At 43.4% G+C, this 107,270-nt stretch overlaps 4 protein-coding genes across 11 annotated transcripts; all 4 read right to left on the bottom strand.

The window, feature by feature from the left end:
- Positions 1-12,161: 12,161 nt before the first annotated feature.
- Positions 12,162-20,915, bottom strand: LOC105417042 (uncharacterized). Of its 2 annotated transcripts, none has more exons than XM_029844353.1 (8): positions 20,878-20,915; positions 20,204-20,232; positions 19,490-19,557; positions 18,616-18,915; positions 17,516-17,788; positions 15,121-15,249; positions 15,008-15,047; positions 12,162-14,846 (listed from the first exon to the last, which is right to left on the bottom strand). In XM_029844353.1, the coding sequence occupies exons 1-8, from the start codon at positions 20,884-20,886 to the stop codon at positions 14,804-14,806; spliced, it is 891 nt and encodes a 296-aa protein (XP_029700213.1). In that variant the 5' UTR covers positions 20,887-20,915; the 3' UTR covers positions 12,162-14,803. The 2 variants fall into 2 exon arrangements, with proteins under 2 accessions (XP_029700213.1, XP_011606585.1); XM_011608283.2 differs by having other exon boundaries at positions 12,163-14,843.
- Positions 20,916-28,089: 7,174 nt separating this feature from the next.
- rab38a (RAB38a, member RAS oncogene family) lies at positions 28,090-31,230 on the bottom strand. Its single transcript, XM_029844385.1, has 3 exons — positions 30,630-31,230; positions 28,906-29,186; positions 28,090-28,614 (listed from the first exon to the last, which is right to left on the bottom strand). The coding sequence occupies exons 1-3, from the start codon at positions 30,829-30,831 to the stop codon at positions 28,459-28,461; spliced, it is 639 nt and encodes a 212-aa protein (XP_029700245.1). The 5' UTR covers positions 30,832-31,230; the 3' UTR covers positions 28,090-28,458.
- Positions 31,231-35,931: 4,701 nt separating this feature from the next.
- On the bottom strand, positions 35,932-41,606 carry ctsc (cathepsin C). Of its 2 annotated transcripts, XM_011608286.2 has the most exons (9): positions 41,534-41,606; positions 41,266-41,445; positions 40,742-40,887; positions 40,240-40,394; positions 39,792-39,947; positions 38,182-38,300; positions 37,311-37,442; positions 36,829-37,061; positions 36,202-36,468 (listed from the first exon to the last, which is right to left on the bottom strand). In XM_011608286.2, the coding sequence occupies exons 2-9, from the start codon at positions 41,423-41,425 to the stop codon at positions 36,202-36,204; spliced, it is 1,368 nt and encodes a 455-aa protein (XP_011606588.1). In that variant the 5' UTR covers positions 41,426-41,445; positions 41,534-41,606. The 2 variants fall into 2 exon arrangements, with proteins under 2 accessions (XP_003968362.1, XP_011606588.1); XM_003968313.3 differs by lacking the exon at positions 41,534-41,606 and having other exon boundaries at positions 35,932-36,468; positions 41,266-41,425.
- Positions 41,607-50,807: 9,201 nt separating this feature from the next.
- grm5b (glutamate receptor, metabotropic 5b) lies at positions 50,808-100,492 on the bottom strand. Of its 6 annotated transcripts, none has more exons than XM_029844006.1 (19): positions 100,340-100,492; positions 97,906-98,264; positions 96,746-97,183; positions 96,543-96,657; positions 93,878-93,952; positions 93,530-93,704; positions 67,530-67,765; positions 66,166-66,287; positions 65,906-66,030; positions 65,641-65,809; positions 65,416-65,542; positions 64,319-64,436; positions 64,026-64,212; positions 63,541-63,699; positions 62,968-63,093; positions 62,653-62,835; positions 62,084-62,250; positions 54,340-54,475; positions 50,808-52,483 (listed from the first exon to the last, which is right to left on the bottom strand). In XM_029844006.1, exons 2-19 carry the CDS (start codon positions 98,059-98,061, stop codon positions 52,451-52,453), a joined length of 2,847 nt encoding a protein of 948 aa, XP_029699866.1. In that variant the 5' UTR covers positions 98,062-98,264; positions 100,340-100,492; the 3' UTR covers positions 50,808-52,450. The 6 variants fall into 6 exon arrangements, with proteins under 6 accessions (XP_029699866.1, XP_029699867.1, XP_029699862.1 ...); XM_029844007.1 differs by having other exon boundaries at positions 54,340-54,444; XM_029844002.1 differs by having other exon boundaries at positions 50,808-54,475.
- Positions 100,493-107,270: the final 6,778 nt, after the last annotated feature.

Here is a 107,270-nt window from a genome sequence, read left to right as displayed (position 1 = left end):
ACAATGGAACTAATTTGATCTCCACTGAAAAGGAGCTACGGGAGGCGCTGAAACGTTGGAACATGGACTAAATTGAGAGCAGTCTTGATCAGAAAGGTGTGAAGTGGACGTTCAATCCTCCAGCTGGTGCCCACCATGGAGGCATCTGGGAGCGCATAATAAGAATGGTGAAAAGGGTCTTGTCCTCAATCACAAACCAGCAGTCTTTGGATGATGAAGGTTTAGTCACAGTGATGTGTGAGGTTGAATCCATCCTAAACAGCCGTCCCTTGACAACCGTTTCTAGTGACCCCAATGACTTGGAACCACTGACACCTAATCACCTACTGCAGCTTAAGGTCCAGCCCTTGCTTCCACCAGGAATATTCAAACAGGAAGATGTGTACGCCAGAAGGCGATGGCGACAAATACAGTATATCGCAAATCTTTTCTGGACACGATGGATACTGGAATATGTTCCACTCATGCAAGAACGATCCAAATGGTCCCGCATCCGGCCGAACTTCTCTTTGGGAGACGTAGTAGTGATCGCTGATGCTGCAGCACCACGAGGCTCATGGGTGCTTGGGAGAGTCATCGAAGCCATAGCAAATTCTAAGGGCCTTGTTCGCTCTGAGATTGCAAACTAGAACCAACCAGCTCCTAAGGCCAATCAGCAAGATCTACTTGTTGGTAAAAGCCAACAGTGAATGCTGAACAAAGACTCGTGACATGCGCAAGTGCTTCCATTTGTACTACATCCATACACTGACACTTGCACACATTTATAGTAAAACTGGAATTTAACTTAGAATTTAGAGATTGAACATTTATTGTTTTTTAGTTTTTGAAAATTGGCCCCATTGTAAATGTGTTTTGTTATAGCCACACGTGGTAGCTATAAGGGGCCGGATATGTTAGAGCCAATTTAGTTTCTTAGTTTAGATGTTTACTTGGGATAAGATTTGTTGGCCTCAGGCCACATGCTTTTATTTTGACACAGGCTTTGGTCACATGACCAATTAAAGATGGCTGCCCCTCCCTTGGCAGTCAGTTCTCAGTTTAACAAAGGAATGGTTAGTGGTGATATAGTTTTTTACCGCTTAGAGTTGGTATCTTTGGAAAGTAAAGGCTTTGAACTTAGAAAACGAACACTTTAGTTTACTTATTCAAACCTTTTATGTTGAGCCATTTTATTTGGGTTATTTAGCATTAATTTGGAATACAAACATTTGGATTTATGCCACTGTGTGCCACCTGCTTGCCTGCCTGCCATTTTCCCCCTCTGCTTGCTTGCCTGCCTGCCTGCCCTTGCCACTCTCCCTCTGCCCACCTGCTACTTACCTGCTTGCGGTCTACTCACCACCTCCTTCCATGTTGAACACCTTCAACCATCAAAACCAAGGTATGAACAACAGCTGTGCACAGTGTTTAAGATAGGCGCGTAACAATAACTATACAGCATATTTCCTTTGAAGTTGAACAGAATTGAAACTGACACTCACAATAGTAATTAAGCCTCCCTTAGAAAAAGAAAACATAAATGCCATACATGTCTGAAGGCAGGGTGAGTTTTCATAGAATATGTGAGGTTGCATTAAAACAAGTACAGGTAATATTTGGAGGTACATATTTGGGGACATCAACACATATTCTCACAAGGCCAAACCATTGTGCTGTTCTTTTACTGCAGCACAGGAAATAAAGTGAAATCTTTGTGGCACTGCTACAAATGGCTAGAATAATATTAGTAGAGGTGACAATATAGCAGAAAAGAAGGGGTGGACATGAGCAGTGAGAAATAGGCTGGTAGTACTGGATTAAAGATGTTATTATGTAACTGCAGCTGTGAGAGGAAAAGAAAAAAATGGACCTCAGAGAACTTCAGCTGACTGTAGAACCTCCTCAGGATGACAAAATGACAAATTAGGCAAAGGATATATTTAGACAGCCTAGACTTCCTGTGATTTTAACATATTTGTTGCCTTTTTTGGTAGCTGCATTGCTGTTATAGTCTCTGAGATAATAGAGGTCGCAAGGCCAACTTGTGTAAATAAGTTATTTGATGCATTTGCCAAACCCTAAATAAATGCTTAGCACTTACCAGTACTGGTGATAATAGCCTAAACTGTAAAATATAGGGTTGATGGAAAAGAACAGCATCTGCAGAAACTATTTGAATGAAATATATTAATACAATCTATTCTCATTTGTTCCCAGACTGGAACCAGTCTACATTTCCTTCGTCCTCTGGATTTCTTTCTGCTTGTTTTTCTCAAGGTGGATGACCTTTGATCCCAAAGATGTCACTGGTGACAAATCAGCATTTTGTTTTCCTGCTGTCAACAGCCCCCATCAATTTATAGTTTTCCACATTCAGCCATTTCCTGAAAAGGTCTGTGCTATGTGCATGTCAGGATGTAGAGGTTTTACCTTTAAAAATCCTCAGATGTGTTTGTGTGTGTGTGCGCGTGTACAAATATATATATATATATATATATATATATATATATATATATATATATATATATATATATATATATATATATATATATATATATATATATATATATATATATACACACACACACACACACACACACTGTTCATCATTATCGACCCAAAATCTGGGGAATGTTTCTCTGCATGATGCAGCATCACTAGGCTGGACCATTGTAATTCATTATTTTCAGGATGTACAAAGAATTGTCTGAGGACTTCCAGCTGATCCAAACTTCTTCAGCTAGAGTTCTGACAGGTTCTAACCAGAGAGGTCACATGACAGCTAGAGTTCTTACAGGTTCCAACCAGAGAGGGTACACGACTTCTGTGCTGGCTCCTCTTCATTGGTTGGTTGCACTCTTGTTGGTTTAGGCCCAAAATGGTTTTGCAGTTAATTAACACGACATTAGGTTTGAGTTATATGATGTTGGTGAGGTGAAAGTGAAGTTAGTTAATGAATCAGATGAGTTGGGACATGACAGTAACACAACCTGTTTACATGTGTGCACATCTAGCCCCATTGGAAACGTGTTGCTAAATGTAGCTTTAGCTTTTTCGAGGTGTCTCCTATAAATGCTCTGAGCTTTCTGAATTTCCACAGCTTCTGTGATGAAATCCTGTCCAAAAACCCATCTGCAGTTTGTTAACATTACGTTTAGGAAATGTGCCAATACTCCAGCTCTGATGAAATTGGCCAGTGTACTGGACTGGACTGTTTAATATTGGCAATAATGACATGAAGCAGGATGTGAACAATCCAAAGACGCCCATGGGAACGTGATGACACACAAGCCAATTTCATTGTGAAACCATCAAAAATACCTACAAGAGTTTGCTTAAGAGCTATAGTAGAAATGAAATATTTACTGTTTATGAACACTCAAGACAGCATCCACCCTTTTATTTATACAACTGTTATGATACAAGTCAAGTCTAGTTTATTATCTTTTATTTATTATCTTTCTACTGTGGTTTTGCTTGAGGAAACTAACCACTAAGTCAGTCTTCATATCAATACAATTAGGAGAAGACTCAGTCACAGCTCTCAAATTGTTGAAGTAAAACTATGTATGTCAAAGCTCAAATAGAATGTGAACTGTCATCATATTTGGAGGTAAAACCAGCCAGTCCAAATCTTTTTTTTCTTTTACTTTTCCCAACTCTGGGGTTACTTCTGAATTCCCGCTCTGTCTCATCTTTGTAGTTCATTTTGCCTTTCTTAATTTCTGCCGGAACCATTTTTCATAATTCTTTAACTGTAATCATTATATTTTAAGCAACATTCCTTCATAATTTTGGGTTTTCTGGTTCAGATTTAGCCCATGGTCCTGTATGTATGTGAATTATTGGAATAACTTACTCTGCATGCACACATCCAGACACAGACGTTGCAGCCAATTTCCAATTTTTAAAATGTTGGAAATGAGAAATATGAAGATTATAATAATTCTCATTATTATTAAGAATAATGAGAATTATTGCCAACAGCCAACAAACTACTGTCTTTATTGTCCCTCTCCCTTCATATGTGCATATGTAAGGGGTATCTTGTTGAAATGACAGGAAGAAACCTTGAGCAGGACCATGCCCATATAGGGGGACCCTCCCGCTGATGGCTGGCTGGGTAAAGAGAGAGGATAAGGGGGAGGACAGGTAGAGGAGAGAATAGGTAGAACATAGAAATACATTATATTAATTAAAATAAGCTGCTGGTAGAGTCGGGTTGGGTGGGTCAGCGGGGTTGGAGTTCAGTAGGTCCGTATACAGCTTATGAAGGCGGCGATACCTGTAGATGAATATAGAAGGGGGGGGGGGGGGCAGAAAAACTACACAAGAAATAACATCACTAGTCTACTTGGTGGAGAGGCCAGGCCAGACCATGGGGTGACAGAGGCCTGTCAGGTCATCATGTTTCTGGACCAGTAGTTTCCTGATCCTTGCAATGTTTCTCAGTTGAAAAAAGGCACTTCTAGAGACTATTTTAATGTGTGAGTTGAAGAACAGATTTTGATTAAAAGTTACTCCAAGATTCCTCACAGAGAGACTAGATGCTAGGGAGATACCATCTAGAGCGATCATGTGATCTAATCTATCCCTGAGAGGTTCAGGACCAAACACCATGACCTCAGTTTTTCCTGAGTTAAGGAGGAGGAAATTTGAAGACATCCAAGACTTTATGTCTTTAAGACAGGTCTGAAGCTTCACTAACTGCTCTGTCTCCTCTGGTTTCATGGATAAATATAGCTGAGTGTCATCAGCATAACAATGAAAATGTATTCCATGCTGCCGAATAATGTTTCCTAAGGGAAGCATGTACAAGGTGAAAAGGATTGGTCCAAGTACAGAACCTTGTGGAACTCCATGGCTAACCCTACTGTATGAAGAGGGAATGCCATGGACATGAGCAAACTGGTATCTATCTGATAAATACGATCTAAACCAGTCTAGAGCTCTCCCTTTAATGCCAATCACATGTTCCTGTTTGTGTGTGTGTGTGTGTGTGTGTGTGTGTGTGTGTGCGCACGCGTGCGTGCGTGAGAGAGTGAGATACAGAGTGGGCAACTTAAACATACTTGCAGTACAAAAGAGAGCTTTTCAGCCTCTGTTCTAACTTGGGGTCAGCTTTAGAGCTCCCTGTCAATCAGCAAGAGCACTTTAACAACACCCTCCCCCCTCTCCTCCATTCTGTCCTCCTTTTCTTACCTTCTTGCCCCTTATTACTCTATACACTCCATTTTGAATGTCTCCAGCTTCTTGTCTTTACCCACTCACACATTCTCAAATATTCCTTGTTTGATTTTTCTTTTCTTATTTCTTTCTTTGTTCTGTTTTGGATAATCAACTTATCTTTATTCCACATGACTGATGCTTTCCTGTGTTCCTGCCTCTTTTCCCCTCCCCAATTTTGACCGGGAGCACTGCTCTGCAGGCATGCACTATTTCACATGTTGTATGGTTTGACTGGCTGCATTCCATTGGTGTCAAACTGCTGGAGCCTGTTTCTTTCCTGAGCTGCACCATCATCACACCCTCACAACTGCGTCTTTTGTTTGGATTACCTCAATCTATCAATTTGACTGAGTAGCTGATAAGATCCATCAATTGGTGTGAGTCATTTTTGAACTTCTTTTCAAAGACATCTCACAGCAAATTTCCCACTAACTTTTTATTTTATGTATTTGAGTGTATATATAGATATGTACGATAGGTTGGCACATGTGGTTGCGATAAGGCCCCTTTTGAGCAGCAGCTAATGCAGAGTCAGGCACAGATGAATGATTAACTACATTCTCCCTTTTGTGTGTATGTGTGTGTGTGTGTGTGTGTGGGGGGGGGGGGGGGGTCAATGACATGATTTATCCACCAATGTTGATAAAACAGACAGGACAAACGAGGTTCCCATTAACTGTAATGGACAGGACAGGGCTGGATAACTGGGTGCAAACCTCTCACTCCTCCGTCAGGTGTTAGTAATCAAACAAGGCATCGTTTAAAACCTTCTTGTTTGCTCTGACACAACACAGGCACTCACCGAAGACTAATGTTGGCTTTCTCTTTCCTCTTTTGTATTCTTTTCATCTTTTGGTAAGTCATTTGACACAATAATTAGCAGTCAAAGAGGAAACGAGTTTGAAGGCGGATTAGCTGTGTGACAGGAAGAAAGTCTCCAATCATTACCTGATGACTCCCTTGATACTCTGCACCCAGGCATTCCTGACCCCCAGACTCTCTAGTTCGACGTTGGGGTTCTCGCGGTCGAGCGAAAGGGTTGCTTCCCTGCACCTTTGGGTCGGGGAATGAGTTCTGACGGCTGTTTGTGCTTATGCACCAAACAAAAGTTCAGAGTACACTCTCTTTTTGGAGGATCTAGGACGGACGCTGGACAGTGTCCCAACTGGGGACTCCATCGTGCTGCTGGGAGACTTCAACGCTCACGTGGGCAGCGACAACGTGACATGGAAAGGCGTGATTGGGAGGAACGGTCTGCCCGATCAGAATAACTATGTTCGAACATAAGGTTGTTCATTGGTGCTCTTGGCACCATGATGGCCTGGGCCGTAGGTCAGTGATTGACTTTATAGTCATGTCAGCTGATCTGCGACCACATGTTTTGGACACTCAGGTGAAGAGAGGAGCAGAGCTGTCAACTGATCATTACCTGGTGGTGAGTTGGATCAGGTGGGGGGAAGACACCGTGTGGACCTGGCAGGCCCAAACACTTAGTGAGGGTCTGTTGGGAACACTTGGTGGAGGAACCCATCAGGCTGGTATTCAACTCCCACCTCCGACAAAGCTTTGATCGCGTTCCACGGGCGGTAGGGGACATTGAGTCTAAATGGGCCATGTTCCGCTCTGCCATTGTCGAGGCGGCTGTCGCGAGCTGTGGCTGCAAGGCTGCTGGTGCTGGTCGTAGCGGTAATCCCCGTACCCGATGGTGGACACCAGAGGTGAGGGGAGCCATCAGGCTGAAGAAAGAGGCCTACAGGTCATGGCTGGTCTGTGGATCTCCGGAAGCAGCTGACCGGTACAGGTTGGCTAAGCGGGTTGCGGCCGCGACAGTCGAAGAGGCAAAAACTCGGGCATGGAAGGAGTTCGGTGAGGCTATGGAGGAAGACTTTCGGTCCGTGGGTTTCGCCGCCTTAGGGGCGGCAGGTGGCAACTCGCCCACACCGTGTGTGGGGAGCTGCTGACGTCTCCTGGGGCAATTATCCGGCGGTGGATGGAATACTTCCAGGAGCTCCTCAATTCTACCAACACGTATTCCACAAGGAGCCAGAGCTCCGGGAGCGGATTAGATCCTCCCGGGGTATCTTAAGGCTCTGGATGTTGTAGGGCTGTCCTGGTTGACATGCCTCTGCAACATTGCGTGGACATCGGGGGCAGTGCCCTTGGACTGGCAGACCAGGGTGGTGATCCCTATTTTCAAGGGTGGGGACCAGAGGGTGTGTTCCAACTATAGGGGGATCACACTCCTCAGCCTCCCTGGGAAGGTCTATGCCAGTGTGCTGGAAAAGAGGATTAGATCAATCATCGAACCTCTGATCAAGGAGGAACAATGCGGGTTTCGCCTCGGTCGTGGAACCAAGGATCAGCCCTTTACCCTTGCTGGGGTGCTTGAGGGGAGTTGGGAGTTTACCCAACCAGTCCACATGTGCTTTGTGGACTTGGAAAAGGATTATGACCAGGTCCCTAGGAGCATCCTGTGGGGAGTGTTCCGAGGGCATGGGTTGGATGGTCCCTTGATAAGGGCCATCCAGTCCCTGTACCAAAGGAGCAGGAGCTTGGTCAGGATAGCCGGTTGTAAGTCGGACTCGTTCCCAGTGAGGGTTGGACTCCGCCAGGGCTGCCCTTTGTCACCGGTTCTGTTCATAACTTTTATGAACAGAATTTCTAGGTACAGTGGAGGGTGTCGAGTTTGGTGAGCGGAAGATCTTGTCGCTGCTTTTTGCAGATGACGTAGTTCTTCTGGCACCATCGAGCAGGGACGCGGATCAGCACCTCCAAGTCAGAGTCCATGGTCCTTGCTCGCAAAAAGGTAGAGTGCCTTCTACGGGTCGGGAAGGAGGTCCTGCCTCAGGTGGAGGTGTTTAAGTATCTCGGGATCTTGTTCACGAGTGAGGGTAGCATGGAGCGGGAGATCGACAGGCGGATCGGAGCGGCGTCAGCAGTGATGCAGGCGCTTAACTGATCTGTCATGGTGAAGAAGGAGCTTCGCCTTCTGGCTTAGCTCTCAATTTACTGGTCGATCTACGTCCCAATCCTCACCTATGGCCATCAACATTGGGTGATGACCGAAAGAGCGAGATCTCGGATGCAAGCGGCCGAAATGAGTTTCCTCTGCAGGGTGGCCGGGCTCAACCTTAGAGACAGGGTGAGAAGCTCGGACATCCGGGAGGATCTCGGAGTAGAACCACTGCTTCTCCACATCGAGAGGAGTCAGTTGGGGCGGCTCGGGCATCTGGTTAGGATGCCTTCCGGACGCCTCCCTTTAGAGGTGTTCTGGACATGTCCCGCTGGGAGGCGGCCACGTGGCCGGCCCAGGACTAGTTGGTGAGATTACATCTCTCGCCTGGTTTGGGAGCGGCTGGGGGTTCAAACGACAAACGACAAAACGAAACTAAACGATAATGTTTAAATACAAAGAAATTAATCACTTTTTTGTGCACATGGTCAAATTTGCACATTTGTTGCTCAAACTATATTTTCTTCCAATTGATTTAGGGCATATGTTCAACAAGAATAGGAGAGGGCTAATTTGCTTTACAGCCATGTGACAGCTTTACAGGATTCTAATTGGGCTAAAGTTGTTCCCCAGTCATTGGCTCATTCAGCCTGATTATATCTGATTTTTGCAGATTTAAAAAAGTGATTCCCGGTACTTCTTTTCAGAATTAGCTGGTTTTAAAACAAGATCAAGCTGCATTTAAGAATTGTGATTTTGGTAGCGCATGCTGTTTTTTAGGCATTCAGTCAGTTATCACAATGCAGCATGAAGACATGTAGAGTTGGGATACATCCCATTGCACAAAGGAATTCTCTTAAAACACTTTCTGCTGCAGATGGATTCAGGTTTAACCTGAACAACGTGCTGAAGTTTGAAGTTCATGCACCAGTGCTTCTGATAATAATTCCACAAACCGTTTCCCACTGTTGCCTCACAGAATGTCCCAAGTACAATCCCCCAGTGAGGTGCATCGGGATGCATGTGGGTAGACAAATGGTATGAAAGTGAGTGTGAGCAGTTGTTTATCCTATATGTTGGATGAGCTTGAGGGACAAAGCAGAAGATGGAGGGAAATTAATAAAAGAAAGTTGGTATTTAATCATCTCAATGTGTTACGTTCTTCGTATGATCCAGACCTTCTTGTCCATTCTTTCTCCTTCTTTCTCCTCATGTTTTTTTCTCCACTTTTGTGTTCTGCATGATACCAGTTGGCCAGACCACCTGTTGTTCTTGGTGACGGTTCACTGATGAGGAATGTGAATGGATGGCAAGGTTGTTAACCTCTGCTTACAGAAAGAGTTGAACTCTGACATGAAGAGGTTACGAAGACACATAGCACTCAAAGCAGGATTCTATTAACCCTGTAGACACACAGCCAAATAAGCATTTAAACACTTTTTTCCCCACTTGCCACATTGTTCCCCTGCTCCCCACCCTCTGAATGCACATTTAGGAAAACAGCGTTGGGCTCCATTGAGGACCACTCTTTTTTCCTCTTTTTTGTCAGCAGCTGATTGGCAATTTGTCTGGAGATGAACTCATTACCAGGTTTCCCAGAACAAACTGAATAGGTTAAAGAATTGTGAAGCTAGTCAAGAGAGACAAGGTCTAAAGATGGGAAAATAAAAATGAAGCGATCATTTGAAGTGGTGCTAGCACATGCACAGACCCATTGTTGCTAATGTAAAACAACAACTTATAAACTTATAATGTGAACCAACATAATAAAAGATCCCTGAAAATGTCTCTTCTTATAGAATCCTGGTACAGCGTCAGTCCAGTTGAGCTAGTTCCCTCTTTAATAGACCAGAGAGCACTTTAACGAAGTATGTGTGCTTTGAATGCTCATGTGAACTGGCTGCAGTAATAGTTCAAGTTGAGAGACAGACTTTTCAGGTTAATATTGTTATTGATATTAGGATTATTGTTGCTGTTATTAGCACAATTATTCTTAGTGTTATTATCAATGTTATTAGTGTCAGTGGTGCTACTATGTAATATAGTAAGTGTGTGTGTGTGTGTGTGTGTGTGTGTGTGTATGTATATATATATATATATATATATATATATATATATATATAAATATAAATATAAATAAAAAAAATCTCTTCCTCGCCCTCCTGGGCGGTGCCTCCTTCCATCAGACACGGGTCCTCTACCAGAGGCCTGGGAGTCTGAGGGTTCTGCGCAGGATTTTAGCTGTTCCTAGGACTGCGCTCTTCTGGACAGAGATCTCTGGTGTGGTTCCTGGTATCTGTTGGAGCCATCTACTCAGGTTGGGTGTTACTGCCCCTAGTGTCCCGATCACCACTGGGACCACTGTTGCCTTCATCCCCCACATTCTCTCCATCTCCTCCTTCAGCCCTTGGTATTTCTCCAGCTTCTCGTGTTCCTTCTTCCTGATGTTGCTATCATTCGGGATTGCTACATCTATCACCACCACTGTCTTCCGGTGTTTATCCACCACCACTATGTCAGGCTGGTTGGCCACCACCATCTTGTCAGTCTGGATCTGGAAGTCCCACAGGATCTTGGCCTGCTCGTTCTCCACCACTTTCGGAGGTGTCTCCCACCTGGTCCCTGGGACCTCCAGCCCATACTCAGTGCAGATGTTCCTGTATACTATGCCAGCCACCTGGTTATGCCGTTCCATGTATGCCTTGCCTGCCAGCATCTTGCACCCTGCTGTGATGTGCTGGACTGTCTCAGGGGCATCTTCACACAGTCTGCACCTGGGGTCTTGTCTGGTATGGTAGACCCTGGCCTCTATTGCTCTGGTGCTCAGGGCCTGTTCTTGTGCAGCCATGATTAGTGCCTCTGTGCTGTCTTTCAGTCCGGCCTTTGTCAGCCACTGGTATGTTTTCTCAATATCAGCCACTTCCTCAATTTGTCGGTGGTACATTCCATGCATGGGCTTGTCCTTCCATGATAGCCCCTCAGGTTCCTCCTCCTTGGTGGGCTTTTGTTGCCTGAGGCATTCACTCAGCAGTGGGTCAGTGGGGACCATCTTCTTGATGTATTCTTGGAGGCTTGTTGTTTCCTCCTGGACAGTAGTTCGGACACTTACTAGTCCTCGGCCCCCTTCCTTTCACTTTGTGTACAGCCTCAGGACACTGGACTTAGGGTGAAACCCTCCGTGCATGGTGAGGAGCTTCCTTGTCTTGATGTCAGTGTCTTGTATCTCTTCCAGTGGCCAGGGTATTATGCCAGCAGGATATCTGATTAATGGCAGGGCGTAGGTGTTTATGGCCTGGATCTTGTGCTTACCATTCAGCTGACTTTTCAGGACCTGTCTTAACCTCTGCAGGTATTTGGCTGTGGCTGACCTGCTAGCTGCCTCCTCGTGGTTACCATTTGCCTGTGGGATCCCCAGGTATTTGTAACTGTCCTGCACATCTGTGATGTTCCCTTCAGGTAGTTCAACCCCGTCAGTTGCGATCACCTTTCCCCTTCTAGATATCATCCGCCCACATTTGTCTAGCCCGAATGACATCCCGATGTCTTTGCTGTAGATCCTAGTGAGGTGAATCAGGGAGTCGATGTCACGCTCGTTCTTGGCATACAGCTTGATGTCGTCCATGTAGAGGAGGTGGCTGACGGTTGTTCCACTTCGGAACTGGTACCCATAGCCACTCTTGGTGATGATCTGGCTGAGGGGGTTTAGGCCTATGCAGAACAGCAGGGGGGACAGAGCATCTCCTTGATATATGCCACATCTGATGCTCACCTGCGCGATTGGCTTTGAGTTGGCCTCCAGAGTCGTGTTCCACAGCTTCATGGAGTTCTGGATGAACTCTCTTAGTGTCCTGTTGATGTTATACAGCTTTAGGCACTCTAGTATCCATGTGTGCGGCATTGAGTCATAGGCTTTCTTGTAATCAATCCAGGCAGTGCACAGGTTCCGCATCCTACAGTCCTGGGCGATTGCCCTGTCGACCAGTAGCTGGTGCTTGGCACCTCTGGTGTTGTTCCCTATGCCTTTCTGTGCTCTGCTCATGTATTGATCCATGTGCCTGCTGATCTTAGCCGCTATGATGCAGTAGTGTGTGCCAGGTCATATTCTTCTGTCTGTGAACGGCACCCAGACTGGATCCAGCTTCTCCAGCAGATTAAACTCTCTGCTGCTCACTGGAAACCAGAACAATGCGTGTAGATGATTGATGATGATATGTGTCCTGTCAACTGAAAGAGTAAATTCATTCAAATTCTGCACAAAGGAAAATAAACATATTGATATTATTAACTTTAACTAATTCTGTGTTGTGAATAGGAACATGTTGTCAAATGTATTCATAAAGTATGTTGTAGTATTAAATGTATTTTTTATTTATAATTAGAGTGTCTATCCTATAGAAGACGTTGCATTTTTAAAATCATACATTATCCATCGCTTAAGACTACAATAAGAATGGCTACTCTAATAAAAAGCTTTTACCAAAAAAATGAAAAGCATTCTTCCCTTCTTTTGGTTGTGATTAGTTGAATTTTTAATGTTTATGCTAAACTTTAGGGGCTTTTTTTCCTTTCCTTTTTAATTCATAAAGGTTTCCTTTTGAAATAAAGCTTGAATGTGTTGTTTTTCCACATCCATCATAGAAGACTAGATTTCTCTGCTTGGTTTGGGTAGAACAGCATAAGAAAGGGGGGAGTGATTGGGAGACGGGGGAGGTGGCAGTGACGATGTGATCAGTTCTCAATTTGAAATGGGGACTGAAATAAATCTAAGGGATGAAGGGACAAAGTAGCGCTTCACAGGACAGAGGGGTGTTAAAAGAGGCCATAGAAGGTAATGGCACACAGGGAGTCATAATTAGAACAAAGACAAGAATGGGTGTGAAAGAAGAACATGGAGGATAAAGGGAAGCAATGACGGAGTAGAATGATTGCATAAATGAATGAAGGTTGTGGGGAGGAAGAAGGAGGGCAGCGGCTTTGGGGCAACATTCCTGAAGTGCAACCGACCCAGCGCTGCTCTTCCTCCTAAAGCAAACAGAGAGCAGATAGACACCATTTGATCACAACTCATGAAAGTGATGCAAAGCAATAGGAAAAAAGCTGCAAAAGATACACACACGTCGGTACACAGATACACAAGTCCAACTAGTTTCTAATGTGAACCAGCAAAACTTGAAATTAGACTTTACAGTGTGAGGCTAACATTACACACAAACAAAGACCACAACTTCTTCAAAACCTTTATCACAAAGTATCAACAGTACATTTCCAGCCATTCCTAGAAATGTGCGTCCAATTATGACAGATGTCATAGTGGCATACAAGCAAGAGTCTAAAAGGTGTATAAAATGTAACATGTAGCATTCCAACAGTAGCAACATCAGCAAAAACACCAATAATTATAATAGTTATAGAGTAATAAATTACCTCCCTTTGTCAGTTTTCTTTTTACAGACAAGACACCGATTGTTCCTGTGCTCACATGTCTCACACACTACCTTTAAAGACTGAACCCATAAACATAGTTTTGTCATGCAGACATGTAACTCAGACATTGTACATATTTACAGGCCAGGATGTAACTACGATTATGCTTGTATCCAATAATATGGTGACGTGGACAACCCTCAGAACAGTGGCTCTCTGGTGCAGCACACCCCTCTAGAGGCAGGAAGTCTACATTACAACTGAATAAACTCATTAGTTGCAGCCAATAAATGGGCAAACTGCATTTGTGCACGTGTGTGGAATGACAAGCAAAAAAGCTACATACAGAAGGATATGTAGCAAAAGAAAATAAGAACAAGGGCCTGAATTTAAATACGGCAGTTCCCCCATTTTAGCTTAGCATGGGAAAAAACATAGAAACTGGAAAACAGACAAGAAAAAAAAATTCCATATGACAAAGAGCTCTTTTGTTGCTCTAGATGGAAAACACAACATGCATGTATACAACTGTCAACAATAAAAAAGTTATTACACTACAATGTGCAAAAAAAAATACTTCTTCGCCTCTCACAGGTTAAGGTAGTGCAAATACTTTATCAATAAGCAATGAAGTAATTTTGAATGATACTCATGTTAGCAATTCAACATTAAAGATTTATATTTTACCATTAAAAAAAAACCATCACACACACACACACACACACACACACACACACACACATACAGACACACATTATTTAATTTCCACTGTTTGGTCCCGCATTCACAGGTAAAGCCAGTAGAATGTTATACACCTGTGTTATACACTGATGTTATACATCGGTGCTATACACCCTGTTATACACCTGTGTTATCCATGCATTCATCCATCTTCCGCCGCTTATCGGGTCGCGGGGGCAGCAGCCACGGGGGCAGCAGCTTAAGCAGAGAGGCCCAGACTTCCCTCTCCCCGGCCGGTGAAATACACCTGTGTTATACTGCAATATTATAGACCGATGTTATACACCGGTGTTACGCACCCGTATTAAATAATAAAGTTTCTAAGTGTACACTTCCTCAAAACAAATGTCCAAAGCATCAGGAATTAGTGGCGACATGGTACTACTGGTTCCCCACTTGTCGGCTCATTTTGGGGCTCATTTCATCCCTATATCTTGCGCGCTGCCTCTGCACGGCTTCTCTGGGTTCTGGTACTCAGGTGTCTTCTGGTTTGACAGTGAGACAAAGGAGTTCTCTGCTTGGAAAGAAACAGAATGTGTGGACAAAGAGTTGTGACCAAATTCAGGAAACATTAACCTGATGTACATTATCATCAGCAAGGGGACAAAATGAAGAAATTAACAGATGCTGTGGTATTTGAAGTAGAATGTGGGATTGGGTTAAGGTGGTAAGTCTTACCCTGCCCACTCCTCTTTTGCTTCCTGCTTCCTTCCTTTTCCTGGAAAACATCCCAAGTTCATCCCTGATTGCCTTATTTATCCACTGAATAACTGTTTGTGACTAAGCCTTACCTTGTTCTCTGTTTATGTGCTTATAAATGCTATATATCAGCGCCGCAAAGGTGCTCAGCAACACTATGCAAGTAGCTGTTATTAGCATATTCATATAAAGCTGTTTACCAGTTTGATCCTCCGGTTTACCTGCAGAGAAGTAGAAAAGCATTATAGAGGTGAATTATTCAAAGTATGATAGATTCAAACAAAGAAAGGAAAAAGGGCTTCAGGTTTGTAAATGTATGTTTGTGATATCATCAATATAGAGATTTGTGTATTTATTAGCTGGTCAGATGGTCTGGCTCAGTCCTGGACTGCTCTCTGGACTCCATTGAGGAGGTGAGTGAGAGGAGGATGTTAGCCAAGCTGACATCAATTATGGACACCCCCTCTCACCCCCTACACGAGACTGTGGGGGCCTTAAGCAGTTCCTTCAGCAGCAGACTGTTACACCCATGGTGTAAAAGGGAGCGTTACCGCAGGTCATTCATCCCAACTGCCGTCAGATTGTTCAACATGCACAACATTTAATTGTAGCACCAATAACCCAGGGTTGGCATATTTGCACTAACTAATCATCCTACCTCTGGAATGTCTTATTTGCACATCTTATTTGCACCTTAATTTTTCTTCACACTGTCCGACACTCCTTCTGTACGTAATTTTAATTTCTGTATATACTGTACAATGTACATAGCAATGTACATAATATAAGAGTCTTTTTCTTTTTTTTCTTTTAGTACTTTTCTGTATTGTACACCACGGGCTAACGCTGTAACGTGCAATTTCCCCGATGTGGGATCAATAAAGTCTTTTATCCTATTCTTATTTCATTATGAAATCCATCGGTCCTGTCCCATGCAGACATCGAGACCTACGCTTCCTATGAACTGGAATATGTCTCCACCATGATAGACAGCACCAGCATCAATAACATCAGAACCATAACCCATCTGCTGCTGAAGGTCCACAACATCACCACAGATCAGGAAATGAACAAACCTAGAGTAGAACTAGAACCAACGTGGAACGGGCCATCAAGAAGGCCTAGTGCTACAATGGAAGTGCAACAAGAAACTCAGCCCACAAAGCAGCAACTCTCTGATTTTTTCTTGCTTAACAAGACCCATTAGTTCTATGCTGGTTTTGTGATGGAAAACCTGGAGCTGTGAGGGCCTCCCCGGAGCACAGGCCAGGTAGCTGGCACGGATCCTGACAGAACTATAATCAACATGTCTGTGACCGACGCCATCATGTCCCAAAGACACTCACTTTTCAAAAGGGTTACAGCAGCTGGTAGTGGTGCGCCTCATAGCCTGTCTTCTTCCAAAACTGCACCCCAACCAATATGCCTACTGCATGAATGTCAGCAGTAGATGCTCTCTCTGTGGCACCAGACTCTCCTCTCAGTGTCAATATTTATGCCAAAATGGAGTTAATAGATTTTAGCATAGCTTTTTATACCATCCGCCATCTAACCTAATTACCAAAGTGACAGATCTGCAACTGGTTACTGGCCTTTCTGACTAACAAGCCCCAACACATTGGGTCCGACATACAATGTTCCTCCACCCTCATCTAAACCCTGGTGGAAGTACAGAGTTGTGTGATGAGTCCGTTCCTCTACTCATGACTGCAGAGCTGAGCATTCATTCAACATTCTAACACCACCATCAACTCTGTGATTGACACCACAGTGATTCACCTCAAGAAAAAGGTGGAGCAGTTGTCCACCAACATGCTGCTGCTCATTCAAGCTGAGCTCAACCAACCTTCTGCTGCTCAACACAAATAAGACCAAATAAGTCATTATAGACTTGAAGATGCAGGCTGACACCGACTCACCCATATCAGGCTGCAGAGTGTGTGACCAGGTTAACAATGCTAACCACTGCACCACCCTAACTTAATCTAATCTAGACTCACTCACTCACTTTCTACCGCTTGTTCCTCCACTGAGGGTCGCGGGGGGACTGGAGCCTATCCCAGCACAATGGGCAGAGGCAGGGTACACCCTGGACTGGACGCCAGTCAATCGCAGGGCTAACACATATAGACAAACAACTATTCTCTCTCACACTCACACCTACGGGCAATTTAGAGTTTCCAATTAGCCTAATCCCCAATCATGCATGTCTTTGGACTGTGGGAGGAAGCCGGAGTACCCGGAGAGAACCCACGCAGGCGCAGGGAGAACATGCAAACTCCACACAGAAAGTCCCCAGCCTCAGTCCCAACCGGGGATCGAACCCGGGGCCTTCTTGCTGTGAGGCAACAGTGCTAACCACCACACCACCGTGCCACCCTCCTAATCTAGTCTATTTATTCATAACTGTGACCTCTGTGGAAAAAGTCGACTTTAGAAGATGGACCAAGACAGAAAGCAGGAAGTGTTTGTTCCTTCAGAACTTACAGACTGTAATATGGTCTGATGTGCTGTCACCCACACAGCACCGGATGGATCTCAGTTTCCCACTGGAACAGTTGAAGGAGGCACTGCTGGAGCTGTTGACCATCAGGGTGTCTGGATCCTGGACCTCACTGTTGTTCTCAAGCTTCCACGCGTGACTGTCCAGTACATCCCAGGTTATTCTGATCCTTGGATACCCTCCGTGTGACACACAGTGTACCACACAGCTCAGCCCATCATGACACTCTTGTGTGGTTTGAGGTTTGCTGTAGTTGGCTAAGACGGGGGACAAACAGACTGCTGTAATTCAGCAGTTCAAGGTTCCAAAACTAAAACCAGCAAAGTTAAAAATTGCCTTTGCAAAGTTTTCATTACTTCAATAAATGAGCACTGTTTATAGTAAGATGAGAGAAATAAGTATTAAAGTGTGTCTGGAGTTTAGACAGCTCTGAACAACTACAGATGAGGTGAAGAATATCTGATTTTATGATGACAGTAGTGCCCTAAAGGTCAGAAGGTCATGGAGAAGCCATTTAAAGACCATTAAAGAGGCAGACTCCAGGTTGGCTTGGTGTTTAAACTGGATCTACTGGGGAGGGAGACACATTTAACTTGTCAGACATTGTCGCCACAGTGCAGAGTGAGATAATGAGGCACGTTAGAAAAGAGCAGCATGACAACAACAGCCCAGAGAGGCCACAATGACACCTGAAATGCTCCACTACCTTTCCTTCAAACTTTATATTCTGATGTGGGATATTGCATCTCCACTTCATGTATGAAATAAATATAATATTACCACTCATTTTGGATTTAAATCATCTGAGTATCGATCACAACATTAGATTGAAAGAATGAAAAGGTCTCAGCGTTTCCAAGACAACTTTGATCAACTAAGTTCTTCTTACAGTAACATGAACTTTCCTGTTAACAAACCATTAATAACAAATGGTTTGATGGTACAAAGGATTTTAATTCCAATATTTTACTGTGAAAATGAAATAAATACAAACTGCAGCCCATTTCAAATTAATTTTTAGTTCCACTTAACAAGAAAACTTGACAACAACCTTCATGAATGAAATAGAGTATATAATTTTTACCTGTCACACTGAGTTTCATAACAGTCTGAACGAGGCCATCGCTGTATTTGATGTAGCACTCGTAGTCCCCTTCGTGTGAGGCCTTCAAGTTGAACATGTGCACTGTGGTCCTGTCTTTATCATCCATCCTCGTGTTGCTCCAGGCCTCATTTGGTATATCTTTTGATAAATGATAGCCATTGATAAAGCTATTATTCTTTTGAAAGTAGAAAAAGTCGATTGATTTTGATTTGACATCAGGGCAGTGAAAGGTCAGATTTCCGCCAACTTCCCCTTTAAGATGAACCTGAGCAGCAGCGTCTGGAAAAGATCAAAGTTATACGATGAGTGTGTGTCTGTGTGTGTGTGTGTGTGTAAGCATGGGCACATACGGTATGTTTGTGAGAGCCAAAGGTCTGATTTGCTTATTTGCACAGGAGCTTAAATAAGAAAGTTGACTCAATTCATCATCATGACAAATTAACGAAACATGTCTAATTTGGGTTTAATGTAGGTGGGAAAGTTCAACCCCATGACATCATAGACAAATTTCAGTTCCCTTTTTTACTCCCACAAATATTTGACTACAGCTCCTCTATGGATTTGTCAAGGTTTACAAAATTTTATGTCCTTTATTTTTTAATCAACTTGCCTGTTTTGATGCTGCACCATCTTTAACTCATTATATATTTGACAGAACTCTTATTAATGTGAAGTTTGTTTGATTATTTTTTGATTTGCATTTTAATGCTCATTGCAACTTAAAAATAAATGAATGATTGATGAACAGAGATTTGACTGGGGCTGCATTTAGTTGCTAAAAGTTGCTAAAAAGATCTTAAAAACTCTCCACAACTTGATAAATGGTGTTCTGTTGATATGAGAGAAATCTCACCTGACATAAAGAAGATGTACAATAAAGTCCAAAGCAGAAACAGCCTCCAGGAGCAAAGCTTCTGTTTGCTTAGGAGACAGAGGACAAACCCATAAGCTCACCATGATTACATCATGACCTGATAAAAGTCACACTTCTGAAGTATATGTTGGTGTCTGTACAGGAACGTTGCCAGTGAAGGTTTTACCCACAGTCAAAATGAAACACACACACATGAGAACACTGACTCACACTGAACACTGACACTTGTATTAAATCATCATATTACTGGTCCAGTCAGTCTCCTTTGTTTTTTATATTGGTGGAGTGTTGGTGGAGTGTTGGTGGGGTGACGGTGGAGTGACAGTGGAGTGTTGGTGATGTGAAGGTGGTGTGATGGTGGGGTGACAGTGGATTGACAGTGGAGTGTTGGCGGTGTGACGGTGGAGTGACAGTGGAGTGTTGGTGGGGTGACGGTGGAGTGTTGGTAGGGTGACTGGAGTGATGGTGGAGTGACAGTGGAGTGTTGATGGAGTGGCAATGGAGTGTTGGTGGAGTGGAGGTGGAATGTTGGTGGAGTGACGGTGGAGTGTTGGAGGAAGGACGGTGGAGTAGAGGGGTGGATGAGCTCAGCGTGGTGTGGAATTATGGTGATGAAATGAAATGAAAGAGTCAAGAAAGAAACTAGTGTTGAAAAATTAAAGTGGATCACTGGATCAGAGGGAATGTACTTACAGAAATCTTTGCATTTTGAAGTATGACTCCTGTTAAACAGAGGAAACATAAATAGTTCACAATTTCTGTAAATTTTGCTGGTTAAAGAAAAAGAATTACTGTCTAATCTAGCAGGGAATTCCACACTAGAGATGTGTTCCTTAGCTGCTCTGGGAATTTTCCATCAAAATTGGAAACCTTGCAAACTTTAGAAACCAAGAACAAAACAGCTTTTGGACTTTTGCATTTTTTCCATGATGATTTATAAAGTAGTTCCGGGAAATCCCTTGGTAGCAACTAGATGGACAGCAGCAGGGTGATGTAAAAGCTGAAATCACAGTTTAGAATCTCAAATCAAATTCATCAAATACTTTTAAAAAAGTATATATGAATAAAAAATAGGGAACCTCTGATACTATCACTGACTGCTTTGATCTGGCACCACATAAAAGGGGATTACCAAAAGAACTGAATGGTACACATATTCATGGCACAGATTGTAACTCCAACTTCTGATGACAGACAGGCAGGCAGGCAGGCAGGCAGGCAGTCAGACAGGCAGACAGGCAGTCAGACAGACAGACAGACAGACAGGCAGGCAGGCAGGCAGACGCTCTTTGTAGCTAAAAGGTAAATTGTTATGGTGCATTACTGACAGATATCTACTTTTCTGAAGCAGAGAGACAGAAACTTACCGTCATCATGTGGGTTTGTTGTCAGAATGAAAAACTACTTCCTCTTTGCTCATGATTAATGATGTGGAAGGAGGAGCTAAATCTTCTCCCTACCATCCTGTCCCTCTTTCTCTTTCTTTCTCGCTCTCTTTGTGTGTGTGTGTGATGCATGTGTGTGCATGGTGACGTCATAGAGCCATAACCACTTCCTGATTGACCTACCCAGTTTCATGTGACTACAGTCGTTCACCCTGACAGAAACAACCACGTTGTTCTGTTGATACTGATATGAATTAAGTGCTTAAATCAAAACTCAAGAGTCGTGATTTTTCTGTGTCGGAGTGGTTGTAACGTTTTCCTAAAATCCATAAGAATTATTTAATATTCCTAATCCTAACAAATGATTATTGTTAGTATTGTTGTTTGGATATACACTTTTGTATAGTTCATCTCTAGTCCAGATGTGTCCCTGCTTGTTAGATTTCAGATCTGAGCCCAGTGTACCAGGCCAAAAGGGCCCCTGCCAAGAATAAACCAAGGTATAGTTTTGCCAGCATATACCTGGGGGACAAATTGTCCTCAGCCAAGAGTGTAAAATAGCCTAGGCCAGATTCTGCCCCTCCAGGCCAGAATACAGCCCTCTCCTCTCCTCTCCTCTCCTCTCCTCTCCTCTCCTCTCCTCTCCTCTCCTCTGCTAAAGACCATTAAAGACCATTATTTCTTGTGTAGTTTCTCTGCCTCTCCCCCCATCTCTGTATCCACCTACAGGTATCGCCACCTTTATAGGTGGTATTCTGTAAAGCGCCTAGAAACAATTTTGATTGTAACAGACGTTAAAGATTGATTGATTGATTGATTGATTGATTGATTGATTGATTGATTGATTGATTGATTGATTGATTGATTGATTGTCTGTTTCTTCTTAGACTTAGAGGTTGAACGTTCAGGATGTTCTGACTTTGATCACACTGTCACAAGTCAAGTTCAGTAAACATCAGGTTCCAATTGTATTATGTTGTTTTGGGCCTGTGCTTTATAGTAAAATGGGCAGAATTGTGGCAGTGAGCTTTGATCAATTCGATAATGATTGTAGTTTTTCTGGTTGAAGCCAAAGATCTGACAAGTGCATGGCTTCTGTATAATAGTACTAATAGTAATAGCTGTCTGCTTGCCTGTTTTTGTTTGTTTGTTTTTCTGGGGGGGGGGGGGGGGGGGGGTCCTTCTCATAACATAAAATCAAAGTGTTCTATAAAATAAAATAGGAAGTCATCTGGGCTGGAAGTATCAGAGAAGCAGGATCTGGAGGAGCACTGGAACACTGGTTGCTGAGATCACATGTTCCCTCCTCAAAGGTCATCAATAAAAGTCTGCATGTTCAGAGTTGAGGTCCAATTACAAGATTTAAATCAGTTGTGCTTCTAAATTGTCAAAATTGTTGACGATGCTGAAACTCCAGTGAAATGTTGTATAAATCACTCAACACTGCAGGGGGTCTTATCTGGGGAGGGGGGGTAATAAGCTCTTTCCCTGCAGTAGGACCTGGCCAATATGGTGTAGCCTAGTTTGTTGCCACTCTAACCCCGGCTGTCTATTTAAGGCTGATATCAGGACACTCACATAGACATAATCATCAAGGTTCACTTTTATTTAAATAATGAAATCATTTATTCAATTATCACCAAAAGACTGACTTTGTTTTTCCCAAGATAATAAAATATCAGAGAAGAGAACAGATCATTAAAGCATGAGTGTGTGGCTTCTATAAAATAGTAACCTGGAGGATTGTTCTATGCTTGCCTAGTTTTTTTGGGGGGGTTTCCTATATAGGAAAACAGGAAGTCATCAGAATTGCCTGATGCCGAGGAAAAGGTCAAAAGATTTTTCAGTCCCTTCCCTACAAATGAAAATGAAGTTTTAATGTGGCAATTTTCCATTTTCTTTGTGATGACATTGATGTTGATGATGTGATACTCTCTGGAGTTTGAAGGCCAAATCGAGATAAATGAATTTAAATCAATACTCAGACTGAGACAGATCCCTGACATAATGATGATGATGATGATGATGATGATGATGACGATGACGATGACGATGATGATGAGATAAAACCAGTTCAACACTCATGTCAGTGATGTATCAAAACAAAACAATGACAAAACATGAGCCGCTGTGATGCATATCCCTTTGACACCAGTAGGTGTCAGGCTTTGCTTAGATTCTTGATTTTTCACAAATTATTTGAAAGAAATCCGGAAATAATTAGCCTTGCACAAATCTATACATGTAAAAAATGTACAACTTGTTTCACATCTTTTAAAATCTGCGACCTGCTGGAGGGGTACAGCCCCCATATAGCATAATGTATTTCTCAAAGCACAACCATGCTCACCTCACAACCATGTACATGCCTCACAACCATTAACACTTCACAACCGTACACGCCTCACAACAGCGCATTCCTCGTAATCGTGCACTCCTCACAGCCATACACACCTCACTACTTTACACACCTGGTCATCCACACACTTCCAAGCATTGAAGCTGGTGCATCAGGAACAGTTTGGTGATCAGATTCTACCAGGATACTGCCATCAAAACCAATATATACAAATTGTAGATTATGGGTTCCTATCAACAGAGCTGTGTGTCGTCATCCTTCCTCAACTGTCAGGTATGATAAAGACACAAAGGTCTATTCATAATCTCCATTATACAAGAGCACTTTATGAACCTACTGGAATTATCAAAGCCACTGTTGGCTGCATATTAAGGGTTTCCTCACCGCGGTCATCACCCAAGCAAACTTTCTTTTCCAAAAAGATGATCACTATACAAAGTGAGATGCTGCTGGTGTGTCTTTATGCTGTTGCAGCTGATATGACAATTCCTCGAGGGGTTTGAATGACATCTATTATTATCATTATTATTATTAGTAGTAGTAGTAGTATTGTTGTTGTTGTTGTTGTTATTATTATTACAGCATTGGATCACTTTTGTTGTCTTAAGTGATTAGAAAACTTTATTGCCCAAAGCTGTAATTACAAATGAAGACGTTGCACAACAAAGTGTGCAATATCATTTAATTTTGGAATATTTTCTCTTAATCTAAGCAGCTTTTATGACGTTGTCTGCTCCTCCTGTCAGGCACCTCAATTTTTTACATGTTTACAGCTTGAATATTTACAACAAATGTGATCATTTAGTCTGATATGTATGCTCATTGATCCATCCAGTTAAACAGAAATAAATACAGGATGTTGTGCCCAGAGACTGCCTGCATGTTCTGAGTTAATGCCAACAGTCTGAAGATGTGGTGTTGCTATTTAGCAGATCCAAAACTAACAGAATAATAGCGACTGTTCAACAGTTCACTGTTCACAGTTTTACCATTTTGATGTGAAAGTTCTTCTGTAAATATAATTCCATTGAAATCAGTTACAGAAACCTGGTTTGTTTTTAGCAACAATAGCAAAGGCTGTTGTAAAAAGTTGTTATATTTGCTGTAATTAGTCTGTAGGCTTGTGGCTGCAAATGTAGAAACGTAAACTCACTTTCCTACACAGAACTGCTGAGAATGTCCAGTGGAAAGACTCAGGATGTGGGGTTTAAACGGACTAGGACATTTCACAGTAGAAACAAACTAAAAGCAGAGTGCAGATATGGTTTATGAAGAACAGAAATAGGCAGGGAAATGTGAAAATAATCAACCAAAAAAGATGGAGCTAAAATGAACCACAGAAAAGGAGAGAAGGGTGAAGGAGCGAGGGACAGCTGAGTTAACTGTAGAATAAGAAGACACTGTTGCTATGACAACTGCCACCATGTGAGCTATCACTTGGGTGCCTGTTCCCTCACCCACACACAGAGGAAGCAAACAGACACTTATGTGTTCAGAGACACAACTCTTGAACATGTCCTGTAATCCCACACTGCCTGCCTGGCAACACACCTTCGCTAAATCCTCCTCCCCTCACTCAGCTGCCCACTCACCAACAGACAAACCTCCTGGCTTCTCACTGCTCCACCAGCTTTACATCTGGTAAAGCGGTAAAGGTAGAGCTTGTACAGAAGAGATCAAAGAAGATGGTTAGAGGATGGATGAATAAAAAGCATGAAATAGTCTATAATCTTAAAAAGAGTTGTCATTTAAAAAAGGCGTAATCTGTGTTCAGCATTTTATGGTCAAATTATAGCAGCAGCCCAAAGGCAGTTAGCATATTCTTGGCCCAAAGGTTGTGAGAGCAATGTTCTGGTCAATGTTCAATGTTTCTATGAGCTTTTAAGGACAGTAGATGACCTTCAGAGTTTTGAGTGTCCTCAGGAGACAAGCTGCTAACAGGCTCTAAGGGAAGAACACTGTAAATTAAGAATTCTATTTTTACACAGAATCACTGATACGAGCCTTAACATTAAGTTTAAGCTACAAATCCAACACAATACCAAGACATTGGTATTGGCTACATTGAGCAGATGGCAGTATTTCCTTTCACTGGAGCCTGGTTTAGGTGTCGCAGAGTCAATGTCATGTCTAAAGCAGACAACAAACTCCCGAGTTTTGGTGTTTATAGAAGTTACGTTAAGATCTGAGAAATAATCATCACACCGTTCTATGAAAGCAGATAAGGACCCATACAAGAGGCTGCAGTCTGATCATGGAGATGATGTGCTGGGATGAGGATAAGCCTGTGTCGTGAAGAGCTCCTCCTGTTTCTGCCGATGTTGTCCTTAAATCATTCCAACTCACCTCCTGGAGCTGGAATTAGACCACAATGCCAGATAACCCTAACCCTAATCACAAGTCTTGAACCTCATGAAGTCGATCACTTTTGGCCCACTCCTGCCTATAGATGCATATTCCATAAATAGGAAAAGGAGCATATTGCAAACACTTTGCTGGCAGTTAGTGGTCATAATGTAAACCACCGTCTTCACCTGTCCTTCTACACGAATAATGGGAGTTTTCTATTTCAAAACCAGCAATAGCAGCAGGAATAAATCTATTTGCATACACGATGCCATGTAGATTAGTTTATTGCTATTATACCAAATTATTTCTATCTGTTGTATGTTCTATAGTAACAGTCACCACTTCATTCAGTATGTATTTGAATGCAAATAGCCAAATCATTTATTTGTTTATATATTTGTAAATAAATGCTGGTAATATAGGGTAATACCTTTTTTCAAAAAGCTTTATGACAGTTTTAGATGTAATGGTGTAACAGGGCCTTTGTGTTATAATGCGTTATAAAGCGTTTAATCACACAAAATATGCTCTGTTGTATGCTCAGCTGTCAGAAATACAGAATTTCCGGTGTTTAGTAATGGATTTGGGAACTCTGTCCTGCATTTCTTTTTCTGTGGTGCCCCTATAAAAGTGATGGCGATCCCTCCGCCTCTTCCCTTTTGCACAATACTCTCGTGGGAGAGGGTGTCTCATTTTCCATCACGTCAGTTCAGATTGGTTACGTTTGGTATGTGTTCATCCATTTATGTATTCTAATTGATGTTTAATGTGTTTGTTTATTCATGTTAGAAATACAATAGAAGAGTCTCGCTAATGTTCGTCTTACCGCCTTGTCTGTCTTTAGGAACTCAAGCGGGCTGTTAACTGTCACTCAATGTTATTATTTGTTGCTGCCAGGTATGTGACTAGTTGTATGGCCTTTTGCACAATACTCTCCTGGGAGTATTGTGTATACTCTCATGCAGCGTCATCTGGCCCTGAAGGGGAGCCAGACAGCCTTTTAAAGAGCCTCAGGTAATTAACTGCAACTGGTTGAGCTGGTCCCACCTGTCTCTTGCCCAGGTGAGTCTAATGAGGTTGACAGGAGAGAAGAGCACAAAAATGCGGCACCAATTGCACAGGTAACCATGGCAAGACATGACAAAAGACTTGTTAGTCCTACATTATTACTTGTATAGGAAGTCAATGATATGTGGAGCCATGGACCTTTCTCTGGTGTGGATAAGACAAACTATGCCGGCATCAGGGACCAGAATGTCGCCAGTGGCTACCACGGAACTGAGAATGGAGAAAAACTGAAGGGAACAGAAAGAGATATATTAAAAAACAAAAAACAAACAAACAAAAAACCCACAGTTGCAGCTAAGGCCAAAAGCACTGGTGGGCACCATGGTAACTGACAGAGTGGGCTTAAGATTCTTCCCAAATATCTAAGGGAAGAGCCCCGGGCACGAATATACGCCACCTTATCTAGGAAGAGAAGTACAGGAAGTTTGAGTCATTACAATGTGAGGCCCAGGCAGCTAGTGGCAAGGGTAAGGTAGCACAAGGTTGCCATTTTAAATGCAAATATTTAGCTTGTTGGACATAAATTTGCTATAGTGAGCTATAGTGAGTTAAGGCCAAGAGGCAAGCCTCTGCGATGTTGTATGATGTGTGTCTATTCTGTTCGCTTCTATCTGTCCTCTCCCCTTCTCCTCCTTCTCTGCCCCGCTATCAGCAGGATCCCACATATGAGCCTGGTCTTGCTCAAGGTTTCCTTCTGTTAAAGGGAAGCTTCTTGTTGGGCATCAGACTCTTTGTTTCTATAAAGCACCTAGAAACAATTTTGATTGTAACAGATGCTGAAAAAAGATGATTTGATTTGTTGACCAGACATCTCATTCAAATGGACAAAACCCATTTTAAAGGCTTGATATTGAATTAATTTTGAAAATAATTTCAGATAGGCCACCAGATCATGTTTTAGGATGATTACATTTAGCTGTTGACACCATGTGAGTTGTGATTTTTTTTTTCTGAGTATTTCACGATTTAAAATTAAGGGATCGGAGCCAGGGCTTTCTAGAGCCCCCAGCGGATATCAGTGGTATTGTATGTAAAATCACTTCCGTGTTGGCTTCACTTTTCAGACCAGAAGATGAAATGTATTACGGTGGAATCTACCCACAATGATATGTTGCGCATGAATGGTATAACACAATATACTTTAAATAAAGCTCTCACACACATTCTAGTGCACTTTGAGTTTTTACAATGTTATGACTGTCTTTATTCAGTTTAGTAAACCTGAGTAAATCTCATATATTTCACAAAAATCTACTTTAACTGCAGACAAAGACTCTATGCTTTATTAATATTTCTATGTAGATTTTTGTGTTGATGTCTTATTCCATTATTAAAAACGCTATGAATACAATAGAATATAAAGTTAATCTAAGTGAAAGTGACACAATTTTTAAATAAGCATTTTCACTGGTTATCAGTCCAGAATGCAAAAAAAGTAAAAGAAAAAAAAATGAAAATGAAAAAGTCAAATATGTTGGAATGGAGACAAACTGAACACAGAGGAAAAACAGCAAGAAGAGCATATAAAACCAAACAGGAAGAGTGAGCATCAGCTCAGCACAAATATTCTGGAAATCTTTTTATGCATGTGTTCAGTAACTGCATCTCCATAGTAACAACAGCAGAATTCAGTCACCCACAGGGTGACTCTGTCTTTGATAAGCACATAGAATTCCATCCTCTCTCTCTCTCTCTCACACACACACACACACACACACACACACACACACACAAACACACGCACGCACTCAACTTGTTGCAGTAATACAGAGAAAGAGATCCAGCCATTACTGAGATCTGAAGCAGGAAGCGCAAGTCCCGCCTTTGTCTTTCTCTAACTGGGGCGAGATTGTGTTGGGCACTTCTGGTTGGACCATGTCTTTCTCACTGGCAATGATGTGCTTCACCAGACAATTAGCTGCTTCGTCAATGTTGATGTTTTCCTAGAAAAGGGGAAGATGCACTGAAATGATTTGGGGACTTGATCAATGCAAACACAACCCCGGTCTAGTTTGCAATCTTTCCTCTACACTATAGAGGTGATGTTGGGCATTTTCTTAGCATAGGCAGTTATTGATCGACTTTCAAGATGTACATTTGAGTCTGTGTCCAGTCACTTTCTTTAGAGGGAAAATAAATACACCCATATAGATATATGTATAAACATGTGTATGCATGTGTTGACTGTTGTTACTTCTCTGCTATTTTATGGGATTTATGTGAGTCCCTCTCACCTTAGCAGATGTCTCATACCATCCCACAAACCCATTATCTTGGCAGAACTGGTCCATCTTAATTCCATTATTGGTCAGTACGTCATTGTCCTGGTCACATTTGTTAGCCAAAAGCAGAGTGGCTATATGTTTCCCATTAGCAAGTGTCACTTTGGAATCCAAGTCTTCTTTCCATTTAGTGACAGCCTCAAATGAGGCAGGCCTCGTCACATCAAAAACAATGAAGGCGCCCATGGCCTCACGGTAGTAAACACGGGTCATGTTGCCAAACCTTTCCTGACCTGCAACACAGCCATTGACACATCCAAGAATTTTATTAGTGTGTGTACATGAGCAAAACTATTTAGTTTTATTCAAACATTAGACACTTTTTAAATACACCTTTTCACATACTTGCCATCTTTTTTCTGATCTACAGGAAATAATGCCATAGAGTCAGAGGTGAAATAGAAGGACTTTGGTCTTTGCTGTGTGAACATGCCAGATGAAAAAAGACCTAATAGCTGTTGGGATGTTACCTTTTCTATCGCTCAGCCATCAACAGCAGTCAGCTTCAGCCATCATTGCACAACTCACAGGCTCATGTGCTGTGACCACTGAAAACAGCAGGTCAAAAAGGACGATAAGGACTAAACAACTAGACAGATGGATCAAGCAGATGTCCTCGTAAGGATTTCCCTTAATTAATCAATTGACTGAACAATCAGGGGACCAATGTCAGAAGATAATTGTTTTATATTTCCATTAAGAAGTTATTCTATACAAGAATGATATTATAACAATCATAACAATATTTTACACTTTACAGTGATATCTGTGTGTAGAGGAAGTTCCAGGGAAAGATTGGGAGTAGGAAGTCTTAACTCTTCTAAATGGAACTTAACGTTTATGGTTGCTATGGTAGCAAATGTTCCTGTAAAAAGAGTCACTCATAATACAAACTATCTGTACATCAGAGCCAGGAGCTCCAATCTCACTCACATGAGTTTGAGACATATGACAGTTTACGCCTACTGGAGAGAGCTCAATGGAGGGGAGAGAGCAGCCGGTCAGGGAGTTCTTTCAAACCTCAGCCGACACTCATGTGAGATGATTCAGCTGTAGCCTTCAGCTTTGATGTCTTAGCCAACAGCAGCGCAGTAATAACCAGCCTTTATTATGTATGTATGCACACACACACACGTGTGTGTCTCTATATCCCTTGAACATTCAACTAACAGTCAGTCAGACAGGATAGTGTTCCCATTATGGGAATGATGATGTGATGAGTTTTCTCATGTGAAATTTTCACTTGACATGAAAAGTAATTTTGGCTTGTTTGCCTTTATACTAGATTAACAATTTAATATGAATAAGCCTGATAGGTCATCAGGACAACAGGAAGGCATACTGGGAGAAACTTGTGATTGCAGGGATTTGTGAGATTTGTAGCCATGTGATTTGTCAACAGAGCTGTTCCCCTGGAAAAGCTACTTTAGCTGTGAGAGAGCTTTAGAAAACACATATTTTTAAATTATACCATTTCATTCATACAGTAATTTAATGGTAAAGCATGATATTTTGCTCCAGTGAGCCACTGAGTCATGAATTCCAAACCAGCTTGTGTCCAAATTTGTAACTGTACTGAATGTATTTAGTTATTTACACAGGATGACTAAGCTACTGTCTAAGTTCTGACCTGTTCAAAGTAACTTTTTTTATTTAATGCAGAAAGGTTGAAATACCTGCGATGTCCCACAACTGAAGACGGACTGTCTCCTGGTCCCAGTTGAGAACTTTAAGTGCAAAGTCCACCCCAATGGTGGCTCTGTAGTTGGGGCTGAAGTTGTGATGCACATAGCGCTTGATGATGCTGGTCTTGCCAACGCCGAGGTCCCCGATCACAAGGATCTTATACAGATGTTCCTTTTGGTGGTTGTTGTGCATGACGACCAAGGAGTGTGAGAGCTGAGCATAAATACACCAGAACTGAGAGGATGGGTGCGCAGGGAGAGATGGAGGAGCAGTGGTGAGCAGAGTTCTGCATTGACTGAGAGAACGAATGGGAGGTCCGCCCTGGTCCCAGCAGGGGAAGGGGGGGCTAGAGTACTTTGGGCCTTGTGACTGAATTAAGGGAGTGCCTCCAGAGAGAGGAGAAACACGTCAGCTGTAAGCAAACAAGTTGTACACTTCTGAAGAAGTAAGAACAATGGATACTTTGGAGTACTTTAGTCTTTTCTTCTTTGAAAAAAATACCTTCATCTTTATCATGAGGTCAGAAGCGAAACAGTTTGTTTCCAACAACACGCACACTAAAAAAAAAGTAACTAGATATCCATCCATCCATTTTCCACTGCTTATCCGGGGTCGGGTCGCGGGGGCAGCAGCCTAAGCAGAGAGGCCCAGACTTCCCTCTCCCCAGCTACTTTTTCCAGCTCGTCCGGGGGGATCCCCAGGCGTTCCCAAACCAGTCGAGAGACATTGTCTCTCCAACGTGTCCTGGGTCTTCCCCCCGGGAAGACCCAGCTATCCGGCGGACCCTCCTCTCCAGTACCACTGAATAGACCTTACCAGGGAGGCTGAGGAGTGTGATCCCCCTATAGTTGGAACACACCCTCCGGTCCCCCTTCTTAAAAAGAGGGACTACCACCCCGGTCTGCCAATCCAGCGGAACCGCCCCTGATGTCCATGCGATGTTGCAGAGTCGTGTCAACCAGGACAGACCTACAACATCCAGAGCCTTAACGCACTCCGGGCGGATCTCATCCATCCCCGGGGCCTTGCCACCGAGGAGTTTTTTGACTACATTGGCAACTTCAGCCCCAGAGATATGAGAGCCTGTACCCAGGTCCCCGGGCCCTGCTTCTTCACTGGAAGGCGCGTTGGTGAGATTAAGGAGGTCTTTGAAGTATTCCTTCCACTGATCCACAACATCCCGAATTGAGGTCAGCAGCACACCATCGCCACTATACACAGTCTTGACAGTGCACTGCTTCCCCTTCCTCAGACGCTGGATGGTGTTTCAGAACCTTTTCTAAGCCGTCCGGAAGTCGTTCTCCAAGAACTCACCGAACTCTTCACATGCCTGTGTCTTTACCTCGGCAACCACCGTAGCTGCATTCCGCTTGGCCTGCCGGTACATATCTGCTGCCTCAGGAGTCCCACAGGCCAGTAAGGCCCGATACGACTCCTTCTTCAGCCTGACGGCATCCCTCACCGCTGGTGTCCACCAGCGGGTTCGGGCATTGCTGCTATGACAGGCACCAACCACCTTGCGGCCACAGCACTGGTCAGCTGCCTCAACAATGGAGGCACAGAACATGGTCCACTCGGACTCAATGTCCCCTGCCTCCCCCGGGACATGGTCAAAGTTCTCCTGGAGGTGTGAGTTGAAGCTCCTTCTGACAGGAGACTCTATCAGGCGTTCCCAGCAGACCCTCTCAATACGTTTGGTTCTGCCGGGTCTGTCCGGCATTCTTCCCCACCATCGCAGCCAACTCACCACCAGGTGGTGATCAGTTGACAGCTCTGCCCCTCTCTTCACCCGGGTGTCCAGAACATGCGGCCGCAAATTCGATGACACGACCACAAAGTCGATCATCGAGCTGCGGTTTTAGGCATCCTGGTGCCAAGTGCACATGTCGACGCCTTTATGCCTGAACAAGGTGTTTGTTATGGACAATCTGAGATGAGCACAGAAGTCCAACAACAGAACACCACTCGGGTTGAGATCAGGGGGGCCATTCTTCCCAATCACACCTCTCCAGGTCACACTCAGAAAAAAAGCTAACCAGGCCATCCCAACAACTGGACCATCACCAGATGTGCTGACTGTGGGAACATACAGGTTCTCCAATGAGCCCTTAAACTCCTTCAGTCCTATATATTTTTCTGAGGCATCATTGCTAATTCAGAAATCCAAGTCCACCACGTATCTTTTAGATCCCATCCCAACACACCTGTTGAAGGATGTTTTACCATTGATAGGCAGCTCTATCCTGGATCAGATCAATTGTTCTTTAGTGACAGATTATGTACCCCGGTCCTACAAGGTGGCAGTGATTAAGCCGTTGCTTAAAAAACCATCACTGGATCCTGATGTCTTAGCAAATTATAGGCCAGTAGCCAACCTTCCATTTATCTATAAATTCTTGAAAGGGTGGTGGTTACTGGAGCACCTGCAGAGAAACAGCCTGTTTGAGATGTTTCAGTCAGGCTTTAGAGCTCACCACAGGACAGAAACAGCACTTCTTAAAGTTACTAATGATTTTCTTATAGCTTCAGATCATGGACTGGTCTCTATGCTGGTTCTGCTGGACCTCAGTGCTGCTTTTGATACAGTTGATCACAGCATCCGGTTACAGAGACTGGAACATGTGACTGGGATTAAAGGGACAGCACTAGACTGGTTTAGATCATATTTATCTGATACCATTTTTCTCATGTCCATGGCGTTCCCTCTTCATACAGTAGGGTTAGCCATGGAGTTCCTCACGGTTCTGTACTTGGACCAATCCTCTTCACCTTGTACATGCTTCCCTTAGGGAACATTATTCGGCAACATGGGATAAATTTTCATTGTTATGCTGATGACACTCAGCTTTATTTATCCATAAAACCAGAGGAGACAGAGAAGTTAGTGAAGCTTCAGACCTGTCTTAAAGACATAAGGTCCTGGATGTCTTCAAATTTCCTCCTCCTTAACTCAGGAAAAACTGAGAACATGGTGTTTGGTCCCGAACCTCTCAGATAGATTAGCATCATCACATTATAACTCTAGATGGTATCTCCTTAGCATGTAGTCTCTCTGTGAGGTATCTTGGAGGTATCTAGGCGTAACTTTTGACCAAAACCTCTCCTTCAACTCACACATTAAAACTGTCTCTATAAATGCCTTTTCACTTGAGGAACATCACACTATTGTAATTCTTTATTATCAGGGTGTCCAAACAACTCTTTAAGAAGCCTCCAGTTGATCCAAAATGCTGCAGCCAGAGTTCTGACAGGTATTGACAAAAGAGATCACATAACTCCTGTACTGGCGTCGCTTCATTGGCTGCCCGTAAAATGTAGAATAATTTTTAAAAACCCTTCTTTTGACCTACAAGGTCATCAGAGGCCTAGCTCCATCCTACCTGGAGGAGCTAGTGACACCTTACCAGCCCAATAGACCTCTCCGCTCTCAGAATGCTGGTCTACATGTGGTTCCCAGAGTCTTTAGGAGTAGAATGGGGGGCCGAGCATTTAGCTACCAGGCCCCTCTGCTAAGGAACCAGCTCCCTGTCCAGGTACGGGAGGCTGACTCCATCTCTACTTTTAAGATCAGACTTAAAACCTACCTTTTTGAAAAAGCTTATTGTTACTAATTCTGTAGTTCCAGTTACTATCATAGACAGACAAATTATCATACTTAGGGGGTCCTCTAATGATTAGGTTAACATCTTAGCTATACTGTTATAGGCCAAGGCTGCCGGGGTCCAGAAACATAATCACCTGACAGGCCTCTGTCACCCCACTGGGTCATGGTTTCCTCTCTTCTCCTCTCCTCTCCTCATCAAGTAGACTAGTTATGCTGATTCTTGTGTAGTTTTTCTGCTTCTTCCCCCCCTCCCCTCTCTATTTATTTACAGGTATCACCACCTTTGGAGCTGCATGATGACCTCCGGCCCCGCTGACCCACTCGGCCGGCGGCTTGCATAAATAGTGTATTTTTGTACGTGTTTCTGTGCTCTGTGCCCATCCTCTTCTCTCCTCTCCTTTCTCCATTCCATCCTCTACCTGTCCTCCCCCCTCTCTCTCTCTCTACCCAGCCAGTCATCAGCAGGAGGGTCCCCCTACATGAGCCTGGTCATGCTCAAGGTTTCTTCCTGTTAAAGGGGACTTTTTCCTTGCCACTGTTGCTTGTCTGGGGTTAGGCCCTGGGATTCTGGAAAGCGCCTTGAAACAATTTTGATTGTTGATCTTTATTTATAAAGATTGATTTGATTTGACACTGTCGCTGCCAACGTGAGCATTGAAGTCACCCAGGAGGACGAGGGAACCCGCCGAAGGAGCACTCTCCAGCACTCTCCAGGACTCCAAAAAAGGTGGATACGCTGAACTGCTGTTTGGGCCATAGGATCCGTCCCCCCACCCAAAGGCGAAGGGAGGCTACCCTCTCGTTCACCGGGGTAAACTCCAATATACAGGCACTGAGCCGGGGAGCAACAAGGATTGCCACCCCTGCCCGTCGCCTCTCACCATTGGCAACTCCAGAATGGTAGAGAGTCCAACCCCTCTCGAGAAGACTGGTTCCAGAGCCCTTGCTATGCATCGAGGTGAAGCCGACTATATCTAGTCGGAACTGCTCAACCTTGCGCACCAGCTCAGGGTCCTTTCCCATCAGAGAGGTGACATTCCACGTCCCTAGAGCTAGTTTCTGCAGCCAGGGATCAGACCGCCAGAATGCACCCGACCCCCTTGGCCCCTCCTGCTGGTGGTGAGCCCACGCGAAGGGGGTCCAATGTTATCTCTTCGGGCTGTGCCCAGCCAGACTCCATGGGCAGAGGTCCACCAGGCGCTCGGCAACGTGCCACGCCCCAGGCCTGGCTTCAGTAGAGGGCCCCGGTGACCCGCTTCCGGGCAAGGAAAACTTGGGACCAATAATCTTTTTCATCATTGGGGGTACTGGGCTACGCTTTGTCCGATACCTCACCTAGGACCTTTTTGCCATGGGTGGCCCTACCAGGGGCATAAAGCCCCAGACAATGGAGCTCCTAGGATCATTGCGGCAGGCAAACCCCTCCACCACGATAAGGTGGTAGCCCAGGAGGGGAGTAACTAGATATTTTTTTAAAAGGCAGTATTAATGGACAACTACAAAATAATATAAAAGAGATAACAGCAACACAAAAAGGGAATATCATCAGAATAATACTGTTTAGACTGCAACTCAAATAGCAACTTGGAAGTTTGATTAAATGTAGTTAAATAAATCCAGTGTAACTTACTAAATTTTTGCCACATAGATGTGGTTAAATTCATGCTTGAAGAAGAGATGCTCAAAAATGTACTTACCGTACATTTTTTTATTATGTATGAAAGATCAGTGCAATCGTCACAGGTGAGCATGTCTGGCAGCATAAGACACAATCAAAATAGTCATTTACTGTGCTTCTTTAACCCTTAATGATTCTCCCTTTCATAATAGTTCCAAACAAATGATTACATGATGATGGTCCAAAGCTTTTGATTTGTATTGTCTGTTTTAGCTTTAAAAAAAACATTTTAATTAAAAAGGATGGATTTGTCAGGTAGCGATTCCTTTCGCTCAGATGTCTACAGCTTGGGGATGGGGCTAGCAGCCACAGCAATGCTCTCGATAGCACATTCATCACTTCCTCTACGGATCCGGAAGTAGCCGTCCTCACCCCAGCTGCTGCCCCAGCTATTCTTCACGATCCAGTACTTCTGTCCAGTCATGTGGCAGCGGCCATATCCCACCAAGAGCACTGCGTGGTTTGTCAGCTCGAAGGGGTTCACATGGTCGGTGAGGCCCGTATGGTGGTAGATGCCCCCCTTGTAGCTCATGAAGTCAGAGTAGACCTGAGGATTGATTAGCAAGTGTCAATTATGATTAAACATTAGCAAATAGTCAATATGCTAACAGTGGTGGTCAAAATGAGAACAGTTGGCACAGGGGACAACCTCTGGATTTCAACATGGTTCTCCTTCTAACAACCAATTATCTGCTGGTTGGCAACATCTTACTATATGACAAAGAAAATGCCTTTATTTATTTATTTTTACACTGTAGTAGGTAGACAGGGGAGAAAGCGGAAGGAAAATCAGAAATGCATCGGGAATAAAAAATCAAAATGTTGAATAAAAGCAGATTTGCTGTTATTTCATAAACTGTTGACTCCAACAAAATAACACAGATGTAAAAATGTGCATGGCTGATACCTCCAAGGCCACTGCCATGGGTCCATTTTTGACCAGTTCGACCATCATTGCTGCCTCACTGCATCCACCATAAAAGCCCCCAACGTACTTGTACTCTGCAGCATAACCACGCCTGCAGCTTTGGGAAATGCCACATGGGGAGTCTTTCCCCATGTATGGAAAGCAAGACTCATCCACAATGCCAAAATCTTGGACATACTTTCCGGTAAGATAAGGAAATCCACCATCACAACCTTAAAAGGAAGAGGAAAGATGTATTTCAAGGGGCTGCTATGAATTTGTCAAGTCATTTCTCACTCTAGAGGAGATTAAATGACGGTTCCTTTATAAATTCCACAGTAACGTCTATTTCTCATTACGCTTTTTCATGCAGGTCCCATAAATCATTGCTCCTCATTCTATACATTGTCCGCGACAGCCAGACTAATATCAATATTAATATAATCCGTAAAAGATCAGGTTTAAACTAAACTGCTCTTTACCTTGAGAATATTCAGAACAGGAAACCACCTGTTGGGGACTTAAGACAGGACTCTGGCTGTTATTGGTGAGTATTCGAAGACGAGCTTCCAGCATTCCCATTGTGGCAAAACAATAACAGCTGCCACAAGATCCTGAAAGACACATTTACATAACGAATACACACAATTACACACAATTGCTCTTTAGGTGAATTATTATTAGCAACATTGCATCTATATGCCAGATTAATGACAACTAGGGGTTTTTTTGTATAGCAAAGTTTACATTTTCTTATTCTTTGGTAGCATTGCTTTGCATCCGTGTGACTCAGGACAAAAACAATCGTGATTCCTTCTGTATATTCAGGAGAATAGTTGGCTGGGATTTTTGGCCCATTCTACCTGACAGAACTGCTTTAGTGAGTCGAGATCCTGTGGTACACTGAGTGAAAGAGGGAGAAGCAGGAAAGCAGCGGCCTGAAAACGAATGGGAACCCTGGTGGGCGTGAGCTCTCAACTCGCTTTAGCTAATAGGTTTAGGGTTATTACAAGCATAACAGCTCTGTATGGCTTCAAGGGGCCGCAACTGAACCAACCCAGGCCTTTCCATGCAGGTCCTTGAAGCTCTACAGAGGCTCTTCAGACACTTGAATGTCCACCTGCGCTCTCAGGCTGTGCACAAACACACAGGCAGGGAATGAAAGTAGCTGTGAAGCTGCTGGTTCAGTCTGCCCTGGATTTTCAAATGGTGTGCTTCAAATGTAGATACATGTACACACTGAACATATGTATATATATATACATATGTACACACATGTACGTATGTCTGTACATATTTACATGCATGTACTGTACGTATGTACATACATGTATGTGTGTGTTTAGTTTTCACCTTGGTTTCGCACAGGGCTGACAAAGTTAACTCCCTCCACGTTCCGCCAGTCCCAGAGCTCTGGCAGAGCTGCTGCCTTCTTGGCCAACTCAGGATCCACATTTGTTGGATGAACACGTCTGAAGTAACACAAATCAATTGTTCACACCTTAATAATTCACAGATTTTCAGAATGAAGGACATTGTGTGTTAAAAACTCAACAAAACCCTAAAAGCCCCAGCCTCTCCCAAACCCTCTACCCAGGTTAGGGATAGGGTTAGATTCCACCAGCAACCTCAGTTCTACTCTTGGTGTCTCTAGTCCTCTGAGTTTCTCCCACACTGTCAGCCCTTTTCCAGTGTCCAACTCATTGGCCCCCCCAGAAATCTAAGCCCTCCTTTGTCGCCTACTTTTCATCACCTACCACTTTCCTCTTGATAATATCTACCATAAATTCAACATGCATTTCCACTGCTTCGGTCAACAGCTCTGCTCTTCACCCCCAGGTGAAGAACTTGGGTGTCATCTTTGATAGTTCACTATCATTTCACTCTACATATTTTTATTTATGTGCAACAATAACCATCTGTACCCTGCCCTCACCAAACATGCCACTTCTATCCTCATCCACAGCCTGCTCACCTCCTGTATTGACTAGTGTGACTCCCTTCTCTTTGGTCTCCATCAAAAATCCAAACAGCACCTTTCTGTTACTTTTATCTTTGCCAGAACTCCCTCATTCCACCACATCTCCCTCCTCCTCCAACTACTCTATTGGTTCCGGATCAAATATACTGTAGATAAAATCCTGCTGTGTACATCTAAGGCTATCTACAACCTTGGGCCCCCCGTATCTGTCATCTTCTCCATATCCCGCTCACTCCAATCTTGGTCCTCTAGCCACCTCACCGAACACCCCCCCCCCCCCCCCCCACCCCTCCGCGGGTCACCACAAGGAGCCAAGCTTTCAGGCGCTCTAATCCCCAACTGTGGAACTCTCCCAGCAGACGTACGAAAAATCTGCTCCCTCTCTCTGCTGTATTATGTCTCTATAAAGTTTCCTTGAGGGTTTAGAAATGTGCTTATATGTATTATTATTGTTTTAAATAGTAATAATAATATAATTATAATTGCACATATACAGTATTAAACTATGTTGCTGGCAGCCTGTACTCATTTAGCTGGAAAGATGTCCAAGTCTTAATGCACAATTTCAATACTGCAAATGGAAAGCTGCTATAAAATGACATACAATTATACATATAAAATGTAATAAGCCAATACGCCATTGTTGTTATAGTACCTGGGACTCTCTTTTAAACATGTGGCTAAACCAGCGGATATTCTGCCTCCTGTATGTGTATGTTTTCTTCTGTAGTTTCTCTGCTTCTTTTCCCCTCTCTCTCTTTCTGTATCCAATTCTACAGGTATCACAGCCATTATAGCTGTATGCTGACCTGCTGACCTCCAACCCTGCTGACCCACTCAACTCCTACACCAGCACTTTGTTATAATTAATGCTTGTTGGGGGTCAGGCCCTGGGATTCTTTAAAGCGCCTAGAAACAATCTTGATTGTAACAGATGCTCTATAAATAAAGATTGATTTGAGATTGATGTGAAAATACTCACATGGGGATACGGGAGGCAAAGCCCCCGGCGCGGTTGAACAGCTCCTCCCGAGTGAATGTTTCAAGCTCTGGGTAAGGTACAGCCTTCCAGGAACTCTGGACCTTGTTAATGGTTTCAATGAAGTCCACATTATGTTTATACAGCACCTGAAGCAACCTGGGGGGGGGGGGGGGGGGGGGGGGGGGGGGGTATTACTGCTTCATTATCTTATAAAGAGCTCTTTATTCCGTTATTTGCAGGACTTTTATGCAAACTGCCTTTACATGGAGTAAACAGGGACAATGAGAAATTTGCTAATTTAATTTTCTGAGAAGTTGTACGTTTTTGTGAAAGCATTTTGTTTCAACAATTAAAGGAAATGATCCTAGAATTAGTGCGATACATGAAAACTACTTTACCATTTTTCTCAAAACATTTTTGGGGGCTGTATCCTTCATAATGTACATACCCACTGTTGTGGAGTGATCTGTAATTTGCTCGTGGTGCTACTGATTTCACTTTCTTCCCTGTGAAACAGGCCCAGTTGTGCCCAAGAACATCATGAGCCCACCCTGGCAGGGTCTGGTCACAGTAGCTGATCACCTTGGAGCCTTGTTCTGTGTACTGCCAGCGTAGATAAAGGTGAGCGTCACAATTTACACTTAAGCTGTGAATACGGAAACCTAAATCAGAACAAGTTAACAAGGATGTAAAACTAAAAGTCATTTGCAAACCTTCATGCAACTCAGTGTCATGGGATCAATGAGACACTGCTGCATTACGCAAACATGGAAACACTTCCTGTTTGATACAACTCAGTTAAAGTGAAATAAAGTAAAACTTGGTATGATCCGGCCAGGAGAATGTATCGTCCATGACATGAGACAAGCTTAAAGACTGTACAAGACTTGCATATTATGCAGTTCATAGAAAACAAATTCGTGAATTTGTTTTTTAATGAACACATTTACCTTAAAGAAGGCGAACAACTTGTACCCATTGATGACCAACTCAAAACCCTGGTTGTAAATCAGGGTAAAAAACCCAGAATTCCCCAGTTGGTCAGTGGCGACAGACAGTTTCTCCAAAGTCACAGTCCAGCTGCTCTCTCCTATAGCTGAGGAGGCCAGAAGCAACAAATGACCTTTTTAGAAGGCAGATCTTTATTTCAATTAGTTTTCAAATATCAGATCTTTAAATCAGGTTTCAATTAATCTCCAATGTCTTCAATGTCACTGATCAACTCATTCTTCTTGATATAAAGATAGTTATCATATAACCACGTGATAATATTTCGCTTATATGCTACTGATACTATGAATAATAATTCATTTAATATGGAAGCGCCTTCGAGACACTCAATGATTCTTGACAGAGACACAACACAGCAGATTATTCTGGCATGTGATTCATGTAGCACACATGGATATTATTTCTTTCACAGTGCAGAAAATCACGTTGGTGAAAAATCACCTTGGTGTCAAGAATCTTTTACCTTCAGCGGAGCAGTTGACGGAGCGGTCGTGTCCTCCTTTGGACATCTGCAGCACCCATGTCCCCAACAGGTCTTCATAGGTGCAGTTTGCTGGCGTGTCACCCCAAGAGCCCTCGATCAGAAACAGGAACAAGCACAGATGAGCACCACGAAGCTTCATCTTTCTACACAGCACAACTTCTGTCCCCCCAAAACACAGAAAAGCGCAGTCAGTTGTTGCGATCAAAACGTTTGATTTTTGACCCACAAACAGCTTTAAAGTATCGACCTTAAAGTAGAAACAAAGACCCAGAAGTAACTTTTACGGATGTAACGCCGAAGACAGCGCATTACGCATGCGCATCATTAGCTAGCTGCTTAGGTGGACAGTGTTTTTAGTATCAATTTCAGATACATGAATACTATATATGACGTACATATACACTATAACCAGGCATTAATTATTCTATTGCGTCTTCTTATTCTTTTCTACATGTTTTGTACTTCGTGTTTTGTAACGAAGACGGAAATACATGCCATGGCTTATCTCGATCTTGTCGTTCCTCTTCGCGTTTTGGTTTCTGTTTCTTTGTTGCAACCTGACGCATGGGCATCAGACAAGTAAGGAGAGCACAAATAGACATTAAAAGTTAAGAAAGGAAGGAAGGAAAACTCAAATTTCTCTGTTGACGACGAAACCTGCAGCTGAGAAAGGGTGAAAACTACAGTAATTATTGTGTCTTGTAGCTCGTGTCTAAAGTAATGGATCGATATGAATAAGTCAGGACACGAGGAATCAAGAGTAAAATATTTTCGTACATCTTGAGACAACACAAAGAACCTGTTCAGGTAACTGCCAAATGGCATGAATTATCTTCCATGCAATTATATTAACATAATCAAGTTTTTTTCAGCTTGCAATGCCTTTTTTTAATATTCCAGATTTTAGTGCTGTGTCATCATAATAAAGTGATTTACATGTATTTTGTTCTACTTGTTAATAAAGCTGTTAGTTGTGACTCTAAATAACAACAAACCCCACTGTGAAATGTCATTTTCATTTTTAAAGGATAGCATACCTGCTAGAAAGCTCCAAACCGACTGCTGTGCAGCTGTATCAGGCAAACTGTATCAGAGAAACAAAATCAAGGCATCTAACCAGAACTGCAAAAAGAGCAGCAAGTGCAGGTATTATAATAATAAGTAAATAAATGCCTCATGTATAGTGTATATTTTTACAATAGTTACAATAGTTACATTTAATGCACATATCCATCTGTAAAGTGCAGAAACTATTTACAGCAAGCTAGATGAAATGTGCAAATGATAAATTAGGAAATGTACAGATAAGTTAAATTAAAGTGCATAAATGTGCATAAATAAGTGTTAACAGTAGTTATATGGGTTATTAAGCTATATTGCGTTATTGCGTAAACTAATGTATTGTAGTGAAGTGAAAAAGTCTTTTGATCTGAGGTGGGCCTGTGAAGTGGTGTGTTCTGTGGGGTCAGCTGGAGTTCAGCAAGGACAAAGCTCTGGAGAAGAAGCTGTTCCTCAGACTGCTGGACCTTGTCCTAAGGGTTCACCGCCCGCTACAAAGCCTTGCACTCAGCGATAGTACAGCTTCCATACAAGACTTTTACACAGTTTGTCTGTGCAGATTCTCAATCATCCAGTTCATAGTTATCCAAGGTAAGTTTTCTGTGTCAAGTGGACTGTTTTTCCTCCTAAATTTCTCAGAGACCCCGTACAGATAGGGGATCAAAACGATGTGGAGTTTGTTTCTCTCCTCCTCTTCTTTGCTGGTGTCTCGTTTTTTGAGGTCTTAAAGGAACTGATGAAGCCTTCTGGATAGAAGGTGAAACGTCTTAAAGAGAAGAAAAACAGTCCAGTTGACACGGAAAACTTACCTTGGGTTACCGGTACACAGTTTGTTAGAATGCTTTCTATCGCACAGCGGTAAAAGTTCACCAGGAAGGACACATGGTTTTTCTTCAGTGTCCTTAGGAAGAAGAGGCTTTTAATAAGGCTGGAGATGTTTGTTGTCCAGGACATGTTCTCTGAGATGTGGGTCCCCAGAAACTTGAAGCTGGAGACACGTTTGACGGCCCTCCCTTCAATGTGGATAGGGTCATGTGTGCCTCCTCTCACTTTCCTGAAGTCCACAATGAATTCTTAGGTTTTGCTGGTGTTGAAGAGCAGGTTATTTTCAGCGCACCATCTGGTCAGGTGCTGTACCTCTTCTCTATAGGCAGCCTCATTGTTGTTGCTGATGACACCAATCACCGTGGTATTATCCCTAAACTTGATGATGAAGTTGGATCTATGCACAGGCCTGCAGTCATGGGTTGAGAGAGAATAGAGGAATGGACTCAGCACACAGCCTTGTGGCTCACCGGTGCTGAGTGCGATGGTGGTGGAGCAGGGCCATATGTGAAGAAATGTATGGCCTAACCTCCCAGCATATGTATTCCATTTACATTTTATGTGGTAGCATCCAGCACCACTGTGGTCAGCAGGTCATGGGAATAACATTGTAATCTTTTGTGAGTTTGTGTTTGTCTGTGAGCTTCTTTGGCTGCCTACCTATGTGTCCCTTCACTGCACCCTTTATCCCCCAGCTCATTGGGCATCAGATTGCTGCAACTACAGAATGAGTTTAGGGAGTCTGGAGCCAGAGGACACAACACAGTAAGAAATGTTGAAGCCAGTTGCTACAGTTGAACTTTCCCTGATTTGCAAAGACCACAAATCAGCCGCAGAGCTGCAAAGTATGGATATTATTCAAGAGAATGTGTTCAAACCAAATCAAGTCAAATCAAATCAATCTTTATTTATATAGCGTCTTTTACAATCAAAATTGTTTCAAGGTGCTTTCCAGAATCCCAGGGCTTAACCCCCAACAAGCAACAGTGGCAAGGAAAAACTCCACTTTAACAGGAAGAAACCTTGAGCAGGACCAGGCTCATGTAGGGGGACCCTCCTGCTGATGGCTGTTCAGCAGCACTGCAACTGAGGCCAATAACCTCCTATGGGAGAGGAGGTTATTCCTGAGAGTCATCAGTAAATAGAGTCTCTGCTGTGCCTTTGCTGGTGGTTGTGGTGGTGCTCCAGTTCAGGTTTTCCTCAAAATACACACCCAGGAACCAAAGGATGGAGACCCTCTCCACATAATCCCCTCCAATAAACAGTGGCTGATTGGCCGCATTCTGTGCACCATGCTGTTAACCATTCTGCTTTGTCCTGGTATGCAGACTCGTCCCCATCTGTGATTACCCCTGCTGCTTCATATGGGACATCGGATCATGTAGGACATTTGGACATCCTCCATGCAGCTCTTAGTCCTGCCAGGGTTAGTGATGTGTGTGTTCATCTTAGGGAGTGGGGCAACAATGGAGAATTTCCAGCAGAGGAACACAACAGTCTGACTTAGGGACTGGTTGTAAATGTTGGTGAAACACCCACCAGCTGTATCTGGTGGATGTGGTCAGGCTCTCTCTAGTAACAGCACCTCAAAACAAATGGTTGCCGGATGTTATATGCTGGACCCCTCACCACATCTGTCTGGATTTGATGGTCTCAAAGCAGTTCTCTAAGCCCCTCTTATGTGCATCTTTGGCCTCTCTGATCGTCAGATTGACTCTGGCAGTGCTATTAAGCTACATATCAGTGTGTGTGGGTTTCTAATTGGACAGATTTTCCAGGTGCCCCATTTACCCCCTCCAATGGCGCACTTGTGCCACCCCCAGGAGGCCTTGTGATTTGAGGATAGGCCCAAAAGATAAGTGCAGCAACAGCACCTGAATATCTGTTTCTTTGTATTTCTCACAGCAACTGAATATCCAACGAACTGTTGCAACAGGAATCTCTCATATGTAATCCAGTGATTATACTGTAGGTGTTCTCATTATACATTTGTTACTTTGTATTTTTGCGAAGTATTTTTGTTTGTGTAGATGATTTGACTGTGTGTGCACTGAAGGCTTTGATCACCATAGCAACACACTGACTGATTCATTTTCTTGACAGACCACAGTAAGCCCTCGCTTGAAGAAGGGACAGAAGAGATATTAGTCATGCCATCTCATTAGTCCCATTTGAATGCCTTAAGCTAATGTGTGTGCGTGCACACTTTGGTATGTGCATATGTATTTTGGAACACACAATAGCAGAGTTGAGAAGGTTTGAGATGGACACATGATAATTTAAACATTAGCAGCCTTTATCAGCAACTCTGAGGTTCCCTTAGTGATGAACTTTCTCGTTAAGTAGACCCAACAGCTGAAGAGGGAGAACAAAGTCCAGCGTGCAAAACCTTTATTCTGATGCAAAGCAGGAGATAAAAAATGGCTCAAAGAATCAGGTGTTGTGAATTTTCTCCTGGTGGTAGCCGAGATGTGTTGATGAGGAAGGAAGCTTCGCAGACACCGACTTGGTTATCAAAGATGTTTATTGGAGAGAACAGTCAGGTATTAATCGGACGCTGCAGGTGTCCGAGGGAGGTTTCGCGGTCCCGTTGGTGAAGAACTCCGAGGTGTCTACATCGACACCTCCTTCTTATACAGCCAAGTAAACACATTCTTTTCTGATGACCTCACGATATACAGTATGGCCAACCCAGTGGTATAGCGTTCAGTTAGTACCAAAAAAGGGAATGTTGAAAAGGCTTCATGCTATACATCCTCATATGGAGAACAACCAGGGGCCCACAGGCTCCTGTGTCATCTCTTAGCAGCTTCTCTTACATAAAGGAAGAAGACACAGGACACACATGTGGAGCATGTCCTAATATGGTACTTAGGCTGCCTGCTAAACACATTGCGGCCTTTCAGACGTAAAGGCCTGCACAGAGCGGGTCAGATACTACACAGGCAACAAAACCGCAACAGGCAGGCAAAAATCCACATAGGAAGAACACACACAAACCAAACAAGGCTCAGATACTGCAATACAAGGATATTCAGGCAGGGAAGACATGGTGGGACAGGTTTAAATAAACAGGAAGTATGACACAGGTGAACTACATAAGCAATCAATTAAGGGGGGTGGGAGTGAAACTGACTACACACTGGAGGAAAACAAGACTTTCAAAATAAAAGAGGGCACATACAAAAAACGTGCAGCACAGATTTTGACACTTTCTAGTTTTGACCCCTTGGTTTCCTCTTCCTTACGCTCTAGCGCAAAAACATATTTTTGTTATTTCACTGAGGTGCTATATGCTGTTTTGTCCATAGGATATTCCTGATATTATGCTTGAGCCCAATGTAAGGGCCCAAAAAGCAGAGGAGATGCAATTTTGTTTGGTTTGGTTTTGGTTGGGGAAAAAAAACAACCCAAAAAGTTTACCTTGACCTCAAATATTGATTTAAAATAACCAAATATTAGGATGAAAACTGGCAGCATCAAAAATCAAAACCTCAACTTTTTTGTCAATAAAAGACTTGATTTCTTCAATGCACGCAAAAATTTGGTCCACATTAAATAAGTTCTGCCATTTTAGTGGCACATGAATTTGAATGTCATATGCATAAAAGGAGATGCTGTATTTCCTGAGGATAGATGCAAGGGACAAAAGGCCCAGCGAGAAGTTAAAAGGCTCAACAATTGAACCTTGAGGTACTTCGGGAAAGCTGCAGCTACAGAGGAGTCATTTGCTCCCACACGAACACAAAACTTTCTCCCTGAGAAGTACGACTCAAACCACTTTAGCATTGGATGTCCACCCAGTTCTGCCAAAAAGAATTTTCCCAGAAGGATGGTCCACTGTGTTAAAGGTAAGCAGAAAATATCACTACATCATAAAGACCTTCACCAGAGCTACTTTTGTACTGTGGTGGCAGTAGACTATTTTCTCCATAACCTTGGAAAGTAAGGAAAGCCTGGAGATTGGCCTAAAATTGGAAGTTAGAGAAGCTTCATAAAATGCATGCTGGTGCAGCTCCAACTTTCATTAATAATCCTAAGCATATACAGTGCCAATGTGGAGACAAACTCTTTAAAAAGTCCAGATACTGCTGGATCTATGGGAGAGCCAACAGGCTTCACACGATCTGCTGATTCCTTTTATTTTCTACAGTTATTAGAAAACTTGTTTGAGTTGACTATAAAAGAATAAATCAAACCCACTGACGTTATGTCATTAATTTGATTGTTTTGTATTGTTTCCATCAGTGTGGACAATGACACACTGATGGAGCTGAATGAATAGTCATTTAGTTATGAAGGTAAGATGGGAAACATCTGTGACAGAAGTGGTGGAACGTGCAGCATGTGGAGCTGGGGAGGTAAATTATATTTAGTTTTATTTTATATGGCATCAATGATAATACATTTAAGCTGAACATGTCAAAATAGTCTGGAAACTCATGTGCACCTGTATCCAGGGAGCTACAGATGCTGTCTGTGCACCAGCCATTTTTTCAGGTCATTCATTTTCATGGCCCTGTAACTACACTGTCCTGACTTGAATAAAGGGATGCTGCTGTCAAATTCATCCTTCACTGTCTGTTAATGTATTGTGCATAATGCATCCCATCTGTTAACTTATTGTGCATAATATATCCACATATGATGTAAGATAAAACATTTAACTTTATTACATGTCTGTGCACAGTGCACCAATGTTTGCTTTGAGCTTGTGCTCGATGCTTTCTTCCATCACTCACACTTGCAGGCAGCATTCCTCCCTGCACAGCATGGCTCATCTCCTAGGGGCCCTCCTCACCAGCACAAGCATTACTCAAGCATCACTGCACATGATGGTCAGGTAACAAGAGCACCCGCTAGTCTGGGGGAGAGTAAAAAAAAAAAAAAAAAGATTCAACCCAAACCGTGCCAAGCATCCCTCTGTGGAATTCTTCACCCCTTCATAAATGCAGCTCTGAGCCAACAGTTTGAAACCTCCAGAAATTAATTATTAAATTTGAATTCTGGCCGTTTTTGAACAATTTAGTGATTACTGCTTTCCAAACACCCTGTAGGAGTTGCTAAAGCGAAAGTGCATAATGCGGTTTCCCCCATATTTACACTTTACTTTGTACAGCAGAATTTTATAGTTTTATACAGAATTCTGATAGATGTTCATAGTTTAAATTCTCTTAACTATGCAATAATATATTATACTTTTTATATATGTATTATTACTTTTTTTTTCTTGTCATGAGATTTCCCTTTACATGCTAATTGCCTTCCAACTAATTTCTGTGGTCTTGATTTTAAAATCGTAGATTGTATGCTGTGTAAGGCAATAAATAAATATAAAACAAAAGTACTAATCTGATTTCATTTTTATCCACAAGACGATCAACTGGCATTCTAAAATTTTTCTGCTGAATTAAATAATATAAACATAGCTTTTAAACCTTAAGATTGTATTTATGTGTGCAGATCAGATCAATACTTATGCCTCACAAATATGTGAATATTCCACTTAAAAGGCCATAGAAATTACAGGTTAAAAAATAAATGCAGAATGATCTTTTCTTGTCTTAAATAATCTCATCATCTTTTGCTCCAGGGCTGTGATATTATATGTGAATGTGAGCTGCATAATATAAAGACTGTGTAGTATCTGAAGCCTGTGTATCTATTCTCTGCAGGCCTTGACCTCTGTAAGGCCTTAACTTGTTTTTCAGCCATCCTGGAGCCATGTCACACATGTTCCATATGTGTCCTGTCACCTGTGTTTACATGTGCTCGTGATTGAATGTCTTGTTTTTTCCTGTATGGGAAGCTGCTGAGAGGGAGTCCTGGGGCCCACAGGCTCATGGGTCTTCTTCTAATGGACTGGACTCTATACCATTTGGTTGGCTATATTGTGTTATGAGGTCATCAGAAAAGAATGTGTTTACTTACCATATAAAAGGGGCTACCAAAGTAAGCACTTTGGAGATCTTCACCGTCTGGACCACGAAACCTCCCTCGGGCAGACTGCAGTGTCCGATATATACCTGACTGTTCTCTCCAATAAACAGCTCTTATAACCAAGTCGGTGTCCGTGAAGGTGTCCTTTCTCATCAGCACATCTCAACTACCAGAAGAAATTTACCACCACTGTAATCTTATTCACAAGTAAATTCCTGTTTAAATCAAATGTGAGTAAATCTGAGCAAACTTGGATTGTAATTGTAAATATAAAAATTTAAGAACTATAGGTGGACAGTTATTAACATAAATCTGTGCAAATTAAAAGCAGGATAAAGTCAAATGTTCTCTTTAAAGAACAAAAAACAAGAAAAACATTTAAGGAAGAAAGAAACAATTTCCAGGTACTTTTTTAAAACAATGATTTCATTTATTATCACAAAGTACTCTATTACATTTACAGAATGAGTTACTGGTGACAAAAAGAAAATATGTCATTGTTCTCTCACATCAAATTTCTGCTGTGCTTCACAGTGACTGGAGGGTCCCCAGAAGAGTAGGTAACCCTAACATTATGAAGAGTTGTCAATTGTGTGATGGAAGTTTGTGGCAGAGGTTCTTTTAGGAACTCTTCATATTACACAGTGATTCTGTTTTCTATTATATTAAAAGCTGTTTTTTCTGTTACATTGTCAAAAAAGGAAGGTTCAGGGAGCAATGTCTCACCTGCACATCCTCATACTCCCAAAAGCCAAATATAAGCTCTGAGGTGCCCTCGACAAAAGCTTCAATTCGAAAGTCCTCGATAAAGAAAAAATAGGAAGCCATTGACTGTATTTCCAAGTCTGTTGGAACCCTCCAGAAACCTGTGACCGAGACCTCAGTGACAAAAAGAAAATAACATGGATGGATTAATTTTGGTGAAAAACCTTTTATCATCTGTTTTATGGAAAAGGGAGAGTTTAGCAGTAAGCAAACCCTTTGGCCAAAAAGAAAATTTTAAACAATAGCACAAAACAGATACCCTGACTGGTACGTGTACGTCACACATTTCACAAAGCTGCATAAAATACAGTATTAAATTGAGAAGCAAGTATTTCAGTGTAAATCTAGCTAATTATCTGTCACACCTTATTAATTGGCATCAGGTTACCTTCTGTCAATTACATTATCAGCAAGCAAAAACACTTCAGATATAAAGACTATAAGGCCTACAAAATGACACATGAACAGTTTCTTTTCCCCAGAGTTTTCCAAAAAAAAGCCAAAGGAGGACTCTTCCTGATGGCCAATATTCTGTTTTACAATTTGATCCTGTCTTTGGAGTTATACATTTCTAAATAAACAAAAACCTTGTGTTTGGATATCATTAAACATCAGTTTATGGAAATAGAAATAGAAATTCTAAATAGAAACATCAATTGCATTTTGTGCTATTAATGTAGATAATTTGTCTGGTGTTCCTAAAGCTTAGAGCCACTCCACACAAATGTGACATAAAGTAGTGATGTAAACATGTTTACTGGCTTCCAACAATAACTGAGATCTGATCATTCACCTCCTAAAAACACATCACTTCCTTATACACTTGAAATCCGTCCTTAAGAAAGGAGAACTGTGATCATTTGCCAGATCCATTCTGTTCACTGTTCATCTGCTTATTAATATTTCACTGCACTCTCAATCTACAGCAAAGCCACTGGAAACACACTCTCAACAGAACTGAATGGGAGTTTTATCTGTTTCTTTCTCTGAATATACAAGAACATAAATGGCACTCAAGCATGTACATGTACAACCACCCAAATTTGGATTAATGCAATATAGACACAGAAAATGGGCTGAGATTGTTAAATATATATATTTATTAGCAACCACAGAACAATACTAGAAATCCAACAACTTCTACCCTGTAAACCATAATGCTGTTAAAGAACCTTGTGATTAACCCTTTAATCTAACCAATTAACACATAAACCAAATCACTCTAGTTTAGAATTTCAACATTTCTTAGCAGCACCATCTTCTTTGCATCATAATTATCTACAAAACCTTTTAATGGTGGAAGAAACAGCTATACATACAGCTATACATCAAGTTGATGATTGAAGCTGTCTCAGCTGATCTACTGTCCCAACTACAGACCTTGGATATGGCTAGTGGCAGCCAACGATTAATAAGCAAAGCTCTAATGACGTGTTGGACCTCTGTAGGAGCACCAACACCTTCGAGGGGTTAAACGGCAGCATTTTACCCTTTTCCATGTGGACAGTGAAATAATGGACTGTTGAAGGCAATGAATGAAGACAAAATGTTCTGGGAGTAGTGAAAGTCAGTTGCTCTAATTTAAGTAACTTTGGATTCTATCTGAAGTCATGGCCATTAACCAAAAAAGCCGGTACTACAATATGATCTTCTATTTCTGAGTTCTTTACTAATTAGACCATCAAAGATACAAACGTACAGTACCTCAGCACTTCCTGGCAGGAAGGCATTACCAGATTAAATGCAATTCTGTTTCTTCTCTTCAGAAGTAAAGAAATTATGCTCTAATTTGTCTCATCAGGACAAGATTGGTAATCTATGTGCCAATCACCAGCCGTCAGTCTTCTAGCATGCTCAGCAGCTCTTCTCCTGTCTATAGGTCAGAGGGACGGGACATTGCTCCCAACTTCTGACACCACAACACATTTGCACAGTTGTCATTTGAGACAACAAAGCAAGTGTTTCTTTAGGAGTTTGAACTTAAATATCGATATCTGTAAAATCTTGAATATCAATATTGTCTTTGTTGCTAAGATATGAAATTAAGCTTTAGAAAATATATTCAATATTTACTCAACATATGTTAAATTCCCAGAAAAGTTTGATGGATGAAAAAAGGTCTGATCAAAAATAGGTTCAAGGAAAATATTTCACATCATGTGTAAGTATGGACAATATTGCTTTTAGAGTGAAAATATGGAACATTTATAAGGTAGATTAAAAAAAAGTAAATATTAAAAAACTACAAATAGTTTTACACTTACAGTTTTATTTTTCTATCAAAACACCCATCAGCTAAGAAATCTAGACCCACCCACTTTGGCACAAGTATCATTAATAATATCAATATATATTTGATTACAACACAATTTTATTTCTGAGTAGTAACACACTTTCTAGTCATAACAGATATGTATTTATGATGTTATACATCAAAAAGTTCTCCTTTTCCACCTCTGTTGACAAATGAATAATAATTCCTCTTCTTTGCATGCCCTTAATATTTACAGTGTGTTTCTGTCTGAGTTTATTTTTGCTGGCTTCTGCAGAGCAGGAGAAAAGACTCACTGGAGTTTCAATCACCTGTCACAGCACTCCATTGTATATGCTGCAGGAACAATATGGAAATTGTGATGAGCAAGACAATACAATACATAAAAACGGCTGTGAAACAGCTACAGTCAAACACAATCAGTCACACCTCTGCTGCGTGAGACGTCCCCATAAAACCTTTACCTGTCTCTTTCCTTGACTTGGCTGGCTCCATTTCTGCAGACCAGCTTAGGTCTGTATATCCCACCACAATTCAGTGTAAATAGCAAATGCATCAGCAACTTAAACCTTTCCAGGTTCTGCAATCTACACGCAGGAATTCTAAATTGAAATAATCCCTCTTTCTTAAATCAGGTAGAGGTATGAATGTTTGGTCCCAACACCTTATCTAAAACACCTCATGTAAAAAAAAATACATTCACTTTAATTGGGAAAAGGCAAATATAAATACTGAAATACTGACATAAAAAGTAAAGAAGAATAGTAAAAGGAGTGTAAGATGGATGAGAAGAAATTTCTCCCACTCGTGTGTGTGTGTGTGTGTGTGTGTGTGTGTGTGTGTGTGTGTGTGTGTGTGTGTGTGTGTGTGTGTGTGTGTGTGTGAATTATTGACATCCACACAGGCTTTGTTTGCTGTCACCTACATCCATCCAAGCAAACCCAACAAGTACATTCAGCACCTCTGACTAGTTAATAGCCAGGCTACCTAGAGGCTGATACCTTACTGATAGAAAAGCTGCAGACCTCCAGGAGTATTTTGTGGAGCACTGTAGAAACTCCCAGAAACCCTATGGAGAATATAGCAGGGTGGAGCTTCATGTGTCTTATTGGAACAGTTAAATACAACTTGCTGTTATCCTCCCACCACCTCCAACTCCTCACTTCATGTTTTTAATTCACTGAGAAGCAATAGATTTCCTTTCCATGGTGGATTTTTTGCAAACTCCACAGCTCTTCATCTCTGCCTCACAGAGAGGATGAACTCTGGCTGTAGTTTCTCAATGCCATTTGGCTGTATCTCAGAGATGGTGGTGAAGGGGGAGGGTGGGATGGGACTGGAGGGAGACAAAATGCCGCCTCTGACACAGGGGAGCTACTACAGGATCCCAAAAAATCTCGAAACGGAGACGGTGGAGTCAAAGCGATGAGCTCCTCTTCCAACTGCGACTTTCTCAGAGGGGAGTTGGTGAAGCATGGGATAAGCTCCCCATGAGCAGGAGAGAGGGAAGGAGAAATGTGAGGGTGAGGAGGGGGAAGGGGGTAAGGTGAAGGAGGGATTGAATGGATAGGACAGCCTCCTCTAGCCCCTGAGCTGGACTCAGTGAGCGGTACGGGCTGAATGTCTGCATAAGTGGTGACGGATGAGGGTACCTGGATGTCATGGGGCTGCAGGTATTGGTCAGCGGGGCAAGGTGATGGAGGTCTATTTTTGAACACGGGGTATGAGTGCGTAGGAGATGGTAACAACATCATACTGTTGAGCTCAGTGATGTTAGCGGTAAAGCGGTTCACAACACAACTGATCTGGTCCATTATTGAACGCTGCGGCCCTCCCATCTGCTCGCCGGCAGCAACTAAACAACTTTCATACCCGATAACAGCAGAGCCGCTGCTGCCGGGGCCACAACTGCTGCCGCTGCCACCACTGCAAATGCTGTTGGTGTACTGTGACGCACCACCCATCTGAGACGCTTCAACAAAGTCTGCCCCAAGCCTTTGGGTGACTGTGCTGATGGGTGAGGCCATCTGAGGTTGGTACATCATCGAGTAAGTCTCCACTGGTTCAGACAGCTCTTGGGTCTTCTCAGTGACTGAGTCAGGATGACTCCGCAGAGAGGAAATGGAGGGGTGGGAGGGCAAAGGAATGTGTGGAGGAAGATCCCCAACTCCAGAGTAGCGCTCCCCACACACCTTAGAGAAGGGCTTGATGACAGCTGTCTGGTTGTTCTCCTTCTTCTTAATGTGGAAGGACAGTCGCTGCCACAGGTGGCTGCCACGAGAAGTGCTCCGCTCCGCCTGGGCCCAAGAAACCGATTTACCATTAGAGCTAAAGGACAGAAAGTTGGTCGAAAGAAAAGGAAATGTATCATTTATAGGCCAAAACAGCTGTTTTTAATGATTTGACACAAACAGTATGTACGGTTGTATTAAGATTCCACAATGAGTGGGATGTGATGTATTTGCTGGTTAGCTAGTTTGTTTCACAACTGGTTTCTGTACTAATAGGAGTGGGTCGCTAACCTATAAGAGGCTATATTATACTGCACTATACTGTACTGTACTATACTGTACTGTGCTATACTATTCTGTACTGCACTATACTGTACTGCAATATACTGTACTATAGTATAGCATATGGTTTGTGGTATTTCATCATACATTAAACATCTTGTAACAGGCGATGAATTAAATGTAGTAATATTGCACAATCAATAACACAATCACATATCTTCTGGTTATTTTGTTTGTCATGATAAACATCCATCCATCCAACCATCCTCCACCGCTTATCCGAGGTCAGGTCACGGGGGCAGCAGCCTAAGCAGAGAGGCCCAGACTTCCCTCCCCCCAGCTACTTCTTCCAGCTCGTCCGGGTGGATCCCCAAGCGTTCCCAGACCAGTCGAGAGACATAGTCTCTCCAACGTGTCCTGGGTCTTCCCGGGGGCCTCCTACTGGTGGGACATGCCCTGAACACTTCACTGAGGGAGGCGTCCAGGGGGCATGCTGACTAGATGCCCAAGCCGCCTCATCTGGTTCCTCTCAACGCGGAGGAGCAGCGGCTCTACTCCAAGCTCCTCGCGGATGGCAGAGCTTCTCACCCTATCTCTAAGGGAGAGCCCAGCCACACTACACGGGAAGATCGGCCGCTTGTATCCGTGATCTTATTCTTTCAGTCATTACCCAAAGCTCATGACCATAGGTGAGGGTGGGAAAAGAAGATCAACTGGTAAATCGAGAACTTCGCCTTTTGGCTCAGCTCTCTCTTCACCACAACGGACCAGTGCAGATTCTGCATTACTGATGGCCCATGGTGCACCACCAACCACTTCCCGTGGCTAACCGCTTTTTCCCACTCGGCGACACACCCGCTGAGAAACCGACTCTGGTAATTGGCGACTCTGTTTTGCGCTACGTGAAGCCGACTCCAGCGACCATAGTCAAGTGCATTCCAGGGGCCAGAGCGGGCGACATAGAAGCAAATTTAAAGCTGCTGGCGAGACGTAAATGTAAATTTGGTAAAGTTATTATTCACGACGGAGCAAACAACACCCGGCTTTGCCAGTTGGAGGTCACCAAAATGAACATAGAGTCGGTGTGCAGCTACGCAAAAACGATGTCGGACTCCGTAGTATTCTCTGGTCCCCTTCCCAATCTGGCCAGCGATGAAATGTTTACCCGCATGTCGTTGCTTCATCGCTGGTTGTCACAGTGGTGCCCCGAAAACCAGGTGGCCTTTATAGACAATTGGAGCACTTTTTGGGGAAAACCTGGTCTGATTAGGAGAGACGGTGTCCATCCCACACGGGATGGTGCCTCTCTTATTTCTAGTAATTTGGCTAATTTTATTAGATCCAAAGTGACCTGACAATCCAGGGTCCAGACCAGGATGCAGAGTTGTAGTCTTACACGCCTCTCTGCTGTTTCCATAGAACCCTCATCCACCAACAATAACATATTTAACACTATAGAGGTAGTCTCTGTTCCACGTTTAAAAGTTCACCAAGCACAGAGCAAGGGAGCGGTCAATCTCCATAATCTTTAAAATTTATACCAAAGCACAAATAGAATACACTAACAGCACAATTAAATGCAGACTGTTAAATATTAGATCTCTTTCATGTAAATCCCTGTTAGTGCATGACCTGACAGTTGATTATCACATTGATTTATTTTGTCTTAATGAGACCTGGCTTCAGGAGGAGAAGTATGTTAGCTTAAATGAATCTACTCCTCCTACCCATCTTAATTATCATATTCCTCGTGTTACTGGTCGAGGAGGGGGAGTGGCAGCAATCTATCACTCCAAGTTATTAATTAATCCTAGACCAAAATATGGTTCCAGTTCATTTGAAAGCCTGACTCTTGGCATCACCCATCTGAACTGGAAGGCAGAAAAGCCACTTTTGTTTGTAGTTGTATATCGGCCCCCTGCTGGGCCACATTCAGAGTTCCTGTCTGAGTTCTCTGATTTCTTATCTGACTTGGTCCTTAGAACGGACAAAGTCATGATCATTGGAGACTTTAATATCCATGTAGACGTTGTAAATGACAGCTTTAGAAATGGCTTCATTTCATTACTTGAGTCAGTTGGTTTCCTCCAGCAGATAAACCAACCAACTCATAGCTTCAACCACACCCTAGATCTAGTTCTGACTTATGGTGTTGAGGTAGAACATGCGTCAGTGTTCCCTCAGAACCCACTCCTGTCAGATCATTCTTTGATCACTTTTACATTTATGATTAAGGATTCTTCTATCCTCAGAGCACAGTCTTACTATAGCAGATGTCTTTGAGATAATGCTGTAGCTAAGTTTAAGGAAGTGATCCCTGTGTTAATCCCAGGACCACCGTGTGTTTAAAAATAGTAAATCAGAGGAGGTGTGCCCCCTGGTATAATTCACATATCAGGACCCTCAAGCAGAAAGTGCGAAGAGTGGAAAGGAAGTGGCATTCTTGTAAAATAGACAGCTATCATGTAGCCTGGAAAGACTCTCTATTAGTTTACAAAAAGGCCCTCCGCAAGGCTAGAACAGCTTATTTTTCTTCTTTAATTGAGGAAAATAAGAGCAAACCCAGGTTTCTTTTCAGCACTGTGGCCAAATTAACTAAGAGTCACAGTGTTTTAGATCCACGTATCCCTTCTTCCATTAGTGGTGAAGACTTCATGAGCTTCTTCACTGATAAAGTTCTAGCTATCAGAGAGAAAGCTAACCAGACCATCCCAACAACTGGACCATCACCAGATGTGCTGACTGTGGGAACATACAGGTTCTCCAATGAGCCCTTAAACTCCTTCAGCCCTATATATTTTTCCTGAGGCGTCTTCGCTAATTCAGAAATCCAAGACCACCACGTGTCTTTTAGATCCTATCCCAACACACCTGTTGAAGGATGTTTTACCATTGATAGGCAGTTCTATCCTGGACCAGATCAGTGGTTCTTTAGTGACAGGTTATGTACCCCGGTCCTACAAGGTGGCAGTGATTAAGCCGTTGCTTAAAAAACCATCACTGGATCCTGACGTATTAGCAAATTATAGGCCAATATCCAACCTTCCTTTTATCTCTAAAGTTCTTGAGAAGGTGGTGGTGACTCAGTTACTGGAGCACCTGCAGAGGAACAGCCTGTTTGAGATGTTTCAGTCAGGCTTTAGAGCTCATCACAGCACAGAAACGGCACTTCTTAAAGTTACTAATGAGCTTCTCATAGCTTCAGATCATGGACTGGTCTCTATGCTGGTTCTGCTGGATCTCAGTGCTGCTTTTGATACAGTTGATCACAGCATCCCGTTACATAGACTGTAACATGTGATTGGGATTAAAGGGACAGCACTAGACTGGTTTAGATCATATTTATCTGATAGATACCAGTTTGCTTCTCTTAGGAAACATTATTCAGCAGCATGGAATAAATTTTCATTGTAATGCTGATGACACTCAGTTATATTTATCCATGAAACCAGAGGAGACAGAGATGTTAGTGAAGCTCCAGACCTGTCTTAAAGACATAAAGTCCTGGATGTCTTCAAATTTCCTCCTCCTTAACCCAGGAAAAACTGAGGTCATGGTGTTTGGTCCTGAACCTCTCAGGGATAGATTAGATCATATGATCACCCTAGATCAGGGGTCGGCAACCCAAAATGTTCGAAGAGCCATATTGGACCAAAAAAACAAGAAACAAATCTGTCTGGAGCCGCAAAAAATTAAAAGCCTTATATAGGGTTTATAATGAAGGCAACACATGCTGTAAGTGTCTATATTAGCTGTATTAGCCTTCTTTCCAAATGAAAAGTAGGCTACAAATACATAATGAGCATTCATGATGAAATGTTTATTTTCCCCGCAGCGCATCGTGGAGAGAATGATGCACCACGTGGCCACTCTGCTGCTGTACGATGCTGCTTTAAGTTTAACTTAAATTAAATATTTATTATACACATTTATACAGCATTGGAAAACTTTAAGAATGATTGTCACGTTATTCCTCCTACAGAAATTACATTAAAACTATTTCCATTTTCATATTTTTAAAAAGCTCCAGGGAGCCACTAGGGCGGCGCTAAAGAGCCGCATGCAGCTCCAGAGCCGCGGGTTGCCGACCCCTGCTCTAGATGGTATCTCATTAACATCTAGTCTCTCTGTGAGGAATCTAGGAGTAACTTTTGATCAAAATCTCTCCTTCAACTCACACATTAAATAAGTCTCTAGAAGTGCCTTTTTTCACCTGAGGAACATCACAAAGATTAGGAAGCTACTGACGCGGCATGATGCTGAAAAGTTAATTCATGCTTTTGTTACTTCTAGGCTGGACTATTGTAATTCTTTATTATCAGGGTGTTCAAACAACTCTTTAAGCCTCCAGTTGATCCAAAATGCTGCAGCCAGAGTTCTGACAGGTATTGACAAAAGAGATCACATAACTCCTGTAATGGCGTCGCTTCATTGGCTGCCTGTTAAATTTAGAATAAATTTTAAAACCCTTCTTTTGACCTACAAGGTCCTCAGAGGCCTAGCTCCATCCTACCTGGAGGGGCTAGTGATACCTTACCAGCCCAATAGACCACTCCGCTCTCAGAATGCTGGTCTACTTGTGGTTCCCAGAGTTTCTAGGAGTAGAATGGGGGGCCGAGCATTTAGCTACCAGGCCCCCCTGCTATGGAACCAGCTCCCTGTCCAGGTACGGGAGGCTGACTCCATCGCTACTTTTAAGATCAGACTTAAAACCTACCTTTTTGAAAAAGCTTATTGTTACTAATTCTGTAGTTCCAGTTACTATCATAGACAGACAAATTATCATACTTAGGGGGTCGTCTAATCGTTAGGTTAACATCTTAGCTATGCTGTTATAGGCCAAGGCTGCCGGGGTCCAGAAACATAATCACCTGACAGGCCTCTGTCACCCCACTGGGTCATGGTTTCCTCTCCTCTCCTCTCCTCTCCTTTCCTCCTCCTCATCAAGCAGACTAGTTATGCTGATTCCTGTGTAGTTTTTCTGCTCCCCCCCCCCGCCCCATTCATTTACAGGTATCGCCGCCTTCGGAGCTGCATGATGACCTCCAGCCCCGCTGACCCGCTCTGTGCCTCTCCTCTCCTCTCCTCTCCTCTCCTCTCCTCTCCTCTCCTCTCTCTTTATCCAGCCGGCCATCAGCAGGAGGGTCCCCCTACATGAGCCTGGTCCTGCTCAAGGTTTCTTCCTGTTAATGGGGAGTTTTTCCTTGCCACTGTTGCTTGTCTGGGGTTAGGCCCTGCGATTCTGGAAAGCGCCTTGAAACAATTTTGATTGTATAAGATGCTATATAAATAAAGATTGATTTGATTTGATTTGATTCCTCACTGGAAGGCGTGTTGGTGGGTTTAAGGAGGTCTTCGAAGTATTCCTTCCACCGATCCACAACATCCTGAATTGAGGTCAGCAGCACACCATCGCCACTATACACAGTCTTGACAGTGCACTGCTTCCCCTTCCTCAGACGCCGGATGGTGGTCCAGAACCTTTTCGAAGCCGCCCGGAAGTCGTTCTCCAAGGCCTCACCGGTCTTTGCCTCGGCAACTGCCGTAGCTGCACTCCGCTTGGCCTGCTGGTACATATCTGCTGCCTCAGGAGTCCCACAGGCCAGTAAGGCCTGATACAACTCCGTCTTCATCCTGACGGCATCCCTCAACACTGGTGTCCACCAGCGGGTTTGGGCATTGCCGTCACGACAGGCACCAACCACCTTGCGGCCACAGCACCGGTCAGCCACCTCAACAATGGAGGCACGGAACATGGTCCACTTGGGCTCGATGTCCTCCACCTCCCCAAGGACATGGTCAAAGCTCTCCCGGAGGTGTGAGTTGAAGTTCCTTCTGACAGGAGCCATCGGAGCCAACTCACCACCAGGTGGTAATCACTTGACAGCTCTGCCCCTTTCTTCACCCGGGTGTCCAGAACATGCGGCCGCAAATCTGATGACACAACCGCAAAGTCAATCATCGAGCTGCGGCCTAAGGCGCCCTGGTGCCAAGGTCACATGTGGACGCCTTTATGCCTGAACAAGGTGTTCGTTATGGACAATCTGAGATGAGCTCAGAAGTCCAACAACAGAGCACCACTCGGGTTCAGATCAGGGGAGCCGTTCTTCCCAATCACACCTCTCCAGGTCACGCTGTCACTGCCAACGTGAGCATTGAAGTCACCCAGGAGGACGAGGGAACCCGCAAAAGGAGCACTCTACAGCACTCCCTCTAAGGACTCCAAAAAGGGTGGATATGCTGAACTGCTGTTTGGGCCATAGGCACAAACAACAGTCAGGATCTGTCCCCCCACCCAAAGGTGAAGGGAGGCTACCCTCTCATTCACCAGGGTAAACTCCAATATACAGGCACTGACCCGGGGAGCAACAAGGATTGCCACCCCTGCCCGTCGCCTCTCACCATTGGCAATTCCAGAATGGTAGATAGTACAACCCCTCTTGAGACGACTGGTTCCAGAGCCCCTGCTATGCGTCGAGGTGAGGCCGATAATATCAAGTAGGAACTTCTCAACCTCGCGTACCAGCTCAGGCTCCTTTCCCATCAGAGAGGTGACATTCCACGTCCCTAGAGCTAGTTTCTGCAGCCAGGGATCAGACGGCCAAGGTCCCTGCCTTCCGCCGCCCCCAACACACAATGCACCTGACCCCCTTGGCCCATCCTGCAGGTGGTGAGCCCACGGGAAGGGGGTCCCATGTTGCCTCTTCGGGCTGTGCCATGGGCAGAGGTCCAGCTGCCAGGTGCTCGCCAACATGCGCCGCCCCCAGGCCTGGCTCCAGGAGGGGGCCCCGGTGACCCACATCCGGGCAAGGGAAACTTGGGACCAATAATCATTTTCATCATTGGGGGTCCTGGGCTATGCTTTGTCTGATCCCTCACCTAGGGCCTGTTGGCCATGGGTGGCCCTACCAGGGGCATAAAGCCCCAGACAATGGAGCTCCTAGGATCATTGAGACATGCAAACCCCTCCACTAAGAAAGCACTTGACATTTTAAAATCCACACACAATAAGGTGGTAGCCCAGGAGTTACCACCTTATTAAGTCAAATAAAACTTTTTTCAGAAGCCCAGCATGGTGAGCCTTATAACTGCCTTGAATCAAATTATTGATTAACACCACTATCACAGAGTTGATACACCATGAAGTAATATCTGCTAGGCAGTTTACATAAACATAATTTCTTATTTTGGCTTCTCAGTAAAATACTCAATCAACCAAATATCACATTCCATATGGTTGAAGGAATGGCAATGAAAAGAAAGACGGAATCATCTCCTGACGGGTTGCATGTGAAATCATGCTTACCAAGGTTTGTTGTTCGAAACCTTCCGACAAACACTAACGTTCCCCATATGTTTCATTTTGGCCATACTGTATAAGACACACGCACAGACACACACAGACAAATACACCATGATTTACCTCAGGGTTTCTCCTGTAGATCCTCTGTGTTTCCACAAGTTAACAAGACTGGAGGAGCGACTGGCAGCTGAGGACGATTTGCCGTCACCCACGTGCATACGCACGACTGTGCTAGTGGTGAAGGCACTGCGCACATTACGTTCTGGTTTAGCCAAAATGATGTACACCTGATAGGAAACAAAACATGCCATAGAACAGAACAACAGTCAAAACTCTTGCACTTAATTAGAAATGTGGCAGTAGATTATTGCGTCTGTGGTGTGGTATGATGTATGTACCTTTGCCATGGTTATCTGCAGTTACATTACTGCTCTGTCCTCTAACTTCAACTGATTAATGGAATAACCTAATTTAGCCCATTATTCGACCTCCTAATGGACAAATATAAACCAATCAACTGTTCTTAATGTCCCAATAAAAACAGATTTTAATAACTTTGAGGGAAAATACATTTTCATTCTATTAACATCAGAGGAGAAGACAAAATGATTGAATGTTTGGTTGATAATGGTTTTAAAAGTGGTGATTATGTAGCAAACAGAAAGTATGAATTTTATCGCCACCCTTACCTTGGGTACGAACATGCAGCACAAGGCCACGGTCGCACTGAGGCTGACACTGAAGCACATCGTGATGATCTTGTAGTTGGAGCCGAAGTAGATGGGTACGAAGGCCAGCCAGATGATGCAGGTGGTGTACATGGTAAAGGCTATGTACTTGGCCTCATTGAAATTGGCAGGGACATTGCGGGTCTTCAAGAGAAATTCACAAAAGAGCACATAATTGCAAGGCACCCATATACAAAAGTTTAAATTCTGACTTCACAAGCTCAGCAAAAGTTATTAGATTCTATCAAAAGTTTGCAATTTAAATCACAATTTTACCTTAAAGGCATAGAAGGTACAGCTGAGGATGAGCAGGCAGTTATATCCCAGGGGGGCAACCACAGCCAGATTAGTGGTGTTGCAAATTAGATTGACCTGCCGGATGCTGGGGTAGTCATGGATCACCTACACTCACAAGAAGGTTCACAAGCATATGCTGGAAGTTCTAATTCTTTTCAGACTTGTCTCTGTTAGCTGACGAGCTAACATCCATCCATTGTCGAGGATGGATGGATGGATGGATGGATGGATGGATGGATGGATGGATGGATGGATGGATGGATGGATGGATGGATGGATGGATTGATTGACGGACACTCTAGACATATGTACAATTTATATTCATGTGCTTTGCAGTAAAACATCAACATTGCAGACTCAAATATGTCAGAAGGTTGCAGTTGTGGAGCTTTTAGGAGATCTGAAGTGTTGCCATCCAACCATCTGGACATGGAAGAAACAGCTGAAGCACAGAAATGTCAAAGCACACAGCAGCATGCAAAGGGACAAGTGGCATGAAGGCTAAAGAGTCAGCAGGCTCAGGCTAGCATCAGAGTTAAGTGACCTGTTTACCTCAGGAGGCTCCATCACAAAGAGAGCGATGATGATGCCCAGCTGCAGCACTATGAGCATGAATGCGATCATGAGCTGAGCGCAGGCAGACATGAAACGTGGTTTCTTTGTACAGATTTTCTTCTTGCTGCCTGCCAGGATCCGAGCAATGCGGTTTGTCTATAATCATATAGCCAACACCGTCAATAACTTTCAGTAATGCTCCATACATTTCTTCATTTTAACAATCTGCATTCTGTCTGTCCTAGGCTGACATGTAAACTTTAATGAACCATATGCTCTTGTATACCGGTACTTCCACAGCACAGAACATATTCAGCACCATTGTGTTTGTTCTGTGTCGCTCCAGAACATAACTATACATTTATTCCGTATGGCTCTTCTGCAGCATTAGAATGCATGTCTGCCCATTACTAAATTAAGTTAGCATAGCTTTAGTACCATCTCCCAGCTGCTATCAATTTTCATTATTTCGTACTTCTTACCTTGGTGACCAGTGCAGAATAGCTCATGGCAGGTGACAAACCTATTCCCAGTCTCTGGAGGTAGCAATGTACAACATGGGGTTTGGCAATGAGGCTGAACGTACACAGGTACCCCAGGCAGATCCCTACTAGTATGATGTAGCACAACTCCCTACTGGAGGATTTTACTACTGGCGTATCGCGGAACCTTGAACACAAACAGATTCATAGACAAAAAACATGAAGTACAATGACCCTGAACTGTTCAGTACACTGCTCCACAGCTACATACTACACAGCTGAGAGACTGTTACCTGATAAAGATTCCAGTTACAAAGAATGTTGCCATTTGACCCAAGCAGGCAAAGACCACAGCAGCTATGGGTTCAGGGTCTCCCCATCGCAGATACTCAACTGGGATTAAATCACAGCCTGTGTACATAAAAGATTTTTTTCCTGAAACTCCCGTTTTCACTCAGTGATGTGGATCAGAGATGGGTTTAATGAAAACAGTCGGTTTAAATGTGCACACAGTGTGACCTTTCCTGTCTGAACAACAAACAACAATAATTTTAATCAGCCCTTTCTTCTTTATGTTCCCAGATGTCACTTCATCTCCTGATGAACGTCCACTCTCACATGCACCTATATACGCACCACAGGTGCCCTATGTAATGTTATTTTGTTCTTTTAAGCTAATTGTCTCACTCTTTTAGTATTATGTTTGAAAAGCAGCTGAATCCATTTTAGCACAACTTGATTATTAACATCAAGGAGAGGGTGAAGAACATTTGAAGGTGGTTTTCAGAAGTCTGTGGTTGAAGATGGGTGTGTTAAAGAAATCTACATATTTCATGGATCAGTGGAGCAAATTAGAGCCTCAGTAGGGTGCTCAACTTAAGGCTCAATAGAAACTGAGAACATAACTTCATCCACAGACCACAATGTGTTCCTTAGAAATTTTCATTAAAGTGCTTCACAAATGTAATTTCAATGATTGCACAATTTGACTTTAACATGGTTAGTTAAAAAGGGATTTTAATAGCAAACAAATAGTTTTCTCATTTTTATTGTAACTGCATCTCATTGTTTTTGTCTTTCAGTCATTAAGTGTATGTCATTGAACTAATATCTCTTTTGGGCCTTGGTAGGTTCCTGATCCTTTCAAGGCCTCCTGAACTAAAGCAAGATGGAACTAGGGTGTCTGCAAAGACGACGACAGGTGAAACATGCTGCCCTCCGGAAGCCCAAGCTGCTACTCTGGGCCCCCTGTGGGTTATCCACATCTTGTGAAATTACACATGTTCCTTCAATGCTTATTCAAGATGTGTTTAAAAAAAAATCCGAAATAATTAACTTGACGACAAGTAGGGAGTTGCAAGTGAAAATGAAGCCATCTATAGAAACCAACCTGTGAGGTCATCATTAGGCCAAGAACCCAGTTCACAAGCTTTGCAGGTGTACTCATCAAACACAAACTCGTTTTCTTTACAGGGAGTGCAGGTCCAGCAGCAGCTCACCTCACCTTTACGGATCACCTGGAAGGGACAACATTCACAATGCGTGTGTGCACGAATGTATGTGTGCCTTTATTAGGACGAAATAGGATCAGAGTTGTCTGTATCAGACGTCTTACCTTTATTTGTCCTTTGTCGCAGGGTTCACTACAGACTGACTTGATAATGGAATCTGTGTTGGGCCAAATTTCATCATCATCTATCTTTAATCCTCCATTGTCCCAACTTCCAACATTAATGTAGTCATAATAGTCCTTTCCCATCTTTTTAAAATTCATTATTTCATATCTGTGGATAAAACACCAAACAATGTACACATTGTTTTGCCATATTACTCCAAAGCATGCGCCCAGTGTCACAGCATTGAGGAGTTACACTGCCTACCTGCCAGGTGAGTCTCCATTCTCATCAAATAGTATTCCCTCTCCTGACACACCTGTAAAGTTGGTTTTCATCAGGAAATCTAACAGTGTTGCACCATCTATAGGACGCATTGCATCACACAGTCCCTTGAAAGACACAAATAATCTTGTCAGAAACCACATATGACATTGTTTATGGTTGGTACCTTCATTTCCATTCCACCTCTCATCTTGATGCACTATTTTCTTATTAGTCTGTGTATTAGTGGAAGCGGAAGCTACCTGAAAACCTGGGCACAGGGTCTGCTGCATGTTGTGGAGGCCGTGTGCCATTGAGTAAATGGCATTAATAACAAAGCCCATTTTAGTGTCCTGTGCATACTGTTGCCGAAGTGACTCTCGCTCTGCAAAGGACAGAAAAAGGCATTAAAAAAGAACCTTCCTGATGTCCAAAACATTGCTTTCATTTCCTTACATGACTCTTACCAGTTAAGCCTTTGTTTTCAATCTGTGGTTGCTTCCAAAACTTCTATATTCATTTGTTTTCTATTCATACTGCATATGTTCAGTACAACACACAGTTGACTCTCCACACTTAAACTTGCATCCATTGTGAAAGTGCATTGATGTGTTTTATGTGGTTACGGTGTTCAAATACCTTGGGCTCTAGCTTATACGCTACAAAAAGCTTGATGATATGTACTGAAGAGTTGCTGTAGTTCAACTGATACTGTAAAAATGTCAAGTGCTTTCAACTTTTATCACTGTCATGGGCAGTAAACACATGAAAAAACATGAAAATGCCCTGATTTTTTACATCAAAATAATTCAGGGTTAAGTATTTTCAAAATACTGTAAAATAATTTGTGTGAGTCAGTGTGGGCCTGAAGGCTAATGAAACCATCACTTACGGAGTCACTTCCAGTTTTTCTGCATGTTGTGGTCCAAGTGCTGCTGCAGCTTTAAGTGTAGAGAAAAGGCCTTCGTGTTCAGCGTTATGCTAACTGGGTTGGTTGAGCTCTGACTGTGGAGGATGTCAACCTAGTTGAACGTGAGGCGTTTCATTTTGCTTTTGGTTAATTTCTCATATTTCTCACAATTTCTCTCAACCATGGGTCCTTTCCAACATAAATTCAGTCAGTCAGTGACTTTTTCATCTTCACACAAGATGTTGAGATGTTTGAGAAAACTACACATAGTAAGAAAAGCAGCCTGTGTAATGAGTCCAGAATGATACCATGGCATTTGTTCAGAAGGAATCTTCATACTACTAGATCAATACTGGGCTTATAATATAATACCTTTTGGACATTTTGTCCCACAGACATCTGTTTTGTTGCTGTGCATTTTGTGGCTTCTTTTGGCACATTTCTTCGATGGGTATTTGGTATTTTTATTTGTAACTATACTTTTCATGTAGTTTTGCCTGTCACTGACTGTCACAGTTGTATTCCTTAAAAGGAGGCTCTCTATCTACAACAGTAGTATAAATCCATATATATAAACCTCAGTATCAGTTTTAGTAATTTGTTGTAATGGTGAGTCTTTAGTTTAATATTACTGAAATTAAACTAAAGACTCACCATTAGAACTCATCATAAGCCCTCTGTTGTCCTTCATTGGTGTTTATTGGTGTCAGTACTCACTGCTACACGTGCGGTTGTATTTGCTGTTTTCCTGTGGGTGTCCTTTGAGTTGACAATGAAAACGATGCTGCCAGAACTCAGGAAACCAAGGGTTCCTGTGGTTATTCTCTGGACGCAGCTTCAGGTAGTAATCATCAAACCACTTCACGTCAGCAGACTGGAGCTTGATGGTGATACCACCAGCAGCTTCTTTGACATAACCATCTGTGACATCGTACCTGTCTGCCCATCCATCGCTGTCAAGAAACACATAAAATAGAGGAACAAACATCTAACAACTTGCTTATTATACAAAGTATACATTTATAAAAAAGGCAAAAAGCTCAGTCCACAGTTTTGGTTGTTTTTGACTGCAGGAATCTTTGATTCTCTGTTGATATTTCCACAATCTGGCATCTACACAGTTATTTCTACACGTCTCCTCCACAGGTTTCCTTAAATGTCATTAATCCATAGGCCTGCAGTTTAATGTGAATGCACATAAACGGTTAAAATAATCCATCCCATTATATAGTGCATATCACAGGAGCTTCGTTTGAGAAGCACCACTCCACAAGGAAGGAAGCAGAGATGGAACTGTGTGACAGAAAGACAAAAGCAAGAAAGAAGAGGAAAAAGGGCAAATCATTTTTCCTCTCACAACTGCCAACATGGCCTCAAGGAAGAACACAATTCTCAGACGCTTTCCTTTCGCCTCCCCAGTCCTTTCCATTCTCTCTGACCCTCCAGAGAACAAAACTCATTTTCTTCTACAGCAGTACTTCAAGCCATAATGTAAATTAAATCTGCTTTTTTGCAGAAATGGATTCCTGTGTATTCCTATGTGCACATGTCGGGGACAAACTGGTTTGAGACTGGTTTGTCAGATTTTTATCTCCATCTGAATATTCAATATGATGCTTTTTTTATGATGCATTTACAGTGTCTTTACTATTAAATTCTAAATGGACTATATGTGCACAGACATATACAGTATATGTGTCTATCGATCTGTCTGTCTGTCTGTCTGTCTGTCTGTCTATACACACACACACACATACACACACACACATATATACACAAATTGGCTACAGGAACAAGGAATTCATGGAGCAGGGCAGAGAACATGGTACTGATGGAGTGTTACTACAGGAGTAACCCCAGCGAGAGAGGGTACATGCAGAGAATGTGGGAGAAATGGGTACTTCGAAACCCCACATCCTCACTGATTAAGAAGCAGCTCTTAACTCAGTGTTCGAATATCCGCAATAAGAAGCTGCTAACACAGCTAGAGATTGACGATGCACGGCGGTGTGCCTCACCCAGGGTACAAATATGCTACGGCAAGGGGGAGCCAGGACGCCAGGTCAGTATGGGGGTGATTTCATCATCACCCCCCAATATCGAGATTGGGTACAAAGCCCCAATGACAGATGGAATGACCTGAGAGAGAGAATCATGAAGTCCTGGGGGAACTCAACTACCTCCCTGTCAAGGCTAACACAGAAAGTACCAGACCAGTCTCTACTGGAGGACATGAACACGGCACTGTCAACCATCCCTACCACTACTATCACTGAGACCAATCAGCTGATGTATGCAGCGGCAACGGTAATCGTACAGATGCTTGGCTATAAGATCAAGAGCATGAATAGCCATAAGAAGCAAATGGCCCCATGGAGGAGAAGGCTAGAGGCAAAAATCATGGTAACATGGAGAGAAGTCAGCATCCTAACAGAGCTGAGTAGAGGCGTGAATTCAAGGACAGAGCGGCCCAAGAAGTACAACAAACTGTCCATACCGGAGGCATGTGTGTGTGTGTGTGTGTGTGTGTGTGTGTGTGTGTGTGTGTGTGTGTAGTGCTATGGGATGGTGATGACACCAGTATTGTTGTACTGGCACCCAACTTTTGCCCTCATGCTGACCATACAATTAAACTATTAGGTCAGTGTTGCGTGGCGGCTAAAAATTCCAATAGAGGTACTGAATAAATCAGCATTAGTATTCTGAATATCTGTATGCTATAAGTGAACACCTTTGGTTCAACAGACTCAGCACTTTTTCACACAATTTTTATTAAAAGGTATTATTCCGGTAGCTCCTGTGCTACCGGAATAATACAGTACAAAACTTCGGCTGATAAAATGAAGCAAATACACCAGTGGCATTTTAAAGTGGCACAAACAGTGAGTACAATGTTGAACTACAGTAGCCAGAAGCCTCTTGTGCTAGCAACAATCCTAGCGCCCACAGCAATGATGAAATGGAGGTGCTACATGTTGGCATCGCTCAAATCATTATGATCTCCAGCAAAATAGTGTGAAAGACAATTAACATTTCACGACGAGCAGTCAAACCATTAACCACTGAGTTATCCTCCTTTCAAAGAGTTGTTTTAATTTATATTTAATCATATAAATAATTAAAGTCTGACTGTTAGTTGAACCATGGATTCAGGAGGTCAAATATGTTTTTGTCCCACTAATGGAAGAGTGGGACACCTCATTACCCCTTGTTAGGGTGCTGGAAGGGGCGTAGGAGGTTGGGCATTCTTTTCAGCATGTCTATCTATGAAAGCATACCAGGGCCAACTGACAACATGCTGAGGAGTCTCAGGCGGCCTGGAAAGGCCTTGGGAGTCCTGGTGGAAAAGGGCTGTCTGAGGCTCCCTGCTGAGGCCAATAGCCCCAAGAGAAATACCTGGACAAGCAGTTTGGCTCAACACAAAAAATGAAATTTAAAAAAATTTAAGTGGACTCATTTTCAGTATGGCTAATATAACAGCCTACAACTGACTGACATATACTGTATATACTGATATATACTGCACTAACACTTATTTTACCTGTTTTAGCGTCTTCTCCCATTTGTTTGTCCCATATCAATGAACCACCTATCCACCCAAGGACATTGCCATGGTTTCCAGCCTACACTTAACCTGTCTGTACTTTATGTCACCTTCGACACGGGAAAATTTTAATTATATACAGGGGGCTAGAGCCAGACTTTCTACTCACAAATCAATTGTTGGATAGTCTGTCTCTACCAATATTGGAAAAGCTATTAGTTCAGGCATTTTACACAATCTTCTATTAAGCTTTTCAACAAATTATATCCTCGGGCAATTACCATCACACCATCCTTTCTTTTTAAAAATAGTAACAAACTCATTTGTGAGAGGTTATACATATTTAGTCTCCTCTTTCTCATTGAATCTCCAAATCTTTCAATCAGAAATTACTGTTGTAACATATTTAACACTATGGAGGTAGTCTGTGTTCCACGATTAAAAGTTCACCAAGCACAAAGCAAGGAAGCGTTCACTCAACATAATCTTATTCAAATAATACCAAAGCACAAATAGAAGAAACTAACAGTACAATTAAATGTGGCCTATTAAATATTAGATCTCTTTTGTGTTAATCCCTATTAGTGCACAACCTGATAGCCGATCACCACATTGATTTATTTTGTTTTACTGAGACCTGGCTTCAGGAGAAGGAGTATGTTAGCTTAAATTAATGTACTCCTCTTATCCATCTGAATTATCATATTACTCTTGGTACTGGTCAAGGAGGGGGAGTGGCAGCAATCACTCCAAGTTATTTATTGATCCGAGACCCAAACATGACTCCTGGAAGGCAGAAAAGCCACTTTTGTTTGTAGTAGTATATCGGCCCCCTGCTGGACCACACTCAAAGTTCCTAACCGAGTTCTCTTTCTTAAGTTCATATCTGACTTGGTCCTCAGAACAGATAGTCATTATTATTGGAGACTTTAACATCCATGTAGACGTTGTAAATGACAGCTTTAGAAATGGCTTCATTTCATTACTTGAGTCAGTTGTTTTCCTTCAACAGATAAAGCTACCAACTCATAGCTTCAACCGCACCCTTGATCTAGTTCTGACTCAAGGTGTTGAGGTAGGACATGTGTCAGTGTTCCCTCAGAACCCACTCCCGTCAGATCATTCTTTAATCACTTTTACTTTGATGATTAAGGATTTTTCTATGCTCAGAACACAGTATTTCAGATAATACTGTGGTTAAGTTTATGGAAGCGATCCCTGTGCTGATCCCAGGACCACCGTGTGTTTCCCCAGGGATCAATCATTATAATCTTAGCCCTGCCTGTTGCTGAAGGTGCAGCAGCCTCACTGAGAATCAAGCTTGATTCTGTTGCCCCCCTGAAAAAGAAAATAATAAATGAGAGAAGAAAGTGCGAAGACTACAAAGAAAATGGTATTCTTGTTAAATAGATACCTACCATTTAGCCTGAAAAGACCCCAGATTTCATTTCAGCACTGTGGCCAAATTCCATCCATCCATCCATCCATCCATCCATCCATCCATCCATCCTCTACCGCTTATCCGGGGTCGGTTCGCGGGGGCAGCAGCCTAAGAAGAGAAGCCCAGACTTCCCTCTCCCCGGCTACTTCTTCCAGCTCATCCGGAGGGATCCCCAGGCGTTCCCAGACCAGTCGAGAGACAAAGTCTCTCCAACGTGTCCTGGGTCTCCCTGGGGGTCTCCTACCGGAGGGACATGCCCCGAACACCTCACCAGGGAGGCGTCCTAACTAGATGCCCAAGCAACCCCATCTGGCTACTCTCAACGCGGAGGAGCAGCGGCTTTACTCTGAGCTTCTCCCGGATGGCAGAGCTTCTCACCCTATCTCTAAGGGAGAGCCCAGCCACCCTACAGAGGAAGCTCATTTCGGCCGCTTGTACCCGTGATCTTCTTCTTTGGGTCATTACCGAAAGCTCATGACCATAGGTGAGGGTAGGAGCAAAGATCGACCGGTAAATCGAGAACTTCGCTTTTTGGCTCAGCTCTCTCTTCACCACTACGGACCGGTGCAGAGTCCACATTACTGCGGATGCCGCACCGATCCGCCTGTCGATCTCCTGCTCCATTCTTCCCTCACTCGTGAACAAGACTCTGAGGTACTTAAACTCCTCCACTTGCGGCAGGATCTCCTCCTTGACCCGGAGAAGGCACTCCACCTTTTTCCAGTTGAGAACCACAGCCTCGGATTTGGAGGTGCTGATTTTTATCCCAGCCACTTCACATGCAGCGGCAAACCGATCCAGTGATAGTTGGAGGTCATGTCCAGTGATAGTTGGAGTTCAGGGCCGATAACGCCAACAGGACCACATCATCTGCAAAAAGCAGAGACCCGATCCTGAGGTCACCAAACTGGACCCCCTCAACACCATGACTGCACCTAGAAATTCTGTCCAAAAAATTATGAACAGAATCTGTGACAAAGGGCAGCCCTGGCGGAGACCAACCCTCACCGGAAACGAGTTCGACTTACTGCCAGCAATGCGGACCAAACTCTGACACCGATCGTACAGGGAGCGGACGGCCCGTATCAGCGGCCCGACACCCCAGAGGACTCCCCACAGGACCCCCCGAGGGAGACGGTTGAATGCCTTCTCCAAGTCCACAAAACACATGTGGACTGGTTGGGCAAACTCCCATGCACCCTCGAAGATCCTGCTGAGGGTATAGAGCTGGTCCACTGTTCCACGCCCAGGACGAAAACCACATTGCTCTTCCTGAATCTGAGGTTCGACTATCTGGCGGACCCTCCTATCCAGTACCCCTGAATAGACCTTACCAGAGAGGCTGAGGAGTGTGATCCCCCTATAGTTGGAACACACCCTCTGCTCCCCCTTCTTAAAAAGAGGGACTACCACCCAGGTCTGCCAATCCAGTGGCACCGCCCCCGATGTCCACACGATGTTGCAGAGTCAAGTCAAACATGACAGCCCTACAACATCCAGAGCCTTAAGGAACTCTGGGCGGATCTCATCCACGCCCGGGGCCTTGCCACCGACGAGTTTTTTGACTACCTCGGCAACTTCAGCCCCGGAGATATGAGAGCCTATCCCCAGGTCCCCTGGTGCCCAGGCCCTACTTCCTCACTGGAAGGCATGTTGGTGGGATTGAGAAGGTCCTCGAAGTATTCCTTCCACCGATCCACAACATCCCGAGTTGAGGTCAGCAGCACACCATCACCACTATACACAGCGTTGACAGTGCACTGCTTTCCCTTCCTCAGACAATGGATGTTGGTCCAGAACCTTTTCAAGGCCGTCCGAATGTCGTTCTCCATGGCCGGGTCCATGCCCAGGTCTTTGCCTCGGCAACAGCCGTAGCTGCACTCTGCTTGGCCTGCCGGTACCTATCTGCTGCCTCAGGAGTCCCACAGGCCAGTAAGGCCTGATAAGACTCCTTCAGCCTGACGGCATACCTGACGGGTTCGAGCATTGCCACCACAACAGTCACCAACCACCTTGCGGTCACAGCACCAGTCAGCCGCCTCAACAATGGAGGCATGGAACATGGTCCACTCGGACTCAATGTCACCCGCCTCCCCTGGGACATGGTCAAAGCTCTCCCAGAGATGTGAGTTGAAGCTCCTTCTGACAGGAGACTCTGCCAGGCGTTCCCAGCAGACCCTCACAATACGTTTGGGTCGGCCGGGTCTGTCCGGCATCCTTCCCCACCATCGGAGCCAACTCACCACCAGGTGGTGATCAGTTGACAGCTCCGCCCCTCTTTTCACCATAACATGCGGCCGCAAATCCGATGACACAACCACAAAGTCGATCATCGATCTGCGGCCTAAGGCGTCCTGGTGCCAATTGCACATGTAGACGCCTTTATGCCTGAACAAGGTGTTTGTTATGGACAATCTGAGACAAGCACAGAAGTCAACAGAGCACCACTCGGGTTCAGATCAGGGGGGGCGTTCTTCCCAATCACACCTCTCCAGGTCACACTGTCATTGCCAACGTGAGCATTGAAGTCACCCAGGAGGACGAGGGAGCCCCCAGAAGGAGCACTCTACAGCACTCCCTCTAAGGACTCCAAAAAGGGTGGATACGCTGAACTGCTGTTTGGGCCATAGGCACAAACAACAGTCAGGATCCATCCCCCCACCCGAAGGCGAAGGAAGGCTACCCTCTCATCCACCGGGGTAAACTCCAATATACAGGCACTGAGCTAGGGAGCAACGAGAATTGCCACCCCTGCCCGTCGCCTCTCACCATCGGCAACTCCAGAGTGGTAGAGAGTCCAACCCCTCTCGAGAAGACTGGTTCCAGAGCTCTTGCTGTGCGTCGAGGTGAGGCCAGCTATATCTAGTCGGAACTTCTCAACCTCGCGCACCAGCTCAGGCTCCTTTCCCACCAGAGAGGTGACATTCCATGTCCCTAGAGCCAGTTTATGCAGCCGGGGATCAGACCGCCAAGGTCCCTGCCTTTGGCCGCTACCCAACACACAATGCACCCGACCCCCTTGACCCCTCCTGCAGGTGGTGAGCCCACGGGAAGGGGGTCCCATGTTGCCTCTTCGGGCTGTGCCCGGCCAGACTCCATGGGCAGAGGTCCGGCCACCAGGCACTCACCAATGTGCCCCACCCCCAGGCCTGGCTCCAGGAGGGGGCCCCGGTGACCCACATCCGGGCAAGGGAAACTTAGGACCGATGTTTTTACTCGTCATAAGGGGGTCTTGGGCTATGCTTTGTCTGGTCCCTCACCTAGGACCTGTTTGCCATGGGTGGCCCTAGCAGGGGCATAAAGCCCCAGACAACGGAGCTGCTAGGATCATTGGGACAGGCAAACCCCTCCACAACGATAAGGTGGTAGCCCAGGAGGGGTGTGGCCAAATTAACCAAGAATAACAGCATTTTAGATCCACGTATCCCATCTTCCCTTAGTGGTGAAGGCTTCAGGAGCTTCTTCACTGACAAAGTTCTAACTAGCAGGCCATCCCAACAACTGGACCATCACCAGATGTGCTGACTGTGGGAACATACATGGTCTCCAACGAGCCCTTAAACTCCTTCACCCCTATATATTTTTCTGAGGCGTCTTCGCTAATTCAGAAATCCAAGTCCACTGTGTGTCTTTTAGATCCCATCCAAACACACTTGTTGAAGGACATTTTACCAATGATAGGCAGTTCTATCCTGGACCAGATCAGTGGTTCTTTAGTGACAGGTTATGTACCCCAGTCTTACAAGGTAGCAGTGATTAAGCCGTTGCTTAAAAAACCATCACTGGATCTTGACAAATTAGCAAATTATAGGCCGATATCCAACCTTCCTTTCGTCTATAAAATTCTTGAGAAGGTGGTGGTGACTCAGTTACTGGAGCACCTGCAGAGGAACACCCAGTTTGAGATGTTTCATTCAGGCTTTAGAGCTCACCACAGCAGAGAAAAAGCACTTATTAAAGTTACTAATGATCTTCTTGTAGCTTCAGATCATGGACTGGTTTCTCTGCTGGTTCTGCTGGACCTCAGTGCAGCTTTTGATACAGTTTGGCATTTAAAGGACAGCACTAGACTGGTTTGGATAGTATTTATCTGATAGATACCAGTTTGCTCATGTCCATGGCGTTCCCCGTCACAGCTGCGGGCAATCATGCCCGTGAGCCGCCTCGCCCGCACACCTGTTGTGCATCAGGACTCTAATGAGCACTCATCTTAAACCCCGGAGGCACACCTGCTCTCTGCCAGATCGCTGCCTGCCCGGTTCCGACCTTGCCTGTTCCTGACCATTCTGTTTAGCCTGCTCCCCTGTAAACTCTGTCTGCCTTCTGCCCGATCTCGACCTTGCCTATCCCCGACTATTCTGTTCTGCTCACTCCCCGGCGAATCCTGTCTGTTGTCTGTGTTCGACAATAAAGCGGTGTTCAGCCAGACTCGTGTGTCGCATTTGGGTTCTTATCTGGTTCCTGACAGTTCCCTCTTCATACAGTAGGGTTAGCCTTGGAGTTCCACAAGGTTCTGTACTTGGACCAATCCTTTTCACCTTGTACATGCTTCTCTTAGGAAACATTATTTGGCAGCATGGGATAAATTTTCATTGTTATGCTGATGACACTCAGTTATATTTATCCATAAAACCAGAGGAGACAGAGCAGTTGGTGAATCTTCAGACCTGTCTTAAAGACATAAAGTCTTGGGAATCTTCAAATTTCCTTCTCCTTAACTCAGGAAAAACTGAGAACATGGTGTTTGGTCCTGAACCTCTCCGGGATAGATTAGATCACCTGATCACTCTAGATGGTATCTCCCTAGCATCTAGTCTCTCTGTGAGGAATCTTGGAGTAACCTTTGACCAAAATCTGTCCTTCAACTCACATGTTAAAATAGTCTCAAGAAGTGCCTTTTTTCACCTGAGAAACATTGCAAAGATCAGGAAGCTACTAATGCGGCATGAGGCTGAAAAGTTAGTCCATACATTTGTTACTTCCAGGCTGGACTATTGTAATTCTTTATTATCAGGGTGTCCAAACAACTCTTTAAGAAGCCTCCACGTGATCCCAAATGCTGCAGCCAGAGTTCTGACAGGTATTGACAAAAGATATCACAATAATCCTGTACTGGTGTCTCTTCATTGGCTGCCCATTAAATTTAGAATAATCTTTAAAATTCTTCTGACTTACAAGGTCCTCAGAGGCCTAGCTCCTGCCTGGAAGAGCTAGTGACACCTTATCATCCAAATAGACCACTCCGATCTCAGAATGCTGGTTTACTTGTGGTCCCCAAAGGCTCTAAATGTAGAATGGTGGGCCAAGTATTTAGCTACCAGGCCCCACTGCTGTGGAACCAGCTCCCAGTCCAGGTATGGGAGGCTGACTCGATCTCTACTTCTAAACCTTCCTCCTTGAAAAAACTTTTTATCACTAATTCTGTAGTTCCAGTTATCATTGACAGACAAATTATCATACTTAGAGGGTTGTCTAATTATTAGGTTAACATCTTAGTTATGCTGCTATAGGCCGAGGCTGCCAGGGTCCAGAAGCATGATCACCTGAAAGACCTCTGTCACCTCCTGGGTCAGGGCTGCCTCTCCTCTACTCTCGAAGTAGATCAGTGATGATGTTATTTCTTGTGTAGTTTATCTGCTCCCCCACCCCACCCCCTCTCTGTATTCATCTACAGGTATCGCCGCCTTCTTAGTTGTATGCTGACCTACTGACTTCCAACCCCGCTGACCCACTCAACTCTACCGGCAGTTTATTATAATTAATATAATTCATGAATTTCTGTGATCTCTGCCTCATCTCTCTTCTACCTGTCCTCCCCCTTCTCCTCGCTCTCTACACAGCTGGCCATCAGCAGGAGGGTCCTCCTGCATGAGCCCAGTCCTACTCAAGGTTTCTTCCTGTTAAAGGGGAGTTTTTCCTTGCCACTGTTACTTGTTAGGGGTCAAGGATTCTGTAAGGCATCTAGGAACAATTCTGATTGTAACAGACTCTATATAAATAAAGATTGATTGCTTGCTTGCTTGATTGATTGACTGACAACAAAAGCACTTGGACAGGATGCTAACCCTAACCTCACAAGACAACAAAAGCACTTTGCCAGGACCCTAACCCTGTCCCCAACCCTACTGGGTGGAAACCTGATGGAACCCAACTTGAAGTGCTCAATATGTGGACAACAACACATCAGCTCCAGACTCAACCGAATCCCACAGTCATAGTAATTTTAAAGAGGGGGCATGATGCCTTCTGTTTAAAAGCCACTGTTACGACTTGGCTCAAAGTTGTAACAAAAGGAGGGAATCAGCACACAGAAAGATCAAATTATCTGGATATGTTTATTAAGAAACCCAAAGAGTGCTGAAATAAGGATTCAAACCCAAACTAAAATGATGAAAAGGCCATGAGGTATGGTGGCAGCAGCCCAGCCAGAAAGAGAGACAAAGGAGAACCGCTCCTTTTATGCCCTCTGGCTCCTCCCAGCTCGCAGGTGAAACCAGTCTCACTGACGACCCACCCAGTCTCTGGGTAAACAAAACAAAACACAAGGGCGGGCCATCACACCACACTTTGGTCATCATTGCAAGTGAGGTTAATTAAGACTTCCCTTTTTCAAGTCAGCCATCGATTAACTAAGAAATGTGTCAATAAATACCGTAGGATGATGTTTCTTCTTGTCTTAGGGAACCTTATGACATTGATGTCGTTATTTTTTTGGCTGGATTTGTCTCGTCAAAAGGCCTGAAGAGCAGCAGAGCCCTTCAGCAATTGTAGCTCTTTATTTTATTGCCTAAGTTAGAATATAACTGTGACAACCCTGTACATCTAATGTGTATCTATGGCAACCATCAGCATTCCCTTTTATTTTGAAGTGGCGTTGAATAATTGATTTGCCAACTGTGAAATGAGGAGCATTTTACCTTCTTTCATGCCATTTTAAAGAATATTTAGATGCTCTTGAATACATATAGATGCATCCCCCCCCCAGCCTCAGATTACAACGTGTTTATTCATAGCACATTTCAGTTCTCCATGACATCAGATCCAAATGTTGTTTCAACACTATTTTTGATATTTGACTTCCGTATTTTCAAGACCATAAGGTGCACTGTATTAAAAGGCGCAGTCTCAGTTATGGGTGCTATTTCTGTATTTAAAACATACATAAGGTGCACCGTATTTTTAGGTGCATGCTAAAACATACAGTAAAAATGATAACGGAAGTAAAACAGTGAGTTTCGACACATTTATTGAACAAAATATTCATTCTTCCGCCACAAAACCATCAAAGTTTTCATCTTCTGTATCTGAATTAAACAGCTGCGCTATTTCAATGTTTAACATCCCGAATTCCTCTTCTTCATCATCTGAATCAGACTCACCGACCGGTTCTGCTTCAGCGTTGATGCCAACTTTTGTGAAAGCTCTTACAATACATGAAGACAGTATCATAGCCCATGCATCTACAATCCATCCGCATATGGTGGCATAACTTGCCCGCCGCTGCCTCATAGATTTGGCTGGGTGTGGTTATCTTGTTGCGGCAGTAGGTGCGGAAGATGGCCACCCTCTCCTGGTAGTCTGCGGGCAACCGCTGCGCAACAGTTGTCCTTGCGCGTATGGAGAGATGCAGCCTCCTCATAAGGTGAAAACACTAAGATTGCTCAATTGCCATTTTCAGCCGCAAAGAAGAGAAGGAAAGAAACAAACGCCACAGTGTTTCGATCCCCTATCTGTCCGGGGTCTCTAAGAAATTTAAGAGGATCCTCCTAAAACATGACATACCGGTGTAGTTTAAACCCAGCAACACACTCAGACAAAAGCTGGTACACCCGAAGGACAAGACACTAAGACATAAACAATGTAATGTTATTTATGCTGTACAGTGCCAGGAGGAATGCAAGGAACTGTAGATTGGTGAAACCAAACAACCCCTCCACAGAAGAATGGCACAATACAGACATGCCACATCTTCAGGTCAGGACTTAGCAGTCCAATTATACCTAAAGGAGAGCGTGCACTCCTTTGAAGAAAGCCAAGTACGGGTACTGGCCAGAGAAGATCACTGGTTTGAGAGGGGTGTCAAGGATGCTATCCATGTCAAATTGGAAAAACCATCTTTAAACAGAGGTGATGGGCTAAGGCACTTCCTATCACCCACATACAATGCAGTCTTCCACTCCTTCCAACAATAAACCAAACGTTCACACTATTTCAGGAGACCTGGTGACTCATCACCATATGAGCCAACAGACAAATGAGAGACACACCAACTGAAACTGGGTGAAGGACCTTGCCAAGGACTCTCAGGTGACCACCCAGATCATTAACATGATAATGGTCCACAAGGGCTATATTTTCAAGCTCTGTCCCCAGCGAGTTCAGAACTGAAGAAGCCTTCTGGATAGAAGGCGAAACGTCTTCAAGAGAAAAAAAACAGTCCAGTTGACACAGAAAACTTACCTTGGATAACTAGTTAGGTGATCAACTTCCATGTACACAAGTGTCTTGGCCAATAGAACCAGGCAAATGGCATTGAATGCATTACAGAAAAGAGAAAGAAGACAAAAACATGACCCTCTCCTGCTCTCTTGCTTGTCTATATGGGTATGATTGGTTGAGCAGGTTGGTGATGGTGCTTTCAGCTCCACTTTGTGTCTGGGAGGCCAAAGAAGGAATTGTATTATCTATCTCTATTGTGGTGACTGCTGATATTATTCTGCATTTTCTTCTTGGAACTCGCTTCAGAAAAAGCTGATATTAGCCACCTTTGGATGCCTGTTGTTATGAATTTTATTACTATCTTTCCTGTTAATGCCTGTCAGAAAATTCCATCATAACATCATACCAGTCAAATTAACAATTCCAACTTCATTTAATCTATTAAAAATAAAACCACAAATAATTTATTGTTTAATATCATGTATCTAAATTCGGGTGTCCCTGTCACCATCCTTGGAACCTTTTTAAATGTTTAAAAGACCTTGAAGCTGGAATATATCATTCCAGCTGACTGTAGCTTGCACTGCTTTCTTAGCAGACTTCCCTTGAAAAATATGACATTGCATCTCACTAGGACCAATCTGATTAAATAAAGGCTAAAAAAATACAACCAGGGGTCTTCTCATGTCTTGTTCCCCGATGGTGGAATGCCTCCAGCTCTCTGTGAGAGCAGGAACAACCCCTGTCTATCTTCAAAAACCCCTTGAAGAGAGAGTACTTCTAAGAGCTCCTGCTCTCCTAACAGCATTTCTCTTTCTCCTCCTCTCTCTCCTCTCCTCTTTATGTCCCTTTCCTCTCCTCTTTCTCTCCAGACCTCTTCCCTGGTAGTTGTTAGTTGTACCAGGTAGTTTAGGACTGTAAGCCAGTATTTCATGCACATTGGTCTCAGTTGCCTGGTGGCTTGATCAGGTCTGTAACTGTAAGTCTCTTTGGACAAAAGCATCTGCTAAAGGACTAAAATGGAAATGATTGAGCACATTGATTTGCGATAAGTCTGTGCTGTGTTGAAGCAGCAAATTCAACAGTGGATTTTCCGTGGAGCTTAAACATTCTTTCGTTTTCATGTGACCCAATGTTTCATTTGGGACCTGATCCCTCCACTCCATGTTAGCTGATCACAGTGGAGACAGGAAACAATTAAAGCTGATTTTGCTGTCACAATATTACAGATATTTTTGATCAGAGGTCAAAAGGTCGCAACTTTTGTATTTGGTAAATGTTTGAATCTCATCTAAAGCTGTGGTGTTTTGATGCTTTGGGTCAAATTATTGTCGACCCCCATCCACTCTCTAGCTACCATGGCAACATGGCAGAGATTCTAGATGAGCATCAGCTGCTTACAAGCATTACTGTATACACACGTGTCACACACAAACCATCAAACAAGCCTGACATCATTATTAAGTCAAATAAAACATACCGAAATGATTGGAAATCCTGCTGTTAATCCAACATTGAAGCTTTAGGCTCTCTTTCCGAGTAGCAGAATAAAACATATGTTCTAAAGCATACTTTAATTAGTGTTTCATTATTTAATCACATAATTTGTCTTTCATTATTTAATTTGTTCATGACTTTTATATTAATTATGAATGGAAATCTGACTCATTTCTGCTTAAAATTGTGGTGCTTTGTTTCAATCTCCCAGTGAGCATTTTTATCCTCCAAAAAGAAACTCAATTGATACCTGTTTTCACAAAGCTGCACACTGTAAATATTTTGTATCTTATCAAATTTCCAATAAGATTTTAATGCCATTTCTTACCATGGCATTAGTAACAAAGACAAGGTGGCCATATTATTATGATTATTAGATGGGTAAAAGATTGAGATTAAAAGTCTCTTTGGCTACTGGATTCTAAACTGATGCCAATGTTCAACCAAAACACAGGAACTCACTGAGCCAAATGTCAGAAACGTCACAGAGTGAGACAGCAGCACTAGAGAGGAATGTAATGATACAATGATAAAAGACCTGTGTGTGGCCTGCAGTGTACTTATGTGAGTTGGACTGCTCTGTACACGAGTCACCTCCCAATAACCAGCACAGCGACAGGTGAACAGCCAATGTGCACAAGCGGAAGCAGGTTCACCTTTACTTATCTATCCACACTCTACTTCCTTTGGAACAGTGCTCGCCACACTCATCTACATCCTGGTTCTGCCTTCATCTCTGACTTACCCTATTCTGTACAGTTCTCTTTTATAAAGGACAACTTCAAATGCCCACTCTGCTCACACTGCCGTGATGTTCACAGTTCTAACAGTATTAGTTCTAACTTCTAGTCTAGACTGCCAGGGTACAGCAGCACCACACAAAGAACAATTTCCTTCATAATTGCTTGGTTCATGGTTGCATGTGTGATGCATGGTCTTTCTGAGGTACCTGTCTCATCACACCACGACATCTTTGATCTAAGTGTTGTCCTTTGTCCCTCCATCCCTTTCCTGTTTTTGTTCCATATACAGGTACCCTGAAATATTTGTTCTGTGTCAGCTCACTGACTCCGAGCAGCTCTGTGTTGCTCAGTTCATCTGTGTGCTGGAATACTTATAACCTGGACTCTGGTTCTATCTCCCCGTTACCTTCGGCTGCATTCAACAGGATGGTCCCCTATATGCTGGGGGTAGGGTCAGGGTTTGTGAAAGTGCCTAAAGGAAATTTTGATTCTAAAAGATATTATATATCTTAATTAAAGCAAATTATGGTAATATAAGTCTCTCTCTCTCTCTCTCTCTCTCTCTCACTCACACACACACACACATAAAATACTGCAGTTATTGCCACTGATCAAGAGAGTGATGGTAATGGAGTTGCTAACTGTGAGTTTAGTGTTCTAGAAGACTTGCTAAAGAATGTTGGGAGCAGTCAATCAAGACAGTTGTTGGCTTTCAGGAGGCAGAATTTCATCCACAGACTCAGGTTAAAACTTCTCATTTGACTATTTGATTTGGGAGACAACAAATGTGTTTGACAGGAATTTTTATCTACAAACAGTTTAGTTTAGAGGGAGAAATGAAGTGCATAGTTTTGATCCACAATGTAGCACACTGCCCTTTTCAGGAACTTGACCAGACCCAACACAGCAACTGTTTGAGCTACACACTTTGTTATCTTCAGGGCAGTAAAAGCCATACTGGGAGGTCTCCGGGCAGCTCTGTCAATAATATCAATAAGGTATTCAAACTCATTTTGTTTCTCTTCCTTACTATTCCTCCTTTTGATGGTCAGGAAAATCAAATTAGAGTGAACTTTGAATGCAGTACAATTTTATATCTTTGTATTCAGTCCTGATAAGAGATTTGATTTGTTTTTAATTTGAACTGCAACAGAATCGTTGGGTAAAAGGATGGGTACTAACCGGAGACTTCCATTCCACTCTCCTGTGGGCTCTGTGTAAATGTACCATAGTTAACTGTAAAAGGTTCAACTTTGGCATCAGGCTCTATGTTACTGGAACACTGATGCTAAACCAGTCATACAAATTGAAAAACCACAAAGAAGCAAAGGAATCTAAAGGATAGGATGTTAGCAGAAAATGTTTGAAGCATCCATGATGATTAGACAGGGTAGGGTTCTTGGTAGAGTTTGGAAGAAGAAGAAAACCAAAGAAGAAAACCAAAGAAGAAGAAAACCAAACTGTGTGATGATTTAATGTGAGCTGTGTGAACAAATGAAGGGAGAAAGGCATGATGTGGTGAAAGCAGGTCACATTTTTATTGCTTTGTACATAAACATGTCAACTCTCTTACTCGACACACTGAAAATTGTAAAATTACTTGCTGATGTAATGAACCTTCATGTACTATTACATCTTTTCTGTCTCTTAATTCTGCTTTATATGTATTACCTCAGCAGCCTCCAGGACTTTCACTTTATATCTACATTTTTTCCAAGCAATCCAGCACTTACACAGTGTCTCTTTGTATCAGTGTCACTCACACAAGTCAGTTTCATTTTAAGTAGTGTGCTATTTATTAAAATTAAGACTTCCACCAAATCAAAGTGAACATTTTTACCTCTGGAGCCAGTGAAAGCTGCAAAAAGGTGCACAAACAATGAAAGAGAGAAGCAAAACCACAACCAAACCCTGCCATGCCCGTAACATAGTAGAATGGGTCCAAAAGGAGGTGATGTCAATGTTTGGGGAACGTGCATATGCTACATACAGTATATATGACGAGTCAGATGACAGGTGATAAACTGTTAATTATGCCCACAATTCGTGATATTGACTATGTTCAATAGTGACTGGCTGAGTTGTCAAAAAATCAGATTAACTAATGTGACTAATGCGACTACTCATTTTGTGTAATCCCATCATTTCAGTTTGCATTCTAAGAGTCACAGTACCCTCTCATCCACCGGGGTAAACTCCAACTTGGCACTTGGCACCAGGACACCTTAGGCCGCAGATCGATGATCGACTTTGTGGTTGTGTCATCGGATTTGCGGCCGCATGTTCTGGACACTCGGGTGAAGAGAGGGGCGGAGCTGTCAACTGATCACCACCTGGTGGTGAGTTGGCTCCGATGGTGGGGAAGGATGCCGGACAGACCTGGCAGGCCCAAACGTGTTGTGAGGGTCTGCTGGGAACGCCTGGCAGAGTCCCCTGTCAGAAGGAGCTTCAACTCACGCCTCCGGGAGAGCTTTGACCATGTCCCGGGGGAGGCGGGGGACATCGAGTCCGAGTGGACCATGTTCCGTGCCTCCATTGTTGAAGCGGCTGACCGATGCTGTGGCCGCAAGGTGGTTGGTGCCTGTCGTGGCGGCAATGCCCGAACCCGCTGGTGGACACCAGTGGTGAGGGATGCCGTCAAGCTGAAGAAGGAGTCATATCGGGCCTTACTGGCCTGTGGGACTCCTGAGGCAGCAGATAGGTACCGGCGTGCCAAGCGGAGTGCAGCTACGGCGGTTGCTGAGGCAAAGACTCGGGCATGGGAAGAGTTCGGTGAGGCCATGAAGAACGACTTTCGGACGGCCTCGAAAAGGTTCTGGACCACCATCCGGCGTCTGAGGAAGGGGAAGCAGTGCACTGTCAACACTGTGTATAGTGGTGATGGTGTGCTGCTGACCTCAACTCGGGATGTTGTGGATCGGTGGAAGGAATACTTCGAGGACCTCCTCAATCCCACCAACACGCCTTCCAGTGAGGAAGTAGGGCCTGGGGACCTGGAGATGGGCTCTCATATCTCCGGGGCTGAAGTTGCCGAGGTAGTCAAAAAACTCCTCGGTGGCAAGGCCCCGGGGGTGGATGAGATCCGCCCAGAGTTCCTTAAGGCTCTGGATGTTGTAGGGCTGTCGTGGTTGACTCGACTCTGCAACATCGCGTGGACATCGGGGGCAGTACCGCTGGATTGGCAGACCGGGGTGGTAGTCCCTCTTTTTAAGAAGGGGGACCGGAGGGTGTGTTCCAACTATAGGGGGATCACACTCCTCAGCCTCCCTGGTAAGGTCTATTCAGGGGTACTGGAGAGGAGGGTCCGCCGGATAGTCGAACCTCGGATTCAGGAGGAGCAATGTGGTTTTCGTCCTGGGCGTGGAACAGTGGACCAGCTCTACACCCTCAGCAGGGTCTTCGAGGGTGCATGGGAGTTTGCCCAACCAGTCCACATGTGTTTTGTGGACTTGGAGAAGGCATTCGACCGTGTCCCTCGGGGGGTCCTGTTGGGGGTCCTCCGAGAGTATGGGGTGTCGGGCCCGCTGATACGGGCCGTCCGCTCCCTGTACGATCGGTGCCAGAGTTTGGTCCGAATTGCTGGCAGTAAGTCGAACTCGTTTCCGGTGAGGGTTGGTCTCCGCCAGGGCTGCCCTTTGTCACCGATTCTGTTCATAATTTTTATGGACAGAATTTCTAGGTGCAGTCATGGTGTTGAGGGGATCCGGTTTGGTGACCTCAGGATCGGGTCTCTGCTTTTTGCAGATGATGTGGTCCTGTTGGCGTCATCGGCCCGTGACCTCCAACTATCACTGGATCGGTTCGCTGCCGCATGTGAAGCGGCTGGGATGAAAATCAGCACCTCCAAATCCGAGGCCATGGTTCTCGACCGGAAAAAGGTGGAGTGCCTTCTCCGGGTCAAGGAGGAGATCCTGCCCCAAGTGGAGGAGTTTAAGTACCTCGGGGTCTTGTTCACGAGTGAGGGAAGAATGGAGCGGGAGATCGACAGGCGGATCGGTGCGGCATCCGCAGTAATGCGGACTCTGCACCGGTCCGTTGTGGTGAAGAGAGAGCTGAGCCGAAAGGCGAAGCTCTCGATTTACCGGTCGATCTTCGTTCCTACCCTCACCTATGGTCATGAGCTTTGGGTAATGACCGAAAGAACAAGATCACGGGTACAAGCGGCTGAAATGAGCTTCCTCCGTAGGGTGGCTGGGCTCTCCCTTAGAGATAGGGTGAGAAGCTCTGCCATCCGGGAGAAGCTCAGAGTAAAGCCGCTGCTCCTCCGCGTTGAGAGGAGCCAGATGGGGTGGCTTGGGCATCTAGTCAGGATGCCCCCTGGACGCCTCCCTGGTGAGGTGTTCAGGGCATGTCCCTCCGGTAGGAGACCCCCGGGGAGACCCAGGACACGTTGGAGAGACTATGTCTCTCGACTGGCCTGGGAACGCCTGGGGATCCCCCCGGATGAGCTGGAGGAGGTAGCTGGGGAGAGGGAAGTCTGGGCTTCTCTCCTTAGGCTGCTGCCCCCGCGACCCGACTCCGGATAAGCGGTAGTGGATGGATGGATGGAGTCACAGTACAGTGGTAGTAGTTCTATATTCATCATGTGATTGCATGACATGAGGGAGGGCTTTTTTACTAAATTCATACACTTTACATTGTCATCATGTGCCAGCATCAGCAAAGTCAGCAAATTTGACAGGTTTGGAAATTGGTGATTCAGCTAATATTTGGCAAAAAACAAAACAAAACAGAATTTAGAGGGATACGTAATAAAAGAGCAGAGTGTCAGGCAAATGTCCTGTTTTAATATAGTCAAATAGAGACTATAGACTAGACTAGAGAGAGACTATCTGTTGTTGATAGAAATGGCACATTCCTGAAGGCACATTCCTGAAGGCATATTTACCCCACGTGCTTTTGCAAGGCAAAATCACTTTTGACAAAGTCATGAAGGAGTCTTGTGATGATAAAATGGTGATCCCTTAATCAGATGCACACCAAATACATACATGGAGCGAAATATGGGTTCCCCTAGAAAAGACATAAAATAATTTGGCCTGAGGGACATTTTCAACTAAGGCATGTTCTGGAATTAACATCGCAGGTGGGACAGGAAGTCAGTGTGCTGTTTGGTGTAGGATAGCTCCCACACAGAACATGGACAGCAACGGAGAGAGTTAAAGCTAATGCTCAAGGTAAAGGCAATAAGAGCATCTAGAAGCAGCTCAAGGTTCCTGTGACTACATATTATTCATGAATTTAAGGTCCACGGGACTGTAGTTATCATTGCCCAAAATGCACACTATGGATTGTGAGAGAAAGCCAGAGTACTTGGAGAGAACAACCTGAGGACAACCTTACCAGTACCACTGCACCATCTGGGTGAATGTCATTAGCATGAGACTCATTTTTATCTGTAATATAAACGCACTGCACACTGCAGTACATGTAGAGTACAGAGACATACATGCGTGCACATGTTTTTACTTCAGACAAGACTTCTCTGAGAATATGCCACACCAATTAACTGACATCTTGTACAACCTAATGATGGGCTGGTGAATTTAAAAAAGAAGCCATCAGAGCTATTTTGTTATAAGCCACCACAATAATTATACTGATTGGGCTTGGTCTGCAATCATGCATGAACACATGTGAACACACGCACACACATACACACATACACACACACACACCACCAGCTGTCCGGTACACATAAGCAAGCAAATGTGCTGCTAGTAACAAAACATCCTGCTTATGCTTGGTCTTTCTAAATACAACTGCATAAACATGATCGGCCGTTAATTCTACTGGCCTCTTTGATAAAAAAAAAACAGCCCCCTAGTGAAGTGGAATCAACCATCAACCTCAACAAAAGGATGTAGATAAACAGGGACTTACAGGGTTGTTCAGATGTTTTAAACTTCCACTCATCTATTCTTCAGAGCTTATTACATGTCTGTTATATCTCTGCCAAAATTCTGATTCTCTGGATAGAATTGCTGTTCTGGTTCCGCCTCTTGCCTAACATCTATCATGAATACATAACAAATGGGTGGATGGGTGGATCATTAAATTAACAGCACATTTAATAGCTGTATGAAATATATCTCAATGTATATTTTCATTCTCTAGAAACAGTTTTTATTACTTTATTAGCATCCTGGGAAAAACTACACCCAGTAGGTTTCTACACAAAACTTGCTCCTATGACGTGTCCTAGAAACCAAAAATGGAGCATTAGTTCTCATTTTGGGGAAGGGAGTTGTGGTTCTGATACATTCACAAACATTTTTGTCTCATAAACTTTCTCTTGCTCCATTTCTGCCTTTCAATAATTCCGCTGCGCTGTCTACTGTGTTGCCATGGCAACAAGCCAGGTGGGGGCTGTGCAGCACACATCACACCCGCTCACACAGCTCCCCAGAAGAGTGAGTACAAAAATGTATCCTTTATGGGTTTTCTGGAGTTGAATAGAGATATCTGTCAAATGTAGATTTTAATTTAAGACCATTGCAATTGAAGGAGATCATAAAGAGGATATACTCTTACACTGTTCTGAGGGTTATTGTAGGATCCATGCAGCATTTCTTTTTTCTTTTTTTTGTATTTTATATTTAAGAACAAAATGGAAAAAATCAAATGGTGACTTGTTTTCCATTGTTTTTAACTGTTTCCAAGATAGCCAGGTCAAAGTTCACATTCTTCTTGCAGACAAATTTATCAACAAGCACTAAATTATGCTGTCCAGTTTTACAATAGGTCATTTAACACTTTCAGCCTGACCATTTCCACTCATTACAGTTATCTAAACAACAGTCATGTCAAGGAAGGGTCAGCTGACTGCTTATCTTTATTACACTTACTAATGATTATATTATCCCTAACATCCAAACAAATTCTATTATAAAACAGAAATTATACAAAAAACAGAAAATTCTCTTCACAACTCACAGGCAAAATACTAGATGATTTCTGTGGCCCCATTTCTGCACAACTTTGGGCAGTACTGGAGGCTCATGAGGGTCCAGGTAGCAGAGAACTAGGAGGTGTAGGAAAACTGGAAGCACTATGAGTAGATGGGCCCATGTCCTGTCAGATGGGATTTGATGATTCACAATGGAGGCAGATCAGGGCAGAGTTTAATACCTAGATTGCTTACAGATGTAGGCCACTTGGACATTCTTCTGGCCCAGGCAAAACAGGTATAAACCCAAACAAGCCCCTATAGTAAATGCTACACTCACTTTCTACCGCTTGTTCCTCCACTGAGGGTCGCAGGGGGACTGGAGCCTATCCCAGCACAATGGGCAGAGGCAGGGTACACCCTGGACTGGACGCCAGTCAATCACAGGGCTAACACATACAGACAAACAACCATTCTCTCTCACACTCACACCTATGGGCAATTTTAGAGTTTCCAATTAGCCTAATCCCCAATCATGCATGTCTTTGGACTGTGGGAGGAAGCCAGAGTACCCGGAGAGAACCCACGCAGGCACAGGGAGAACATGCAAACTCCACACAGAAAGTCCCCTCAATCCCAACCGGGAATCGAACCCAGGGCCTTCTTGCTGTGAGGCAACAGTGCTAACCACCACACCACCGTGCCGCCCTGTAAATGCTACATTTGGCCCAAATATTCCAAAACAAACAAGGCCCATCTTTGGCAAATATGTGGGAGAGAAGACAGTGGCCACCTATGGTTTAATACACATGGCCCACCTTTGTGGAAACTGCTAAAATAGGGTAAATTAGCATTGACTAATCTAGATGTTAACCCAACGAGGCCCACACATAACATGATTCATACATTGTGAAGTACAAATGTGCCAGTACAATATAAGATAAGATGCGATAAGCAGATATTCTTTTTTTGGTCCCATTATGGACAAATGGACAGCATTGCAGCAGAAACAACAGCAGGAACTGTGACTTATCAAAGCCGAAACTGATAACTGTTTTTGCATCTATATTTAGAACCTTTGAAAGGCACAGCCTTACACACACATGTTGTGGCTATTGTGGCAAGAAGGAGGCAGCGATGACAGATAGCACAGAGAAAGAAACTTCACCATATCTGGACTGTCAGAAACCAACACAGTGGAGACGTATCGTCTATCCAGCAAGGCCCCTGTTAAGCTGCTGGATGAGCTTAGGGCAGATCCGGAGCCAGTCCCAAAACATGGAAAAACTCTTGGCAATGCTGCATTTTCTGGAGCATTCCAGCACCATCGCAGTTAGTGTCTCCCAGAGGAGTCTTTCTGGTCTGTCTCCATGGTGATGGCCAGTAGCACGCTCAAGACCCTCATTTAAATAGGGCGGTCCACATTGCATGTACAATTTATACATGCAATCATAGATCACCTGTAACACGCCCACTCATTTTTTGGTTTGCTCAGGCAATTTTCGCACTTCTTATTTGGGATTCTAATGTGATAAGCAAATATATTACTCATGTCCCTGACCCTAACCCTCTATACATGTGGCATCTACTGTTTGTCTGTCCGTCCCAGGGAGACAGATCCCTAATCTGTGGCTTTCCTACAGGTTTTTTCTTTATCCCTAAAGTTTTTTTTTAAGTTTTTCCTCACCCAGCTTGGTGGTCTGACAGAGAAGGTCACAACTGTGCCGCACTGCCAAAGCAAAAATGTTTGTGATTTTCGGTTCAAAATAAATTTGATTTGATTTGATTTTGAGTAAAAACTAAACAGAATTAAATACAATTAACAATGGAAAAGAGGAGTAATCCAACTGAACATTGGAAAACTACAGAAAAGGAATCAGGCAAATGGTAGAAAACAGTTACGTACTGAGTTAATCACACGAGATTTAAAACAGCACATAAGATATTTGAAGATGAGTAATCTTACACAACCCTAACACTAACACACACGCATGCACACACACTCATAGTTCAAATGTCTCTGTATTTAATCTCTGTCTATTTATTTATTTATTTTTGCCTGGTTCAGAAGAGCTAAATTAAGGGTTCATTAAGCAGCTCATTTCCTGTTCATTATTACAGATGTCCTTTCAAATGTATGATGCTAAATGAAGGATGAGAGACAGTTATGTGGTTGTTGAAATTCATTAATGAGTAGATTCCTCCAAATATGGAGGTGGATACTTTCCTGGCAAGAAAAGGTTAAAACTGGTTCAGAGTTAAGTCGCGATTTCTAGATTATTCAACATCAAGTCAAACATCTGTCTTATTGAAAAAGTCAGCTCAGACTATTTTACAGCAGATATTCATCAACGCTTTAAGTCTAATGTTGAAAAACAATCAACTGCTATTAAAACATCTATGTGCCTGGTATTTGAGTCCCTTTAAATTGACCTATGCTGTCCTAAACTATGGAGAATTCACAAATACTTATTCATCATGGGTGCATTTTAAATTAACAGTACAGAAGAAATATTATTTACTGTATAGTGGGAAAGCAACCATGTAATAAATGAACCAAGTAAAGACATAGGCAGCAGTCACAATACAATGGAAGACTAGAATCATGCATGCATTTAGGTCTTTTTATGTCTCCTGAGGTTTTATCTCAGCACAGTAATTCGTTAATGGCTCAGTAACCTGCTAAGACCTAAGGGAATTCTAGAAAAAATGCAATTAATACATTCAATGTGCAAATGTTTCTGTGCGTGTGTGTGTGTGTGTGTGTGTGTGTGTGTGTGTGTGTGTGTGTGGGAGAGCAAGAGAGAGCAATCTTGTAAATTTAAGCCTCCAGACCAGAAGCACTATAGATATTGACTATTATTATTATAACTATTATTGCTAGATATGTTGGGAAACTGTAAAGATGAATAAGTGATGAATAAGAATAATAACTTTTGTAAATAATGATTTTCATTATTATCATTTTCTGTTGACTTTTGTAAATAATGATTTTCATTATCATTATCTCACTACTCTGAGCATTCGAATTCAACCACAGCATGTGTTTTGAACACCCATAAAGTTCATCATTTGTTTGAACTCAACAAATGATGCTATACTGTGCAACATTCCAGATTAAAAATTTAAAAAGACAACAAATGGCATTATTGGCTGGGGAAGAATCATGCCTTTGTTATCACTCAGAAGTGACTATTGACTTCTGGACCACTGTTAACTATGCTGGCAGCAATAAGCTGCCATATTACGTTAAAGTTACCACTTCTGGATGATGCAATCAGTCGTAGCTGATCAGCAAATCCTACAAATGGAGTCAAAGTAACTGAATTTGGCCTTCCCCAAGAACTTTTGTAGTAAACTAGTCTATAGGACACTAGAAAGATGGATTGGGCCTTTTTTTGCTAATGGCATTTCCTTTTGAACTGAATAAGCAACTATTCAATTCCATAATATTTACACTTCAAAATGTCAGTTTTAGTTTAACAGAAGTTCCACGTCAGTGGGGACACATTCAAAAGATTGGTACCAGCAGCACTGAAGCCAGGTTTAAAGAAATACTTTGCTTCAGTAATCAAATACACATTGCTGCATAGTGATGACAGTTAAAATGCAGGGAAAGGCACATTCGAATGACTCGATTCACAATTTATTCAAGTGCAGTAAAAAATAATTACCTTTCTCTTAGAAGGGTGACATCGACAATGATGATGTAGATGATTGTGATGAAGATGAGCATTATGGAGATGACAATACTCTTATGACAAGAGATACACAGCACTAATCACTGAGGGAAGAACAGCAAAGAGGCAGCCAAAGCATCAGAACAGTAATAACACACATTGTTCCAGTCCTTCCAGTCTATTTTGTCCTGTGCACGTAGAACAATATCATTTAGAACATTTTTATTAAAAAACTAAACAGACACTTATTTTGCATACTCATAAAATCATATGTATGTATGTACATGTGTGCGTGTGTGTGTTACACTCCCTCACAATAAAAAGTAATTTGTGTTGATCCAATCTTTCTCAATACTGACAGTGTAATTGTGTACTACTGATGTGTTATTATGATTTATCAAGTTTTAGGACATGTTATTATGCAAATGCTACTGCTATTTACAGTAATAAGCTCTTCAGTGTTCTCCTGTGTGGCTCCACTGACCTGCCAATGAGGAGAAACTCTCCAACCAGTCCTTGTCGCCTCATGGCCATTAGGATGTTGCGGACAGTCATGCCCTCACAGAAGCACACCACCACCCGGGCTTTGGGCAAGTGAGCCCTGAGCCGCTCCAGCAGTCGGTCAAAGCTCTGCTCGCCAGCGTTACTCCAGATTTTGCCTGGGAAAATGTACAACATACAAGCAAACTGGCCTATCAAAGTCCTATCACTTACAACTTCTCACACAATTTGCTACGGAAATGTCATATGTTGATAGAAAATGTTACACTATTGCATGTACACAGATAAAATATATACAATTGTGATGTACCATTTGTTCATTTTGTCTTACCAGAGTGAGCAATACAGATGCCCTCCTTGGCTGCCATATCTTTGAATGCTTCCATGCCACTTTCACCATAGTTACCTAGGAAAAAAAATCAAACATACACATTAGAACATTTAATCATTCAATCATTTGACCAGACCTTTATAAAAATAGATGAGTTTATCCACACAAAATATGAAAATGTGATCTTGAGGTCTACTTTATCAATACTGAGATTATTTATGGTGTGATTTATGATAAATGATGATGGTTTTTATTCATATTTTGTCATCATGCTGAAAACGTATAACTTACTATATTAGAGTTTAGTTCTGTTGCTTTGGGAGGTTGCTAAAATAATTATACCTTTAACTTTAGTTGTGATTTTTGGTTTTGGGACTCTTTTGGGACTTTGTTAAACAATAAAATCAATCAACAATGTTCACCTTGTGATTAGCTGGCGACTTGTCTGGGGTTTGGTTCACCAGCGTAAAAGCGTCAATTTAGCCAATGCACTACTTTTATATTTAACCCTTCTTGCCAGAGAAACTGGGTGACCTGGAATTTCTGCTAATGCAGGTTTGTGCACACTGGCAAAGCACATGATGATTCCCTAAACTTTTGCTTATGTTCATCTAATTTTTATCTCTTGGTTTCCTGTGTTGGAGAAATGGGCAAAAAGGATGGAGATGGAAGAAAATCTGAGGGTGGGAGAGTGATGCCAACACGCTGAAGAGGTAGAGTTAGGTGTCATCTGTTTAACAGTGAACTGTGATATTGTATAATAAACCTTCAGTATGAAACCACCCTTTGGACTATATTATATATTTGTAGAAGAGTTAATATACACGATAATGCTTATTGTGGGATATACAATTTATTTTTTTCTTGGAAGATGAAGGGTAGATTAGGAATAGGACAGGGATTATTAGATTCAGTAGAATCCATGCCAGGTTTTTTTGTTTTGTTTTTTTAACCATTGCTGCAGGTGTGGACAGTGAACATTGTGGCTCTCATATCATGTTTTATGTCTTTTATGGAGTCTCACAGAATTAGAATTTTTTTTTTAAAAAAAACAAATAGGACAAAAAAACCATACATGACACAAATATTGCTGTTGTCTCATTTGATTTTGTCTTTCCTACCTTTTGCTTATTTTTGTATCTTTGCCCTCACATAGTAGCAAAAAAACCCTATAGACTGTGGAATGTGTGAGTTTTGTGGAGCACAAAGAGCAGGAGTGTCCCAACTGGACACAGAGAGTTGGCCAGGATTGGTGTGTATTGGGTGGGGGATTCTATGGTGGTCCAGCACCAGGGGAACAGTGAGAAGCTCCATGTAAGAAGCAGCAGCAGCACAGAGAGTTGGACGTTGTGAGCACCATCAACACTGAACAGAGGTGCATGAAGAGTATCAGTGAGGATAGTGCTAGGGACCTTAGAGAGAATCCCAATACTGTTCTCAGGGGCTGGTTCTGGTCAGAAGCTCTATGAGCTAAAGAAACCTCAAGGTTATTCCACTTATGGCTAGCCAGCTCTGGAGCAGAAGGTGGCCAGATGCATTAACATGGTGGCTAATACTGGGGCACTATGTTTACTATGTTTTGCTAAACATGGGAAAAACATGTGATGTCTTATCCACAAAGGGATGGGAAAATAACTGAAATACATGCAAAATGTCTGCTGGTTGATATCTGGGACACCAGAGTAAAAGTCAGAAGCTGGACCAAGAGCTACTGCTCCTTTACCTACAAGCAACCCTGCCAAATATGGCAATAAAACTGAATAGAATCCGAAGAAATATTAACTACCCCCACCCCCATTCCCTGCTACAGCAACAGATGTAGAAACAAATGCAACATGTGTTGAAATGGGTTGAAGTTACAAGAAGAGATACAACTGGAAGGGATGCTCTCTGTCTGTCTGTAGGTATGAATGAAAACCTGATAAGAGATTAATATATTTAGACATACATGGTCAATTTTCAGAGCTTAGGTTTACCAGTGTTCAACATCAAATGGCTTAACTTGATTACATTCATGGAATATAATGATACACGATTTTAAAATGAATACAAAATATACCTGGGAATGAGTCTCTATTGCACCCACTGTCGTAGCACTCATGCCCGAGACACACACACACACACACACACACGCACGCACGCACGCATGCACACTGTTCGGACCAACAGGGTTCAATAGAATATTTAAAAGAAGACCTATAATTTGGGAACATTCATATTTTTACCAAGAGTCAATAAAACTTGATATGGAAAATGATGTTGATAAAGAGACTATCATATATATTCATATATCATTGTATTTAATTCTCTGTTATGATGCAACAGACTTTGCACACCTCCTGCCATTCTTCTCTAAAGTTCATCTCAAACTGTGACATGGTGATAATAAGCTTTCATGTGTCTTTAATTGAAGCGAGGCTTCCTTCTGGCCAGTTTGCCATAAAGCCCAGATTGATGGAGAGAATGGACATGGACAGCCAACATCTCAGCTGACCTGCTGGAACTTTATCCCTTTTACACTCAGGACATTGAGGTCTTTGTCATAACTCTCACTAAGACTGTTTTCCTCCAGCCGTTCAGCTTTGTTGGACAGACAGCTTTGTTGAACAGACAGCATTTTAAGACCCAATAAATAATGTAGAATGGCAAGAGTTTGTGGCCGTACCTTCAGTATTAATAGCAGATACATAGCTCCAGCTGTATCGCTTGACAATGTCGACCATTGCTCTGGCTTGTTGAGCATCTGAAGGCACCACCCGCATAAAGTACTTATACAGGCTCTGAAACCATGTAAATCAAATAAGTGAGCAGCTACTGTAAACCAAAGCCAATAAAACTATTAATTTTTCTGCAGGTTCTTGGTCTCACTTTATCACTGAGGTCCATACTGGTGGCAGAGTAGGCAATCTGTGGTATATTAAACAGCTGTAGAAGGTTCTGGACCTGGATGGCCACTGAGCTAGATCCTGGCCCAATTAATCCCACAATTGGTTTCTTACCCCGCATTGGCGTGGCAGATGGGTCAGAGCATTTAATCTGAGTTCCTCCGCCTCCTCCAACTACCCAAGACCCCCCACCACCCCACTCCTCAGCCTCATCTGAAGAGACCAGTGAATCCCGTATAAACTCAATGCTTTGCTCCAGAGCCACTGCTGAGTGCCAACATGAGTCACGAATCTCACAGCCCAGTGTGATGTTCGGAAGAATATTGGGGTCAGAGTTGATGCGGTCCAGAGTGTGCATCATGGCCTCCACGCGCTGGATGCCATACTGTTCTCGCACGGCTCCACATTTGCGCTCATGCACCTGTGAAAATACGGAACAAGTTGGAATTGGAGAACAGGTTTATTATATATCATATATTATATTTTATGTTGATATTCATGTTTTGGCCTTTTGAACTGCTTTTTCCCATTTGTGAACAGTACACAATGGGTGAAGGTAGGGTCCACCCCTGGATGAGTTACAAGTTCATCGCCAGTTCAGGGCCCTATCTGAGCATTTGTGGGTTCGGTACCTTGCTCAAGGGTACCTCGGGAGTGCTCTGAAGTGGTTCTGGCACCTCCCCTACTACAGGACACCCTCCATGTTTTGACCGCACTGGTGCTTAAACTAAGAACCCTCCTCTTCTCGGCCCAGTCCTAAATAGACTGAGCTGCCACCACCACACAAAACTTAAATTTCAAAATTAAAGCATTTCACTGATTAATACTTATTTCACTGTGTTTTAAAAAGCATTTTTCCCATGTTTTTAATTGTTGTTGAGGATGGAAGAAGCTTAATAATCAGTTTGTTACTAAAGGTTCATGGTGAATGGCAAATTTTATTAGATGTTGAAAATTAACGAGGCAATTTTCCCCATTGTATGTATTTTTAATAGACCTTATTTCACCTAATATTTTGGAGAAGTTTTCCAATATTATTTAAGGCTGGTGTAACTTGAAAACAAACCACAATAGCCAAATTTCTAGAACTGTGACATCTAAAATAACCAATAGGCAAATCAAGAAGTAAAAACCTAAAATGACCTTGTCTGCAGGAGGCTGATGATGTACAGAGAACAAGGCACCAATGATGATGTCACCAGGAATGTGTGCTACAACTCGCCGTTCGCTGGATTGGGTAGCCTGATAATGTCCCACCCAAACAGACAGGACTAAGAGCAGATCAATCATTACGCCCATCTCTTCAGCTCACAGTATAGCAGCAGATCAGGACTTTTCCTGCAGAATGGTCACAGTCTTGTCATCCAAAAAACACCAATCCTGACCATCAGCTCGTGGCACTATGTGTCATTCTTCACTCCTTCAACTTGTTCTCCTTTGCTTTTCATCCAGATGTCAAAGAGTTACCACTGTAGCCAATCGCAGCAGTGTAGCAAAGTAATCTGAGGGATCAAAGAGAATCAGGGTTTATGAGGATATAAAACATCTGAGGAATAGTCAGTCACAACTCAAAGTATTATCATTGCCTCTGGTTAGCTGCATTTACCTTCACCCTTCTCTTTAACTACACTTTCCAGAAGAAGGTCGGTTTCATCAAACAGTATATAGAGCTCTTTTTTGTCTGTCTGTCTGCCTGTTTTGTCTCTCACAAACTTTGGTTACCGCAGACATTTTAGATTAATTACCAAAAAAACTGTGTGAACTGTGCGACAACTGAACAGAAAACATGACAGCCCGCTACACATTTTTGCTGCTCCCTGTTGCCTTCGGTGTGCACCCAAACCACAGATGCACATTTACAGGACCCATGGTACCAACCCATGGCTCACACTGTTACCATGGCTCACACTGGTACCATGTTGTCATGGTACCAAAATGGTACCATGACAACATGGTACCAGTGTGAGCAATGAAGAGTGCAGAATCATAAAAGAAAAGTTGTCTAAAAGCATCTGCAGTAATATTTGGCTGTGGGATAATTTGAGGAGATCAAAAACAGTCACAACTCCTCTTTCTTTCTTTATGTTTATGTCTGTTTAGATGAGACCCTAGTGTCACTGTGGAGCATAGCTGAACAACCGAATCAACAACAGGTGTGTTGTTCCTCAAACACCATCACTTCTCCTCTACCAAGTTCCAATACATCTTTTTGCAAGAAGGATTTTAATTTTTTTTGCATTCCTGTTGTGTGAGTCTCTATGAAAGGAATAAATGCACACAGGAACATCTTCTCCATAGAAGAAGAAAAATCTCTGCAACTGATGCAACCATGTCCCTCTTTCATTTCTCTCTTCTTGCACATTTAATTAATCATTTAATTTTCAACACACATTTACTCCCACTCGCCAATAATTATTTCACAACACGTCTGTTCACATAAGCTGAGATAAGTGCTTGTTTTCTGTCTCCAGCACTTCTTTGTTTCTATCAAACTGCATCGGCCTTAAAATGAGACACTGACACACCGCTGTGTGACACGATAGCAGCACAACAAAATAGTGGCATGATGCAAATAATCAGGCATCACTGGACTAGCTAGTACTGAAATAGCTTCCCTGAATATGCTGTGAATGGGAGCCCTTGGAACAATAGAAAAGGAAATCCAGAGGTTTGAAAGTTCAATATGAGAGTCAAGTTAGGGTTAACCACCTAAAACAGGTGGTTTGGGTGTCCTGTGCTCAGTTTATGGAAGGAGCAATATTTTGGTAGCTGCTACATTTATTCACTGAAATCGTTGGCAGTGGGAAGGTACCAGTGTTGACAATGTGGTTCTTGTTACCCTGACAACAGAGGTTCTCCATGATCCTGGTATACACATCTCTGATGCCAGCTACAGCCAATCCGAATTTTATTTAGACTATTATTTTCAGTCAATTGTGATGATGAACGGGCACTCCGAACTAAAGGGCAACTCAATGATAAGCTTATAACTGATGGAGTATCCATGAGGTACCAACACAGCGACTCTGCTGCACCATAGCCAGACGGGTAAAAAGAGCAATAGACAAAAGTGTCGCTGCACGACTCGAATGTGCTGATTCTAGAGCCTCCTGCACCGCATGCAGGGAATGCTCGATGCCGCTAAGAATGTTCCTTCTTAAATGCGGCTTAATTGGCCGATGTGGGGGTTTGGATGCGTGGTCGCTGATATGACACATGATCGGTGTGCATGTGCCGAGAAGAGAATCACATGCATGCACAGACAACAGCTGGCGCGGTGCTGCATCCGCAGTGGTAATCAACGCCGCAATTTGCATCGAATAACGAAGACGCACGTCCATTTAATAGGAGAAACGATGTAAAGCATGACAGAGACACAGCTTGAATTGAACAGGGCGACAGCTTTCACTCATGTATGCCGATCCTTCTCTCTTCATTTGGCTGGCAGGAGAGCAGCTGGTGGCTCTCTGCAAATGGGTTAGAGCACATTACCTTCGCATTCAACACCGTCGTAATGCAACTTGCAGGAAGTCCATTCATGCAGAAAATAGAGCTACACTCATTATAAAACTTGTACCTCGTAGGAGCCCGTGCGACCGACACCCAACAGCACCAACAGGAACAAACGAGTCGAGTCTAATGTCACACAACGAAGCTGTTCCTCATCCCCATCGACGCCCAAGCATCTCCCGATCAGCTCCCTCCGTTTTCCAGTCACGAACACCTGATCCTCTCCCTTCACCTCTTCCTTGTCCCACCCCCTTTCTCCTCCTCTGACGCACTCATCCATCGCTCCATTATATTATTCCTCTTGTTTTGCCCAGTGGGCTTTTTTTCATACGTTTTATAATTCCTCTCGATATATAATATTGTGACATTTTTGCAGGTTTTTTTTTAATAAACCATGAAATATATAAATATACAGTTTTCCTCCTGATTGACAAAGCTGTTGAGTCACATGTAGAACTTTGAGCCATTTCTAATATGTGAGAGGTTTTTAAACCTGCCCTCAACCCCAACCGTGCTGCTGTCTTTGGATAAAAGTAATTTCTGTTTACACACATGTAAAAATGTCTTCTGTATGGTGGAAGTTCAAGTTTGATGCCTAAGTGAGTGTGTGATTGGTGGGGAGTGAGAATTAAAAATGATAAAATGTATATTTAAGACATTTATTTGAGGGTCAGTACTGTAGAGACATGAGTGGGAGTGTGGAGACATGCCGACTGCACATGTGCTGCTAGTGTTATTGTCATTATAAAGTGTTGCAGCGCTATTTTGGTTCCCAAGTCTGAGTCCTGCAGTGAGAAAAGCTATTGAAGAATAAGAAGAAGAACTATTACATGATATATAGCTAACACTGGCATCATAAAGGGCTACAAAGACCATGAAACAATCATTAAAGACCAAAATAAGGAAGAAGTGAAAACACCCCAAGTGAAAACACCCCACTGAGAAGTGATGCAATATTTCACCCCCCCCTCAGACCATGTTGACCGACTGATCATGGTGGCTCTTCCACTTTTCATTATGCTAACAGATGTTTTCTCTCTGTGTCTTGCTTCTTCCATCAACTGAGTCCAAGTTGTCCGCCTTTTTGTCTGAGTGTTTCTATTTCCTGGCTCACGATAGTATCTATAGATGCTGGATAGATGCTAATGTAGAGTTGCACAAGAGGAAAAGGGGGAGGGAGGAGGTTTTAGAGCTTAGCTGCGACAAGGCATGGATTAATTTCCCAACCAAATGCATTTGGGATTAGTAGACCATTAAAAGAGCATACACACAGACACATACACAGACACACACACAGACACACACACGGCTTTAACTGATTCAGTGATAGCCTTACAAACCCTGACCTCTTTATCTCTCTCTCACTCCCTCAATCTATGTTTCACTTTTTATGAACAGGTGTTCACACAAGCAAAGGAAGTAATAGCTAAATTTACCAGTACTGTGCGTGCGTGTGTAACCCTTACCCTAACACACACACAAAACTGCTCTCACACAAAAAAATCAGAAATGTGCTGAAGCATTTAGCACAGTTTCCACGAGGTGGGAATCCACTTAATATCTTGCAATTGTGGAGTAAATAACAATAATCACATCAACCAAAGCACATCACGATGTTGCTAAGCCACATGTTCATCAGTAATAAGCTCTTAAACTGTCCACTCAGGGCAACACTGGTGGATCCCAATCAAAGAGCCATGCAAAAGAAACATTCACGATTAAAACTTTAAAGGTATTTAAAGGTATAACTTTAAAGGTATTTACTTGGATTGAACTGAGGATGTGTAGCAAAAGCATATTTATCTCTGCGACCGCGGACCGATAGTTTTAGATTGAACTTCTGTCAGACTTCTATACGTCTCGTTGTAAAAATGCCTGTCGCCTTTTTTCCTTATCCATCAAATTATCTTTAAATGTAGTCAAATCTCAAAAATAGTGTTGAAACAACATCTGTATCTGATGTCATGGAGAACTGAAATGTGACATGAATATGAATATGAATAAACACGTAATCTGAGGCTGGGGAGGGATGCATCTACATATGGGATGCATCTACACATCTACATCTACATCTGTATATGTATTCAAGAGCATCTAAATATTCTTTATAATGGCATGAAAGAAGGTAAAATGCTTCCCATTTCACAGTTGGCAAATCAATTATTCAACGCCACTTCAAAATAAAAGGGAATGCCATAGATACACATCAGATGTACAGGGTTGTCACAGTTATATTCTAACTTGGGCAATAAAATAAAGAGCTACAATTGCTGAAGGGCTCTGCTGCTCTTCAGGCCTCTTGACGAGACAAATCCAGCCAAAAAAATAACGACATCAATGTCATAAGGTTCCCTAAGACAAGAAGAAACATCATCCTACGGTATTTATTGACACATTTCTTAGTTAATCGGTGGCTGACTTGAAAAAAGGGTAGTCTTAATTAATTAACCTCACTTGCAATGGTGACCAAAGTGTGGCTTTTAAACAGAAGGCATCATGCCCCCTCTTTAAAATTACTATGACTGTGGGATTCGGTTGAGTCTGGAGCTGATGTATTGTTGTCCACATATTGAGCACTTCTAGTTGGGTTCCATCAGGTTTCCACCCAGTAGGGTTGGGGACAGGGTTAGGGTCCTGTCAAAGTGCTTTTGTGGTCTTGTGAGGTTAGGGTTAGCATCCTGTCCAAGTCAATTTGTTGTCTTCTGAGGTTAGCGTTAGGGTCCTATCCAAGTGCTTTTGTTGTCAATCTGATTGATTGACATCAAGCAAGCAAGCAAGCAACCAATCAGCAGATTAGGGAGCAGATAAACTACACAAGAAATAACATTATCACTGATCTACTCGGAGAAGAGAGGAAAGAAGAGGAGAGGAGAGCAGAGGAGAGCAGAGGAGAGCAGAGAAGAGATTTTTGATTTTTACAAAATACTTTAATTCACAAATTTACACAGGGCCACAAAACGCCCTGTTTGGAAAACCCACAGAACAACAATAATAGTAATAATAATCATAACAATAATAACAGTAATCATAATAACAATAACAATAGTTATAATAGTAATGATACCACCAACCACAATAAAAATAGATAAATAAATAAATAAATATTAAGAAATCAACAATACAATACAATTTAACCCACCAGGGGGTGTGCAAAGTGCAAAAGATCCTCTGTCACAGTGCATAAAACATTTTTGTGACACCATATGTCCTGGAATTTGCCGAGGTCGTTCATCATTTTATAAAACCCAAACTCCAACGTCAGCCTGCACCGGACATTACAGCGCCATACAGAGGCGGCCTCACTGTCCCCAGTTTTTGAAATTTTGTTCTTCCTGGAGATGTAAATTGCCATTTTTGCCTCACCACAGATAAAATTCAGGAGTTGCCACTTGTTGCGAGCGGCTTTTGAGTTGTAACCTGCGCCAAAAATAAAAGTTCTAATAGAAAAGGTTTCCTTAAAACCATTAAAAACACCCTTCATGACATTAAAAAGTACAGTGAGCCTCTCACACTCACTGTACGCGTGGAACACAGTCTCTCGCCCGGAACAAAACGGGCACTGGTCCGACACAGCAGCGTTCATTCTGATCAGGAGAGCGTTCAAGGCGACAGCCCCATGTAGGATCCTCCACTGGAGGTCCCCGGTCCTTTTCTTCAGGGGCGGCTTGTAAAGGACCCTCCAGCAGGGGCGGGCGCCATCCCCTCCCAGTCAATCGGCCCACACGCTGGTGCTCTTGTTCGACAGTCCTCTCCTGTTTAATACCCTCACACAGTCGTTGTATAGGGTCTTCTTATCGACTGCTACCAGGGAGAAGGTCTTTGCTGGTCTGAGGAGAGGACCGTCTAGATTCCCGAGGTGGGCAACCAGCCTGATCTCCGGGAAGGGGTCCTCGCTGTCGGGTTCGGTCCCCTGGCCATAGTCCTCAAGAATACGCCTCTCTCTCGTGCTGAGTCTGTTCCTCCATAACCGAAGCACCCCCTCAGCTGCCTGGGTAGAGCGGATGACTAACAGGGAACCCACTGCCTCCGCACCCATTAGGTCTGGCCCTGGCACGGCCACTACGTGCTGGAGGAGTAGGGTCCGGGTCCGCCACAGTGCAGCCGTCAGCCTCGGCGGGGCTTCGGCCGAGACATCCAGCCTGGCTCCGTGCACCGTGGGTTCCCTTAGCAGCCAATACAGAGATTCAGAGCTGGTTCTTTTCTCAACTTTAAAAAGGGCCCATGCCTTAACAACACTCTGATAAAATGGAGGTAGCCCATTTAACTTTGCAAATTTAAAGTCAGTTAAAAACAGAGCATCATCCAGCCCCAAGTTACTCACCCGTCTGAAGACACATCTGGCCACATCTCTCCACATTAGGTCCGCCGGCCCTGTTAAAAACCTCTGTACAAACTGTATTCTAAAAGTGGCGGTCCTGCTGGCCAGGTGGATGAGGCCCTGTCCTCCCTCCTCTCTGGGCAAGTACAACACCCCCTGCTGGACCCAATGCATGCCGTCCCAAAAGAAGGCCAGAACTCGTCTGCAGTTGTGCTAGTAGCCCCGAGGGTGGCTCCATGCAACTGAGCCGGTGCCAGAGCACAGAGGCCACCAGGTTATTGAGTTCTGCCTCTGTACGACATGCGGGGGAGGAGCCATTTCCATTTTTGAATTTTTCCATCTACCTTTTCCAACGTGTCGAGCCAATTTTTCTTTTCAGTTTCTTCATCTCCAATAAAAACACCGAGGTACTTTAGGCCGTCCCTCCGCCAGGCAAGGTCCTGGGGAAGGACCGGCAGACCATTTGTCCACCTGCCAACGGCCAGGGCCTCACTCTTCTGCCAGTTGACCCTGGCCGAGGACAGGCGGTTGAATAAAACTGTTAAATTAGATAAAACATCTACGTCCCTCTGGCTGCGCACCATTACTATTAGATCATCTGCGTAGGCAGATAAAACAATTTTTCTGTAAAAGGACGGTAAAAACAGGCCATCCACATTTGCACGGACCCTAGAGAGAAGGGGTTCGAGGGAGAGAGCGTAGAGCATTCCAGAGAGGGCACATCCCTGCCGGACGCCTCTACGCACTCTGAAGGGAGCACACAGACTGCCATTAAACTTCAGCATACTCACAATGTCACAGTACAGGACGCGGATCATCGCTATAAAGCCAGGGCTGAACTCGAACCTCTCCATCACCTTCCAGAGGAACTGGTGTTCAACCCGGTCAAAAGCCTTTTCCTGGTCTAGCGAAATGAGACCAGTATCAACGTCCAATGATCTGGAGACTTCCAAAACATCTCGAATTAGGTGGACATTATCTACTATGGACCTGCCGGGCACACAGTAAGTCTGGTCCCGGTGGATGACCTGCTCCATAGCTTCCCTCAGCCTGGAGGCCAAGGTCTTGGACAGAATCCTATAAGCCACACACAGTAGAGACACAGGGCGCCAGTTCTTGATCTCCCGCAGGTTGCCCTTTTTTGGCAGGAGGGTGACCACCGCTCTCCTGCAGGACAATGGCAGGGAACCTGAGGCCAGGCTTTCATTAAAGACCTCCAGCATGTCGTGGGCCACAATGTCCCAGTAGGCTTTAAAGAACTCTACTGTGAGCCCATCGACACCTGGAGACTTCCTTCCCTTCATGCTGAGCAGGGCGGCGTGGAGCTCATCGAGTTGCAACGGCCTGTCCAGCTGCGAGTTTGCCTCCTCAGAGACCCGAGGAAGGTCCCCGCAGAACTCATGGAACAGGCCGTCATCCCTGCGATACTCACTCTCATACAGGGAGGAAAAGAACTCCACCGCCCGCTGCCTTATCTGGCCCGGCTCCACGAGTTCCTGCCCTGTGCTCGAAAGCAGTGAATGGATTATTAGGCTCTGCCCACGCTTTTTCTCCAGCCCAAAGAAGAAACTAGAGGGAGCATCCATCTCAGTGAGGTCTTGAATCCGGGACCTGACCAGTGCACCCTGTACCTGACTGTCCAAGGCCATTTTTTTGGATTGGAGGGTTTCGATACACCCTCGATCTCATGTGGAGCTGCCAATCGCCTCTAGCTCCACTATCTCCATCTCCAGGTCTTTGATCGACCTGCGTGTGTCCTGCGTGGCATTGAGAGTATACTGCTGGCACAGGAACTGCATCTCTACTTTTCCACGGTCCCACCACTGTCTTAGGCACGTAAAATCAGACTTTCTCTCTCGAAACCCCAACCAGAAGTGCCGTAAAACATCCTTAAAACTGTTGTCTTGAGCTAAGCTGGAATTAAAATGCCAATATGCACTCTTGGGTAAAATGTTCTTCACGGCGACTTCGCCTAAAACCAACGAGTGATCTGTAAAGCCGACTGGCATGATTCTACAGCTACTAAAAACACTAAAATGATGTTTAAAACAATAAAATCGGTCAAGTCTGGCCGAGGAGATCCTACCCTCACTCATGCGGGACCAAGTGTATTGCCTGTTGTCTGCGTGCATCCTCCTCCACACATCCACCAGGCCATGAGAATAGGCCAGCTGTCTCAGACAATGTTGCGAGGCTGGATGAGGCTCTGCATGGTTGCGGTCTAAAAAAGACTCGGTGCAATTAAAATCTCCACCCAGGAATAAAAAATCATCCCCACAACCATTTAAAACAGTGCCAACTTTTTCTAAAAAGCTCTTCCTCTCTGTACCGTTGGTGGGAGCATAAATATTAATAAAAACCAAGGAGTGGTTTTGGAGGCGCGCTTTCACCATCAAACACCGTCCCCTCACCACATGCTCCACCTCCAGGGACGATGGAGTGAAGCCCCTTGAAAAAAGGAGGCCCACTCCACCACTGAGGGTGGTGTTGTGGCTCAGCAGCACCTGTCCTTCCCACTCCTTCTCCCAGTCCGCTTCTATGCCGCAGTCGCTGTGGGTCTCCTGGAGGAACAGGACATCAATGCGTTTTCTTTTTGCTGTGTCGAACACTAGTGCCCGTTTTCTTGCGTCCCTGGCTCCGTTGACATTCAACGTTCCCATTTTGAATATGTTCATGCCAA

This window comes from Takifugu rubripes, chromosome 11, assembly GCF_901000725.2.
Source record: "Takifugu rubripes chromosome 11, fTakRub1.2, whole genome shotgun sequence".
Classification (NCBI taxonomy): Eukaryota; Metazoa; Chordata; class Actinopteri; order Tetraodontiformes; family Tetraodontidae; genus Takifugu; species Takifugu rubripes.
This window is presented reverse-complemented; position numbering and strand designations above follow the sequence as displayed.

Coding starts and splice junctions, on each gene's coding strand:
- grm5b (XM_029844002.1), bottom strand. CDS start 98,061: ATGGGCGTAATGATTGATCTGCTCTTAGTCCTGTCTGTTTGGGTGGGA. Junction 65,810..65,905: donor AATGGAGACTCACCTGGCAG/GTAGGCAGTGTA, acceptor TTTTATCCACAG/ATATGAAATAATGAATTTTA. Junction 65,543..65,640: donor GCGACAAAGGACAAATAAAG/GTAAGACGTCTG, acceptor TGTCCCTTCCAG/GTGATCCGTAAAGGTGAGGT.
- ctsc (XM_011608286.2), bottom strand. CDS start 41,425: ATGAAGCTTCGTGGTGCTCATCTGTGCTTGTTCCTGTTTCTGATCGAG. Junction 40,888..41,265: donor CGTCAACTGCTCCGCTGAAG/GTAAAAGATTCT, acceptor TGGCCTCCTCAG/CTATAGGAGAGAGCAGCTGG. Junction 38,301..39,791: donor TTTGCCTCCCGTATCCCCAT/GTGAGTATTTTC, acceptor GTGTTACTTCAG/ACGTGTTCATCCAACAAATG.
- LOC105417042 (XM_029844353.1), bottom strand. Junction 15,250..17,515: donor ATCAGACCATATTACAGTCT/GTAAGTTCTGAA, acceptor ACTTCTCTGCAG/GTAAACCGGAGGATCAAACT. Junction 15,048..15,120: donor GCACATAAACAGAGAACAAG/GTAAGGCTTAGT, acceptor GATGTTTTCCAG/GAAAAGGAAGGAAGCAGGAA.
- rab38a (XM_029844385.1), bottom strand. CDS start 30,831: ATGCACAACAACCACCAAAAGGAACATCTGTATAAGATCCTTGTGATC. Junction 29,187..30,629: donor TCAGTTGTGGGACATCGCAG/GTATTTCAACCT, acceptor GCTGTGTTGCAG/GTCAGGAAAGGTTTGGCAAC. Junction 28,615..28,905: donor GGTATGAGACATCTGCTAAG/GTGAGAGGGACT, acceptor CCCCTTTTCTAG/GAAAACATCAACATTGACGA.